The sequence below is a fragment of the Manis pentadactyla genome, chromosome 4, assembly GCF_030020395.1.
Source record: "Manis pentadactyla isolate mManPen7 chromosome 4, mManPen7.hap1, whole genome shotgun sequence".
NCBI lineage: Eukaryota > Metazoa > Chordata > Mammalia > Pholidota > Manidae > Manis > Manis pentadactyla.
In genome coordinates this window covers 4,440,160-4,568,266 of record NC_080022.1, presented here as the reverse complement: position 1 = coordinate 4,568,266, position 128,107 = coordinate 4,440,160, and the positions used below count along the sequence as shown (strand labels likewise).

The 128,107-nt window shown below is 46.1% G+C and overlaps 3 protein-coding genes and 1 pseudogene across 4 annotated transcripts; 1 reads left to right on the top strand and 3 right to left on the bottom strand.

Moving 5' to 3' along the window:
* Window positions 1–46,178: 46,178 nt before the first annotated feature.
* DNAJC11 (DnaJ heat shock protein family (Hsp40) member C11) lies at window positions 46,179–109,246 on the top strand. The gene is made up of 16 exons (XM_036925353.2): window positions 46,179–46,331; window positions 75,376–75,505; window positions 77,581–77,654; window positions 81,775–81,876; window positions 94,122–94,250; window positions 95,197–95,319; window positions 96,260–96,333; window positions 99,074–99,263; window positions 99,857–99,942; window positions 100,332–100,448; window positions 105,416–105,571; window positions 106,651–106,720; window positions 107,173–107,230; window positions 107,353–107,495; window positions 108,174–108,303; window positions 108,648–109,246. Exons 1-16 carry the CDS (start codon window positions 46,260–46,262, stop codon window positions 108,671–108,673), a joined length of 1,680 nt encoding a protein of 559 aa, XP_036781248.1. The 5' UTR covers window positions 46,179–46,259; the 3' UTR covers window positions 108,674–109,246.
* Window positions 103,608–104,169, bottom strand: LOC118932166 (40S ribosomal protein S27-like; annotated as a pseudogene).
* A 1,561-nt stretch (window positions 109,247–110,807) lies between the features above and the next one.
* Window positions 110,808–117,309, bottom strand: THAP3 (THAP domain containing 3). 2 transcript variants are annotated; one of them, XM_036925357.2, is made up of 5 exons: window positions 117,057–117,302; window positions 114,252–114,444; window positions 112,342–112,404; window positions 111,900–112,004; window positions 110,808–111,629 (listed from the first exon to the last, which is right to left on the bottom strand). In XM_036925357.2, the coding sequence occupies exons 1-5, from the start codon at window positions 117,128–117,130 to the stop codon at window positions 111,348–111,350; spliced, it is 717 nt and encodes a 238-aa protein (XP_036781252.1). In that variant the 5' UTR covers window positions 117,131–117,302; the 3' UTR covers window positions 110,808–111,347. The 2 variants fall into 2 exon arrangements, with proteins under 2 accessions (XP_036781252.1, XP_057355649.1); XM_057499666.1 differs by lacking the exon at window positions 112,342–112,404 and having other exon boundaries at window positions 117,057–117,309.
* A 791-nt stretch (window positions 117,310–118,100) lies between these two features.
* Window positions 118,101–125,443, bottom strand: PHF13 (PHD finger protein 13). The gene is made up of 4 exons (XM_036925356.2): window positions 125,088–125,443; window positions 122,764–122,865; window positions 121,102–121,636; window positions 118,101–120,621 (listed from the first exon to the last, which is right to left on the bottom strand). The coding sequence occupies exons 1-4, from the start codon at window positions 125,124–125,126 to the stop codon at window positions 120,395–120,397; spliced, it is 903 nt and encodes a 300-aa protein (XP_036781251.1). The 5' UTR covers window positions 125,127–125,443; the 3' UTR covers window positions 118,101–120,394.
* Window positions 125,444–128,107: the final 2,664 nt, after the last annotated feature.

The following is a 128,107-nucleotide window of genomic DNA, read 5'->3' as shown; positions in this document are numbered from 1 at the left end:
AGTAAATAGCAATTCAAAAATAGGTTTCTTGAAAGAGAATTTGTTGGTTAATGAAAGCACTGCTCCGGAGTAGACCTGGACTCCTGATCCGATTTCTGAAACACTGCTGTAGTAAATGTATGAAAACGAAGTTTCCTCTCTTGGCTCTTTATTTGAGAGAGAAAGGATTGGGGGGCTAGGATTATTTCCATTTTAATTCAAACTGTGTAAAGCAGAGCTTTAAGACTTGTGCAAAGATTTCTCAAAGCACAATTTTCTTCAGTGACAAAAGATTTTTCTTTTTCATCTTGTCAGACATAATCACTCACAGATAAAGTCAATTTGCTCTTTTTGCCTTCGTGTTGGGCTATTTCCTTTTGCCAGCTGACTAACATTTTCTAGGGCAGGTTGGAATGAATCATTCAGCACCCTGAGATTTTTCAGGCCAGGATGAGCTGAGGGTCAGAAACAATAAAATCCACAGTTTGCCCTCTAACAAAAGACCTCACACTTGGCAAGGAGTGGGCCACAGAGCACTTTACAAAGAGCAGTTGGGAGATGTTAGCAAATAGCTCACTCTTGATTCTCCAGACATGGAAAAACGTGTTGATCTGTCACCCTAACTTGAAGTTGTTTGTGCTAATTATTCTAGAACTGGTGGCCGTTTCCGCTTTCCAGAGAGGCCCCACCATCCAGGCAAGCACACCTCCATGTTTTATCCCTGAATCCCCCTGGAGCTTCCAAGGACTTCACCAAAACACTCCAAGCCCTTTGCATTTTTTTATCAAGGCAGCTCTAGTCCTGTGTTTATCCTCCATCCAGCATCTTCGAGTGACCTGAAGTGCCACGTTCTTTCCACCACAGCGGTGTCTTACCCCTTCTGCAGAACCAAGCTCGGTCTGCCTGGCTCAAAACAATGGGCCACCTGCCCTTCTCATGTCTGGGGCTTCCAGACCAAAAAGGCAGAATGTGGTCTCCGGCACACAGGAGCAGCAGGCTGGGGCCAGCCCGTGCTTTTAAGCTGGCCAGCCCGGGTGCTAGAACAAATGTCAAGGGATATTTGCTGCAAAGAGGCTTCAGAAATAATGTAAAATTGTTCTGTCCTTTTAAAAATGGAAAATGCCTTGGCAGGGTGATATATTATTTGCCTGGCTGCATTTTCTCTCTGTCTCCGTCAAGGCTCGAAAAGTACTGGCACTTCTGCGTTTTCAAGCGGAGCTCAGTGTAACTGGACCACATCTAATGCCTGTACGATGCAAATGAAGATTGAAAGTGTTGTTTCCTTTGATGTGTGTGACTAAATGCTCAAAGGGTATATTTTCTTTTCGATCCTCCGGTGAATGGAGCCTCTTTAAAAATACCTGTTGGCTGCCTCTTCCCACTGGCAACGGGAGTGCCTCCTGCACTGGAGACGGGACCGGGTGCAGTCATGATGAATGTGTATCTCTGCGAAGCACCCTCTACCTGTGTTTGCGGTGATTGTTCAGGTTCTGAGGGAATTAAGAAGCGTGAAAGGCACATTAATGATGGGTATCTGCAATGAGCCGCTCAGGCTCGCCCGAGAAAGTGCAGAGAGCACATTTGGCGAGCGAAGTTGGGGAGATGGATGAGTCATGGCTGGGATTCATGGCGAATCTAGCTCTTCCTGGCACCCAGGAGCAGCGGCAAGGGCCTAGGAAGCTGGTGGGGTCGCCGTACAAAAGAGAAGCTGACCTACACGTTGGCCATCCGGTTTGGCCCCTCGTCTTACCACCAGGAGGGGAAACGCCCCCAAACAGTGCTGGTGGTCTCTGGGAACACGCAGGTGCACACAAGGAAATTAATAGCCGTGAGTGCTGTCAGAGCTGCTGGCCTCCAAATTGGCTGCACTGGGCGCTTTGAACCACTTTCATAATGAGCAGCAGCATAATTATAATCTGCCTCAGTTACTTGTTCTTCACGGCCATGCTCAGCAAGGCCCTCCACAAGAGAAGCTTGTATTTAAGAGCAAAAATGAACACACAGGCAAACATTTGGAGTCATCTATAAATCATGACTTGGGTCACTTAATTTACTTGTAGTGTCTCTTCTTTCCCCTCTTTTCCTGATAAATGTTTGCAGTATCTCCTGCAGGGAGGGCAGAAGAGGGCCAGTCATTTTGAATGTAGCATACTAGGTGGCAGCGCCAGGATAACAGGGACTTTGTACAGCCACTGCCGTGTGCCTAGTGCCCAGACTGAAGCAGGCACAGGACAGTATGCAATAAAAAATGAATGAATGAATGTTCAGCCCAGCCCAGCCCATTCAAACGAACCAGATTGTTGTGGGGGCAGGAAATTCACAGAGAGGAGAATCAAAGATAGTCCCGTGGATGGATGCTGTGTTAATCAGCTCCCGCTGCCATAACAAGGTACCACAGACCGGGCATCTTAAACAACAGAAATTTCTTTCTGGAGGCTGGAAGTCCAAGAGCGAGGCGTGGAGGTGTCAGCAGGCCTGGCTGCTCCCAAGGCCCCTCCTCTTGGCTGTCTTCTCCGTGTCTTCCCGTGGTGCTCCTACTGCACACAGGCATTCTTGGTGTCTGTGTGTGTCCCAATTTCCTCTTCTTTAAACACAGTCTTCTTAAATTAGGACCCACCCTAATACCTTATTTTAACATAGTCATCTCTTCCAAGGCCCTGTCTCCAAAGACAGTCACAGTCTGAGGTACCCGGGGTTAGGTCTTCATCATGCAAATTTGAGGGAGATACACAATTCAGCCCATAACAGTTACAGGCTATTCTTGTACTAAAATTCAGTATTTTGGTGTTTATTAAAACAAAAAAGCACTGGTTGCATTTCCTGCCGTGTTAACTAAGGCTACATTTTCCAGGTCTTTCATCCCACTCTCAGCAGAACATGTCGTACAAGAATCCCTTCAATGTAAACCCTGCTGTCCTTAATCTTTGAAGATCCCAGTTTTCTGTCTTCCTCCATCTGTATCCTGAGAGGCAGTATGGAATGTTACTGGCGCTGGTGCCCTGCTGCTGTGCCCCACAGGCTCCACCACCTGCTGCAGGTCAGGCAACATCCCTGAGCACCGGTCCCCTCATCTTCACAGGGGGCTTAAGAATTCCCACCTCTAAGTAGCACTTTGATGACCCCACGACGTCGTGCTTCCGTGTTAAGCTGGGCACATGGGCCTGCAGAGGTGTAGAAATCTCAGAATAAACAAAGTCCATCTTTCTAGAGCATTTGTTTTAAAATATGATCTTTATATTAACATGAGCACAGATGCATTAAGAAGCAGAATGGAAAATTGGCATGGATGCAAATAAAACAGAAGATTTCAAATAAAGCATACTTCTTCTGCAACCTACATGTCTCTGTCTTCCCAGGCACTTTGTAGAAAAGTTTAAGTAGTGTTGGTTATGCCCATGAAGATATATAAGGCTGCTCTCCATGTACTGATAGGGAACAATTGCCAAGATATATTACAAAGTGAGAAAAATTCAGCTGCAAAACAAGGTGTTACCGTTTGCTTAAAGCAGGGAAGGGGATATTTGTGAACCATTACGAATGCTAGGAAACGCGTACAAGGGTTGCCTCTGAGTAACCCGAAGAGACAGGGGTAGGAAGACTTGTCACCATAAACCTTCCCATACTACCCAATTTTCTTTTTTTACATATATGTGCTCCTTATTTATAAGATGCATTGTTTTTAAAAGCAGTGGCCCTGATTTAAAAATGCACTCATTATCATTATTCAGAACTCATAATTCAAAAATATCCTCTGAAGAAAAACACAACATACTGGCCAATAATTAACTATATTGATTTACTTAATAGTGAAATTAAAATTAAAATCCCCTCTCTCCTCAGCATCTACAGATTATTTCTCTACTGGTTCTTCCCTGGTCCAGAAAAAAAAAAAATTGCATCCAATCTCACATCCCATGACATTTTCCCTACAAATAACATTTAAGCATGAAATTTTATCTCTAAGACAACAAAAATTGAATCATATTAATTTCTTTGCTGGAAGCCTACATCACATGTATGTGTAATAGAAGCATCAGTATTAGTTGATCATGAATAAATATGGTATGAGATGCATGCTGCCCACTCATTCATTCATTCATTAATCAAGCACTAATGGGGCATATACTCCAACACAAAGCACTATGTTTGGACCTATGAGAACAGACACAAATAAAATTTTAAATTAAATTCTTATTCCTGTCCTCACACATTCTAGTCTAGCAATAGAGACAGAAGAAAACACATAATTACAACTCAGGATCAGAAATGTTTACTTACCCTAAGGAGTTTGGAATGGCCAGTAAAATGTCATACAGGGCAGTGGCGAAATACACAGACTTTGGAGGAAAGTGACCTTGAGCAAGTTACTTCTCTAAGCCTCAGCTTCCACAATGGCAAAGATTAATAATAGGGTTAGGCCAGGTGACAGTGTCCAAGGATTAAAAACAAGATTTAAATGACAAAGTGCTTATAGACTACTCACCCCAGGGCCTGACACAAATATAACCTTTTCAAAATTTTTTAACTTCTGTTTTTAGTAGATGGTTGTGAGCCAGGGAATGGGCTTAGACAGAGTAGGGTGAGGGCCTCTGGGAAAAACAAAACAAGATAATCCATTGTGGGATTTGCTTTGACCTGCTGGGGGGCCCAGTTTGCTTTTCTGACTTTACCCAGGTGCTGCTTTTCTTCCTCCAGCCCTAAACAAATAATTTGCAACCTGGGCAATGTAGCAAGAAAGCCCAAAACAACATAGTAAAAACAGGAAGGATTCCATCTTGAAAATAAGATTGCATCTTAAAATCCAATTAGTTAAAAAGTAAGTTTCTTAACAAACAGACAATAACTCAGCCCACCTTGGGAGCAAAGCAGACAGTCTTGAGTGATATGCTCCCAGACCAGGATGGGAGGAAATCAGAGCAGTAAATTTCTTGTAAATAACCAGGAAGACTAATAAGAAACTTAGTGTTTCTTCAAAGGTAAACATTTTGGGACCACTTAGCAGGTGTGCATCCCTAGCCCTTTGTCTCTCAGCTGCCTATAAAGCCCCTAGACAACACCCCCCCACACCCCACCCCTGGGACTCTCTTGTCCCCTCCTGGCCTGAGCCAGGAGCTCTGTCCTTTCATTTTCTCCCTAAAGCCTCTGCCTTGCTCTCCTACCTTGAGTGTTTGCGAAGTTCATTCTTCAACTCCACAAACAAGAACCCCTGCATCAGTTGGACAGACAAGTTCAGAGCTTAGGAAAGGGTCTGGATGGGGATATAGATTTGAGAATCCACACTATCCAAGCAGGATGTGAAGTTGGGATACCAGTGAAGTTACAACAGAGTATATGTATATGGAGCATATGGGTTACTCAGAGTATATGGGGTACATGGGTTATACAGAATAATGGGGCACATGAGTATGTGGGGTATACCAGTGTGTATATGGCATATGAGACCTTGGGTACAGCCCTAGGCACTGCAACCATTGATGAAGTGGTTGGAGACTGAGAAAAAGAACAACCACAAAAGTAGAAAAGAAAACCCAAAAAGCATGGAGAAAAGGAGGCCAGAGGGCTTTGAGAAGGAAGTGTCCGTAGGTCAAATGCCACCAAAAAGTCAAGTTAGAACCACACCCACTGGGATGACTATTGTCAAAAGAAGGGGAAAAAAAGAAAAATGACAAGTGTTGGTGAGGATGTGAAGGAATTAGAACCCTTGTGCACCGCTACTGGGAATGCAAACTGGTGCGGCTGCTGTAGAAAACAGTGCAGAGATGCCTCAAAAAAACTAAACATAGAATGACCACATGACCCAGCCATTAGGCTTCCAGGTATAAGCCTGGAAGATCTGAAAGCAGGGACGTGAGCAGGTATTTGCACACCCCTGCTCACAGCAGCATTATTCACAACAGCCAAAAGGTAAAAGCACCCCAAGGGTCCATTGATGGATGATGGGTGAGGAAATGTGGGATGAACAGAATGGAATACTATGGAATTCTGACACAGGCTGCACCATGGATGAACCTTGAAGACATAAATCAGCCACAAAAGGACAAATACTGTAGGATCCCACTTACGTGAGGTCCCAAGGGGCGTCCAGTTCATAGAGACAGAAAGCAGAAGGGTGGGTGCCAGGGGCTGACGGTGGGACATGGAGAGTTAATGTTTCATGGGGACAGAGTTCCAGTCTGAGAAGATGGAAAGTTCTGGAAACGGAGGGTGGCGGTGGCCGCACAACCATGTGAAAGTACCTAAGGCCACTGAACTGCATACTTAAAAATGGTTAAAATGGAAAAGGTGTTACGTTATAGGTATTTTGCCACAAAAAAAAAAAAAAATCAAGTTAGAGGACAGATGTGAATCTAACCTGGAAGTTTTGGGGGATTTTGATGAGCAAGTTTCTGTGAAGGCAAAAGGGCAGAAGTCACCCTGGAGTCGGGCCGAGGAAAGGCCGAGGCAGGAGAGAAGTGAAGACGCTGACCAGGTGGCTGCAGAAGGTGGGAGGCGTGGAGCGGGGGCAGCCACCCGGCTTCTCTGCTCCCTGGGCCAAGCCTGCATCCCAGGACCATTGCCGGTGCCGAGGCACGACAGGGAGGCGCCCTGTGACCACCCCCAGGGGACCCTCGGCTCCTGCCTTCATCTCCACTGGGACCTTAAGTTTCCCTCTGTGCTTAGGTCCTCAGAAACAAGAGCCAGGGCCTTGCACCTAGCCCTATAATCTGCCAGCCCCAGAGCCCCTCAGAGGCAATGAAATGCCACACCAGCTACCCACTGGAAGAAGAGAAAGGAAAAGGAAAATACGGAGAGAAGGAGCCTGCCAGAGGACTTTGCTAGTGTGCCTGCTTCTAGGGCTCTTGGTTGGAGCCCGCATGACTCTTCACTGGCAGGCCTCGGCGAGACCAGCAAGTGGATGACGTTGTCTACCAGCTCCCCTTTCCCTGACCTCGCCTTCCGTCCTCCTCCCGCAGCGGGCTTCCCAATGCTCTCGTTCCTTGACATCAGAATTCACTCCACAAATATGTATTAGCACCTGCTAATAAGCAAAACAGATGGGCACTTCTGCCCTTGTGGATTGTAACATTCTCATAGTGGGAGATAGATAATCAGGTTTATAAGTTAAGCACATATGTGAAGTACTGGAAAGTGCTATGCAAAAAACAAGGTGGGAGGTGGGGGGTGGCATTGCAACTATCAATCAGAAAGCGGCCCTCAGGTGATATATGAGCAAAGATGGAAGCAGGTGATGGGGAGCCATGTGGGTCTCTGGGGGAAGAGCTTGCAGGAAGGGGCAAGAGTCAGTGCAAAGGCCCTGAGGCAAGCACTTACCTGGTGGATTGGAGGAAAAGCAAAGAGGCCTAACTAATGTAGCTGAGTGAGCACAGGAGGGCACAGTGGGAGATGTGCTCAGAGTTTAAAGGAGGAAACGAGCAGACTAATGAGGTGGGACTTGGCCGGCAGTGTAAGGACTTCTCTCCTTCTAAGTGCTGTGGAAGCCGTCAGAGGGGATAGGAGCGCCATGACCTGCCAAACGAACTGGAATCATCCATCTGGCCACAGTGTACAGAATAGATGTTGGGGATGAGCAGCAAAGGGCAAAGCAGGAAGATCAAGTTACAAAGCATTTTGCAGGTTCATGGCAAGAAGTGCTGGGGGGCTGCCCCTAGGGAGAGCAGTAGGCATGGAGAGGAGGAGGCAGGCTCCCCACGGATTTTGAAGGCAGAGCAGTCAGGATCTGCTGGCGGTTGAGCATCGGGTGCAAGAGGAAGGGAACCGTCAAGAGCGATTCCAAGAAGGGGAAGTACGTTTGTGGCAGAGGCTTAGGCTCACCCCCCGCCCTGTGGCGGCACTGTCCCCTGGGCCACTTCTCTTCCTGAGCGAGTTGACGCCTTCCGGCTCCACTCGGAAGGAGAGTGAACTTGGAATTTCTCTACCACGTCACAAAGCTCATAACCAAGAGTTCACTTTCCTTTTAATCTGCCACTGGTGGATGGATAATAATCCTGTTATAAATGTTAATAATATAAGAATAAAATGTTTGTAATTAAGTTAACATGATTATGTATAAAATGTTAGTAATTTTGCAGCCAGTGCCTTTTATTAGAGAGCTAGAATGCAGCCAAAACACAGCCCCATCACTGCTTGATTATCAGAGTTGATGGCAATATGGCCAAGGTGCCAGGAGAGGGTGAAGGGTTGATTTCAGTTTTTCTCTTAAATATGGAAAGTTCTGTAAATATTTATGCACTTTCAGAATACTGAGGAGTCAGATGTGTCAGAAGTGGGGGCGTCTCTGAGTAATGCGCACCTTCTTTGCCAGGATATGCCTCTGGATTAGTGGTTCCCCAGGTGCGGCCCTGGATTAGCTGCAGCGGCATATGCTGGGAAATTGTGAAAAGTGCAGCTGGTGGGTCCCCCTCCAGAGCTACAGAATCAGCAAGTCCTGGAGCAAAGCAGCCCGGCCCCCTGCCGTCACGAATCCTAGGGTGATCCTGCCGCTCAGAGGTCTGGTCAGAGCCTGCCCCCTCTAATCCTTCCCTGTGGGAGGAGCAATCATTAGGGAGCTGGAGGACGGGGAGGGGGGCACTCTTCTTTATGCCTTTATCTTCCAGGCCCCCCATCTGGACTGTCCCCAGTTTACAGGACGGCTGTGCTTACTTAAGATGCACCCATGTAAGCAGCAGGGACCACATCCAAGCATTTTGTCGCTGGCCCTCAGCCAATTCCACACATCAGTTGTTCTTACAAGCTTGACACAACCAGATGACTTACACAATTTCTAACAGTAAGCCTGGCGATATTGAGATGCTTTTCCCCTTGTGCCAGTTAGAGTTTCTCTGCAGAGGAAAACAGTGGTAAACATGCCAAGTGTGGTTGTTTTCTGAACACTGGTAAACAAGAGGCTCCGTTTTTCAATGTTTGTGTGATGGAGATAACAACCAACCATCCTGTTGGCGTGGCACCTCGTCATGTACCACTCTTCCTAGATAGGGTATAGGGGAAACCCTTCTAAGCTAGCCTACTTTACAGTTGAAATACATGAAAATTAAGTCCTTTTCCTTTAGATAGTAAAAGTTTGAATACTTTGCGCAACCCAGTAGTATTTTTAATGAGACATGCCAAGCTTCCCAAAAGTGGGATTTGAACATGGACTCATCTGTTCCCTCTTACAGTCCCACCACCTAGTGGCCCATCATCCAGGGAGACGGTTTTGCCATTCACCGATACGTTCTAGGGGTTTGAAGGAAAACAGCTACTCCAGGAATTTCCTATGAGCAGTGCATGCTGAGCGAGCACGGATTCGGCACCAACCCTTCTCTCATCAGCACGATGAGACAGGTCAGCAGACTGCTCCCCACCTTCCAGAGCCGGAAACCCTGGGTGGGAGAGACGTTGCTTCCCCCAGTGCCCACGGGGGTCTGACAAGGGCAGGGAGAGAATTCCGTTGTTTTCTAGGCCATTCCTCCAAGGCCACTTTCTCTGGGCGGAAACTGTCCCGAGTCATGACAGGCTCTGGGAAGGGCAAGGGATGCCCCCTGTCAGAGCTCTCCCTCGTTGGGGGTAACCCAGTCTGCTCCTGGATGCATCATGGGGAGGGCTGGCTTGAGCTTAAGCAGAAAAGAGACTCTACCCGCCCCAAGGGGCAATGCCATGAGCCACCCAGAGCCTAAAACAATGACACTCAACTGAAGACAACACTCCCCATCCCAGCACACCCTGGCGGCAGGCGTTGTGGACGCCCAGAGCCAGAGCCAGGCGGTGGGGGAGGAAGGAGAGGCTGCTGGTCTGCACATGCACGGCCCCGGGGGCAAGTACCTCTTACACTTTGCACCCAGGCCTCCCCAAAGACACAAGGAAACACTACAGAAGATTATTTAACAAGCCCCCAGCGTCCCCATATCATGAGGATGATGACAGGCTGAGGCCACCTTCAGCCCCGATCCTGCAGACCATCACAGGGTCAGCAGCAAACATGCAAGAGGGAAAGGAGACAGAGAGGGAACTGAAGGGAGTTTGCCGCCACCCTGCTAGCTGGCCCCTGGCGTGGCAGCATCAGCAGAAACTCCTCAGCTTCCCTCACTGTCCCCAGCATTACTCTGCAATTTGGGAGCATTGTACCAGGGTGCTGAGCCAATACCCAGGCCTGGATCCTAATTCTGCCTATGCCAAAGCTACGTGGCAGCACTGGGCAGGTCACAGGGCTTCTGTGAGCTTTGATTTCCCATCGAATGTGTGCACAATGCCTACTACGGTATTGCACAAGTTGTTACCAATGGCACGGAATACCTATAAAAGTACTTTTGAAAATGCAAGATATACTAGAAACAGGAGGCATAACAATTGCTGTTTACTCTCTATCATTTACAGATCTGGGCAGATCTCTGTTTGTCTAGCCACTCGTTTCCATATTAAATTGTAGTACAGGCATACCTCAGAGATAATGTGGGTTCAGTTCCAGACCACCATAATAAAGTGAATATTGCAATAAAACGAGTCAAATGAATGTTTTGGTTTCCCAGTGCATATAAAAGTTACATTTACACTAACCATAGTCTATTCTGTGTGCAATAGCATTATGTACAAAAAAAAATAGTATGCATACCTTAATTTGAAATGCTTACTGCCTTCTGAACTTTCAGGGAGTTGTAATCTCTTTGTGGGGGAGGGTCTTGCCTCCGTCTTAACAGCTGCTGACTGATGAGGGTGGTGGTTGCTGATGGGCGGAGTGGCTGTGGCAATTTCTTAAGATAATGATGAAGTTTGCCACATCAATGCACTCTTCCTTCACGAACAATTTCTCTGTAGCCTATGATGCTGTTTGACAGCATTTTACCAGCAACAGAACTTCTTTTCAAAGTTGGAGTCTGTCTTGCCAATGGGTTTCAGCCCTGGACAAGTTCACTATAGATTCAATGTGACCAAAGAAATGACAGTAGAATGTTGTTGGGGTGAAAGGGTTACACCCAGCTTTATTCCCACGGTGGCAGGTCAATCACTAGAATCCTGTCCACTCAGAGCGAGTCTGCACACGGCAAGCTGGTCTCTGCCTCTGGGCCTCTCCACCCCCACAGCCGTCTCAGTCCCTGTCCTTGGCGCTGCCACCACTCCAGCCTCTGCTCTGCTCTCCTGCAGCCTTGCAGCCGTGCCACTGTGTGACCCAGAGCACTGGGCAGAGCTCTTTACATAGAGTCAATAACAACGCATTGCCCACACATGTATAGTGAGCTAGCCAACCAGGGCCAGGTGAGAATCCTGGCCACAGGAACCTGCACTTTATCCACAGAGTCCATCCTTTCAAACCCTGCTGCTGCTTCATCAACCAAGTTTATGGAATATTCTAAATCCTTTGTTGTCATTTCAACAACCTTCATGGCATCTTCATCAGGAGTAAGTTTCATGTCAAGAAACCATTCTCTTTGCTCATCCACAGCAAGGAACTCCTCACTCATTCAAGTTCCATCCTGAGATGCAGCAATACAGTCCCGTCTTCAGGCCCCCTTCCAACTCCAGTTCTCATGCTGTTTCACCACAGCTGCAGTCACTCCCTCCACTGAGGTCTCGAGCCCCTCAGAGTCGGCCAGGAGAGTTGGAATCAACTTCTTCCAAACTCCTGTGAATGTTGACATTTTGACCTCTTCCCATGAATCATGAATGTTCTCAATAGCATTTAGAATGGTGAATTCTTTCCAAAAGGTTTTTAATTTACTCTGTCCGGATCCATCAGAGGAATCGCTGTCTATGGCAGCTACAGCCTTATAAAATGTATTTCTTACACAATAAGACTTGAAAGTAAAAACGAGTCCCTGATTCATGGGCTGCAGAATGGATGAAAACAGCATTAATATTATAATGTCCATCACAGCTCTTGGGTGACCAGGTCCATTGTCAATGAACAGTAATATTTTGAAAGGAATCTTTTTTTTCTGAGCAGTAGGTGTGGATAAAATGAAGGTTCCTGTGGCCAGGATTCTCGCCTGGCCCTGGTTGGCTGGTTCACTGCACACGTGTGGGCAATACATTGCTACTGACTCTATATAAAGAGCTCCGCTCAGGGCTCTGGGCAACAGGGTGGCATGGCTGCAAAAGAGCAGAGATGAGACTGGAGAGGTGGCAGCGCCGAGGACAGGGACTGAGACGGCGGCGGGGACGGAGAGGCCCGGAGGCAGAGACCAGCTTGCTGCGTGCAGACTCGCTCTGGGTGGATGGGATTTTAGTGATTGACCTGCTACCATGGAAATAAAGTTGGGTATAACCCTTTCACCCCAAGAACTTTCTACTGGCATTTCTTTGGTCACATTGAATCTATAGTGAACTTGTCCAGGGCTGAAACCCATTGGCAAGACAGTAGGTCTCAACAATGACTTTAAAATATTCAGTAAACCGTGTTGTAAACAGATGTGCTGTCATGCAGGCCTTGCTCCACTTCTAGAGCCCAGGCAGAGTATTGTTAGCATCAACCTAAAGGCCCTAGGATTTCCAGAATGTTCAATGAGCACTGGCTTCAACTTAAAGTCACCAGCTGCATGAGTCCTTGTTAGTTCGGCCTGTAGTTTGAAGCGCTGAAGCCAGGCATTGACTCCTCTCCAGCCGTGAAAGTCCTAGTTGGCATCTTCTTCCAGCGTAAGGCTGTTTGTTCTGCACTGGAAATCTGTTGCTGAGTGTGAATTATCTGCGCCACAGCCTCTGGGCGAGTTGCTGCAGCCTCTCCATCAGCACCTGCTGCTCGCCGTGCACTGTCAGGCCGTGGAGACGCTGCTCTCCCTGAGCCTCATGAGCCGGCCTCTGCCGGCTTCCAGCATTTCGGCAGCTTCCTCACGTCCGTCAGCCTGCCTAGGCTTGAGGAGAGGAGGGCCTTGCTCTGGATCAGGCTTTGGCCTGAGGGAATGCTGTGGCTGGTTTGACCTTCCTTCCAGACCACTGCAACTTGCTCCCCATCAGCAGTGAGGCTGTTTTGCTTTCTCATGGTTCGTGCGGTCACCAGAGAACTTTTCCTTCGCATTCACAGCTTGACTAACTGCTTGGTGCAAGTGGCCCAGCTTCTGGCCTGTCTCAGCTTTAGACACTCCTGCCTCACTAAGCGTAATCGTTTCTAGCTTCATATTTAACGTGAGACACACAGCTCTTCCTTTCGCTTGAACACTTAAGGCCACTGAAAGGTTATTCATTGCCCTATTTTCAACATTGCTGTGTCTCAGGGAACAGGGAGACCAGAGCAGAGGGAGAGAGATGGGGGAACAGCTGGTCAGTGGGGCTGTCAGAACACACACGTCTATTAAGTTTGGCATCTTACATGGGCTTGGTTTGTGGTGTCCCAAAACAATCAGAATACTAACATCAAAGATCACTGATCCTAGATCACCAAATATAATAATATAATAATAATGAAATCAAATATAATAATAAAGAAAAAGTTTGAAATACTGTGAGAATTACCAAAATGTAACCCAGAGAACTTGAAGTGAGCAGATGCTGTTGGAAAAACGGTGCCAGTAGAGCTGCCCCATGCAGGGCCGCCACGAAGTTTCCATTTGTAAAAAACACACTATCTCTGAAGCACAATGAAATGAGGTGAGCGGTAGCTTTTCTGAGGTTGTATGAATTATGAGACTTTCAAAACACATTTTGTTTGTTTGTTTTCTATGTTATTTCCTGTTTGTGTTTACAAAGCCTATTTAACCCATCATGCTAAACAACTGGAACTAGGCTGCCTTCATTCTGGGTTCAGAAAGCAGGTGGAAAGCAGGCTTCATACATACTAATTTTTGAGTAAACTGTAGATCAAACTAGAGCCATCGATGATCTGCTCATGGTTTGTGAGGAAAAATACTTACACAAATTCTATTCAGCTCCATTCATTCAACTGCCTTTACTCACTCACTGACCTCCCAAAACTAAGGATTTTGGCTGGTCTTTGTGCTTAGAAAAGAAACTCCAACTGCCCTCCAGAGAGGGGGACTGATCGTCCTTAGTCTTAGTCAAGGTTCTCCAAAAGAACAGAACCAGTAAAAAATATATAGAGAGATTTATTGTAAGAAATGGCTTATGAGATTACGGAAGCTGAGCAGTCCCACAGTCTGCCCTCTGCAAACTGGAAACATCCAGAAAACTGGTGGTGTGACTCAGTCTGAGTCCAAAGGCCTGAGAACCAGGAGAGCAATGGTTTAAATCCCAGCCCAAGGGCTGGAGAAGATGCAATGAAATGTCCCAACCGACTCAGGCAGGCAGCAGGCAAAAAGGGGACGAATACCTCCTCCTTCCACCCATTTTTCTATTCAGGCCCCACTGCACTGGATGAAGCCTTCCACAGTGGGGAGGGCACAGATCCAAATGCTAACCTGAGGCCCCTCACAGACACACCCGGAAATAATGTTTAATCTGGGCACCCCGTGGCTCAGTCAAGTTGACACATTGACCGTCACAGTAACCAGTTACCTTACGAGTTTTCCAAGAAATGTCCTGCCGTGTGCTGGAGAGAAGAAAGGAGAGACTGCCTCCATGAGCGGACACTCGGGCGGAATGACGGGAGCTTGGACAAGATGGGCCTGGCAGGCCCAATGGGCATGACCATCCTGTAGCTTTGTGATTGCTCTCAAAACAGTTGCCTCCCTTTTTATTCGTTCTAGGGTATTTATTATATAATTATATAATAATATAGGGTAATAAATGCAAATACATAGGGTAGTTATTTAAATCACTATAGGGCATTATAGGGTATCCATTACAGGGGTTTATCATTATACCCCTCAAATATTTGTGTTTCTGTGCCAGCTCAGGCACTGTCCTTGGCCCTTATCTTTGGTGGGAAAGGACAGAGAAAAGGTCCAGCCTTTATAGAGCAGAGGAGACAGACAACACAAGAGAGAACAAATAAATAGGACAAAGAATTATTTGAAAACAATGAAGTTGACAAAACAGGGAAATGGGACAGGAAACACCTTGCTAAGTGCGTGGGAGAGTGGGTGGGTGCTATTTTATCAGGACCCATGACTATCTGGGGGAAATGCATATCAGGCACAGGGAACAGCCTGCACAGTGGCCTTGAGGACAGAAGGAGCCTGATTTGAGGAACTGATATGACTACCCATGGGGGAGGAAAGGCGGTAGCACTCGAGGGGATTCATTTGCCCTGATGAGGAGTTTGGATTTATTATAAATGTAGCAGAAGTTCACTTGTAGAATTTTCAGCAGGGGAAATCACATGAGCTAAACTCTTTGAAAGCCAGGACTTTGTTTCTCAATGGTTTCCAACCATTTATTGAACTGAATTTCATCCCCTCTGCCAATATCAGTCGTATGACATTGGCCAGATCCCTTCACCAACTCTCCCACAGCGGCTCTCTGTACTTAGTAGGAGGGAACCCAGTAGTTGTTGGGTGGAGACTTTGAGTTGCCTCACTATAATGGGCCGGGGGGTGGATGATTGCGGGGTTTTTCCAGCTCCAGCCTCTTGTATGAGTCTGTGACCTCAAACTGCTGAAATTGTCATAGAGTTATCCAAGCTTCTCCTACGGCTCAGTTCCAATTGGATTGTTACAGCCCACTTCTCTCCAGAATGACCTGAACCCCTCCCTCGACTCTCAGCCACAAAGGGAAAATTAACAGTAATATAAAAAGTTAAGGAGATGAAAGAACATTATCACTCTTGTCAACAAAAAAATATGCTGCAGATCTTCATTTATGAAGACAGGCACATCTATTATTTATAGAATACAGATTGTTAAATATTAAATATTTGAACTCAGGACAGTGTAAGGGTAAAGCCAGGAGTGTGAACTTGTCAAAACCATAAAAATGGTAACCCATTGCCAGGGTGGAGTGCACCTATGTTTATTAATGCTTCTATTGAGTCATAAATTAAGGGGGGAAACTTGTGATGTGTCAATTTCAAGTTCTAAGTGATACACATTGTCTTCTGGTTGGCATCCTTTTAACTCTGCTTCACAAATAGCTACTAGACCACTCACCTAGAACTTTTAACTATTTTGGCTAGGAAGAGGGTAAAGATAAGGTTTTCTTCCTTATTTACCACAAAGACAATACTTTATGTGCTGACCATTTTTCCTGTAGCTACTTGCACATCTGACCTAACATTTGGCCAAAGTTTTATGTTGATGAAGCAAAAATGCTTCTTAAAAACCTTATAAGTCACATGTGATGCCAAACAGCTTAATTTTTATATGATTTTGACATCCTTCAATGTACCATAATTTTTGTCTGGATTGAACTTTTCATGCAAATTTAAAACCTTGAATCACTACTGTTCGCTTCATAATATGAAGTAAGATACTACAAGATCTCTCAGGATGTGAGCATTCACTAAGCCTGCCCCCAAAGCGCATAGGTATAAAAGCTTGATTTCTTGATTTACTGCTCATAATAAAATGATTTTCCCTCTCTTACAAAGAAGATTTGCACATGCAATTCATTTTTCCCTTTAAAAAAAATGTGTTGGATTTAGCCAGAACATTTCCAAAGAAGCACCTGATTCAAATACAAATTCTGCCCACTAAAGTAGGCAGTCTTTTGTTTAATAAGTGCTCAACAGGGATTATGCATTAAATTATCTTCCTCAGAAACTTGCTGAGAGACTTACCAATATTTGGATTAATTTTAATGTTAAAGAAGTAAATTCTTAACATTTCCATTTTAGGAGGAAAGGAAACTATGACTTAATTGTATAACAATTTTAACCTTGATTATCTCTTTTTCTGATTGAACACTATACAATGATATTAAATTCAAAAATTAATCTAGCCTGCAGGGTGGATAATTAGTCAAAACCAGGGAAAAGTCACAAGAAATTAACAATGAAATCAATTCCTTGATTTTGTGTCACACCTCTTTCTCCTGGGTATTTTGGCAGATTTTCAATTTGAGTTCATGGCCTTCATCAAAATTCTGCTTAAATTGTATTCTAGAAAGACCTAGAGTTTTCTTCTTAGGCACGGGAAAACTGAGGCAAAGCAATGTTCCTTGATGGCAGGAAGAACAATCAGAAGAAGAAATGGTTCAGACTCAGTTGGGAGGAGGGAAGAGCCCGAGATCAGCTGACCTGGCCAACAGAGTGAGGACCAAGTACTAGTGAGACAGCAGGGGATCGTTACTTCCAAAGGCTTCTGGGAATCTAGCAGAGAACCATCCAGCCTGGTGCAGGAATGCAGAGTCCAGGAGGAAGGTCTCTGGCAAAAATTGATGGCATAATTGACAGCATGAAAAAGAATTGAGAATAGGATTATGGCAAGTACCCCAAAAAAAGGAAGGAAAAGAAAAAGAGAGAAAGGAAGGCAATTTAACCCTCTAGGGAAAAACAACAAAAAGAATATAAGAAATAATGGTCCAAACATGAAGCAAACAAAATATTTTGTAATTCTAAGCAATCAATGAAATATAATAATAATTTTTCTTACATATTTGAACAAATGTCCCAGAGTTCACTCTTGGGCCAGGCATCAAATGCTCCTGAGGATTATAATGTAAAGCCATTCATTATATATGGTTTTTAACTCTTCAATCCAAACTGTGGACATAGCACCCAAGACTTGGTTGTACTGTCAGGACAGAATGCAAATGTTACCAACCTTGATGTGGTGAACATACAGTTAATAGATACATAACAAGGAAGCTGAGAGGAAAGGATGGGGCATAAACACCCTTGACTCATAAAAGGGAGGATCAAATGAAATGGGGGATGGTTAGCTCACAAGAAATCAGGAGATAAGCCCATTATTTAAAGTCAGGAAAGTGCCTGATGGAGGAATTTGAAATAATAAGTATCAAACCTTAAAAGAAGAGGGAAAACTCAAGAAGGGATCAAGAAAAAATAGAAAATATGAATAGACCTATAACAAGTAAAGAGATTGATTAGTAATTAAAGCTCCCCCATCACCACCACACACAACTCCAGGAGTAGATGGCTTCACTGGTGAATTCTACCAAATGTTTAAAGAAGAATTAATACCAATCCTTCCCAAACTCTTCCCAAAAAGAAAGCAGGAGGGGACACTTCCCAGTCCATTCTGGGAAGTGAGATCAATATTCCCTGATACCAAAACTGGATAAAGACACCACCACAAAAGAATCACGTATCAACATCCATTTTGAATATAGATGCAAAACTCAACAAAATCCTAGCAAATCAAATCCAGCAATGTAAAAAGGGTTATATGACCAAGTGAGATTTATCCCAGAAATGCAATCTTGGTTTAACATATGAAAATCAATCAATATAATATACCATATTAATAGAATGAAAGCCAAGAGCTACATAATCATCTCACTAGACACTGAAAAAGCTTTTAACAAAACCCAACATTCTTTCACATTAATAGCACTTAACCAACTAGGAATTGAAGAGAACTTCCTCAACCTGATAAAGGCCATCTATAGAAAGCCCACAGTTAACATTATACTTAATGGTGAAAGACTGAATATTTCGCCCAAGATTGAGAGAGTAAGACAAGACTATCAGACTTCTATTCAGCATTGCACTGGAAGTTCTAGCCAGGGCAATTAGGCAAGAAAAAAATAAAAAGACATGTAGATTGGAAAAGAGGAAGTAAACTGTTCAGAGATGACATGACCTTATATATATATATATATATATATATATATATATATATATATATATATATATATATATACAGGAAGTCCTAAGGAATATACACACAGACTATTAGAACTAGTAATCAAGTTCAACAAGGCTGCAGGATACAAGATCAATATACAAAAATCAGTTGCATTTCTATACATTAGCAATGAACAATCTGAAAATGAAATTAAAACAATGCCATCTACAACAGCATCAAAAACTGAAAACTACAAAATATTATTAAAAGAAATTAAAGAAGACTTAAATAAATGGAACCCATATTCATGAACTGAAAGGTTTAATATTGTTAAGATGGCAGCCAAAATTGGTGCACAGATTCAATATAATCCCTAACAGGGACCTAAATGTAAGAGTTAAGTCTACAAAAATCTTAGAAGAAAACATAGGAGTAGGTCTTTATGATCTTGGATTAGGCAATGATTTCTTTATATAATACCAAAGCATAATCAACAAAATAAAAAAAACAGATTACTTGGAATTTGTCAAAATTTGAAAGTTTTGGGATTCAAAGAATACTACCAAGAAAGTGAAAAGACAACCTATAGAATGGGATAAAATATTTGGAAACCATATATCTGATAAGGAACTAGTATCCAGAATACATAAAGAATTCTTACGCCTCAACAGTAAACAAGCAACCCAATTTGAAAAGACAAAGGACTTGTATAAACATGTCTCCAAAGAAGATCCATAAATGACTCATAAACTCATAAAAAGATGCTTAAAATCATTAGTAATTAGGGCAATGCAAGTCAAGACTACAATCAGAAACCACTTTGCATCCAGTAGGATGGCCAAGATAAAAAAGGCAGATTTCTAGTGTGGTGAGGATGTGGAGAAATCAGTCGCTGCCAGAGGGTTTCTCTGGGAAGAGATGGGCATGGGGTTTCTCTGGGAAGATGAAAACGTTCTGGATTTAGACATAGCTGCATGACTTTGTGACTATACTAAAGGAAAAGCACTGAATTGCACACGTGTAACAGTCGAATTTTACGATACAGGAATTCCAACTCAATAAAGCAGTTGTAAAAATAAAAGAAAGACAAGGGCAAAGAGAAAGGGGTAGGGCGGGTGAGCTAAACCTTAGGTTTCTACTTAGGGGTCAAAGGAAGTGACCCAAATTGACAAATCAGACAATAGAGCTATAATCATAGAGCAGCAGAGGAAGGTCCAGAAGAATCTAAGCAAGGGAAGTTGCTTTGGGGAGAGGACTAGGTGAGAAAGCTCCCGGTCCTGTTGTCCCTTTCGTACGTGCGTGCGTGCGTGTGTGCGTGCGTGCGTGCGTGCGTGTGTGTGTGTGTGTGTGTGGCTTGGATATAAAGTAAATAAAACACAAAACTTTCTTTAAAATGCAAGCATTTTTTCAAAGCTCCTGGAGATAGAGGCCAGGGAAAGGGAAGCTTTGAAATGTACTCATGGGACACGAGATGGAGATTCTGAACCACGCTTCTTCCAGGAAACCACCCCACGCTGAAAGCTGGTCTCGGCTCCATGCCTGCCGCTGCTCCTCGCGGCCTCCTGCTGTGGCCAGATGACCCCGTCTGGGCTGAGCAAGGGTAATGACCGACACAGATTTTTCCCAGCTGGCTGAGAGATCACAGTGACACTGTCAAAAAAAAAAAGGAATGGCGAAAAGACTTACCTGTAAAATTAATTAAATGTCATGCACTCAGAGTCCCAGCAAGATTGGAACAAGAACCCGGCCTACGGCTTAGTCAGCACTCAACTTGCACACGTCTCCTGCCATTGCCCCAAGTGTACCAAGAAATTGGGGGGCTCACACGGCCATCAGTGACCTCCACGGCTTTAATTCCAAATCACCCCTCTTCTGGGTTGAATCTATTGTTTAACCCACAGCTCACAGAGCTCTCTAGTTGATCCAATACTCAGAAAATTAAAAAAAAAACAAAAAAAGTGTGTAAGGTAATTTTGTCCCAGATCTTTCCCTTCAAGTCATGAACATAATAGATTTGACTTTTTACATTGTGTGCCCCCCTAAGAAGCATAAAAGAAAGGTTACACTGGCAGGCAGCTAGAAAAGAGTTTAATTAATCCCAAAGCGTGTGCTTCATTTGGAAAGTGCATCACAAAAAGAACCCTGTGTTTACTGAACTAGATCCTTAGGGCCATTATCCCTCCACCACTGGCGGGATTTTTCTGAGGGAGCCTCATCCCTTGCGGTCTGGTAGGTACTGCCATTAAAAATAAGACCCACACAGGGAACCAGAATTGAAGATGCTGAGTGCAGGCACTTTCCTCTTGGCAGAGGTGATTGCCATCCTGGCATTTGTGAAAAGATCTGAGCCCTGATCTTGCGGGCTTCACTTTCATGGGCTGCCGGTGCCAAGCCAGCTTTCCCCAGACTGTTCCCACGAAGGAGCCGGGGGTGGTCTGCGCTTGGCACCCACAGAGTTCGCTGTCCCTTTTTTGAAAGCAGATGCTGCCCTACCTTAGCAGACGCATGCCAGGACTAATCAGAAACTATTGGCTCAGAACAAAAAAGAATGTATTTGCACTTTAATTTATCATCACTTTTATCAAGTAGATCAGTGATTTAAAATTTAAAAAAAGCTTAGGATGCTACACATGGATAAACCTTGAAAACATGATGCTAGGTGAAATGTGCCCGTCACACAAGGACAAATACTGGGCGGGTCCACTCATATGAGGCCCCCAGAGGAGTCACGTTCATAGAGACAGAAAGTGGAATGGTGGGTGCCAGGAGCCGGGGGAGGGGGGCGGGGACTTATGGGGGTACAGAGTTCCAGTCTGGAAAGATGAGAAAGTTCTCAGATGGATGGTGGTGCTGTCTGCACAGCCATGTGAATGTACTTAATGCTACCAAACTGCACACTTAAACATGGTTAAAATGGTCAATTTTATGTTACATATATTTTACTGTAATTTTTAAAACTAAGTCATTTTTGCTTTGTTCTAAGTGTTAGCATGATAGCTAAGAAGCCCAGGGTAGAGGGTCCTCGATGGGCATCTGAGGGCAAACCTGGACGCTCCTGGAGGCTGGGAGGAACCTTGCCTGGCACATGAGAAATGACTGTGGTTTTCTGGCAAACATTAAGGAGGAAGGAACTAAAAATACTCGCGGGCCACTCTGCCAAAACTCCACAGTGCTCAGAACGTCCCAGGCCAACATGTTGATGCACTTTCTGAGTGAGCAGCAGACTAACCACCAAGGTCACCGTCACTTCACACCTTCCCCTCGCCTCGGGCGGCTGGTGCACAAGACCCCAGATGGCTGTCCAGTGCCGCCCAGGTGAAGGGCAGGAGCACGAGGAGCTAGCGGGGCCCCAGACAGGCCCAGTCACCCTCTCGCCCAGCTGCCAGGCTCACTGAGCACCGCCGGGCACTGCCTGGCCAGGCTTTTTCCATTGCCAACTCACAGGATAAACGAGAAAGAGCAACATAGGCATTTGCCTGATGCTTCCTGCAAGCTGCCGGAGTCAAAGGCCAGCACCTGCTGAGAGGGCAGGAGAGGAGAAACAGGTGTGTGAGAAGGCAGGCCAGAGGGAGCACGGGCCTGGAGACCCAGGCTTCTCCAACTTAACCTGCACGGGCATCTCGAGGGAGCTGTTTAAAATGCAGTTTCCAATTCAGCAGGTCTGGGTGGGGCTGGAGATTCTGCACGGCCGACAAGGGCCCAGGGCTGTTGATGCTGTGGGAATGAGGACTGGGAAGAAAACAAAAACCCACCAGGCACGGAGAACAAGTAGGGTTGAGGTGAGGCTGTTGGCAGAGGGCTGCTCAGGGCCGCAGAGCTCCTGGGTTGAAGGACGGAGAATATTTTCTGAATCTTGGTCTGAATTAGAGCTGATGGCCCATGATTTTGTGTCTGACACATAAGAGAATTTTACTCAGTGTGGGCTCTGCCCGGAACCCACTGTGGGTTTTGGGGTGGGGGGACAGGTACCCACTAACCACTAGAGTGGAGTGTGTCATCGTAGAAAGGGTACACACTGACCCAAATGGGTAAGCCAGGGAGTCTGATGTGGCGATTCAAGTCCCAGATGTGTCCATATCAGACTCGTGGCCTTGGGCAAGTCATTCTGAGCCTCAGTTTCCTTAGTTATCAAGTGGGACTGATAATGGTACCTTTCTATGGTAGATATAATAATGGCCCCTGAAGAGGAACATACCCAAATCCTCAGAACCTGAGACCATATGACCTTACATGGCAACAGGTGAGATTAAAGTAAACATCGTACATCAGGGAGGTCGTCCTGGATCGTCCAAGTGGGCCCAGTGTGATTACAAGAATCTTTATAAGAGGGAGACAGGATCAGAGTTAGACAGGGAGAGTGACGACAAAAGCAGAAGTCAGGGAGGGAGATGGAACACGCTGTGCTCCTGGCTTGGAGGACGGAGGAAGGACCCACAAACCAAGGAATGTGGGGGGCAGGGAAAGGGATTCTCCCCTAGACCTGCAGAAGGAACCAAGTCTGCCCAAGCCTGGACTTTAACCCGTATGACCCGTTTCTTCCAGAGCTGTAGGAGAGCACGTGTGTGTGTGTGTGTGTGTGTGTGTGAGGCCACTAACGTGTGGTCATTTGTTGCAGCAGCCATAGGAAACGAGCACACGTTCCCACAGGATGGGGGAAAGATGAATGAAACACTGTACACTGCGGCTCCCGGCACAGCACCTGCTGCAACTGTCGGCAGGTGCACACAGGGGCATGCGTGCTTTATTGCTGTCCTTGGCATCACTGCCGCCCTAACAGGTGATGCTCCCCACCCTCACTCTCCGTCAGGAGCCCCACAGGTTTCAGGGACCAAATGCTTGTCACTAAATGACGACCATGGAGACTTTCTGCTTCCAATCAGTGCCGGCAACTCTGAGGACAGACAGGCTTGGGGGGTGTGGGAGGAGTCCCCAAAGAGCAGATCTGATGAAGCACAAAGGGGACGTGAGTCCTGAGGAGTGCGGGCAGCAAACGTACTTCCCTTCATCTAAGATTTAAAGTCCACTCTTTAAAAATCTCTGTACCTCCACAGTAACTTCACAAAGAAATGCCATTTCAGGGGCAGAGAGGAAAGAGTGTGAAACGAATGATCTGAAGCCTGAGTATCAGGTTGATGCAAAGTGGAACAGACACAGAACCCAGTCTCCCAGGAAGGACTTGCTAACAGAGACAGCGGCTGCAGTCCCGACTCTGACGGAGATTACCAAACCTGGACCCGGGCCAGGGCATAATGTATTATAACTATAGAGTAAGTTATTCAAATTATGATCATTTCAGGAACCATTTTTTATGAGAAAATAAATTTGAAATAATAGCATTTTAAACTTTTTATGGTTACATTTGTCATGTGACCTGGGACAAGGTATATTTTTGCACTAAAATGGGACACATTAATTATCTCCAAAGTAACCTTCAGTAACAACATGAGCAGGATGAAAGGACAGGCTGAACCAGAAGCCATTCCTTCCACCTGAGACACATGAACACACACACACGCACACACGCACACAACGGATAAAGATAGGACATTTCAGCCTGGGGGATGGCAGACAGGTCCCTGAAGACATAGAAGGACTGTGAACAGGGCAGTACATTTAATTCAGAGGCAGCACACATAGTAATTCTTGGGTGTGCATATGTGTGTGAGTGTGTGTCTTTAACTTTGCCCATATGCTTCCCCAAACTCCAGGAAATGGAAAAGAAACTTCTATGAGCAATGATTTTCCACCTCTCTCCATATTCCAGTGGGAGGAGAGCTACTGTCTGTGCAGGTTATTGGGGGTCCAGCAACAGACAGTTGGGTTGTGCAAACGGCAGGCTTCCTTGGCAAGAAGACCTGGAACCCTATACATCAGTGGTCCACATAGTACTTTTGTTCCTGGCAGGAAGGACAGGAGTTTATAATAATGACAAACGGATGCTTTGTATAGTGGTTTATGGTTTACAACTCCTTTTCTGTACATGATATCACCTGTCCGGGACTGGCTACATAATTTGTGGGGCTGGTGCAGGTCCTCGTTCAAAAATAGGATTTAAAAAAGGGATTTCAAGATGGCTAGGGCAGAGTATTAAGCCAAGCCGGGGGCCCTGCATGGCTGCCTAGGTCATGTGCCTGGGAAACTGACCCTGCTCCTACTCAATATTCAGAATTAAAAATTTGAAGCCCCTGTACCACCCATTGTCCCCCATGCCCGAAGACTCCCCCCACCTGTGCTTTCAGCTGCAAATTACAAACACCCAATGAAAAGTGGCTTAAACAACAAGGAAAGGATTGCATCACATGACTGGAGGTCACAAGAAATGGCGGGCTTCGGGACCAACTAATCCACTGGCTCTGACTCAGTTTCCTTGCTTCTTGGGCAATGACATCATCCTTGGGGCAGAAGTAAGAATGGCTGCAGCAGCTCTGGGCCCCAGCTGAGCACAACAATATTCCAAAGAAGAAAGCCCACCTTCCTCACGGTCTCGCCTAAGGGCAAGGACATTTTCCATCCAGCAATGCTCCGTGTAGCTCCCCTTGTGAAACAACAAACTGACTTGTAAACCCACCCTGGACCAATCCCTGCACAGAGGAATGCCATGCACTGTCCCAACCTTGAATTTTTTGACTAGGAACTGGCAAAGATGGAGGAGGTGAAACACCTTGACAGGCGTCAGCAGCCCCTTTCCTGCCCAGCTGAGGTCCAGCCCCTGAACAACTTTGCTACTACACAGTGGAGGGTGTTGCAGAGACAACTCTAAATGATGGCACCGATGCCCTGCCCACATCCCTTGGTGCAAGCTGCCACGGACGGCTGTGCTTGCTAGCATATGACACTGACCCCTAGTCATGTTTGATTGGACCCCGACCTGGGGACCACCAACCCATTGGCAATACATTGCCCTGTATAGAAAGATGAGTCAGATTAGACTGCTGCTCTGGGCATTTGAAGGAAGAAACTATAGGACTGCAAGAAGTGGCCAGTTAATGTTCAAAATGGAGTTTAAGCATTACAACAGAGAACGTCATCAGAGAGGCCACAGTGGGTTTTTTGCAACTGAGATTATGAGAAGAAGGAACATGTATGGGCAGAAGCTGTGGAGAAAGGGTGTTGACTAAAAGGTGAGGAGCAGGACAGCAGGAGCAGAGGGACCCCGAGTAGCCAGGCGGACTCGCGTTCACAGCAGCACCCCAGAGTCAAGCCCTAGGGCAGCCTGCATCCCAAACGGCTCCAGGCCGCCAGGACTTGAGGGCTGCATGCCCCGCTTTCCTGGGCTCCGTGCAGGGCGTAGCGCCCTCCCGCCACCATCCCTCGGGGTTTCATTCTTAGAACCAGAGCAGGCCCGTCTCAAACTAGGGATCTTAGATTTAACCGCTTTTTCAGCCGAGTAAGAAGAGAGACACAGAAGAAAATAGCCATCCGTTCATCCAGCACATGCTCAGAGCTCTGTGCCCCGAGCCACCCCACCAGGCTTTGGGGATACAACCAGGAGCTGCGCCCTCTCTAAGGCCACCCAGTAGCCTTGGGGGATGAGAGAAGAAAGACAATAGACAAGTAATTATGCTGGGAGGGGATGACCAGGACAGGGAGAGGGAGGAAATGATGGAAAGGGTCCCCACACTCAGCCTCCCCAGAGGGAAGTGTCGCCAGAGCTTACACCACGGTCCGGATACATGGTCTGGGTGAGGATGGGATGCAAATGCTGGATAATAAACAAGCATATGGCAAATTTGTTTCCGTTCTCCTCCCACCGTTTCCCCTGGATCTGGAATCCTTCCACTCAAATGCAAGGAATTTAAAACAAACAAACAAGGTTTATCCTGAGCCCATCGCACAGATGAGTTTTGCAGCGGATGAAGGGCACAGAAGTGCAGCTTGTTGCTGGGAACCGTGATGACCAAAACCATATCCATGGGTACTGATCAGAAAGCTAGGAAGCCTGGGCCACTGGACTGTGATGAAACAGTAACTGAGAAGGTGACACTGATGTAGGAAACAGGCTATGGAATTTTATAAGAAAAAGAACTCCACCTTCAGAGAGGAGGAAGGGGGTTCACATCTCAACGTTAGCATCGCTCTGCCTCACGGTAAACAACCTCACCTTGATTCCAAGGGAATTGCCTTCCTCTTAGAAAATATCCAGGAATCTGAGACTCAGACGCTGTGTGTGTGTTGGCAGTTTACGGAGGTGCAGAGAACTAGGAAGAACTTGTATATTTCTATGGGCAAGATTGAGCCACACTTTCCTGACTCACAATTCCATGGGCATTTGGTAAATCCACTGTAGATTCACAAATTAATCTTTGCTATTGAAAGGCTGGTTTAAGAAAGCATTAAGTCCTATGGCTGGAAAAATCTTCTGGCCAGGCCTCTGAAGCAGAAAGGTCCAAGGAAATTTGCTCCAAACTTTAGAGAAGGAACTTAGCTTAATTCTCAGAGACTTTTACAGACATTCCCCTCTTTGCCTCACGGGGACCTCGCTAACGTACAAGATGCGTTGCTAACTTCTGAAAGAAATAGCTCTGCATAAGTCGTAAAGATTGAAATTTAATTTTTATATTACAATAGAGAAAAGCAGGCCTGGGAAGATGGCCCTAAGGTCAGCATAAGGGAACAGGAATTGATTCCTTCATGAGTCGTTGTTCTGCAAAGACCTGGCCAGATGTGACCTGGCACACATCCACATCTGTTTCAGAACCCAAACTGCAGCCTTTCATACTTAGAAGAGAGATGAATCATGCGGCAAGCCAAGTCTGCATTAGCAGTGCAACAGCTGCCTGTCTGGTGAATTGGAATGGGCAGCAGGCATATGGAAGTTACACTTTCGGAGTCAGTGAGTTTTGGTAATTGAGTCTATCCCTTGCAATGAGCACAGTTCTAGGAAATCTGGATAAAAGCGTCATGGGTTTTGTTTGTCCAAGTGTTTCCTGAGCAAGGGCCATTAGCTTCATATGACTTTTTTGGACATTCCGTTGCTGTTGCATCCCGGATAGGATTTTCAGTGGCACTCTCCGGCATCATTTCCACCCCGCAGAACCCTTTTTACAACAATATATGGAAAACCAAACAAATCACAGAGAAAATAGTCCGGCAGCTCTGCTTGGGGGATGGCTGGGTGGGGTTGGGGGAAGACGGGGAGGGGGGGACCTGCAAGCGCAGTTTGAAAACCACTGCACCATCTATGATACACCTCCCTCTCTTTCCCAGTTAATAGGCGGTCACTGAAGCTGGGGGAAGAGCCGCCCTTGGGTTGGCCTTGTGGTGGGTCTGGGCGGGCCAAGGAGAAGGCCAGAGCGTCCCAGAAGAGAAGGCTCTAAGGGCAAGAGGCAGGGATGGGAGGGATTCAGGACAGGGGGAGCCTGGGAGTCAAGCAGACAGGGTGGATGGAAGGACAAACAGGAAGGAAGGGGACAGATTGCGAAGGTGGGAGGGGTCAAGGACGTAAAGGGTCTTGAATATCAAGTTAAGAAATGTGGCCTCTGTCCCCTGCCACCAGACTGTCACTGGTTGGTTTACTAGTCAGCTCAGGCTGCACTAAAGCAGCACAGTCAGGGGGCTTCACCAACAGAGACTGGCTTTCTCACAGTTTGGGGGCCAGAGGTCCAAGATCAAGGGGTCAGCAGGGAGGCTCCGTCCGTGGCCTCTCTCCCTGGCATGTCTTCTCCCCGCATCCCCACATGGTCTTCCTCCCGTGTGTGTCTTTGTCTGCATCTCCTCCTCTTATAAGTTCACCAGTCAGACTGGATCAGGGCCCACCTAATGACCTCATTTTTAACTTAATCATCTCTTTAAAGACCCTACCTCCAATGTGCTCCAAGTACAGGCACATTGTGAAGGACTGGGGGTTAGGACTTCAGCATGTGAATCTGGGGGAACACATTTCAGCCCATAACATTGAAGCTTTTAATGCACACGCATGCACACACACATGTACACATATGTATTTTTAGGATTTAAAATGGCAATAGTGCAAAATACATTGGTTGGCTTGAGGAAGAGTGCAGAAGTGGGGAGAGTGAACACAGAAAAGCATGAAGCCACAGGCCCGCTGCAGTGCTGTAAAATAGCACATGTGCAATAAGCAGGGAGAATAAAAGGCGGTTCTAATGAAACACCAGCTGGGATAGTGCAATCCGTAGCGCACAGGAGTTCAGGGAAGGGAGAGAAAGCCAGGCTGAGGGCGGAAAGGGTGGCGGGGGCTGGAGGAGGGGCGCACCAGGAAGGGTGGGTAGGTTTGGGCGAGGAGAATTAAGAGAGGGTCTGCATTAATAAAAGGTGGAGGCAGAACCACAGGACAGGCTTTGCTTCTGTTTGCAGAGCCCCTTGTGTGTACGGTCTGCACAGGACTGCGTTGCTGGGGTTTCTCGGCTTAACTCATGATTAGGAAGCTGCTGCTCAGAGCACGATATTTAAATATGAAGGACTTGCCCTTGTATCTTAATTGGTCCTCAAGAGGTAATGCTGGGAACCCCCATCCTCAGCGAGAGCACTCCCTTCTCCAGTGATTTGATTTTCTGCATTTTTGTCCCGTTGGAATACGCTAGGCCACCTCTCACTGCCTCCAAAGTACCCCGGCACCCCCTAATGTCAGTCCCCATGTGAGCAAGTTGCAGGGATCCTGACATCCACCACTGTGTGTGCATTTCAACAGCCCTAAGTCAAAAAGAATTTTTAGAGGAGCTCAAATAGCAATTCAGAAAAGCCAGACCCCAGAGAACAATGAGGAAATGTAGAGAAGCCTACTATAAAAATACCGGCACATGCAAAAGAAAAGAAAAAAAAAATCAATTCACCTCCACAGATTACAACTGGAAATTCCCAGAGGGATGGGGAGATTTTGGAGGAGAAAAAGAGATTATATTTTATGGGAAGAGATACAATAACCATTCTCTTCCCATAAAGCAAGTGATGGAAGGTTGTCTCTGCTCCATAGATACACATGGCACATTTTCGGGGTAATACTAACAGGAAATCAATAGGATCTTTTATATGTGAAAAGACATTATGGCTCACGAAAACTTGCCACTCACCATTAATCTTGGTCCTGGGACAGTAAGTATCCTTTAAATCCAGATCTTTGTTTCTTTTTAAATTATCCTTATTATTATTATTATTATTTCCTTTTTTTGGAAATAATCACGTTCAAAGCTTCACCCTTCATTAGAGCCAAAGAGCCCTCAGAGAAGTGGCCAGATGCTCTCCCAGAAGCCCCCTCCCATCCACATGCACACCGGGAACCGCTGTATCATCAGCCACCAAAAGCTTTATGAGGGCATCATTCCAGAGACAACAACAGGCTCAGCAGGATTTATGGGATCTCCTGGTTTTTGCTTCCATTGATCTGAAATAGAACCAAAGTTAATATTAGCAAAAAGCACTTTGTGCTGGGGTAATTTTCCCATGAAGGGCTTTGGCAACTTGTGGCTTTTAACATCTGATATACAAGTGCTCTTGGCCAACTCCAGGTCACGAGTTTCGGAATGCCCAGAAGGCTGAATATCCTTGTCTCTCCTCCCAATATGAGGATCTGACCACCATCCTGGTGAAAATCTCTCATTTCTCCAAGAATCACATTTAGTTATCACAGGGTATAGACCCCATTAGGACCAGGTTTGGATTTGGCCCTGGCTCTGCCCTTGCGTTCATTTCCTGGGGCTGCCCTAACAAAGGGTACCAAAGGCAGGCTGGTACCGAAATCAGGGTGTCAGCAGGGCCGTGCTCTCCCTGAGGACTCAGGGAAAGATGCTTCCTGCCTCTTCCAGCTTCGGAGGCTGCAGCACCCCTTGGCTTGTAACCGCATCCTTACGGTCACATGTGCCCTACAGTCACATGGCCATCTTCTCCCTGTGCCTTCACACGGTGACCCCTTTGTGCACGTCTGTGTCTACATGTCCCCTTCTTAAGGACACCAGTCACATTGAGTTAGAGCCACGCTGATGACCTCATTTTCACTTGATTACCTCTGTAAGGACCTTGTTTCCCAATAGGGTCACATTGTTAGGAACAGCGGGTTAAGATTGCAACGTATCTCTTTTGGAGGAGACTGTTCAACCTAAAATAGCCCTCAAGGAATTTACCTCTCATTAAATGCAAACTAGATCACTCCTAACACGATCAGGTTAATCAGGGCTTCCCAACCTCAGTGCAACTGACATTTTATCCCGATAATTGTTGTGGTGGGCTTTCCTGAGTATTTCTGGATGTTCAGCAAGATCTCTGGCCTCTGCCAACTAGAGATGCCAGTACACACCTCTCCTCCCCCTTCTAACAACCGAAAATGTCTCCAGATACTGCCAAATGTCCCCTGAGGGGGCAATATCCCCCTGGCTGAGAACCACTGGCATAAATGAAATGTTAAGCCGAGTTTATGAAGGCACTTCAAGTCAACTGAGCAGTGGCGCACTTAGGGTGGTTAGACATCAATCAGCGAAGAGCTCCTCAAAGGAAAGCACGTCAAAACAATGCCCTGAACATCCGGATTCTTCACTGATTTAACCAGTATTTACTGAGAGCCAACTAGGTGCTGGGTGCAGATCTGGGCACTGCGGGAAAAGCGAAGAACAAAAGGGATTTTAAAACCCCTGCCTTACACATCACAGATTTCACTGGGGAAGCCAGAAAATAAACAAGATAAATAAAATATATAGCATATTTTAGATATTGATACACGTGAATTAAGGAAAACTACAGCAAGCCAGGAGGAGAGGAGGTGCGGGGATGCTAAATGAAGGAAAACTGGATTAAGCCAGGAGGAGAGGACGCTGAGTGCTCCACAGTGTGGCCCGGGAAGGACTCGCTGAGACATGGGTGCACGTCCCAGAAGCGGGGGCAAGTCGCGCAGACCTGGGGGAAGGGTACTGCAGGCAGTGTGCACGGCAAGGGCAAAGGCCCTGAGGCCGGGACACCCCTGGGACATCAGGACCAGGAGGAGCCCGTGCTGCAGGAGCAGAGCAGACAACAGGGAGAGGGATGGGGAAGAGGTAGTGGGGCAACGGCGGTAGGGGGGTGGGGACGGACAATGCAGCGCTTTCGGGTCTGAGTAAAGACCTGCTGTCGCTCCAAGTGATAAGAAGCCAATGGAAATGTGTACAGAGGGACGATCCGTGGACCAACAGGCTGGGCCACACGAGATGTGGTGAGATTTTTGACGCATGTATTTGAAGGAAGAGCCCAGATTGACGGATGTGCTGAATGCCAGCTGTGAGGTTTCAGAAATGGGACGATAGAGTTGGTATTCGCGGAGATGGGAAGTCTGCAAAGGAGCAGGTCTGGAGGGAATATCGGAAGGTCAGGGTTTTTTACAGTGGCAAAACATACATAACAAAATCCACCGTTGTAGCCATTGTTATGTGTACAGTTCTGCGGCCCTTAATACATTCATTGCTGTGCAACCATCACCACCATCCATCTCCAGAACTTCTACGTCTTCCGCACCTGATTCTCCGCACCCATTAGGCCCACTCCTTCCTCCCAGCCCCTAGCAATCCCCATCCTACTTTGTCTCCATGAACTTGACTATTCTGGGAACTTCATATAAGAGGAATCATAAAGTATCTGTCCTGCTGTGACTGGCTTATGTCACTTAGCACCATGTCTTCAAGGTTCATCCACATTGTAGCATGTCAAAATCCCTTCCTTTTTATGGCTGAATGACCCTCCATTGTCTGTATGGACCACATTTTGTTTATCCCTTCATCTGTCAGTGGGAACTTGGGTTGTCTCTACTTTTGGCTATTACAAGCAGTGCTGCTATGAACTTGGATGTACAAGTATCTACCTGAGTCCCTGTTTTCAGTTCTTTTGGGTGTATACCTAGGAGTGAAATTCCTCAACCACACAGTCATTCTGTCCAGGTTTTTGGAGAACTACCTTATCATTTCCACAGTGGCTGCACCATTTTACATTCTCATCAGCAATGTGCAGGGGTTCCAATTTCTCCACATCTCTAAAATGTATTTTATGCTCTAATAAAGGATGAATAACTGCATATTTACAGCAATCACTCTTGCTATTTTCTGTTTGTCTCTTAATAATAGCCATGCTGATGGGTTTGGAGCGGTATGGTATTGTGATCAGAGAGTTAGTTTCGAATATGTTCAGTTTGAAGTGCCTTTTAGACATACAAGTAAAGATATCAAATGGGTGATTAGATATATGGGTCTGGATTTTAGGAGAGAGGTTGGGACGGCTAGATAAGTTTGGGAGGCGTATAGATGGTATTTAAAGCCACAAGACTGGCTGAAATCACCCAGGCCTGCACTGTCTTAATACAGTAGCCACTAGCCATGTATGGCCATATATATGTATATTAATTAAAATTAGATAAATTTAAATCCTATTTCCTTAATTACACTCTTTACATTTCAAGTACTCAGTAGCCATATTTGACAAGTGGCTATGGTATTTTTTTAGACAGCACAGATTCAGAGCATTTCTGTCTTCAAAGAAAACTCCACTGGCCAGCACTGGTGTAGGGAACTGGTAAGATACAAAGTCCACACACGGAGTCCTAGGCACCTCGGTGCTGAGATCCACAGTGGAGCTGGGAACAGATAGGCCCAAAGCTAGGGTTACCAGATGGCCCTCTTTTCCAGGGCCAGTCCAGACTGTGCCTATGGTCTTGGTATAATTAACGGTGGCTGTCTTCTAAAAAGCACCCCCAGTTGGGGTGGTAATATGTCCACCTCGCCTACTCTCACGGGAGAACACCAGGTGGCATCTCCTGAAAAGCAAGGAGGCAGGGCTTCGGGCCTCCAGCAGCATCCCTCCCTGGGCTCCTCCACCAGGTGCCCCTCGCAGGCACTGAGAGCCGGCGGGAGGCCTGGTTACGGTCTGCTTCCGCTTCCCCCCAACGAGCAGAGCTTCCCGGAGAAGCCTGTGACGTCAGAGGCTGTGCCTTTGTACTGGCAGAAGCAGGAGTTAATTCACAGCCTCTGTCCTCAGGGTCATGAGGACAAGCGCACAGCATTGGGTCCCTTTCCCTCTTGTATCCGCTGATTTTGATACACTGATTATGGGTGAGTTTAGATGGGTAATGTCTTTGGCTGTGATATCTCCTGATAGAATTTCCACCTTATCCACAGCCTACCCTGTGGGACCAGCTGCTTATTTATAGCAAATCTCACCCTACCTGTTGACATTTGCATCCACATGCCTAAATTAACAGAAAGCCTGAAGAACCAGGGACGAGAGGATCTGGGATGTTCCCATGTCGCCCCATGCTTCATTAGCCAGGTGGGCTGGAATGCAGTAGAAAATCAGGAAATTATGGATAAACCTTCCCAAATCCTCTGTGACATCTTCAGAATGCACGACACTCCAGGATAGGCAAAAACAATAGCTCTTGTTTGGTTCTGAAGTTTAGATGCACACTGGCACCATTCTCACTCAACCTTTCATTTCCATGGAAACCATCTACGATGCCACAAAAAGAGGCTTCTGACCAGAGTGAGAAAGGAGTACTAGCAATGAAACTAGCCTTCAAATGAGCTTCTGGGAGAGGGAAGGACGGGAAATCAGGGAGCTGTATCTAGTTACAGCTATTGTTAGGAAGAGGGATGCTGTCAGGACGCCAGAATGAGCGCCTGTAGCCCAAGCAGAGCCTGCTGATCCGGGAGTTGATTCTGACGATCTGGCTGGTTGGGTGGCCCATCCCAAACGGACCTTTCGGTCTAGTTTTCTTTCAAGAAAAAAGGTGTGTGCTTCATTCAGTGGTAAAAAGCCCTCTGCTATAACTCAAGCATAAAAAGGCACAGGATACAGGCAGCAGAGTCACCGCTGGTATCAGTTTCCTGTGGCTGCTGTTACCAAGTACCACGAACTGGGTGGCTTAAAAGACAGAAATTTATTCTCTCCCAGTTCTGGAGGTAGCAGAGCCACACTCCCTCTGAAGATTCTAACAGAGGGTCCTTCCTGTCTCTTCCAACTTCTGGTGGCCCCTGGTGGCCCTTGGCTTGTAGCCCCATTGCTCCAATCTCTGCCTCCATCTGTACGGACTCCTTCCCAGCGTGTCTGGGTCTCAAATCTCCCTCTGCCTTTTTCTTCTAAGGTCACATGTCATTGGATTTGGGGCCCACCTTAAACACAGGATGATTTCATCACAAGAACCTTAATTACATCTGCAAAGGTACTTTTTTGAAATAAATTCACAGGTCCCAGGGACAAGGACTTGGACATATCTTTTTGGAGGGGGGCCACTGTTCTGCCCACCCCACCCGTGTATCAGGAGGCTTTGCCCTGAGAGCTGCGAGGATACACCTTCTAAGCCCCGAAGCGGCTCGCCCGTGGGCTTGAGGCTCTGGCCAGTTGCAGAGGATTGGCATGCCCAGTTCCTGTCCTTCTTAGAGTGAGCACAGCAGGGACCCTGGCGTTGCCATGGTGATTCCAAACCTTGAAACTTTTGTCCTTCTGTTTTGTTTGTGAGGAACTAATTACCCTAACATCACATAAAACACAAGAATCCAACAGATAAGCTGTTTCTGGTGGAAACTCATTGCTTTGAGTGAGAACTTTTCATCTTCCTTTATCAAACACGTGGAATCTGTGACATTCTTTGGATTTTTCCCAAACAACCATTGTACTAGGCTTTGCAGTGACCTAAAGCATAACCAGACACACTGGGAAGTGAGGAGTACAGAAGAGTAAGAAGGGAGAGGAATGCTTCAAAACCGTGTCCCCTCGCTCCAGTTCAGGACAGATTCTGAAAACACTCAACTCCACAGAAATGCTGGTGGGCACAGGGACAGAAAAGGAAAAGTCTCTGTATGAATAGCTGATCATGATTAATGTGGCTCTGCCAGGAGTTACACGGAGCTGGCAGAAGGGCCAGGCAGGCCGGTAAAAGCCTGTTTCTCCAGGAAACTTAACAAACTTGGAGAGAAGTTTTTGGTTCATCCTTCCTGGGATTTTTATGCTGGTAAGCATGCAAAAGTGAAGATTTTGGGAAGTTCATATCAGAATTTCAGCCTGGACAGAACTTTTACTAAAGGTTCTGTGAGTAATTTCCTTCTTCATAAAATACAAACTGGTGAAGCTGTCCTCTTTTAGTATACACGCCACCTTCGGGACTCAGCATCCTGCCTTGGGTAGCGTGCTGCGGCCTGAACACCTGGCCCGTGCTGCAGGCATGGCAAGGAGACCCCGAGGACCTACCAAACAGGATGAGGTAGAGGAAACCCTCTCCTCCTCGGCGGTATTTCACAGCAGAAATAGTTCTTGTTGCTATGACACTTGCTGACCAAGATCAGCTTAACAGTGAAAAGTCAGGAAGAGGAAAATGAAGCTAAGGTGATCTTTTAACTTCAGGCTACCGTTATAGAAGGAGGCTGTGCATGTTTAAAACAACAGGAGAAAATTAGAATCATTGTCCACAAAAATGTAAAAAGAGCCCCACCTCTGGACAAACAAATGATGCAGCTGCCCTTTGTCTGAAACCTTTCCCACTGTGTTCCAAGACCTTCAAGAACAATTTTCTTTGCCCACTTCGGTCTATTGGGACCACAGGCCTGCCCTCTACTGGCTAAGGGACATTGAAGCAGTCTCACAACTGGGAAGGGGACCAAGGTCGGTTCCCAGCGGCCTCGTCTTAGATGCAGAAATGCACTTATCTCCTGATCCAGAGGTACTCTGTCTCGGCGTCAGAGCTGCTGAGTGGGCAATCGAACGTTCCCCACTCTTGTGGGTCACTGATAACATCTTGACACACCAGATGTCCAGGGGGATTATAAAATAAAGCTTTATCACACGTATGGCTAAAGGTCTTCTGAAACAACATTATATAAATTAACTTAAAGAGAAAAAACAAGTCAATAAACGTAGAGGCAGTCGTAAAAGGAGACGGACCCGCACTGAATCCTGGCATCGCTGTTGACTAGCTCCCCGGGCTGGGGGGGCAAGCGTTTCTCTAAAGCCACTTGTCTCACCTGCAACAGGATATTAATAATTACATCACAGAATCGTTGGAAAGATTAAATAGGATAATGAAAGTTAGCACAGTGTCTGGCCCATAGTGACTATTCCATAAATAGTAAGTTACATATTTTTCAATTCATTTTATTCTAGAAGCTAGGAAATTCAGCTCAGAGTGTCTGCAGCAGGAGGAGCCAGTGTTGGAGGAATGGACGTTGGGATCTTTGTGGTTTGTGAATGGCATTGCCACCTCTTGCTCAGCAGTTCTCAACCACAGCCACTCCGGTCCCCAGGCGATGTCTGGAGACATCTTTGGTTGCTGCAGTCGGGGTCTGGTACTCCTGGCATCTGGTGGGTGGAGGCCCACACGCGGCTGAGCTTTCTACGGTGCACAGGACGGCCCCACAACAAAGAGTTATCCAGCGCCCCATGTCAATAGGGCTGAGGCTGGAAACTGCTCTGGCCTCTCCAGAGTGTCTTAGCTTTACTGCTGAAGATCTAAGGCCTCTGCCAGCCGCTGTCTCCAACTGATGCCATGCTTCCCTCAAATAGGAAAGCCCTTCGGAAACGCAAGCTGTGAGCCCCCCTATGTGTCAGGTGTGGCCGTGAGCAGCGGGGTCTCTGCTGGCTCTGGGACTTCCAATCCACCACTGGCGGGTGGCATTTCTGGTTATCCCTTGACTTTCCTGATGACAGCGGGATCGAGGAAAAGGTCTCTCAATTCAAAAGCCACCCAAAGTTAAGAGGTCAAGACTTCTAATATATTTTTAAACTTTTTTAATTGTGGTAAAATACACATAAGTTTTATCACCTAAGCCATTTTTAACTGCACAGCTCAGTAGCGTTAAGGACATTCACGGTGTGGGACAACCAGCCTTCAGAACCCTTCCATCTCACCAAACTGAAACTCCATTCCCATGAAACAACTCTTCCTTCCCCCTCCCTCCGAGGACTCCAGATATTTTTGTAACATAGAATATTCATATATATTTTAAAATGACATACAGAGTCATTCAGGCACCATAAGAGGGTCCCCTCTAAGCAGATACAATGCCCAAGAATGGCAGGGTGCCCCATGGAGGGGCCTTGCTCCTTGATGGAGTAGCTAAGCAGCTGACCTGGCCACTTCTAGAACCACCTGGCCTTGAGTCTCTTGTTCTGTTAGCTAGTAAACATCTCACTGTTCGGAAAAACAAACAAACTGTGGAAACAAATAAAATAAGACAAAATAGCCAACAGAAAAACCCAGAGATTTTTCTTTTTTAAGTTAACACTTAATTTAAAAGGAGCCATTTCTTCAAGCCTGGCCTGACTCTGTGGTTAAGGTAGGTGCCCACTCACCCACCCTCTGTGATAAGCCACCTTCACTTGTCTCTTCTCAAGATTTCCAAGAAGATGGGGAACAGAGAGGGGAAGCTTACCGAACTGCAGAGCCACACAGTTCCTGAGATCAGAGCTGTTGGGTCAAGTGCTGATCTACCCTAATTCAAAAAGACTTGGGGTTTTCCTTGCACTGTTTGGTACTGGAGGGTCCTTGGCTCCAACCTGAGCTCTGTTCCTCTGCCCGTCAGTAGATAAAAGCATCTCTGCTTCTCTACTTCCATCATCTTTTGTTTCAGGTTCTCTCTCTCCTCTAGCTATAGCACACACTAAATACATGCATGTGCCTCAAGCACTGATTATATGCCAGGCACACAGCACTGTTGGAAATGTAAACATAAAGTATTTCAAGCACTTGCTTCAGGAGCTTATCATCTAACAGAGAAAATAAATGTGTAAGTGATAGGAATTTATCAGTGGGATATAAGTGGCACAAATCAGGAAGTGCCTTGACATTACACTGTCCAAAGGGACTTAGATTAAACCTGACAAAATGCATGCAGGACTTTGTCTTTGCTCCCTCCAGAAATCCCAAGAAAATGATAATAGATGAATCAAACAGGTATAAATGTGCATGGATAAAATGAAGGGAAGAGGAGACAACATCAGACAAAAGATGTCAACAAAAATTTGGAGGATGTGAAATGCAGGGGCCCTTTGTAACAGACTTGGGGTACAGCTTTCTCCTCTGCTAAATGCCTGCGGGGTGTGGGAAGACAACTAGAATGTGGGCTGGTTTGTCGGCAGGATCTAGGAGTTGTTCAGGAATTGGAGGCTGGGCAGAATACATAAAGAATAACAAGAACCCCAGAAATCCTTCCCCAAATCTGCACAGCCAGGCAACTACACCACCCCCACCCCTGTAGGACATTTATCATCTGGTGAGGTGCAACAGGAAAGACTTTGCAGTCTAGATATCTGAGCATAGCTTGACACCAGATGTTGTACTGCAAATGAAAATTTTGTGACTGTCAAGGTACTGAGGTCCTATTCCCAGCCCCAACCCCTCCAGGCCTTTCATCTACCCGGGCAGGAGGAAGGGGGGGACTTCTCTCTGGTAAAACCAATCCACCCAAGAGAAAAGACCTACAGATCTGACATCTGGGAAATCTTACCTCACAGCGCTCCATGAGTCCACCAGAAGAATAGCTTTGAACATGTTTATGTAATTCCCAAGAATAGACAAGGATCCCCAGAGCTTTGGGAAAAGTCCCTGTGATATAATGAGTTATAAGAAATACATATTTGGTCATTCATATGACCAAATATATATTTCCCAGGTATATTTTGTCTTCATCCTCAGTTCCCGAAAAACTGTAGAGTCTTAAAGGTGAAACAGGTGTATTGTCATGTTAATGAGAGACTTTTGTATCTCCGTCCAAGGATAGAGGCTAGAGGCTGAATCAGACAATGGCAATAATTTAGTCAATCAAGACTATTCAGTGAAGCCCTCACAAAACCCGTGAGAAGAGTTCACTGTCTTTCTCTCTGCTCCGCTCTGCCTGCTCTGCTTGGTGGGATCCTACTTCTGTGCTTGGGGAACCAGAACGCCTCCACATGCCACCAAGCCAGACCCAAGCTCCATGAGGATAGAAGCTCCTTTAGTCGGGACCTCGCCCTATGTCTCTCTTCATCCAGCTGTTAATTTGTATCCTTTATTAAACTGGTAAACGTAAGTGTTTTCTTGAGTTCTGTGAGCTGCTTTAGCAAATCAATCAAACCTAAGGGGGAAGTCGTGGGACTCTCCAATCTGTAGCCAGTAGGTCAGAAGCACAGGTAACTGGGGCTTGTGACTGGCATCTGGAGTGGGGGGTGGAGGGCAGTCTTGAAGGATGGAGCCCTTAACCTGGGAATCTGGTGCTGTCTCCAGGTAGACAGCATCAGAACTGAGTTGAGCTCCCCAACACCCTGCTGGTGTTTGAAAACTGCTTGGTGTAAGTATGTGTGGGAAGACCCCATCCCACATATTTACATCCATTGGAATCAAGTGTGGACACTCAAATTAAGTTACACTACTATTATTGCTGTGTATAATATTGTTACTGTTATACACACATGTAGAGAAAAAAATACACCATTACATTTGGTGGCAGAGATGTTGCAGTCCCCCACAAAAATTCAGGCCAAATTAAACAGGAAAAAAGAAGTAGGAGGAACAGAAACAGTGAGGAATAAAACTTAAATACATCCTCATGGAAATAAGAGAACATATTGCATATATAAAGAATTTTAAAGAAAAAACATAATTACAGAACAAGAAAGAGCTCTGGAAAAATTCAAAATATTATTACAAACACTTTAAAAAATCAATGAAAGTTTCAGTAGATATAATTAAGATTCTAACAAAGACCGAAAGACAAAATATTGGAAAGAAAAAGGAAAAACCCACTAGGGAATCAGTCCAGGAGGTCTGACATTACAATAAACAGAGCTCCAGTAAGAACAAACCAAGAAAACCAATGGAATTATCAAACAATCAAATGAATTTCTCCAGAAGTGATGGACAGAAGTTTCCTGGTTAAATGAACCTACAGATTGCACAGTACAATGAATTTTAAAAGACCCATACAAGGTACATCATCTTAGAATTTCAGAACATTAGGAATAAAAACAGTATTTCCAAAGAAAGAAGAAAAACAGTTACAAAGCCTCAGAAATTAGAATAGAATCATCCTTTTTGCCAGCAATTCTGGGAACCTGAAGATGGTAAAACAATGCCTTCAAAATTCTGAAGAAAAGTTTTCACACACTAGAATTTTATACCCAGCCAAACTACCTACCTGTCAAATTAGCTATCAACAGAAAGGATGAGGGCATTCAAGTTCTTAAAAAACAGTAGGAAGAATTGCTCCATCAAAAACAAAGGAAAAAACAAACAAACAAAAAAGGAAACAGGAGGACCACACTGCAGGGAGAAAAAAGATTGATCTACATGATAGTACAGGGAAGATGCAGGATGACAGCTATGGAGCAGATGTAGGAGTCCATATACTCAATTCTAGAAAGCACAGCCTAATCTATAATGATAGTGAGTTGGTGGTTGCCTGGAATAGGAGTGAAGAAAGGGATAGATTATAAAAGGGCATGAGGACTCTGTTAGTGGTGATGGAAATGCTCATCATTTTAATTACAGTAATGGATTTATGTATACCTATGCCAAAACTCATAAAATTGTTCACTTTAAATATGAACATTTTATTGCACATAAATATATACCTCAGTAAAGTAGTAAAAAAAATTGGAAAACAAGAGAATTAGTGAAGTGGAAGATTGGACAGAGAAAATTGTCCACAAAGAAGCCACAGGTATAAAAAGAGGGAAGATAAGAAAGAGTATAAAAAGGATACACTAAGAAGGTCTAATGTGTTTAACTGGGATCCCCTAAAGAGAAAGAGAATCACTTCACAGCAGCAACATTGGAAGCCTAAAGGAATTGAAAGGATATTGCCAAATCGCTGGAAAACAAAATAACTGCCAAACTAAATTTCTCTACCCTGAGACAATATCTTTTAATATCAATGAAGTCTTTGATATTAAAACATAAAGACATTTTCAGATAAACAAAAGCTGAGAGAGTTCTCCAATTGCAGACCCACACTGAAAGAAATTCCATGGAGTGTTTTTTAGACTGTAGGTCAATGACCCTACGTAGAAGCTCAGCGATGCAGCAAAGGATGAAGATCAAAGAAATTCAAGGGAGGTTCAGAGTTGGGCTTTTGTGTTTTTTTGTTTTTGCTTTTGTTTTTGTTTTTTTTTACCGGGCTGGAACCAAAGATCCATAAAGGAAAGTCAGGAGGTATAAGGCTAAAAGATATGTGAATCCAGATCACAAAGATGCTGATGCTAGCAGGAGGAAGAAGGAAGGGGGGATGACACAGGGAAATGTTAAGAGAGAGAGAAAGTGAAGCAGTTGAGGAGGCAAAGGGTACAGTGAGGTGGGTAAACCATCGCACACCTAGAGTCCAGGAGGATGGGGATTAAACAGATGCTGTTGAATTTGGGATTCAAGACATTGGAAACTTTGAGAAGGGAATATTAATGAAATGCCGGGGACGAGTTTCTGATTACAAGGACAGGCAGAGTGGGAAAGGGAGCAGAAGCAGCAGGTGCCGTCTCCATGCTGAGGTCTAATAAAGATCTTGCTCTACTTCTCCAAAGTAGAACTCTTCGTCATCCCCTCCAAGTCGGCCTCATCCCTAGCCTTCCTCAGCAGTACAAACGGCCTGACTACCCAGTTGCTCAAGCAAAAATGCAGGAGTAAATTCTGATTCCTCTCTTTCTCCGGGCCCCCAGAGTCAGCCTGTTAGCATTCCTGCTGACTCCAGTCAACACGTGCTCCATGTCTGGCCGTCCCCACGCTCCAGTCTTAATCCAAGTCCACGAGCCTCTTCCGTGGAACACAGCAATAACCTCCACCAGGGTTATAGGGGGTGTGTTTGTGGGCAGGGGGACTTTCATTCTTGCTCCCTCTAACCCAGTGTCCCCAGAGTGATCCTTTGGGGGAAAAACAAGACCATGTTACTTCCCTGCTTAAAATCCTTAAGTGGTTCGCCAGTATGGCCAGAATACAATTTAAATTCCCGACCACTGCCCTCTATGAGGCCACCTGGCTGAGCTGCTCTGACTTCTTTTCCTACTGCTCTCCCCCATCCAGCATCGGCTCCGTGCTCACCGGCTCTCTCCCAGTTCTTGATGTACACCAAACCCATTCCTGCCCCCAAGCCTTTGCACCAGAAGGTTCTTCCTTGAGGTCTTGCAAAGCTCGATCCTTCCTATCGTTCAGTTCAAAATTATCTTCCCAAATAGATCTACTGTAACCAACCAACTTAACGTGACCTCCCTCACCTGACATGTTCCACCATCATGTCACCGTCTCACTTTACCTACAGCATTCTTAGCATCTGAATTTATCTTGTCTATTAACTAATGGTTTACTGTCTGCCTTCCCCCACCCCCTCAGTTAGAGTGTTCATTCCAAGAGAATGGAAACCATTTCCTTCCTGTGAATTGCTGAAACACCAGTGCCCATTCTTGGATATTGCCTTCCAATGTAAAGACAGCTGAAGAAACACTGTGGCAGAAGTTACAGTGTTAAGAAGTGAATATCATAGGCTTGCCAAGTAACAGCGGGGGCCTGCTGAGGTCAGAGAGCATCAACTTCGTATTTTTCAAGACTTTCTCCAGCCTCTCTTGACAGCCTGGGAGGAATGTAGACAGGTAGATAAGGGAGAGAAACCCAACAGAGAATAAACATGATGGGCAGAGCCAAAGATCAGAGGATTAAGATATCAGTGAATGGCTGAGAAGGCAGGTGGAATAGGACCCCCTGGGGAGCTGATGGATTAGGTTGGATTAACATTTTGGACTGACGACCTAATGTTGCAAACAGCAGGGAAAACTAGTACCAGGGCACAATGGATGGATGACGTTGCACATGGAGTGCCGAGTTCCAAAGGCAGCAGCTCCGGGGATGGTGGAGATGCTTTGCCGGAATGGGGAGGCCTGAAACTGGTGAGCCTGAGGCCCCTAGTCTATCCCTGCACTGCTGTGTCCTGCCTCCTCTACCCAGAGGCTCGGCGGCCATTCCAGCAAGCAGGTGTGGCCCTTCCTCTGGGTGACTGCTCTCTGCAGCAAGTACCATCTTGGTTAAAGATGTCAATGACAAGTCACCAAAATGTTAAGAGAGGAGATAGCATCAAGAAAATTTAATTCTTCAGGGCCTACACCTTCTCCCCTTTTTTTCCTTAGCTATGTTTCCCCCCCCCTCCCCAACTCCTCTTAACAGGGTTATCAGAGCTATGAGGGACGGGACAGGGAAAACAGGCTATGAAATCCCAATCTGGACTCAGTGGCAAGAGAATAATAAAAAGATTATAGGTAATTTTTCCTCCTGAATTGTAGAAAAGGGGTGTGGATTCAGCCTAACTGTAGAAGGGCCTGGGTCAGGCTGCTCACGCCGTCTCTCAGAGGTATTGCTCTGGAAAAAAGGGAAAAAGAGTGAAGATTTCCAACTGGGGTGGCCAGATAGAGCAAATAAAAATATTGGATGCCCAGTTAAATCTGAATTTCAGATAAACAGTGAATTCTTTTCAACATATGTATAAGCCCCATGAAATATTAGCATACTTATGCAAATAATCATTCATTGTTTATCTGAAATTTAAATTTACCTGGACATCCTGGCAACCCTAACCCTACATGCCAGAAGGGAGGCCCCAGAACTAGACAGAGCCATTAAAGAGAAGACACTTCCTGTGTCTTCCCTGGCTACACAGGGAAGCCAAATGTTCTGGGGTCATTCTGAATATGAATGACAGTGGAGGTAATATCCACTTTCATTTACTACTTAAAGATGAGAGAATTCAGTAACAGTTATATATGCATACATTTATATATGTAATATATACATTTATATAGAGATATTACAGAAGTTGATTAGGTTTTGCTCTACAGCTAAGTTACAAATTGCTTTGTGGCTTTACCCAATAAAAAGAAAAAAATAGTGTGAGGCAGTGAGCTCAGGTGCCTGAGTCCTGCCAGCTGCTCTGGGCTAAGCAGTCTGTTGGGTGTGTGTGCTCACTTGCCAGTCTGTGCTGCTCCTGCTTTCCTCTCTTGTGCATCACAGATTAGGGTTTTTGGAGAGGAGAAACAAAAAAGCCAACCTCCCAGGTAAATATATTCTCAGGCTGATGGTGTATCTAAGTTTATTTTCCATTTGTCACAACTTACTTTCCAAGAAACCATAATATAAAATATCGTGGTCCCAAGAGACGGCAAATGCAGAGCTTCCCTGAGTCACTGTTTATTTTGTTTGAGTGGTGATAAAAACCAGGTCAGTCTGTCATAGGAACACAGACCTGGGCATTCTGAAACATATGTTAGATTTGTTTATGTAATTCCTAGAGGCAGTGTTGTGGAAAGCAGAGGAAGGATGGCAAAGAACTTTTCTACCCAACTGAGCATTATGGACCAATTAATATTTACAAACCTAAGGGAAAAAGGAATGTCCCAACATCATAGTTTTTTCTCCGCCAGACTCTCTGTAAGAAATTCTTAAAGGCCAGCAAATGTCAGCATACAGGTTGGCCCTAATCACTGCTCTGCAAGGGAGAAGGGACGACCATACAACATTGCTGAAATAGCTGATAGAACATGTGTGTCTGGAAAAGCTAGTGGAGAAAGCCTCACACAGCGAAAATCACTCTTAATTTACAACGTGGGCTGACAGTCTGTTGCGGACTGATTCAACGCTCCTGAATAACCCATCTCAGCACTCCTAAGTGTCTCATGCCAAAAGATCCTAAGAGGGCTGAGCAACTTGGAAGGAAGGATACACAGGCCCAGATGGCGCACATCTGGCCAAAAATCAGGAAGAGAAAGAAATCAACTTCTCAAATCCACAGACAGGTGTTTGGGGCCTCCCAGGAGACCTGCTTAGGAAAGGTAACAGGGACGGTTCTAAACTGATGGTTAACTAAGGAACAACAAACGTCCCTGAGAAATAATGAAGAATTGGTACAGGTTACCATGAATCAAACAGGTGGCAAGAGCATGGGAGCCCTGCTGTCCACCTTCTCTTGACAATTGCGTCATTTCGAAGACATTTAAATTATTTAGGTGATTGTAACTGAGACATCTTTAATAATGCACCAAACAGCAGGCACCAGGTTGAAATCAATTAAGAATCCAACGCTAAATTATAAGGTAGAAATTTACAAGAGAACCTGCTTTGTAATAGGGGCTGTCAGGTACCCACGTCTGCCAAAGACAATTACATTAGGTACCAAATGGGTATTGCCTGGTCCTTTGAGCAGCGGAAACACGGCCGGGTTTCCCTAAATACAGGCACTAATAAAAAACGAAAATTAAGAGGTCCGATCTCTGAGCAGTGTTCTGGGTGGCCAGGAGAGAAAAAAGAACAATAGAGGCTGAAACAAATCCCACACTGGAGGTGTCCCGTGCAAAGAGAAGTCAGCAAGCGGGGTCTACAAGGCGTCTCTCTGGGTGGGCTCGTGGGGCTATTTGGGTACCGGATGAGCCCCGCACTGGAAGCTGGCGACTTAGGAAGGCATCTCAGGTGCCTGCCTTCTTGGCGCCCAGAGGGTGACGACCGCCTGGGTGTGACGGCAAAGTCTCCCTTTCTAGCGTGCGTGGCCTGGCGTGGCTTCAGGTTCGCGCACTGCACGTGCAGGGGCTCCCGGGCGCCGCGTCCCGCCCTCGACCACTCGGGTGCACAGGGCGCAAGCGCGGGGCGACCTGGCGCGGGCGGCTGCAGCGCGACTCCAGACCGCCAGGGGCTGCTCTGGCGCAGCCGGCTGCAGCGCGACTCCAGGCCGCCAGGGGCCGCTGTGGCGCAACCTGGCCGACCCGCGCTGTCGGAGCCGCAGCTCGCCACCCCCTCTTGAGCACGGCCCTGCCGGTTTGGCGGGGTTAAAGGTTGCGAAGATGGCGACGGCCTTGAGCGAGGAGGAACTGGACAATGAAGACTACTACTCGTTGCTGAACGTGCGCAGGGAGGTGAGACCTGCGGCGGAACGCTGTCGGGGCGGAGGCCGGGCCCGGTCGTTCGGGAGGGCTGGGCTGGCGGCGACAGCCCCGTCCCCAGCACAGGCGGCCGGGGCCCGGCGGGGAGGCCGCGTAACCCCGCCCGACGTGCGCGACCGCCCGCCGGCCGTGCGGTCCCCGCCACCGCACCCTTCGCGCGTGGGGAGTCCGACCGGCCTCCGTCCCTGCCCTCCGCCCCCCGTGTGTCCCCGCACCCAGAGGAGGGAGCAGGGTCCCCGAAGTGGAGGCTACTGGAGTGGGGCTCCCTGTTCTCGGGGACCCGGTGCCACGCGTGGCACCCACACCCGTCTAGGCTCCGGGCCTGTGTCATCTACCCGGCCGGCAGGACGGGAAACGTAGTCTCAGGCACCAAGGTCAAGACCACCGGGCAGCCTCCCCAGGGGTATGTCCGGTCTTCTTTGGGAACGTTCCGCTCTGAAGTAAGTCCAGGCGTAGAGGCACGTGTCTTGTGCCCTCCCTTCCCTTGAGCGGCGGGTCCAGAAATTGAAGGAAGAGCCTCCCGGACTTAAACGGCCCTATTATGGAGGCCGCAGACTAGGAAGAAGCTCTAACTCCAGGAATGAAGTGGTGTCCAAGCACGGCCTCTGCATGCGTGCTGGTTCCCGCACGTCAAGGGCTTAAGCCTGTTTCCTCATTGAATAAAAGACAAAAAGAGAGTCTCACAATGTGTTTGGCGCGTAGTCGGGGGCCCAGTAAGTTTCTTGTTGACCAGTGCAGTCGGGATCAGCATGAAGGGCAGGAAGACATCCAAGGTCAGGTCGGTCATGACGTGGATCGTGTATCTCTTAATTAGCTGGGTTCGGTCTTCCCAGCCCTTCAAGAATCCCTGATTCGATCTTTCGGGTTTTCTGCTGATCAGAACCAGCTAAGTTTGGCTGTCCTAGGCAAAGCTGGTCAAGAATGTGTTGTCAGTAAATGTTGGTATGCAAGGTGTTAATAATAAACTTTTTTTGGAGTGCTTACTTTATGCAGGTTCACCGTGCTGAATGAAACTGTTATCCCATTTAATTGTTGTGTCAGCTCTTAAGGTAGGTATTATGAAAATCCTTGATTTATAGCTGAGGAAACTGAGGCATAGAAAGATTAAGTTACCTGCCCAAAGTCACGCCAACTAGAAAGTGCAAGAGCCTGAATCAGCCCTGGGCAGCCTGACTCTGAAGCCCCAGCTCTTGACCTCGGGGCTGCCCTTCCGCCCTAGCTTATCACCTCTCAGACTAGAGAGCTGCTGGTTCTGGTACTGTGTCCTTGGGCATGAGAATTCTTCAAATGTGTTAGCCACTATTTACCATGCAAATGTCAAATGGAATATTTTTGAGAATTTCAAATCCCATTAGTCTGCCATAGGGAACCTGGAGGTTCTTGGAACTAATCAGTATTAAGGTTTTGGGTAAATCGGTTCTTTGGCCTTGAGTTTCTTTCCCTTTGAAGGAAGTTGTCTGGCTAGTTATTTTAAGTTTTCTCCAATTCTTAGAAGCAAAGCAGTAAATGAAACCAGCTTTTCTGACAACCTTTCTTACCACTCATTTAATCTGGGTTATCAGTATTTGATATTGAGCAGCTATTTATTCATTTACCAGGCTTCCTCATCTTAAGCAACTGTAAATGATCAAAAAGATCTAGGATAATAGTCGTGGCCAAAATCCTAGGTAAGCATTTGTTAAAAGTATACCTTGAAACTGCTGGAATCTTAGGACCTGTCATTGTTTTTGTTTTACTGTTCTTTATTGAAGTATAGTTGATAAACAATATTATATTGGTTTCAAGTATACAACATAGTGGTTTGACAGTTAACTACTTTATTAAATGCTCACCCCCAAAGGACCTGTCATTGCTATTGGACTGATGGATGGGAGCCAAAGAAATACTTCTTTTAAAAAAACTTTACTTTTTCTAGTGAGTGGAAGGCATTTCCCATATTTATGGCTGTAGGTGAAATCACTATGAAACGTGGTCTTGTTTAGATCACTTTGTGTTGCCTTTGTCAAATTCAGCATAAAACGTGTCGTGTGCAGAGTGCAGATTTTTTCTCAGGATTCTACTGGAGGAGCAGCTCTGAAAGTCATCTTTGGATTTGATATTTACTAGAATTTTTTAACCTGAAATTGAAATAACATGATTTAGTTGGAGAGTTAGAGAAAAGGTAGAAGTGATCTTAATTCTTAACTGTGTGGTTGGAAGAGGATAATACCACCTGTTTGTGTGTGTGCTGTCGGTGCTGCAGCTTGGCACCCTTTGAGGTGAGCTTCCCACCAGACTTTAGAGTACTTTCAAAAGAGTATCTTCAAACCCTCAGCATTCAAGAATTTCACACTTCTCCCTAAGAGTCTCAAATGGAAGCAGCCTGACATAAAATTGAAGTAACAGAAATGTCAAAAATCAGTTTATGAATCTCCCCAGTTATTAAACTTTAAAATACCCCCTTAAACTGTAGTCCAGGGGATGATGCAGGAAATTAGGACGACCAGACTCCGCTCTAGACAAGACTTACAGATCCTCAAGGATTCCCTTTCTCTAGTGTTCAGGATCTCCTGTTGACATAGTGGAGCCGTTTGTCTACCTCCCCCACCTGAGGGGACAGAGTAATTTATCATTAACTGGGAACACAGGAAACGAGATTGGCTTCTCTTCTGTAGTGTGGGCCCATGCATCCTCAGGTGCCTAAAATCTGACTGATCGGAGATTTGTGAGATGAATTTCCAAAACTTATTTGGAGAAAGCTTTCCTGAAAGTAAATCAGAGTGAAATCTCCCTTATGCAGTTTTTAGACACATTTTAATTGACACATTTTAAACCCACTTTATTCCTAAATACTCTAATTCCAATTTTGTCAATGTTGGTATTGCCCTTGAAAGAGTTTGTTTTTACACAGGTCATTTGACAGTGTATATAAACCATTTTAATATCTCTGGTCCCAATTGATTCACCCTTAAAGAAGCCAATCTCCTTTTCAAGTTTTAAACACTTTTGAAAAAAAAAACACAGTTGTTACTTAAAAATAAATTTAAGTAAAAAGGCTTTTTCTTGCCCTCCACTAATGAAGGTCAGTGTTCTGAGATCTCCATCTTTCTGGAACAGCCATGAAACTAGAAGTGCAAAATCATTACTTACCAGTAAGAAGTTTTATCAAAGTCCCTGCATCTTCATTCCTTCCCTGATACGGAAGGAATTTTCCTTTCCACATTGTTCTTTTCCACAATTATTGGTTGTCTGGGTTTCTCTGGCTGCAGGTTAAAGTCACAGAGTGGGCCTAACATTTGGATCTGGACTGCAGATAGGGGGAAAGGGCTAGAGCAGTAGAGGAAAGGTCCTTGGTCACTGAATTGACCTGGGGGGACAAAGTCATTCAGAATGGCTGGGTCATCAACAGACACTGAGTGTAAAAGAGTAGACTAAGCCAGGTACAGTCAGGTCCCTGAAGCGCTGAGGTGCGTGTTTATTCATTTGCTGCTTATCCTGGTCAGGCAGTTAGTTTAGTCTTAATAAGGAATATAAAGGAGGGTTTGAGAAGGTTATTCCTTCAGTGAGCTTCCCATTTACTACACTACACTATGTTCAAAGTTTGATATTTACAACAAAGCCCCTGCATAAAACATGCTGAGCCTTGGCTTATCCAAAAACCTAACTTACCCAGATGATCACCTTCCTAAGGTGTCCTATAAGTGAAGAGACTGAGTGTGGTCATTAGGAGCAGGAATTTCAACCCACACTGCCACTGGATGCCCTTGAATAAGTCATTTTAACCTCTGAGTCTCTGCTTACCTGCAGCATAATTACTTCATGGAGTTAGAGAGGAAGAAGAGCAGCCCTGTAAGCCTTCGTTGCCAGATAGTCCTGTATTCAAATCCGTTTTACTGTGCCTCTGGGCTAGTTGTTTAACTGGCACTTTGCTCCCCATTTTCTTTGACATGAAATAATGTAGTGAGGATGTGTGTGAGTGCCTGGCATAAGCAGTTATTCAGTTCACATTTATTGTTGTATTTCTTGGATAAACATGAGGTTTTTGCTTATTTTAAGAAGACATATATGTACATGAAAAGCTTTGGTATGTTTCATCCTGGCTAAATTTGCTGTCCATCTGTGGTGTCAATAAAAGTGCCAGAATTTAAGCCAAGTATTAGGTTATGAATTCCCAAAGCTTTCTTTACTCTTTCTGTTCAAAATACTTTATCTTCAAAAGACAGTTGTCTGATTCACTCCAGGACCCCCAGAAGCTACTCCAAGCCATGTCAGGCCCAGGAGTCCCACGGACTACTAAGATGGTGGAGCTGGTTTTCTAAATCCTTTTGAAGCCATAAAACTGCAAATGGTGATGGAAATGGAACCCAAGATAGAAGAGCCCATCTTCCAAGGCTCTCTCCACTGACCAGTGGATAGAGACCTTACTGCCCCCCTTCTCAGCATGAAGCAGCCAGAGCAGTCCTTGCCCCCTCTCCCTAGCAGCAGCTAGGGTCTCCGTCTGTAGAGGGGGGATGAGACAGGGACCATGGGTTTAGACAGAGTAGGGTGAGGGCCTTGGTGGGTGTTGGGGGAAGCAAGATAATCCATTGTGAGATTTGCTTTGACCTGCTGGGGGGCCCAGGTTGTTTTTCTGACTACCCAGGTGCTGTTTTTCTTCCTCCGCCCTAATCAAGTGATTTGCAGCCTGGGCAATTTAACAAGCAAGCCCAAAACAATGTAGTAAAAACAGGAAGGTTCCATCTTGAAAATAAGATTGATTTTAAAACCCAATTAGTTAAAAACTAAGTTCCTTAACATACTCTAATAAACACAGTAACTCAGCCCACCTTGGGAGCAAAGCAGGCAGTCTTGAATGATATGCTGCCAGACCAGGAAGCTGCTATCCTGGGAGGAAATCAGAGCAGTAAATTTCTTGTAAATAACCAAGAAGACTAGATAAAACATTTTGGGACCACTTAGCAGGTGTACATCCCTAGCCCTTTGTCTGTCTACCACCTGTTAAAACCTCTACACAACAAACCACCGGCCCTCCTGGTGTGAGCTAGGAGCCCTCTCCTCCTTCTCCCCTCTCCCCTCTCCCCTCTCCCAATAAAAGTGTCCTAGAAAATAAAGACAGCTGTCTTGAGGGTCATGAGTCTAAGTTGGAGAGAGGCTAAGCACGGGAGTAGGGTACAAGGAGTAATCCAAAAGGCTGGCTGGGCTGTCCGCTTGGAAGAGACCAGGCGGAGGGCAGGACCTGATCAGAGGCGAATGTGACAAGCAGGGCACAGAGTGTGGAGGTTTCCCGTGTTCTTGCCTTGGGGTGGGGAGGGTGCTCTTAGCATATCCAGCCAGTTCCGGTGTCTTCTCATTATGTGATTAGCAAACACAGTGAGGTTGAACTGTAAAATGTGTTTTCTTTAATGAACCATAGCTAGTTATTTCCTTTTTGCTTTGGGCATTTCAAACAATTGCTTCTTGAAATTTTAATGCCCTAGTTCTGTATTATCTACCAAAATACCTTTTTTTTTTTTTCCTTCCTTAAAGAGAATTCAATTGAAAGCTTATATATTTGCTGGGAGTTCAGTAATAAAATAATGAGAAGAAAATATGGGGCATACAAGCAGCATGTTTTGCTTGCTTGTGGAGTTTTAGTGTTTACTTTTATTAAATTTTCATTTTGATTTTATTACTTTATTTATGGATTTAAGACAACAGATGAAGAAACAAAATAAAATAGCATAAATGTTTAAAAGGTAGCACCAGGAAAAAAAAAAAGACCATTGGGAATATTGCTGCTTTATTTCCACCCTCGGGGCACAGGGCACACACATTATACAGCCCTCACTCCCGGGAGGAAGGTCCTCGGAGGCCTTAGCCTGACGGCTGGGTCCTGTTCCGCTCTTGGACCTTTGGAACCACTCCTCGTGCAGTGAGTGCACAGTGTTCCCTCCCTGGTCTGCAGGAGCCAGAACATTCTTCAGTAGTAAAATGCCAACAGACATCAACCACAAGAAGTCTGCATGAGTGGGCAGGATGTAACAGATGGACTTGGACGAGAAAAAAATACAAGGTCGTGCTTTTAGGGAAAAATAAGCCAAACCTTTGATGTGAAGGTAGACTCTGGACCATCCGCTTTGACCCAGAAAGTGACCCAAAAAAACTTGAGCTTATTTCCATAAGATGTTGGCCTTTGTATTTACTGTTGTATATCAAGGGCATCAAATGAAACATATGGCCAGACCCAGAGGAGAAATGGAAACAGACTTATACAGTGATGGGGAAATACTTCCTTAGCCAGTGGAATGACCTCTGGTTAGGGACCAGGATTTCTGCTCCTGTGGCCCATTTGTTCTCCATGCTGTCCTCAGCGGAGGCGTGCATGGGGGGCTTCTCCAGGATTGTTTCTCCGCCCCATAAACCTTGAAGGTGCCTGGGGCCCTGCTTTCTTTTTCAGAGTTCTGCTGTTCAGAGTTCCGATTGCCTAATCCTTTTTTTTTTTTTAACTTATATTACCATCTTGGGGGTGATGGGTTCTGTACATTTTGTAAGTTTTCCCCTCTATGTTAAGTAAAACTTAGGTTTTTTAAAGGTTATTCCTAGTTGTAGAAAGTTGTAACTGCTTGATCAACCTCCTTCTTAGCTTTTCTGACTTATGCCTGATTTGATTGTTTCTCTCTCAAACTCACCAAAGTGATGAGTCTTAAAATGTCCATAGAAGGCTGACTTCCAAAATCATGTGAAATAATAGTGTGTCCACCTGACCCCTGTACGTAATGAAGGTGATATGGAGCTCGGGCTTTAGGGAAGGACAGCTGAAACCACTCAGCCCAGTACCTGGTGGGTTAGCACCTGTGAGCGTTTTTTGGTTATTATTTGAAAAGGCCAAAGATGATGGGGAGCTTTGGAAGGAGTTAGTGGCTGAAAGAGCAAAGCACTTGAAGTCAGGTCCAAGTTGACTTTCTAGCAGCTTGATCTGGGGCAAGTTACTTAACTTCTCTGAGCCTGTTTCTTCATCCGTAAAATCCTGACAATAATTTTACTGTCACAGGGCTGTTGGGAGAATTAAGCAGGAATGCACATAAGCACTTAGCATAGTAATGGACATATTACTATGTAAAGTGAATGGCTGTGTATTTTTATTAGTACCATGAGCATAAAAGTTAATAAGGAATGCTTTTATTGATTTGCCAGAGTTCTTTATATAATTTGGATGAGTCCTTTGTCTGATGGATGTATTATAAATGTGTTTCCTCTCTAGGCTGCCTTTCACTTTTGGGAAGGTATCTTCATGAACCAAAGTTTAGTGTGAGCCAGGCTACACAAGTGATTAACTTCCAGCCATCTTTTAGGTCAGGGGTCCTTAAGTCAATTCCTTCTCCATCTTAGACAAGTAATTTAATATTTTTGATCCTCACAGTTTTTATCTGTAGATTGGAGATTCTAATACCAACCATCTTGCCAATGGGTTTCAGCCCCAGGCAAGTTCACTCTTGATTCAGTGAGACTGTTAAATGACATGAACATTCTTGGGGTGAAAGGGTTTATACCCAACTTTATTCCCACAGTGGCAGGTCAAGCGCAGAACAGGTCTGCATGCAGCAAACCGGTCTCTGCCTCTGGGCCTCCAGGCCCCCGCAGCCATCTCAGTCTCTGTCCCGGGCACTGCCACCACTCCCGCCTCTGCTCTCCTGCAGCCGTGCAGCCCAGAGCGCTGGGCAGAGCCCTTCATGTAGAATCAGTATTGCCCGCACATGTGCAGTGAGCAAGCAGACCAGGGTCAGGTGAGAATCCCGGCCATACGAACCTTCACTTCCTCTACACCAGCCTCAAGACATTTTGTGAGTATTAAAGTATCAAGTGAGGAAATACCAGTGGAAGTATTTTGTTAGCAAAGTGCATTTGTGACAGTGGCTACCTAGAAGGACCCCTCGGCCTCTGTGATGCTCTCCAGGTCCTTTCTCACCCTGCCAAGCCCTCATTCCCCATTCCCCTTCAGACTTCCCCAGCTTCAGTCCCCACGAGCTGGGATCTCTGTAAACTCTCTTGCTTCTCCTGCATCTCTCCCTGCCTTCTGGGCCCTATGCTTAGGTGTTCAAGCTCACCTTCCCCCATGCCTGATGGCCTCCCAATTCCTCCCTGGCCCATGCATTCGAGCTACAAATCCTGAGTGCTTTTTGGTTTTTCTTTTCTCTGTAATATTGAGCCCCTTTTGACTGTCCCATAGATCAGCTCAGTCTCTGAATCCTCTCAACTCCAGCCAACTCTGATCCCTTTGTTTCTGTTTCAGTTTCTAGGCTGCCAACCAGTCCTCATAAGGTCAGCCCTACACTTTTGCTGTAGTTTTCCTCAGGCCTCTCCGGTTGTGATTTTTGTCGGTTTTAGTTAAGCTGTACCAAATATTAACAAACAGTACTGATCACGTTATTTCTCTACCCATAAATCTTTCATAGCTTCCTGTTGTTTACTGGGTAAGGGTCGAACTCGTGGCTCCACTTTTAAAATAAAGCCCCTTATGAATTAGATGTTTTGCGTATTTTCTGCCTACCTATGGTAATGTTCTGCCTTCCACTGCAGAGTAAGCTCCATGTGGTCAGAGACTGCGGCGCTCTGGGTCACTGTTGTATCCTAGCACAGTGGGGGCACATGATAGGTGCTTTCCAAATGTCTGCTGAATTCAGGAACAGTGGATGGATGTCCAAGGCTGTTCCTCGCCTGCTTCCTGCTTACTTGTGCTCCTTTACTCTTGCCAGTTTGCCTGTCTCTCTGTCCCCAACACTGGCCTGTTCTTTTCCCCTGAAACCCTGGGCCCATCTTGGATACCAGAGCAAACCAAAATCTACTTTTTGCATTCCCACTTACACCCCTCCACCTCCATGAAGTTCTGTATTCTGACTGCCCTGAACTTATTTCCAGACCATTAATATGAGCACTTCTGTTTTATATTATTTGGCTAAATCCATATGTGTGGGGTTTTGGGGGGAAACCTTTCCCACACACATCCTTAGCTTGTCATCTCCTTGAGGGTAAGGGCTGTATTCCTTTCGTATCTCCTGCAGTACTTAGGCCAGGGCTGGCATTCAGTAAGTGTGCAGACTTGAACTGGTTGCCACTTAAAGTACACACTCCCCTTAGTAGACCTTGTGGGATACCTGTATTCTTGAGAACTGTGTTGCAATTTTGGCAGCAGTCATTCTAGGGGTATTTATTGGAAAGAATTTATCAATTATGTTTGATAAATCTAAATATTCACCTAAGAAAATTGTTTAAAGTAAGGTACAAGAGGAAGAGAGCAGTTTCAAGCACATGCGTTCATGCTTGGGCCCAGAGTAAGCCCCGGCCTGTGGAGACTCGGTCAGACTGAACGTCAGGCTAGAAGAGCAGGGCTGCTTGCTGGCCTGGTCCTTTTCCCTGACACGTTATCTTCCTCTTATGTTCCTTCTTTGCAGTGTAGAAGGTGGCTTGTTCATCATATTTTCTATTGGCACTAGTAATGATATTTTTAAAAGTAAATAAGTTGCAGGTAGATTAGGTTTATTTCTGAGTTTTTTTTCCTTTTGTCAGTTAAATAGAACTGAATTTTTACTTAGACATAGGTTAGTCTCATGAAATCAGTTGTACTTGAGCTGCTCCTGAGAAAGATGGCTCAGGCAGAATGCGTACCGGCTGCACTGCTCTCGGCACGGAGGGCGAGTCCACATGCATCGCTGGCAGCCTGTTACTGTTTGCGTATGAGCCCCATGGATGGAGCTCATTTCCAGACCCTCTAGAGATGTTCCCCATGTAAACAAAAACGGTGGAAGGCTGTGCTGAGCAGGGAAAGTGGCATCCGAAGATGACAGGGCCAGTATGAGAGCAGTTTTATTGTACAAAGCTTCAAAATATGTAGTGAGAACCTTTACAAAATGAGGGCAAGTGCAGCTCATTGGTTGTGTTTAGTGCCTGACGATTGAGTGGCTTATTCTCTTGGTATGATCCGTATCTACTGTGACAGCAAATAATCCGTAACACCCTCTGTCTACACGAAGCAGCCCTGCCTCAGCACAAAACACCATACTGTCTTGGTGTTAATTAGGTCTGAAATCTGGTTTTCCCTTTAAATTGTATGAGCACCAAGTATCATAAAAAAATGACAGGTTTTTATTAGCTGATGCAGTTTGTTTCAGTCAGATTGTCGTGGCACATGTGGGCAGTAATGAATCTTCCATTGTGGTGATTAGGCAGACTTCCCAAAATCCAGTAGAATAAAGTTTGTGGATGCTTAGCTGCTGAAATACAGCAATGTAGGTATAGCCTGGCAATTTGCACTTGAAATTATAGCTTCAGCAACAAAATACTAGTGACTCTACTCTTCTAAAATGAATGTAAGTGTGAGTGTTGTTAAGTTGTTGATTGCGTGCTCTGTTAGATCTTCAAGATATTTAGTATCATCACTGGGGTAGGTATTTAGTGCTCTACACCAAACATACTGGTTCTTTGCTTGCCCAGCACATGGTAACACTGCACGTACTGGTTCCCTGGCAGTTGAGGGAGGCCCTGTGACTTGTTCTAGCCAGTGATGAGTGGAGTTTAAGTGCCCATCTGAGCCCGAGGGCCAAGCCAAAGGTCTTGTGCCCTTCCCTTTGCCTCAGTGACTGGCAGTGGTCCCAAAGGGTGGCTGCTCGGTCAGCCTGGGCTCTGACAACATTGCCAGGCAGAGCTAGCTGGCCCGAGGTGGACATGTAAAGTGAGGGAGAAATGAACCTTGGGGATTTTTGGATTGCTTGCTACTGCAGTATCGTCTAACAGCATTTTCCAACTCGTTTATGTCAAGACCCCTTTACATTCTGAAATTGTTGAGGACCCCCAAAGAGCTTTTGTTTACGTGGGTTGTAGCTATTGATTTTAATTAGAAATTAAATCTGAAGAATTGATAAAATGTTGTAAAACAAGACAAGTGTACTTGTAGTTCAGTAAGGCTCAAGGAAGACTTAAGGATTTCAGAATAGCTATGTATTAGAAAATAATGAAGTTACAGATATACAGATATCATAGTAGATACAACAAAAGATAGCTAGTAAGAACACAGGAAAAGAACTGAGAACCAGTGAGGCAGTCTCTGAAAACTCATATTTAGACCCTAAAACTAGCACTTTAGAAGTTTCTAGCAAACATAAAAATACACATGTACACATCCCATTTTCCATCAGAACAATGATGTCATCACACATCATGTAGTCTCAAGAAAAGCGCACTGTGCATTAGTGAGGGAATGAGAAAAAGGCAGTTAATAACAGCTTAATTTTATTATGAAAATAGTTCTGACCTGTGAATCCCCAAAAGAGTCTCAGGCATTCCCAGGGGGCCCCATACCACACCTGGAGAACCCTGAGCCAGCCTTCCTGACCAGTACTGTCATGGCTCACTTGTGTGATGTTCCTGGCACATTTCAGCTTGCATTGTTAAATGAAGGGAGAAAATAAAGCGGAGGTGCAGTATGGTTTTTGAATATGTGCTATCACACTGATTCCAGGGGTGGTCGCTATCACTAGAATTTAAATAAGTGGAAATATAGAGATGTCTTCAATTGTTTGATTATTTAAGGGGAGAAAATACAAAAAAAATTAGAGTTAGACATTTCTAAGCATGACATCACAGCAGAAATCAGAAAAGACAATTGATAGGTTTGGTTTTGCAAAAATTAGAAACTTATGTGTTTGTTAAAAGGAAAAAAATGTAAATCCTAAAAAAAGAAAAAATCAAAAGCACAATTAAAAGGCTCAGAAGGAAACTGCAATATTTGTTTGATAGAAGATTCATATTCCTAATATATATTAAGAACTTTCAGAAATCAAAAAGAAAAATTCCGAATAGGCAAACACTATAAAGGAAACAAATAGGTCATTCCAAAGAAGAAAAACATCTAAAATGCAAATAAATATATGGGAAAATGTTCACACTCACTAGGAACTAAATGCAGTTTAAAATGGGGAATGCTTCTTACTATACTGATGGACAGTGACGGCAGTCGGGTATGGGGGGTGCTCAGTATATGGGAGAATGTAGTAATAACCATGTGAAACCTTCCTAAGAGTACATATCAATAATACCTTAATAAAAAATAAATAAAATAAAATGGGGAATGCTTTTTGTGTCTACCAGATCGTCAAAGATTTTTTTTTCTTTTTGGAAATAGTACTCATGGTTTAGCCCACCCAACCAGGAGACGGGAGGCTTATTCACTGGAGAAACTGAACCAGAGAGTCTGTAGAGCCTGGACGTAGACACGGAAGCGGGTGAGAGTGGTACCTTAACAGAAGCAGAGAATGCAGGAGAGTTTACCCTGCTGGTGAGACTTCCAGCTCCTTCCCTTTGTCCTCCAGGCTCTTCCCTGAAGAAACCAGCCTGTCAAAGAGGAAAGACCACTGAACAAAACCTCCCAGCCCCTCCGGGATGCTCGTCACATGACAAGGCTCATTCGCACCCACAGAGCTTCCCAGCAGCTTCCTGTCCCCTTACCTTAAGTGTAAATGGATCGCCAAAGAGCATGAGGTGTTGGAGGGAGGGCCGCAGCGGGAAGCCCTTAAGACTGTGCGGATAGCAGCGCGAAACCAGAAGGACGCGAACAGCGCAGGGGATTCCACAACGAGATTGCCTTCAGAGAAAGAAGTGATCACATGTAGATAAGAACAAAACGGTACTTTAAAAAGAAATCTGTAAAAAAATATGTAACTTCTCTTAGAGATTAAAGTTTGTTAGAAATTAAAATTGAAGTTTAGCGGGCCTAACGTCTGATATAGAAATTAAAAAGAAGGTAACAGGACTGGAAGAGCATGATGAGGAAATTCCACAGCAGTAAAATTTTAAAATTCAAAGATAAGTTCTTAGACATTAAATAAGGTAAAATTAAGGGGAAGACATTGTTAAGCTGTATGAGAAAATTTCTCAGAATTAAAAGGTACGAGATTAGATTAAAAAGGGTCAATCAAGTAACTAGCATGGTGGTTGGGGGTTGAGGGTGGGGGGAAGACCCATACTTGGGGAAATTATAGGTTAAAAAGAGGCCCAAGAGTGTCCAAACAGGTCACGAAGGACTGGTAATTGGAGTGACATCAAATATCTCACCAGGAGCACCACAAACTAGAACACAGTGGAGCAGTACAGTAAAAGTCCTGAGGAAAAGTTATTTCCAAGCTAGAATTCTACACTGTCAGCTATTACTTATCAAGTGTAAAGGCAGAGTATAAAAACATTTTGAGACATGCAAAATCTAAAAAATTTTTCTTTCCCACCACCCTTTGTAAGGAAACCAGTGGAGATTGAGCTCCACCAAAATTAAGGAGAAAAGAAAAGATACACCCTGGAAGATGATGACAGGAAATCCTAGGGTGAAGCTTGTTTAGCAGGCCTGACATTTGTTATAATGCAGAGATCTCAGAAATACCTCTTAGGAAAAACAAAACATGGAATTGGTGAATTATTTAATTTTTACATTGAGAGGAATATTAGATGTCTTTACCACAAGTTTACTATGAGGAGCTGGAGAAGAACCCATCATAGATGCATAGAAAGCTAAAGCAAATGAAAAAATGAAGCCATTGTGAACTCCAGGAAAAATTAAAAAGTAGTTAAGGAAAAGAAATGTGATCATAGATACTGCTCATTCATCTTTGAACTATAGTCTGTTTTTTAATTTCTAATAAATAAGTTAACTTTTAAAGTTATATATTGATTTGAGCCAAAGCTGTGATAACTACATAGGAAACGGGGGAAAGAGAAGCCAAAGTGGAAGAGAACTAAATTCTCCTAATGATTAGATTATGTCTAAAACTTAAAATTAAGGATATGAGTATAAGCATATTATTTATAAATTGTAAATGAAGAAATGCTTAAAGATTTGAAAGTACTTGCATCTGGGGGGATGAATGCTGTTTTGGGTTATAAATCTAATAGTACTATTTTAAGCCTTATTCATGTATTCCTTGGATAATTTAAATACACAATATTATATTTTAAACACTTCTGGAGAGCAGTTCTGTGGACTAAAATGGAAGCTTCATACCCTTTAACCCAACAATTCTAGAAACTTATTTTCAAAAAGATATCATGGATACACAGAAAGTTTTGGCTATAGGGATGTCCACTGCAGCCTTTTTAAAACAAATGAAATTGTTAATAGAGAATTATGTAAACTGTGATAATGCTGTATTTTTTTTTGGTATCATCAATCTACAAGTACATGAGGAACATTATGTTTACTAGACTCCCCCCATCACCAAGTTCCACACACACACCCCATTACAGTCTGTCCATCAGCGTACTAAGATGCTATAGAGTCACTACTTGTCTTCTCTGTGTTGTACAGCCCTCCCCATGCCCCCCCTCATTATACATGCTAATCATAATGCCCCATTTCTTTCCCCCCCTTATCCCTCCCTTCCCACCCATCCTCCCCAGTCCCTTTCTCTTTGGTAACTGGTAGTCCATTCTTGGGTTATGTGAGTCTGCTGCTGTTTTGTTACTTCAGTTTTTTCTTTGTTGTTATACTCCACAGATGAGTGAAATCATTTGATAGTCTTTCTCCACCTGACTTATTTCACTGAGCATAATACCCTCTAGCTCCATCCATGTTGTTGCAAATGGTAGGATTTGTTTTCTTCTTATGGCTGAGTAATATTCCATTGTATATATGTACCACTTCTTCTTTATCCATTCATCTACTGATGGACACTTAGGTTGCTTCCATTTCTTGGCTATTGTAAATAGTGCTGCGATAAACATAGGGGTGCATTTGTCTTTTTGAAACTGGGATCCCACATTCTTAGGGTAAATTCCTAGAAGTGGAATCCCTGGGTCAAATGGTATGTCTATTTTGAGCATTCTGAGGAACCTCCATACTGCTTTCCACAATGGTTGAACTAATTTACATTCCCACCAGCAGTGTAGGAGGGTTCCCCTTTCTCCACAACCTCGCCAACATTTGTTGTTCTTCGTCTTTTGGATGGTGGCCATCTTTACTGGTGTGAGGTGATACCTCATTGTGGTTTTAATTTGCATCTCTCTGATGACTAGTGATGTGGAGCATCTTTTCATGTGTCTGTTGGCCATCTGAATTTCTTCTTTGGAGAACTGTTCAGCTCATCTGACCATTTTTTTTATTGGATTATTTGCTTTTTGTTTGTTGAGGTGCATGAGCTCTTTATATATTTTGGATGTCAGCCCTTTATTGGATCTGTCATTTATGAATATATTCTCCCATACCATAGGATGCCTTTTTGTTCTATTGGTGGTGTCCTGTGCTGTACAGAAGATTTTCAGCTTGATGTAGTCCCACTAGTTCATTTTTGCTTTTGTTTCCTTTGCCTGGGGAGATATGTTGATGAAGAAGTTGTTCATGTTTATGTCCAAGAGATTTTTGCCTATGTGTTTTTCTAAGAGTTTTATGGTTTCATGACTTACATTCAGGTCTTTGATCCATTTTGAGTTTACTTTTGTAAAGTGTATGGGGTTAGACAGTGATCCAGTTTCATTCTCTTACATGTAGCTGTCCAATTTTGCCAACACCAGCTGTTGAAGAGGCTGTCATTTCCCCATTGTATGTCCATGGCTCCTTTATCATATATTAATTGACCATATATGTTTGGGTTAATATCTGGACTCTATCCTGATCCACTGGTCTATGGGTCTATTCTTGTGCCAGTACCAAATTGTCTTGATTACTGTGGCTTTGTAGTAGAGTTTGAAGTTGGGAAGCGAGATCCCCCCTTCTTTATTCTTCCTTCTCAGGATTGCTTTGGCTATTCAGGATCTTTTGTGGTTCCATATGAATTTTAAAACTATTTGTACCAGTTCGTTGAAGAATTCTGTTGGTATTTTGATAGGGATTGCATTGAATCTGTAGATTGCTTTAGGCAGGATGGCCATTTTGACAATATTAATTCTTCCTAGCCAAGAGCATGGGATGAGTCTCCATTTGTTAGTGTTCTCTTTAATTTCTCTTAAGAGTGTCTTGTAGTTTTCAGGGTATAGGTCTTTCACTTCCTTGGTTAGGTTTATTCCTAGGTATTTTACTCTTTTTGATGCAATTGTGAATGGAATTTTTTTTCCTGATTTCTCTTTCTGCTAGTTCATCATTAGTGTATAGGAATGCAACAGATTTCTGTGTATTAATTTTGTGTCCTGAAACTTTGATGAATTCAGATATTCTAGTAGTTTTGGAGTGGAGTCTTTAGGGTTTTCTATGTACAATATCATGTCATCTGCAAATAGTGACAGTTAATGCCATATTTTGAAATACTATTCAGCCATTTAAATGATGTGAAAAGTACTTTATGATCAGTAAAACCCACAAAAACAAAACCCAGCAAAGACCTTTTCATTTAACTGGGGGAAAAAAAGGGTTATAAAATTTTATTACAGAAGAAGTAAGTTTTTTAGATGTATACTTATCTACATTTTCCCCTTTTATCCATGATGAAGATAAAAACTTATCTAGTAAGAAAAATAAATATTTTTAAGGTAATCCACCTAGGAAAAACCTAGCAGTTGACTTATTTCTGTAACCTGTTTTGACCAGAATTGATGCCATTTTTATCTCTGTACTGACAAAGCTTCCATTCGTATTTTTGGAAATGTCTACTTTACTCCATATCCTCACCCACACTTAATATTCTCAATCTTTTTCACTTCAGATATTCTGGTGGTTGTTGAGTAGTATCTATTGTGTTTTCAATTTGCACTTCCCTAATGACTAATAATGTTGAGTTTCTTTTCATGTATTTATTAGCCATCCCGTATCATCTTTGGTTGAAGTTTGTTTAAATCTTTTACTCATTTTATTGAGTTGTTTTGTTTTCTTCAGTTGTAAGAGCTCTTTGTATATTCTGAATACAAACCTATCAGATACATGTTTTACAAGTATTTTTCTTTATCCTATATAGGAAATCTGTAACTCAAGGTTGCAAAGATTATCTCATATGTTTTCTTTAAGAAGCTTTATGGTTTTAGCTTTCACATTTGGGTCTCTTTTCCATTTTGAGGGTTCTTTTTTCTAATTTTTTAAATTAAATACACAAAACAGAATTTACCATTTTAACCATTTTTTTTTTTTTTTTTTTTTTAGGAGAGCAAAGTACAGGCCTTTATTTAGAGATACAGTGAAAGGACAGAGCTCCCGGCTCACGCCAGGAGGGGACAAGAGAGTCCCCATTTTAACCATTTTTAAGTGTACAGTTTGGTGGTATTAGTAAATTTATATTCTTGTGCAACCATCACATGGCATCATCTATCTCCTGAACTCTCTTCATTTTGCAAAATTGAAACTCTATACCTGTTAAGCAACAACTCTCCACTCGCCGCTCCCCCAGCCCTGGCAGGCGCCATTCTACTTTCTGTCTGATTTTTTACTACTCCACGTACCCCATGTAAGTTGGAATCTTACAGCTTTTCTCTTTTTGTGACTGGCTTATTTCACTAGCTTAATGCTCTCAAAGTTCATCCACGTTGTGTGGGTCAGAATTTCCTACCTTTTTAAGACCAAATAATATTCCATTGTATATATGTACCACATTTTGCTGATAAGCATTCATCTGTTGATGAACAAACACTTGAGATACTTCCGTGTTTTAGCTATTGTGAATAATACTGCTGTGAACATGGATATACAAATCTGTTCAATACCCTGCTTCAGTTTTGGGGAGCATATACCCAGAAGTGGGATTGAGGGATCATATGGCAAATCTATTTTTAATTTTTTGAGGAACTGAAATATAAAAGCTATACCATTTTACATTCCCACTAACAGAGCACATGGGTTCCAATTTCTCACAGTCTTGCCAATGCTTGCTAATAACTATTTATTGGTTTTAGAATAGCCATCCTAATGGGGGTGAAGTGGTATCTCATTGTGTTTTGATTTGCATTTTCCTAATTATACTGAACATCCTTTCATGTGCTTATTGGCTATTCATTGTATTTTTTTTTGGATAAATGTTTATTCAAGGCCTTTGACAGTTTTGAATCAGGTTGTTTTCTTTTTGTTGTGTTTTAGGAGTTCTTCATATATTCTGGATATTAATCCCTTATCAGAAATACGATTCGCTGCTATTTCCTCCTGCTCTATGGGTTGTTTTTCACTTTCTTGATGGTATCCTTTGATTTCAAAAGCAACAAAAGTTCTTACTTTTGATAAAGTACAGTTTGTCTGTTTTTTCTTTTATTGCCTATGCCTTTGGTATTATGTCCAAGAAATCATTGCCAAATCCATGTTATGAAACTTTTGCCCTTTGTTTTCTTCCAAGAGTCTTACAGTTTTTGCTCTTGTTTAGGTCTTTGATCCCTTTTGAGTGGATAGACTAATAAATGAATTCAGCAAAGTTGAGGGATACAAAGTCAATACACAGAGAAACCAGAAATCAGTTGCATCAATTTTTATGTATGGTGTTGGGTGCGGGTCCTACTTCATTCTTTTACTTGTGGATATCCGGGTTGCCCAGCACTGCTTGTTGAAAAGGCTGTCCTTTCCCTACGAGTAGAGTAGTCTTGGCACTCTAGTCAAAAATCATTTAACCAGGTATGTGAGGGTTTATATCAGACCTCTCCATTCTATTCTGTTAGTGTATGTGTCTGTCTTTATCTTCCACACTCTTTAGATCACTGTAACTCTGTAGTATGTTTTGAAATAAGGAAATGTGAGTCTCCAACTTTGTTCTTTTTCAAGATTGTTTTGGCTACTCAGGATCTGTTGAAATTCCATGTGAATTTTAGGATGGATTTTTCTGTTTCCTCAAAAACTCTTATTTGCCTTTTGATAGGGATTGCATTGAATATTTTAGCTCCTATGAGTAGCATTGACATTTTAATAATAAATCTTCCAGTCCATTGATATGAAATGTCTTTCCATTTATTTATGTCTTCTTTAATTTCAGCAGTGTTTTGTTTTCATTATAAAAATCTTTTACCTCCATAAACTAATTCCTAAGTATTTTTTATGCTATTGTAAATGGAGCTGCTTTCTTAATTGCATTTTCTGTTTATTCATTGTTAATGTATAGAAATACAACTAGTTTTTGTGTGTTGACTATATCCTGCAACTTCGCTGAATTCATTTATTGGTTTTAACAGTTTTTGTTTGTATTATGAGATCTTTTGTCCCAGGGGAGCCGGCTGTGGGGACCCGCTCGCAGATTTTACTTTTCCGTTTCTCTAATGTCCAGTACACCATGCAGTGTGTGCCTGTGCTCCCAGTGCAGGTCACGAGGGCGGGTTATTGAGCAGTCCTGGGCTCCCTCTCCCTCCCCACTCTGACTCCTTTCCTCACCTCCGGTGAGCTGGGGTCAGGGGAGTGCTCGGGTCCCCCCGGGCCACGGCTTTGTATCTTACCCCCTTCGTGAGGTGCTGAGTTCTTGCAGATGTAGATGTAGCCTGGCTGTTGTACTGTATCTTCTGGTCTCTCTTTTAGGAATAGTTGTATTTGTTGTATTTTCAAAAATATATATGGTTGTGGGAGGAGATTTCTGCCGCCCTACTCACACCACCATCTTGAGCCTCTCGTATTATGGGATCTTTGGAGTTTTCTTCATGTAAGATCATATATCAACAGAAATCATTTTACTTCTATCTTTACTTTATTTTTCTTACCCAGTTGCTGTGGCTGGGACTTCCAGTACTATGTTGAACCGAAGTGGTGAAAGCAGACATCCTTGTCTTGTTCCTGATTGTAGAGGAAAAGGTTTCAATCTTTCATCGAGTATGGTGTTTGCTGTAGGTTGTCTTCATTTGTAAGAACTCTTCTTGGCGTTTATTATGCTGAGATAGTTTCCTTTTGTTCCTAGTTTATGGAATATTTTTATCATGAAAAGGTTTTGAATTTTGTCAGATGCTTTTTCATCAATTGAGATTATAAGAGTGAGGGTTTTCCCTTCATTCTCAATGTTGATTGATTCTCATATGTTGAACTGCCCTTGCATCCCAGGAATAAATCCCATTTGTTCATAATGTATAATTTTAATATACTGCTGCATTTTGTTTGCTAGTGTTTTGTTGAGGATATTTTCATCACTCTTAAGAAGGGGTATTAGCCTTTAGTTCTCTTTTTCTTGTGTCTTTATTGAGCTTTGTTTTGAGTTTAGAAGTGTGCCCTCCACTTCAGCATTTGGAAAAAGTTTGAGAACGATTGATACTAGTTCTTTCTAAATGTCTGGTAGACTTCACCAGTGAAACCATTATTAGATCAGGGCTTCTCCCCCTCCCCGACTGCTGTCAAGAGGCTTCTGATTACTAATTCAATCTCCTTACTGGTTACAAGTCAGTCTATTTAGATTTTCTATTTCTTCAGGATTCAGTGTTGATAGGTTTTGTATTTCTAAGAATTTGTCCATTTCATCTAGGCTACCCAATTTGTTGGTGCACAATTAATTGTTCATAGTACTCTTATAAATCCTTTCTGTTTCTATAGCATCAGTATTAATATCCCCACTTTAATGTCTTGAGTTTAGTGATTTGAGTCATGTCTCTCTCTCTCTTTGTTTTTCTTAGTCTACCTAAAGGTTTGTCAGTTTTGTTGATCTTCTTAAAGAACCAACTTTTGACTTCATTAATTTTCTCTTTTTTTCCTGTTCTTTATTTCATTTATCTCTGCTGCAGTCTTTATTATTTCCTCTTTTTAGCTTTGGCTTTAGTTTGTTCTTAAGTTGTAGGGTTAGGTAGATGGTTTGCAATCTTTCTTATTTTTTAATGTAAACATTCATAGCTATAATTTTCCCCTTAGCACTGCATTCACTGCATCTCATAAGTGTTGGTGTGTTTTATTTTCATCTCTAACCATTTTCTGATTTCCCTTGTGATTTCTTCTTTGATCCATTTGTTGTTTAAAAATGTGGTATTTAATTTCCACAAATTTATGAATTTTCCAGTTTTCCTTATGTTAACTGATTTCTAACTTCATCCCATTATAGTTGGAGAAGATACTTCATATATCTATCTTTTTAAATCTATGGAGACTAAATTTGTGGCTTATCGTATAGTCCATCCTAGAGAATGTCCCATGTGCACTTGAGAAGAATGTGTGTTCTGTTGTCTTTGGGTAGAGTATTCTGTTTTTGTCTGTAGATGTAGTTGGTTTGTTGTTCAAATGCTGTTTCCTTACCTCTCCTGTCTGGTTATCCTCTGCATTATTGAGAGTGGGATATTGAAGTTTCCAACTGTTACTGTGAAAGTATCTATTTCTATCGTCAGTTCCATCAGTACCTGCTTCATCTATTTTGATAGTCTGTCATTAGATACATAAATGCTTATAATTGTTCTAGCTTCTTGCTATATTGAACCTTTAGTATAAAATATCTTACAACCTTGTTTGATTTAAAGTCTGTTTTGTCTGATATTACTAACAGCCACCCCTGCTCTTTTTTTGGGTAGTATTTGCATAGTATGTCTTTTTCTTTCCTTTCACTTACCTATTTGTGTCTTTAAATCTAAAGCAAGTCTCCTGTAGACAGCATGTAGTTGGGTAATTTTTTTAAAAATCTATTCTGCCAATCTTTGTTGTTTGATTGGATAATTTAATCCATTGACATTTAAAGTAATTACTGATAAGGAGGGCCTATTTCTGCCATTTTGGTATTTGCTTTCTATGCCCTATATCTTTTCTTCCCTCGTTTCTTCCCAAGTTACTGTCTTTTGTGTTTAGCTAATTTTTTTGTAGTGAAACATTTTAATTCCCTCTCATTTCCTTTCATGTATGTTCATTCTTTAACTATATTCTTTGTAGTTCCATTTATCATCTTATATTTAACATTCTAAAGTTACAACACTCTAATTTGAATTTATACCAGCGTAACTTCAATAACATACAAAAACTTTTGCTTGCTCTGTCCCACTTCTTTCAGTTGTTGATGTCATGATGTCACGACATACTGGTGTTCACTTATATATTCTGTACTCAGAAATGAAGCTTACAGTTGTTTTTATAATGCATTAGTCTCCTCAATTATGTAGAAACAAATTATGTACAAGCCAAAGTTACCATACAACACTCTTTTAGACATGATTTTTTAAATGTATTAGTCTTTTAAATCTTTGAGAAAACAAAACATGGAGTTAAAAACCATTTTCACAATAATAGGAGCTTCTATAATTACCTGTGTAGTTACCTTTACTGAGATCTTTATTTCTCCAAGTTTTGAGTTACTGTCCAGTGTCCTTTGATTTCACCTGCAGGCATTTCCCTTGAGCATTTTTTGCAGGGCAGATCTAGTGGTAATGAACTCCCTCAGCTTTTGTTTCTCAGGGAAAGAATTTTGTAAATGATGGAAGCTCATACATAGTCAAGGTTCTTTTTTTTTTTTTTTTTGGCATATGGATCATCCCTTCTTCTAGCATTATTTATTGAAAAAAATTAATGATTGAGTTACCTTGACTTTAACTTTGTAGAAACCAACTGACCGTAGATAGGGGGTCTATTCACAAACTCAAATATGCCCCATTGATTAGTGTATCTGTTCTTTCACTAGTACCACATTGATTTGATTACTGTAGCCATATAACAAATCTTAAAATCTAGTAATATGAGTCCTCCAGTTCTTTTTCAGAGTAATTTTGCTTAGTAAGATAACTAGGAAAGTAAAATTTCTTTTAAAAAAGCCTGCTCCAATTTTGGTTGTATTGCACTGAATCTATAGATTACTTGGGGAAAATTTGACATCTTCATAACATTGAATCCTCTGGTACATGAATATGGTTTGTTTTTTGATTATTTTCGGTCGTCTTTAATTTCTGTCAGCAGTGTATTGTAGTTTTCAGTATATAGGTCTTACATGTACTTGTTAAATTTATTCCTAACTAGTTCATATTTCTTGATACTTTAAATGGTATTATCTTTTCAAATTTCAGTTTTTAGTATATAGAAATAAACTGATGTTTGCATATTGACCCTGTATCCTATGACCTTAGTAAAATCACATAGTAGCTTTTTTGTAGATTATGATTTTCTACATAGATGACATCTGCAAATAGTTTTACTTCTTCCTTTCCAATCTGTATGCTTTTATTTTTTGTGCCTTATTGCAGAAATCTCATTTTTGTATAGTATCTAATCTGATTATTTTAACAGACCAGTCAGGTCACAGAGAACCTTTCTACTGTGAATTTTATGATGTATAAAGCTTGAATTTATAATAGATTTACTTAATGTTGAAAATATGACCAGATGATTAAGATAATGAAACTTTTCACACTTAAAGCACAGTACATCTCTTAATTTTACACAGAATTTTAGAAATAAGTATGCAACTGTAGGAATCATTTTTATTGATACCACGTATTTTTTTTTATGATAGTGAGAGAGCTTATCATTTGTGAAATATCGAACCAGTGACTTCAGCTATTCAGGTGTGATAAAAGGCCCGCTGTAACCTCTTATTGAATGTGATATTTATTAAAAATGAAACTTCTCATTTATCAATAGCACATGACTCCTTTACTAATATGATTACAGAATTTCTTGCAGACTAGATAGTCTACTCCTTTGTCATATAGTTTAATTTTAACAACCAGGAAATAGACTAACCTAGAGTCAGTCAGATCCATCTAACCTGCACTTGTAACTGTTATGAGGTGCTGGAAAGAACAATTAAAAGTTACAGAAAGTAGTTTGTAATGGCTGTTCGAGAAGGAGCAAGCCCCCATTCAACAGAATTCAACATCCATTCATGATAAAAATTCTCAACAAAATGGGTATAAACGACAAGTACCTCAACATAATAAAGGCCATATATAACAAACCCACAGCCAATATCATACTTAACAGTGAAAAGCTGAAAGCTTCTCCTGTAACATAGGGAACAAGACAAGGATGTCTACTCTCCTCACTTTTATTCAGCATAGTACTGGAGGTCCTAGCCATGGCAATCAGACAACACAAAGAAATAAAAGGCATCTAGATTGGTAAGAAAGAAGTTAAACTGTCACTGTTTGCAGATGACATGATATTGTACATAGAAAACCCTTAAAAATCCACCCCAAAACTACTAGAACTAATAACTGAATTCAGCAAAATTGCAGGGTACAAAATTAATACACAGAAATGTGTCCCATTCCTACATACTAGCAATGAACTAGCAGAAAGAGAAATCAAGAAAGCAATACCATTTACTTGCGTCAAAAAGAATAAAATACCTAGGAATAAACCTAACCAAGGATGTGAAAGACCTATACCCTGAAAACTAAGACACTCATGTGAGAAATTAAAGAAGACACCAAAAAATAGAAATCTATCCCATGCTCATGGATGGGAAAAATTAATATTGTCGAAATGACCATCCTGCCTAAAGCAATCTACAGATTCAGTGCAATCTCTATCAAAATACCAAGAGCATTCTTCAAAGAACTAGAACAAATAGTTCTGAAATTCATATGGAACCACAAAAGACCCCAAATAGTCAAAGCAATCCTGAGAAGAAAGGAATAAAGCTGGGGGGATTACACTCCCTGAATTCAAGCTCTCCTACAAATCCACAGTCATTAAGACAATTTGATACTGGCACAAGAACAGACCCATAGATCAGCAGAACAGAATAGAGAGCCCACATATAAACCCAACCATATATGGTCCATTAATATATGATAAAGGAGCCATGGATATACAACAGGGAAACAACAGCCTCTTCAACAGCTGGTGTTAACAAAACTGGACAGCTACATGTAAGAGAATGAAACCAGATTATTGTCTAACTCCATACACAAAAGTAAACTCAGAATGGATCAAAGACCTGAATGTAAGTCATAAAACCATAAAATTCTTAGAAAACATAGGCAAATACCTCGAATATAAACATGAGCAACTTTTTCCTGAACACATCTCGGGCAAGGGAAACAAAAGCAAAAATGAACAAATGGGACTACATCAAACTAAAAAGCTGTGCAGCAAAAGACACCATCAGTAAAACAAAAAGGCATCCTACAGTATGGGAGAATATATTCATAAAGTACATATCCAACAAGGGATTAACATCCAAAATATATAAAGAACTGATGCACCTCAACACCCAAAAAAGCAAATAACCTGATCAAAAAAATGGGCAGAAGGTCTGAACAGACACTTCTCCAAAGAAACTGAGATGGCCAACAGGCACATAAAAAGATTCTCCACACTGCTAATTATCAGGGAAATGCAAATTAAAACTACAGTGAGATACCACCTCACACCAGTTAGGATGGCCAACATCCAAAAGATAACAACAAATGCTGGCGAGGGTGCAGAGGAAGGGGAACCCTCCTGCACTGCTGGTGGGAATGTAAATAGTTCAACCATTGTGGAAAGCAGTATGGAGGTTCCTCAAAAACTTAAAAATAGAAAGACCATTTGACCCAGGAATTCCACTCCTAGGAATTTACCCAAAAGAAACAAGAACCCAGATACAAAAAGACATATGTACCCCTATGTTTATTGCAGCACTATTTACAATAGCCAAGATAAGGAAGCACCCTAAGTGTCCATCAGTAGATGAATGGATAAAGAAGAGGTGGTGTATATACCCAATGGAATATTATTCAGCCATAAGAAGAAAACAAATCCTACCATTTGCAACAATATGGATGGAGCTAGAGGGTATTATGCTCAGTGAAATAAGCCAGGCGGAGAAAGACAAGTACCAAATGATTTCACTCACTTGTGGAGTATAACAACAAAGCAAAACTGAAGGAACAAAACAGCAGCAGGCTCAGACTCCAAGAAGGGACTAGCGGTTACCAAAGGGGAGGGGTGGGGAGGAAGGGAGAAGGGGATTAAGGGGCATTACGATTAGCACACATAATGTAGTGGGAGCACGAGGAAGGCAGTATAACACAGAGAAGACAAGTAATGACTCTAGCATCTTACTACACTGATGGACAATGACTGCAATGAGGTGCGAGGGGAGGGATTCGATAATATGGGTGAATGTAGTAACCACAATGATGCTCATGTGAAACCTTCATAAGAAGGTATATCAATGATACTTTAATTAAAAAAAAAAAAAAGGAGCAAGCCCCTTCTGCATCGTCATATAAGTAAACCTGCCTGGATATACTTTATTTGCCACTAGTTAACTCGGACTCATTTGCGTGAAACAGCAGGGTTTGTTACAGGTGACGTAATTGGTGAATGTGACAAGAAGTGCATGGCATAGTTGACGTTGGCAGGGAAAGCAGCCTGTGGTAGGAGAAAAAAAAGGAGACTACAGAGATGGGACTGTTGAAGCCCTTCTCTGCTGTGGAGTGGGCTTTTCTCTGAAATAGAGTATACGTACAGAACAGTGCACATGTCATAAGCCTATGGCTTGGTGAACCTCACGAACGCACTACTTCCTGAGTGAGTGTTCCTGTTGGCCTTTCACCTTAGCGGTGCCTTCTTTTCTGCACTGTTCTAGTTCCAGTACATGCGTTGTCAGAGGAATGTTGAAATTGAACTGTAACAGTAGTGATAACTGAAGGGATTAGATTCCTACTGTGTGCAAGACATTGTGAGTCACTTACATAGGCATCTCATTTAGTCCTCACAGGAACTCTGTGAGAGAGGTAGTGTTTAATTCACCGTTTCAGTTTGAGAAAACAAAAAATAAGGCTTTAAAAGAGCCACAGTGCACGTGTTTTTGCTGTGTGTCAGGCACTGTATGAGGCACTTCATGGTCACTCTGATCTCAATCTCACACCGTCTCTGAGAGTTATGTCATTGCCTTTGGCAGATGACAAAGCTAAGGTTCAAGAAAGCTCATTTGCCCAAAGCCTGTGTCCTTAGCCACTAAATCTGAAGGTTGGTGTATTACCGCAGAGTGAAGCACACCATCGAGTAGATGGAGAGAAAGGAGGGAGGCAGGCAGTCAACTAAAAATTGCTCAGTAGTCTCCTCAAAGGCGGTGCCAAAGGAAAAGTGGGAGGAAGAGATGAATGCAGAAACAGGGCAGACATCTACCTAGTTTGTGGAGGCAAAGGAGTGCCCAGGCAATAAGATCCTTGGCCCTTTTCCAAGAAACTGATATAAAACACACATGAAGATTAGCCTCTGTGTAAACGAGCAATGTCAGTCTCTGTGGAAAGCAGATTGCATAAAGTCAGAGCTAGAATGGCTCTTTGAGGTCAGCCACCGGCCACCCACTCCTCAGAAGACAAAGCTGCCGGGCGTGGTGGATGAAGACATGGCCGAGAGTGCAGGCTCGGCACCTGGGCTTCCCGACAGCCTCCCCCCTCTGGCACGTGTGCCCCACAGGTCTCCCCAGTCACATGCATTGTCTTCTTGGAGCTCTTCAGAATTATCTGAAGCCTCTCGTAAACTTTCATGAATTTGTTGTTTTTCTAGCATCTGAATAACTTAGTCCTATATAAAATATTGAGATTTTATGTCAGAAATTATTACTGAAGATGTGCCATTTTTCATTGACGAGAAGTCGTTAGCGTTGGGATTGGAAGACACTGAGCAACTGTGGAAATTACAGACAAATAGAGTTGTGGATAAAATGAAGGTTCCTGTGGCCAGGATTCCCACCTGGCCCTGGTCAGCTGGCTCACTACACACATGTGGGCAATACATTGTTACTGACTCTGAAAGAGCCCTGCGCAGGGCTCTCGGCGACACAGTGGCATGGCTGCAAGGCTGGAGAAGACCAGAGGCAAGACGGGTGGTGGCAGCGCTGAGGACAGAGACTGAGAGGCTGCGGGGGCAGAGAGGCCCAGAGGCAGAGACCAACTTGCTGCATGCAGACTCACTCTGAGGGGATGGGATTCTACTGATTGACCTGCCACCGTGGGAATAAAGTTGGGTATAAACCCTTTCACCCCAAAGACGTTCTACTGTCCTTTCTTTGGTTACACCGAATCCATAGTGAACTTGCCCAGGTCTGAAACCCATTGGCAAGACAGTAGTTTAATGTTTTCTCTTGTAACCTTGCTCCTTTGACTGTGTCCCTATGGCCGACCTCCTTGTGGACCCAGTTCCTGGGACCTGAACCTCGAGCACCGTCCATCCCCAGCATCTTCACCGGGACCCTGTCCCATTCCTCTGCTCAGATGGTTGGTTTCTTGGGGCCCTCAGGCGTGTTGTCAGTGGCCCAGAAATGTGCTTGTCTTGTCCAGATGGTGGTGGTAGGGATCACCTCCCAAAATAAAATGTTCTTAACAAGTCAGAGGGATCGAGCTGCCCATTCAGCATCACCTCTGATCAACCAAATGGTCCCTGACATAATACTTCCCAAAAACAGGCCCAGGGGACTGGCCAGACCCCTGGGGCGGTGTTTCTGGGCCCCAGGGAAGCCGGTCCCGAGAACTGCTGGTGGCTGTGCTCAGGCTTAGCAGTGTGTGGACGTTCATCCCCGCCCTTTCTCCTCCTCTGAGTGGTGCAGACACACACAGTCCGTTTTACTGGGTGTCTTCTGCTCTTCATATGGCATGTTTTCCCCTTTGAACGACAGCATGAGGGCCAGAGAGTTGTATGTGTTGGGTAGGGGCCTTTGGTTTTGCGGGGAGAGCTTTGGATTCCACTGTAGGACAGTCAAGCGTTGCTCCTGCGTTGTGTGTGCACTACCTTTTAGGATCAGAGGTGGAATTAGAGGTGTGTGTTGGTCTTACAATTTTGTCTTTGATTTTTATGGATGAATATTCATTGAGTTTCCTTTTGCTGTGTGTTATTCCAGAAAACTGATTAAGTACATGGCTTTTCTAAGAGAATATAGGCTTTTCTTTTTCCTGAACAAATTATCTGTTGAAAGTACTTTGGCATAATTTACTTTGAATAACAAGTTACAGGGTAAGCAGGTCTCTGCTGTTTCTGGTTTCAGCTGAGTACACTGAACCAATATAGAAAATCTCTCTCATTCCATCTGATAGCAGCAGTCCCAACAAAACACAGTTGCTATTGATGTACATAATTGATCACTTTATTAACTGTGGAAAAAAGAAGGCTTATTGGAGTAATAAAGCATAACTTCATTATGTCCCGTGTGTAGAGAGCAAACGTTGGAAAGTGGCTGACAGGTTCCCGTTTCAAGGCTGATTCTGATAATGATAATATTTAAGTAGCATTGATTGTTCTCTAATTGGATTTTTCTTTCTGTAGGCCTCTTCTGAAGAGCTGAAAGCTGCCTACCGGAGGCTGTGTATGCTTTACCACCCCGACAAGCACAGAGACCCAGAGCTCAAATCACAAGCCGAAAGACTGTTTAACCTTGTTCACCAGGCTTATGAAGGTCAGTGCAGGGCTTGGCTTTGTAGAAACACCCCAATACAGATACTCGATTTTTAAGAGACTTGATTTGTAGAAGACAGAAAAGGAAGGTCCTCAGAGGTATATAAAGGAAGTGGTTAGTTTAGTACTTTTCACTGACGGGTCCTTTGAAAGAGTAGTATTTTGCTTTGGAAATCAATATGTGTCCAGTAAGTAGAAAATGAGAGTCCAAGTACAGTAATAGACCAGGATCTAAATTGCAGGGGAATACTCAAGTTCTAAATCGCTTACTAGTCTTCTTCTAAAGGGATCTCTTGGAGATAAAAGGCTGATCGTTACAGACAGTCTTGCTTTGTTCTCTTTTTTATGAGAAAGTACAAGAACATTTTTTTTCATCTGCAGGCGATTTTATTGGTTCTCTAGTGGTTAAGGAAAGGTTCCACCAAAAGAAAAAACGATGTTAAGAAGGCTAATAGGAAATAGAATTGAGTAATTGAAATTTTTATAATTACACCTTAACATATTTCAGAAAGAAAATTGTGTGATATGTATTTCTAAAATACTGAGATCACTAGTAGGTGCAGAGTTTCTGTTTGAAATGATGAACAAGTTCTAGAAATAGCGGTCATGGTTACACAACATTGTGAATGTGCTTAATGCCACTGAATTGTACACTTAAAAATGATCAGTTTTATGTTTTGTACATTTTACCACAATTTTAAAAATTAAAATTGAAAAAATATTAAACCACTCTTAGGATACATACCAAGTGAAAAAGTTTTTCATTCCAGAACCACATGTTGATTTGCTCCTTAATTAGACCAAAAATTAGATAATGTATTTATTTACAAAATAAAGAATTCTCATTGCAGACACAAAAGGAGATGGTATATTTCACTTTATAGTTTTACCAGAAAGTTAGATTTTAGTGTCCAGTAAAACTCAGGTCATCGTGCATGATAGAGGTCTAAGTCATCACTGTCTTGGTACCAAATTTAACTCCATTCAGACCACTTACGTGGTGAACTTGGCCGAAAACTTGTTCCTGTATTGTGTCCTGTTGTCTGAGTGACCAGATTGATATCACACTTTTCTAAATCACGCACAAAGCTGGTTTGTGGTATTTTGGAGGTTTAGGGAAGAGTTAGCAGAAGATCCTTCCCAGTGCCCATGGAAACGCTGCAGCAGCAAGCCTGGCCGGGTTGTGCCTGAAGGGAGACTAAAGTAAAATGCGAATAAATAGTTCCTTGTTAAATCCTGGAGATTAACGCAGGAAGTTCAGCTCCCACGTTCTCCAGTGGTCAGCACTTCTTCTTCCCCATTAGATTTGAATATGGATGGAATCATTTACATCGTCTTTTAATTAGGCCTAAAAATACATGGGAAGTCTTAGGGGAGAAAAGATTCAAATGTCTTGAACACAAATTGACAGAGTCTAGGAGGAATGTCACAGCTGCTGGCTTTTACTGACCTTTAATCAGCTTGGCACCTTCGAATACTCCCACCTTCCTGGAGAACCTTTTCCTGATGGGCTTCAGGTGATGTGGCCACCACCAGAATGGCAGGTACCTGTTTGTGTCTTTTAAAATGATTTACAAATAGAGGCACCAAAAAAAAAAAAAAAAAAAAGACTGTCTTAGGAGTTAGTGAAAGTGTAGAGTAAATAATAAATCACATTCTTCTAGTGTCAGAGCCTGTCCCTGATTTTATATGAAGTTTCTTTAGAAATTGGAGTTAACTCTTTCAAACCAAGGTACTTTATAGACTGTGGCAGAAACTTCCTGAATTCTTTTACAAACAGCTCTTCTTCAGTGACACCAGGGCCAGAGCAGCTTCCCACAAGGTGCACCTCCCAACTGAGAGTAGCTTAGACATGCAGAATCTGGCATTTCTCATTTGTAGCCGCCTTTAAACACTTCCTGGATTGGATCTAAAAAGCAATTGGGAGGAAAAACTCATAGTGGATGAAGAGGGTCTTAGGAAGACTGTGGTTGGACAGGAATGACCAGAAGGAGGTGGGCTTACCGAACGATGCTGTGGTCAGGCCAGAAGGGTGAGTCCTGTACTCTGTAGACATGTCTGATTTTTTATTTGCAGTTCTTAGCGACCCCCAGACCAGGGCCATCTACGACGTCTATGGGAAGAGAGGACTTGAAATGGAAGGCTGGGAGGTAAGGGAACCCGGGCACCCGGGGCCGGGGGAGCCACCGAGCAGCCGCAGGCCTGGGACGGCGCCCTTGAGTCGTCCCGAGGCCCTTCCCTGCCTGGTGTTTTGGTTTAAGAGGCTGAGCTCTGGGCTGCGCTTTGCCGCTCTGCACCTCAGTGACGTTGGGAAGCCAGTCTTCCGACTTGTCCTCGGCTCACTGCTTCGTCAAGTGAAAAGTAAGGCGGGACCGGCAATGTTTAAACCCCGAAGCAGGCCAGTCGGGAGTTGGCAGAAAACAGTTTCTGCTGCTCTGTCTGCACTAAACTTCCGTCCACCTTCCACAGTTCTTGGACAGCTTTGAATCTGATAACAGCTGCAAGTGGAATGGAAACCGTGTAATTCAGATGGCATTTCCGAGGTGTTAAATCACACTCGGGGGCATCCTTTGGCCCAGATCACCCGCAGCTTAGTTCTCGCCCACAGTCCTTACATCACCCATATCTCACTTTCCCTGGCCCTTTGATACTGTCTTGTAGTGCCGGCAGTAAGAGCTGTAGTACGACAAGATCGCGGAAACAGAGACCTAGAAACTCTCATGGAGTGGAGGGAACTAAGGAGAAATGATACCTAAATGCAATCCTGGGTCCTACATTGGATCCTGGAACATGAATAGGATATTAGCAGAAAAACAGTAAAATCCAGAAAGATTGGGTTTCATTAATAGTAATGTCCTAATGCTGGTTTTTCATATTTGACAAGTGTCCCCTGGTTAAGTAAGACGTTAACGTCAGGGGAAGCTGGGTGAGGGTATGCAAGAACTTTCTGTACTATCTTTGCAACTTTTCTAACATTTTAAATAATTTTCTAAAATTATTCCAAAATAAAAGTTAACTAGCTAGAATCAGAATTTTCAAACCAGAAGACACCTCAAGAATCATGCCATTTAACCCCCTCATTTACAGCAAGGAACCAAGGCTTAGATGGGGAGTCACCTGAGGTCTCCAGGAGATGAGCCTAGCTTTCCGTCCTCTCTCCACCCTGCCACCCAGCTTTTAGAGATCTCGGTTCACCTTTTGCATAAGTAATGTGGTCTTCCTGGCTAATACAGGGATAGACCTAGTTGGTGAACAGTCAAGGTGAACAATACAGGTATATAGACTACTAGGCAGCATATGATGCAGTGTTAATGAAAAACATTGAAAATGTCTAGTATTTACTGACTACAATGCAGCTCAGGATGCCGTGTTCCTAGATGCTTTTATCTAAGGGTTGTTGAGATGGAAGAAAGTGACTTGCCCCTGGCTTAGTGTTCTACTCTCCATCATAATGTACTCTGTGTAGAGAAAGAGGTCAATAATAAAGGACATCAGGGGCCTGGGGGAGCTAGAGTGAGGTGCCCTGCCCCGTGCCTCACTGCTCCAGATGGGCCAGCCTTTGTGACTCTGCAGTCAGCTCTGATTATGCACCAACTGTTTACCAAACTTACTTAAATCTAACTAGAAATGGAACAACTTAATGCCTTTGGGATATTTGGCTCTTCAGCTTATCAAAGTAGCAGAGAGAGAGGAATTTGCAGCTATTAATTCAGTCAGGAAAGGCCAGGCAACTAGAATACCTGAAAAATCTCGTTCTGCTCTGGCCTGTGGATACTGATGCTTTCCAGTCTTTTAATTCCTGGAACCTTACAGATTTGTGTATTTAAAAAACATCAGTATAGGGGCATATTCATAGAGTATGTGTCACTGGTGAAAGTCATGATTAATCAAAACTTCTGTTTAATCTACATTCTTTACACCGATGTCCTCTTAAATAGAATATTCAGTATGAAATGTCTGCAGGTAGAACAGCCCAATTACTCTAGGCCCTGTGGAGGTCACACTGCCCTTCCAGACCCGCCTCGTCCTTAGTAATGAGTTTCTTAGGTCACCATTGGCAGGAATCCAGTTTAAGTTGGGGTTCCACACTTACGGGTCCAAGGTTTGAAGTCTTTGAATTGGGGTTGAAATTTCACAAACAATTTTTAAAGTATTTCACATCATTTTTTTCTTGATCTTTTAAATGGAATAGTTGATTACCTACATTTCCCTGAAGCTCTTTTATTTTTGTTTTCTTCTGATGAGAAGGGCTGGCAGGAGATGGAGAAGATAATGGAAACTTTGAAAACCTGTCACTTTCATTCAGTCCAAGGCAGGGTAATTTGGGGAAGTGGAAGTGCATAAATGGTTGCACATGCCCTCTGTTTTTTAAAAACTAGCAGAGTGAGGTTACCTTGTCAATGCAGTATAACCAGATGTTGTGAGGTCTCAAAGCAGTAGCCCGAATGCCATTTAGGACTTGCAGTTTGTTCTTAGATGATTTGAACAGTGTTTTTATTTTAAAACTTCCTTTGAAAGAACCACCTCCCTCTTTTTATTGTATTATGTGATTAGAAGAGAAAATGTTGTTTTGTTATTTTTTTTCTCTTCCTGAAAGTAGTAGCAAATTTCCCTAACTTTTTTTGGATACGCCAGTTTTTGTATTCATTTTTCTCATTGCTGAAATAAAATCAAGTTGCACAAAGCTTACAGCATGCCCCCATTTTTGTTAAGATATATATACACTTACATATGCACACACACATAGACGATTTTTATAGGAAGATATATAAAAATACGTTTGCCTGTGAGGGTGGGTATGGGGGCTCCACCTACCCTAGTACACTGCTTTGATTTTTTGCTGTAAGCTTATTTTTTTCAATAGTTTTTAAAACTTGTGATTGCTAACATAGCTTTTTCCTATACCACCTACCTTTTTAGATGTTCTTCGAGAAGTGTCTCCAAACTGCCTATATTTCTCCCCCTGCTACAGGGAATACGCTCTTTGGGCTTTTTTCCCCCATCCGCCTTAGGGCCTCACTCATGTTTATCATACTCCGTTTCTCACAGGCCGTAGAATCGGGGGCCCTTAGCAATCACTCACGCAGCACAGGTTCCTGCAGCACAGGTTCCTCTTCCACGGATACGGTGCCTGAGGCCCATGCAGGCCTTTCCCTGCCTCTTTGAAACCTCAGCTGGATTGTCTTCCTTTCACAATGAGCCATTGTGGAACGCCTTGTCTTCTCAAAGATTTGACATCATTGTGCATCCCTGAGTGTTAACATGCTCTGCTGTTGGTTCCTGTGAGAAACACGCTCACTGGTCCGAACATAGTCAAAGAGAACAGCGGAGCCAGGCTTTAATGGCAGTCTTGTAAGCCCGGGTGTCTGGTGAGCAGGCCCACTAAGGCAGCTACAACAAGCGATTTATTCCTTAGCTTATGCGTTCCTCCCCCGGTTCCTCATCGGCTGAGTACTGCAGGGTTCACGTTCTTTCCATATTAGGCTTTCTTTACATTTGTCGTAACTTTATTGGCAGGTTTAAAACTTCTGCATTTTTTTTTGAAGTGATATACAGCCTGCTTTTTCTCAGTCTTCCTCCCACTCCCAGCCAGAATACATGTAGGCTTCTTGTTAATACCCTTTTATTTAAACATTAATTCCTCTGGGAATAAATCACATTTAGTTTTACACCATTTTTAAGAGTACCTGAGTGGTGTTTATGCTAAAGTGTAACTGACATCCTACGTTCTAAGGGTCGTATCATATTGTAGGGAAGAGCCCCATGATTCTAGAAACACCTAGGCCTGATGGCTTAGGACCCCTTTTGAGAAGCTCAAAAGGCATTTCTAGTGACAGCTCTGCACACTAGGGAAAGATGGCCATGCCACTGTGGACAGCTTTGCCTTCATCTGATATTTAATATTGTTATCTGGGACGCATTAGAAACAAACTGAGATTTAAGGTGACGATTTCTCTGTAAGATTCCTACAGACTCAGAGGTAAGTTGCTAAAATGAAGGGAAGGATACTTAAGCCTCTCTGAGGACAAGCAAGGCCTTGGGAATGATCAGGATTGCAGAGCTGAGTGGGTGTGACATGAGCCACGCCTCGCCAGGAACTGGGGCCCTCTGGTGGAAAAACTCCCCGCTGGTTTCATGGCTATCTCTTGGAGTCCTGGGGAAGAGGAGTGGCTGACCCTGGGCAATACAGTTGATGACTTGGTTCTTTATGCTGCATTTCCCTCCCTTCCTGGGACCTGACCTGTCTCCTTGCCTGCTGGTCCTGTGCAGGTTGTGGAAAGGAGGAGAACACCAGCTGAGATCAGAGAAGAGTTCGAGCGGCTGCAGAGAGAGAGGGAGGAGAGGAGACTGCAACAGCGGACGAACCCCAAGGTGAGCCAGTGGTACTGTAGCAAGGTTTAATCACCTGAAGGTGGGCCTGAAGCAATTAGGTGCTGGTGGGTTGTTTTTAAAGTAATAACATAAAAAATTGGATGGAACAAACTGTTGCTTATTTTGTCTCGGAGTGGTATCTTCCTGGAAAGCATCCCTGATGACTGTCAGCAGTGTGCTGCTGCTGACAGAAAGAAGTGCTCTGAGCCATACGGAGGAAGGCCACACCAGCTCAGTGGTTTTCCTGGAAGCCAGGGAGGTTCTCAAGCAGAAGTACAGGCCAGGTCCCTGAGAACTTTTCCTCTAGTCCGACTGCCCATCCCTGACGTCCAAAAATCAGTTAGACGACAGTGTCCGGAAAAGGCCAGCCGCCTAGCCGCACATTGAGGCAAGAGGATTATGTGCACCAGGCAGGATGTGGAGAGCTAGATAATGCAGAGGGTTTGGGACATTTCCAAACCACCTTAACGAGGCACCCGTGCTTCATCGTCCCAGGACAATAGGGCCATGAACACAGGGCACCAGGCTCCTCTGGCAGCAGTGGGGTGAGCCTCTTTAACTCAGTCATGTTCCCGACGGAGTTGGAGTCCTGTGGCCCAATGATGCACCTGAGCCTGAGTTACTTCTCAGTCCTGCATGTATATTTTCCCTTTGATTTGTTGGGGAAGCAGACTGTTCTGAATGCATGCCCCAGCCCTGAGCAAACAGGCTATAGCGCAGCGAGTTTGAGATGCCAGTTGTACTGAATGGCTGATTAAACGTGGACCAGTGGTCCTTTTCAGCTGTGTTTAGTAAGGGGACTCAGCAGCCAGGCTCCATCGGTGGAACCAGGATGGCCTTGCAGGCAACATGAAAATCTTCTAAAGAAAAAAGAACAATTGCTGGCTAGAAACTAGGAGGCATTAAAGCATTATCCTGTGAACTTATGATCAAATCCATTCTAGAAAATGGATTTTTTAAAGACCTCTACAGACAGCATTAAAGGACCCTATATTCAGATTACTCTCATCCATTTGAATCCTAAATTCAAAGTGTATTTGCAAATGCCAGCATCTCCCCATTCCACCCACCGTGCCCTTAAACAGGTGATGGCTTCAGTAGTGCAGAGCTGTCTTCAGGTCAGATGGACCATCGAAATGCCGGCTGACCCAACTTGGGGAGTGTGAGGTGTTTGGAAGGGAGGGTGTCTGAGGCGCCCTGAACTGGGCCAGCAGGTCCCTTCCTGGCCCTCCCCGCCGGTGCTCAGGGCCAGTGCCCTGGGGGAGGTCTGGTTTGGAAGGTCAGTGTTGGCGGGTGGAGGAGAGGGTGGGCTGGTCAGTGCCTTGCTGTCTGCTCTCCTGGCTGTAGTTGCACTGCATTCAGAGCAGTGAAGGGAAAGGGAACGCCCTAGTAGCCTGAGCCTCCGTGTCCTGTGATAAAACGGGCCATCTGGGTGTGCACAGTGATTGCTTATTGGGATTCTATCGGAGTGTGTCTCCAGGCCATTTTTTCTGTGGAATGAGGGAGCACAGCTGTGACCATTTTCACACAGGCGTGCAAGTTATTGTAAAATTCCCAGTACTTCACTACTTCCATAAACTGCTCCAAATAAATAAGACATTTTCCCACCAGAAAAACTGAGTGATAACCAGATGTTGGCTGTGCAGCACTTTGAGAAGTTTTAAGCTTGATCTTTTATTCTGTTTCCAAGTGTTTTGCTTTTCAAGATGAACAGAAAGGTCTGGAACATTTGCATGCTAATAAAGGGGCAATCGCCTCTTGTAAGAAGACCACAGGGAAAGGACACTTGACACATGTGGTTTGTGTGAGATGAGCTTTGGGAAGTGCAGTGGGACCCAGAAGGAAAGAGTGGGTCCCTGGGCGCCAGTGTGTGTCCTGCTGACGGAATGCACGCACTACCACGCTGGCACGCGCATTCCTGGAGGCAGCGAGGTAGAGCTTTCTACCCGGAGTCACGAGCCCGGGATTAGGGTTGGGATTGGGTTCCACCCTGCAGTTCTGTGCCCTGAGTCAGCCTCTCATCCAGCGTTAGCTGGGCTGCTCCCTGGGTGGGGTGGGGGCTGTGCCCTGGGACCCACTGCTTGGACTCAGAAGACCCCAAGTTCCCAAAGTCCTTAGCTCAGTTTCCTGTTTTCCAACTTTGCTGGGTGAGAATAAGTTCCTTTGTACTTCCTGCTGGGAAGCACCAAGCTCAGGCTGCGGGGATCTAGGCTTCCCATCCCTCCACACTGAGCTGGTGTGGGGAAGGCATGGCTGGACCAGACGGTGGGGTTGTGTGTGATGGAAATCTAACTGGCCACCCCGGCCATCCTCCTGCTGTCATCAGGACTCTATTTCATTTGTGTAATCCATCTACACTGCTTGCTTTTTAGAGACTGAGACCACGCAGTTCGATGGTTCTGTGCAGTGTTCACTTCATATGGATTATTTTAATTCCTTTCTTCTGTTAATCACTGTAAATCTTACCTCTCTGGATGGCAGCCCCTTTGAGAGTCTGTGAAGACAACGAGATCTCAGGGAGCATGGTGGGACTTCTTCACTGCCTTGTTGAGCTCATTCATGCCCCACGTGAGGGGCTTGGTCGCCTGCCTCTGAGGGTATAGACTGCTTTCTTCTTGACCCTGTTACCTAACAGTTCACAGAGATCATTACACTATTTCCTAGACCATTTCATTCTTTTTGCTATTAGAGAGAGTAACATAAACTCCCTGACAAAGTCTCCCTTCTGATTTTAGAAAGGCCAACTTATCAGTGTGAATCCTCTAATAACTTAAAAAAACAATTCAGCCTTATCAGAATTTTAAATAATATATCAAGGAAGATAACCACAAAAATATTTTTATCCCAAAATGTTTTCCTAAAGATGTGTGTATTACTCAATTATTTTAAAAGATTTTTTAAAAGATTTGTTTTGGTTGCCATGGCTAATGATTATAGCCATCAGAATGAGCCCAGGGCTATGACTTCAGTCTGTTCGATGGAAATGACTCTGATGTCATAAACTGACTCAATTTGGCTGACAGGATAATTGTGCAGAAAAAAAGCTGTTGGAACCCATATGTTTGTTGTGCTCAGTGGCAGGAAGGGGAGATTTACCGTATGCAAGAATGGGCTGCAATTAAAATGGAAGAAATGGGAAAGTTATCATAAAGGAGCAGGGATGAAGTCTGGGCCAGTGCTGTTCCATAAAGCAGAGTCTTTGGAGAAGAGACAAGGTGGCTGACGGGGCAGAAGGCAGCAGAGCTGTTTAAGTGGGTACTGGTTGGAGGGCTGTTCACCCCCGTGCATTTACACAGTAGGTGGGTGGGTGAGCGGTCATGCACACGGGCTGGTCTTACAGACCTGGGGAGTTGGGGTCATTCTCCAGAACATGGGAGAATGCAGATTCTGACTTTGATCTCAGATAGAATGAGTCTGCACAAGTTAGTGATTCTATAGCATCTTACTACACTGATGGGCAGGGACTGTAATGGGGTGTGTGGTGGGGACTTGATAATGGGGGGAGTCTAGTAACCATAATGTTGCTCATGTAATTGTACATCAGTGATACCAAAAAAATAGAATGAGTCTGCAGAGACTGGCTCACAAGAGCCACCATGGGCTCATCAACTATAAATTGGGCAGATTTCACATTGCCTCTTAATGTAATTGCCTCTTTTGGTGGAATTTTCAATTAGTAATTGAGACTGCATTTGACAGAAATTCCTCACATTATCCTTATGGCCAGATAAAAAAATACAAACATGAAAATAATTCAGAACAGAGCTTTCTGTCTGAAGGAACAACTGATTCTACTCGGAGAGGGTTGATTAATCATCATTTCCAACCTGGTGAGAAGCTTCCCGTCATGGGAGAGGCGCACTCACTGCACGCTCAGGGTTTCCATAAGTCATGTCATGAGGATGTTCTGTCACATTCACAGGTGACCCACAGTGCAAGGACAAAACCAAGATTCTAAAAGCTCCCGTGAACTAGAATCGAAGGGTTAAGTGTGCTGGCCAAGGGGAGGGGAGATGGGAAGTGTGGTCTTTAATGACACACCAGCTTAATATTAGCAACAGTTTAGCATATTTTGCAGGTTAGGGGTGTGTAAGGTAAAGATGACCCATTTATTTGCAAAGTAATTTAAATTGGGTGCCTATAAAGAGCCAGGCACTGTTCCAAACTTGGGCATGCAGCAGAGAATAACATAGACAAGACCCTGCCCTCTCATCAGCTTAGTATTCTGGCTGAGAAAGATAGATAATAGGCAGTAAACACAGTGCATAAATTACATAGCAGAAGGTGATACTGCTGTGGTGGGAAACTAGATCGAGGTAAGGGGGGAGGGCTGTGATTTTAAGTGAGGTGGTCAGACATCACTAAGAAGGTGACATTGAAACAAAGATGAGGAGAGTTACCCATGTAGATTTGTAGAGATAGATAGTAGACTTCTTGTACCCACAACATAACCAGATGACACCGTTACTCAGGGCAGGGCCTGGAGTAGGAGAGACGGGGCTCAGCCATTTCCCGGCAGCCAGTGATGGGAGGTGGTCTGGTGTGTTTGAGGAAGAGCAGAGGGGCAGTGTGCTTGAGCAGTGATGGAGGAAATCAGTAGGAGTTGAGGTAAGCTGCTGAGGATTAATGGAAAAGGCCCTGTTGCCCGTTGTCTTATCTTGATCACAATGTGGGAAGGACCTATGTTTTCCAAGAGGCCCAGGGGCCAGATGGGGTAGGTATATAATTAAGTTTTCCAGGCTTTTCACAGAGCCAGCAGGAGTGAATTCCCAGCCGGCAGGCAGTATTCCCCTTGGGGCTGGCGTTTCTTTGGACCTGGAATGGTTGGGCCTTTGATGATATCTGGTGGCCACCCGGAAGGGGCTGGGCCCAGTCTCTCCTACTCCAGGCCCTTTTTTGAGTAATGGTGTCGTTTGGTTATGCTGGGGCCTCCCAGTCAAGAAACAGCTGAGGCTTATGGGTACAAGAAGTCTAATGTTTAAATATGCATATAAGACCTTTTTGAGATATAGTTTTAAGTAGCCTCTAGTTTGGAAGTCTGTGTGGCAAAGTTCAATTTTTTTCTGTCAAAATAATATGTGTAAGTACTTTAGAAAGTCAAATACTTTCAAGACTTATTTAAAAAACAGTCGCCCCTCCCCTCCCCTCCTTCCAGCTCCGGACTCCTGTCCCCCACAGGTGGCCACCCCACCTCTGAGCTTTCCTCTGACAGCTCTTCTGTATCTCTAAGTTGTATATTTACACTGCTTTCCATTTTTTTCATTTTCAGTAGTTATCTGTTGACCTCCTGCTAGAAGAGGTAAGGTTATAGGTCCCCAACACAGCACATTTTTCAGCCCACCCCACGTAGTTACAAAACCCTTTGGGGATGAATTATTCTGTATCAGTCATGCTGTGTAATTACTCGGCTGAGCCAGGCCGTGAACCATGACTACCTGGCCTTCTTAATACGCTCTTTGCTCCATGGCATTTGTAAGCATCTCATTTGGCTCTCGGATTTGTTTTCTGTAAATCTACCACTGGTTCATTTCCACACTCTCCGAACTGAACCTTTCCTCTCCGTTCATCAGACAACCGCCGTTGCGTCACTCTCCGTTTGATGTTGGTGGCATCCCTCCAGAGCCCTCCTCTATAATCCCCAGCCCGGACTCTGCCTTCTCAGCCTGCCAGGCAGCTGCGGCCTTGGCTTTCCTCACCAGCTTCCTGGAAAGGCCTTTTCATTCATTCATTCCACGAACTGTTAGGCTTGCCGTCCACACACGGCCCAGCGAGACACAGCAGCCCGGCCTCGCAGAGCTTCCACGGCCCTTCTTTGGTCGGCTTCCGCCCCTTCCTCTTTTTTTGGTCTATCTCTTTTTGTGGAGAAAACACATCTTCCAGTAGCTTCTTTATACAAGATACCCAAAAGGCAAATTTCTTTTTCCCTTTAATCCCCTTTACTGTCTTTTTTTTTTTAGGAATAAGTGATGCACAATATTTTAGTTTCAGATGTACAACATAGTGATTCAGTATTTATATACATTGCAAAATGGTCACCACAAATCTAGTTACCATCTGTCACCATACCAAGCTGTTACAATAATCTTGACTATATTCCCTATGCTGTATATATCTCGTCTCTGCTTTATTGTCCTTTAAGAGAAAATACAATAATATACAGTTCACCCTTGAACAACACGGGTTTGAACTGTATGAGTCCACTTACACATGGGTTTTTTTCAGTAAATATATTGAAAAAAAATTTTGGAGATTTATGGCAACTTAAAATTTTTTTCATTAGCTTATTGTAAGAATACAGTATGTAATACATATAACATACAAAGTATGTGATATTCAGCTGTTCATGTTATCAGTAAGGCCTCCAGTCAACAGTAAACTATTAAGTTTTGGGAGAGTCAAAAATTATACAGGGATTTTTGACTGCACCAGGGGTTCTGTACCCCTAACTTGCACATTAAAGGTCAACCATACACATACATTTATAGGAAGGATTATGTGTAATGTGAAAACCATAACAATAGTAATGAACTCCTAGGCACCCACTGCCTGACTCAGGAACAAGAATATTGCCCATAACTTGCATCCACTTCCCTGTCCCCTCCTGCTCTGTCTCCCTGCAGAAGGAAGCACAACCTGAAGGTGGTCATCGTTCTGTTGCTTTTTAAATTTTGTCACAATTATGCATGTACTTAAGCAATGTACTGTTTGGTTTTAATTGTTTTTGAGCTTTATAAAAATGGCAGCTTGCCCTACATCTTCTTCTGGACTTGCTTCTCCCCACCCTTCATTCGCTTCCAAAATTCATGTGCTCCGTGAAGCTGTGCTCATTCCTTTTCACTGCTGTGGACCACAGTTTATTCATATCCTGCCAACGCATATTGAGGTTTCCGCTATTAGGAGCATTGCTGTTATGGACAGCTTTCTTGTGCATGTTTCCTGGTGCACATGTGTAAGAATGTCTCCTGAGTGTGTATTTATGTATGTATGCACATATACATGCATAAAACACACACAGCTAGATAGAAAACCGATGGGTCATATGAGAGGCAAATGTTTAGCTGTGAGAGATGATGCCAAATTGTATTCCAGAGGTAAAATGTTGACTTTGCATAATTTAGAAGGTTTTGGTTGTATCTTGATACTTAATGCTAAGTATGAAACATATATATGTATGTATTTTCAAAAGTCCAATTCCTCGAAATGTAAGAGGAGTAAGAACACAGGCATCCAAACCAGTTTCTAAAATATTAAAATACATGTTCTTGTAGATAGTGACTTGATCACTCATCGTCCGGGACAGTCAGTTTCATCAGTTGTAGCTGGCACTGGAGCCCAATGTTCTTGGGTCTCTCGACTTTTCTGGGTTAGTCCTTTTCCATGGACTTGAATCAACACCGAAGCCTGTCGAGTCTCAAGTCACCAGATCATGGGAGTGTTAGGTTATTTTGGCCTTGTTAAAAGAAACAACAGAACAGTTGGAAAAGTGACTTAAGCAATATTTTTAAACTTCTAAAGGCTACTCAACCCTCTGGTGAATCAGCTGATTGTCAGTGTGAAGTTTACATAAATATTTATAATTTAAAAGGTTTTTTTTTGGGAAAGGAAGTGAACCATATTTAACATCATTCTGGAAGATTTAGCCAATTCAGTTAGACAAATAATAAAAGACGTAAATATTGAAAGAGCTGTCATGATCTGCATATCATATGATTGGCTCACTTTAGAGAACCAGCTGAGAACTATCAGGAGCAGTGAGTTGAAGGAGGAGGCCGGTTACGAAACCCACATAGTAGATCAGGAGTTTCTGCCACTGCTCCTACCCTCTCACCGTGGCTTATGCAATAGTCTCACCTGGCTACTCACCCCACTTTGCTCCTTGCCCCAACACAGCAGCCAGAGTGAGCCCTGAAACATGGGTCAGACCAGGTCGCTCTGCTCCAGGTGCTCCAACGGCTTCGTCATTCATCGCAAGCCAGTGTCCTTACAGTGGCCTGTAGACAGGGTGGCCGTGCCATTTTTTTTTTAATCATGTTTCACGTTGCACTGACGCACGTCGTGTTTGGTGTTCCTCACATGGACTGAGTTTGGATCTCAGACCAGGACATTTTCGAGAGCAAAAGGGGTGCTTAAAATAACTAAAATTATACCTTTTTTTTTTGTTAATATTTATTGACCAACAGTGTTTTTACTATTTTAGAGAACCTATAAAATGGTTTATTCAAAAATTTTCCAAAATTAAATGTTTCCTTAAATATACCTATGTACATTAAAACAAATTTTTTTAATTATATTATGTCAACCTTAAAAGTAGCAGAAGCAGAATTATATTTCTGGCATACGTTTATATACTTTAGTCTGGTTATGTATCGCTGCATAAGAAACCCCTCCAAAACTTAGTGGCTGGCAAGAACAGTCTGATTGTCTCTCGTGGCCCTGTGGGTGAACCGGACTCGGCTGGCTGTTCTTGACTGGGCTCACACTGAAGATGGCGCCTGTTCTCCTGTGCCTCTGCTGGGTGGCCGCTGCCGCAGGGGGTGGCCTGGCATCCCTCCCATGCAGCGTCTGCCCCCTGGCTAGCTTGGGCTTCCTCACAGAACAGCAGTCTCGGGGAAGTTGGATGGTTACGTGTTCTCCAGCTTCTCCGGGAAGCACGTCCAGAGGCTTAGACGGAGCAGGCAGGCTTTTTGTGGCCCAGCCTTGAAGTCCGCACAGTCATCTGCACTGCACTCTGCTGGGAGAAGCAGGTCCCCCGGCCAGTGAGAGCCCAGGAGGGTGGGACCAGCAGGCATGATGACCTGGAGGTCACCTGTGGGTTCTCACCTCCACACTGTTCCGGGGCTGTTTGCCTGAAGAATGTACTTTCATGGGGTTTTTTTTTTCTTTCATAACATTCCCTACCATCTTCATACAAGTGGCATTTATACTGAGTAAATTTGACAGTTTTGACATTAACTCTTCTTCGTATGTCTTAGTATTCTTAACTGAGAAAATACTCTCTGAGTTCTCAATTTCCTCTTCATTTTGTAGAATATAAATATTTTGACCCAAGTATTTCCACAAATGCTGTCCTTTGACAACAGAATCATTTGACAGAATCATTTTCTTTGACAAATTTTTTATAATTTGTTTTTATTTATGATCTTTTGAATGCTTCATCAAACATAGGTGCCAAAAAAATTGTAGCCAGACCTTTTCAGTGGCATTCCATTCCAAGACGAAGTGTAAATTTAACTAATTAAAAATGACAGCACCATCAAAGGATTCTTACCCAAAGTAGAGATATTCCAAAACACCATTATGGAATTTCAGGATGAAATAAACTGTTTCAGCTCTTACTTTATTTGTTCAGTTTTTCTTTCCTCAAGAGATGAATTTCAGAGTATTCTTGGTTACATGCTTTATTTTAGGTGATTGCAGTTTCTTAAATATTTTAAAAGCTGCAGAGTTTGTTGTGCTCTTTTAAAAAGGAATTCTGCAAAGGTTCAGTCCTAGTACACAGTTCTTAATGCCATGCTGCAGGTTTTTTTGTATTCAGAATCAGCCTCACAAAAAGTTCTTCTGTTACTCTGGCTATACAAAAATATTTGTACGTTTGGATAACTTTAGCTTTATTTTCCATAGGTACAATATCACAGCTTGTTTTGACCCAGTCATGTACTCATGTGCACTATAATTCTAAGGCTCTCTGCTCCCTGGGTTTCTTCATTAATAAGAATACTTTTACCATGACGCTGTACTTTACCAAAATTGGTATTTGAGCATCACCACAAAACAATTTGTAGAACTTCCTGACTGAGGTTACAGGAACATTTATAATAATGGCAGATGATTCGCCTTCAAAAAACCAAACCATCATTAACATTAACTGATTTTCTGTTTGAAGCATCTGGTTGAGACTGACATAAGCTGGCATCATTAGCAGTTGTGAGGATCTGCTAATGGGACCAACATGTAGATAGCTATTGCTGTGTCTTCTCATACACATTACAAACCTGAGAATGGAAAGCCAGTGAAATTAACATAGAGGAATTATTGTGTGCTCTCCATGAAGTCATCTTTCACAGGTATGTGTAAATACACCTGCCACAGCCTCACCTTCAGGCACAGTCTTCTCTAAAGACTGACTTGTTATTAAAGATGCCGCCAGTGGTTAGCAGATTGGAGACTTTCAACTTCATAGTGTTGAAGTTAGCCTATTAGAAGTCAATGTCAAAGAGCATTTGATACAGGTTTTACAAACTGATCAACTTCCTGAGAAAACAGAAACTTTGTACTTAATTTTTTTTCCTTAAACATATACATTATTTAATCTCATGGTTGCCTGAAAAGTTTATCAAAACAGAAGCATTATCCACCCCACCCCCCAAAAAAAACCCTGCAGATTTATGTCAGGAATTGCCAGATTCAGCCCCCTGCCTGTTTTTGTGTGACCTGTTTTTAAATGGTCAAAAAGAAATAAATGTTTTGAGATGTGGAAAATTATATGAAATTCATATTTCAGGTTCAGTGAACAAAGTTTTCTTGGAACACAGGCCCAGCCCTTTGCTGGGCAGTCTGGCCACTTTCCACTACAACAGCAGAGTTGAATTGCAACAACAAAGACTGACCCACAATGCCTCAAAGATTTACCATGGCCCTTCACAGAAAAGGTGTGCCAACTCCCGACGTACGCCTGTCGGTACATGAGGAAAAAAACTACTGTGGCAAGAGTGGCCAGACTGCTCTCTGATACCCTCTGTGGACCTGGCCCACGTGTTTCCCACGTGTGTTCACAGACACCTAGAGTTGCCTACAGACAGGGCTGTCCACTGGCGTGACAGCTTCATGTATGTCACAGGCTGTGGCACCGGCCACCTGCCCAATGCGCCAGATGGGCCGTAGCATCTAACGCTTCCACCGCCAGCTGAGATCGGAAGGATTTAGCTGCGCCGAGCCACCACATCAGCGATCTCCTGCATGCAGGTGCTACAATGGGGCACTGCTCACGTTCCACCTGGAAAGAGGTGGACAAGAGTGCTGCTTATCCTTTTCATTGAGAGTCAGCGTGCAGCCCACACACTGCTGGGTGAGATGGTGCCAGATGCCGGAAGTACAGAGGGAAGGCCTATCCACCAAACATGCTCTGCCTTCTTAGTTCAAGGCAAACTATTGATGGTGATAATATTTTTAATTATTTTAATATTTTAAAATTCAAAATATTTAATCAAAGTAGAGGATACTTTGATTTGAAGTGAAAATCTGGGATGATTGCTAAACTGACCAAAACTACAGGGTCAGACTGGTATCAGCCTGGACAAACCCCACTGTGATGCTGCACGTGACCACCCAGACACGACACCCTCCCCGCAAGGTCCCTCATCTGCCTCCCCTTCTCTGGCCCAGCAGCCCCCTCACTCCTCCACGGGGGACTTACAGGCTTATTCCTCATTTCCCTCACATGTCCCCTTCTTAGGGAGAAAAACATCCCCCCAAGCTACTTCTGGGGCGATAGAAATGTTCTGTACATAGGGAGGTGGTCCCACAAGTGTACACATCTGCCAGAACTCACTGAATTGTAAAATTAAGTGGGTGCCGTTTATATTATTACATGTAAATTAAGCCTCAATAATGTTTTTAAAAATGGGCTACAGGCAATTTAATAAAAATATGTATGTGGTCAGGTTTTTATATGTTGGGTTAAAATTTGCGTTTGAAAAGTCTTAAGACAAAAAATAAACATTGATTTTCTGAGTAAGAAGCATTTTTATCAGCAAAATTTTAGCTTAGTATTTTAAGAATATGTTTCTCATAACTTGATTCTCAATTTTAGAAGACAAAAAATTGTTATGTCTCCCATTCCTTCCTGTTTATTTGTTTGCACGTCTTTGTATTTGAAGGTATTTTTATGTTTTAAAGAGTTTAAGGTAGTTTTGTGATGGCAGAGGGTTTAGAATTAAACATTAAAAGTGTTTACTCCATGTAGCTACTTTCTAGGTTGTTTTCTGCATTCGTGGTTAAGTCCAGAAGTGATCTAGTTAGAGCCATGAAATAGGTCCTGTTTGAGCTCTAAAAATCAAATACTATATATATTAAGTAAGTCTCTTTTTCCCTGGCACTCATCTTTGTCATGCCGTCCACCCTCAGACATGGCTGCTTCTCTGACTCCGGACGACTGCAGCCCGTCAGTTCACGCTGTGACGTGCATGCCCCGTGGGCTCCTGGTGGAGCCCTACCCAGGTGCTGACTGCTCCGTTTTTCTGCCCCAGGGGACCATCAGCGTGGGCATCGATGCCACCGACCTTTTTGATCGCTATGAGGAAGAGTACGAAGATGTGTCCGGAAGTGGTTTTCCGCAGATTGAAATTAACAAAATGCACATATCCCAGTCCATTGAGGTAAAGCCAGGCTCCCCCTGGTGCGGGCTGGGCTCGGCCTAGTGAGGCACGCAGCTGGGTTGAGTCCGCTTGGGGTTTTTCTCATCTTTATTTATGAAAGGATACAATTAGCCACTTAAGAAATAAGAGCTCCAGGCACAACCTTGCTTGTTACTGCTTTGCTGACATGTGAAGCAGCATGAGGGCTGGGGGGCCCTCAGCTTCTCGGGGGCCCCCAGTCAGGCAGTGGTAATGGTCCCGGAGAAGGGGAAGCCAAGGTCATGTGATGTCAGGAGAGAAAGCAGACCCCCATAGGTAATCCCACAACTGGTCTTTGTTTCAAGGCACACACTATTGTGTGCTGAGAACACAATATTCATCTGAGCCCTCTAGTCACTAAAATGTGGTCTTTAAGCCCTGTTTGGATGTGGCAATGTCAGACCATTCTGCTGAGGGCTGTAGTAGGTCTATGTCTCTTCAACCCATTTATTTATTCTCAAGTACATCATCGTGGAACATGAAGTTCTAACTCAGTGAAATGCACCCCCCTGGCCACTTGGAGCTTCCAGAGTCAGTATGGCCCCAGAAAGGCCTTCAGTCCCTTCCCTATCACTGGTGACGAGCAAAGACTCGCACAGTGGGACCGCACACAGTGAAGTCACCGTGCAGTCCAGGGCTGTTGGTGCACTGAGGATCAGCATCAACCCTGTGTGTCCTGTTTTGGTTTTGGTTTTGGTTTTAATTGACCCATTAACATTTGGCAAAACATTAGCTTGGTGGCCATGTACAGATCACATGACAAAGCGAGGGAGAGGTGAAGCAGGTGGGGTTATCTGCACCACACACACTTGAACTGTGGGATCTCCTGTGCCCGCGGTCATGCCCCAACAGTTTGCTCATGAGGCTGCCATCTGTGGTGCTTCCTTTTGCTTTGATTCATTTATTACCAGCAGATATAATTTCCCAGGCACCCTTGACAGCTACAGACACAGCCATCCTGTCTGGAAGCCTCTCAACCCAGAACGGGAATGGAGGGGGTTCCATCAACTTCGCCCTCAGACGAGTCACTTCTGCAAAGGGATGGGGAGAGGTAAGAACGTTGGCTGGCGGGATGCTGTCCACTGCAAAGCCTTATTTCTGAATATTTACACTCTAAAAGCTAACCCTCAAAATAACCTCGATTGGCCAGATCATTGTGTAATGGCACCAGGTGCCACCGCCATAAGTTGACTGTTCTCGAGAAAAATACGTCTCATATCTGAGAAGGAATCCTCTCAGTATGCCCGACAGCTCAAAGTTGGGATGGAACAGCAGGCTTTCCCTGGGATGCCAGCTTCCAGAATTCCAAAGTCTAGAGACTCAGAATCTCTGTTCCTTTTAAGCAAAAGCCTGTAGGCTCTTCCCTTTTCCTGCACAATTCAGAAGTGGGTGCCTTTCTCAGCGCTCAGGTCCACTGATTAATGGTCATTTAACAGCTAGTTCTGCTGTGCAAATTGAGCTGCATCAAATTAACATTGAAGAGTTGCCTTCAAAGTCACCCAGCCTAGTAAATGAGGTGGACTCCCAGGGCTGCGAGCATGGGCCTGCTGCTGGCTTTGACTGCAGACCCCTGAGAACCATCTCCAGTCACCTGTGAGCCCTGCAGACGGTGAAGCAGAGCAGAATGAAAACGCAGAGGAATTGGCGCTGCAGGGGCGGGGGGCGCTCTGCAGATGGCTCTGCGCAGGGAGGGGTGCAGGAGCCACTTTCTCCTCCGACTTGAGCTGAGGAGCGGCGGGGCGAGCAGTGTGGTCTTTGGAGGGGCTCATTCCTGGAGCATGCCCCTGACTGCTGCCCCTTTGATCTCGGGAAGCAGTCTCCCCCTCGGCAGAGGCTAAGGTGAGAGGCTGAGAAATGTCCAGCCCAACTTCCAGAGGCCCAGCAGAGCCACCGGCACCGAGCTGAACAGAGGCGTTAGAACTGAGCTGCTTACCTGAGACCTGGGTCACTGCTGTGTAGTTAATACTATTTCTCCTTCTTTTTTTGAACAGTTAGAATTTGGAGCTGGGGATCTGCAGGGACCTTTATTTGGTCTAAAGCTGTTCCGTAATCTCACACCAAGATGGTAAATATAAGGAGATAAATCCTCTTTGATGGTCTTTGTAGATTTAGGAGACCAGACCCTTCTTTTTATCAAGGTCACCTTGAGTTACCTTGTGGGTCCTGCAAGGTCACTGAGGGCAGACCCTGCAGTGGTGACGTGGAGCCTAGGCTGTGTGCATGTTACAGAACAGAGGGTACTGGATTGGGCAAGTGTGGAGTGGGAGGATCTGCTTGTTATCCCAGCCCCAGCCCTGTGTTCCATTTCCTCCTTTGTGGGGCCGAGGCTCCTGCCCCACCTGGTCGCTGTGGGTAGTAAGAACCATGAGAGGCAGAGACCCAAGTGGCTCAAAAGCACCCTCACAGGGAAATTAGTTGGTAGTCTGAAATGTTTATGAACTTGTAGATCATTCTTTGTCCCAGAGAATATGTCTTAAATTCTATAAAAGGCTTTATTAAGCAGCAAGTCCCTTCTGAGACTGCCTGGTTAGCAGCTGAGTTTATATCTGCTAGTAGAGCTTCACCACCCACCAGCATCTGCCCACCTTCCTCTTTGCTGGTGCAATGATGTCACAGCCCTAGAACTGTCTATCACCATCCCTTCTAGAGCAACAGAGGTTCCTTCCTGTTTGGAGGGGGGTACCTTTGTGAGCTCAGATAAAACAGTTGGGTAGGAGGAGAAACAGCTCTCCTCAGGGGTAAAATATAACTAAAGGAGTCCTGGGATAGAGCATAATTTTGAAAAGAAAGGTATTTCACTTCCAGTTAAAGGTGTATCTATATGCCTGCCAGGTTCCGTGGGGCCGGACCAGGCCCTGCCCTCTGGCCCGATTGTACAGGCAGTTCTCAGGGCAGTCAGTACATGAGAGACGGGCAGGTGCGAGACTGGGGCAGGCAGATACTGGAGCTTGGGAAGATGAGCACAGCCTCGACAGAGGCTTGAAAGTGTGCTTCCAGGAGGAGAGCTCAGGATAGAAGGGTGCTCCAGACCCGGTGAGGTTGAGGACCATCCACGTGCTGCTGAGAAGGCAGCTTTTCAGAGCTCTTCTCTCGGTCTTGAATCCAGTGTGTCTGGGAAGGGGACAAGGATTTGTGCTTTTAACCAGAACATGTCAGCATCGCCCTAATCTTGTCTGCTTAGGATTGTCACCTCTTTGCCAACTAGAAGCAGGGGCTCCTGCCTGTACCCCTAGACCAACTGTTTCGGGGCCTCTAGGGGAGGGGCCTGGGAGTCCATAGTTTTATCAAGCACCCCAGATCATGCATTTAGGAGACACATTGAGGAAAATCTGTTTCCTCTGCCTGAGCCTTAAAGTGTCTGTCCGCTGAGCAGGCACCTGGACGTAGGGCTGGCTGGTCATCAGCTATTACAGACTGGGAATTGAATTCCTTCATAGTACATAGAGTTTATCAGACTGAGGACACAGGTTCATAGGCAAGGGCACCAGTGTATTGATGTACAGTGTCTGCTCCTCACAGTGCCCTGATCCTAGGCTCCTTATCTGTGAGTCCAGACGAGTGATGAGAAGGTTTGCTGGTGAGCATGGACTCAGTCTGGAGGAAGGCCAGCCACCCTGCAGTGTCCTGGGTCTCTGGGGCAGTGCCTGTCCCACTGGCCTCTCCCCGCAGTCTCTCTATGTCCAGCACATGCCAGATAAAAATGCTAAATCTCACTACTTGGAGTACATAGGGATCTCGTTCTTTGTATTTTGATTGTTTTAAATATCACTGTGCAACTATCTTGAAATTCTTGGGGTTCTCATCTCCCAGCTTGTCTCTCCTGACCCCAGTGTGGCTAGAGCAGAAAAGTGAAGCTGTCATCTGGTGTGGCTCAAGTATGAGATAAATGAGAGAAAACGTTGGGTGGGGAGCCCTGTGGAAAGTAAGGAGTTAAGTCTTAACTGGCTGTGGGAAGCCAGTGGAAGTTTGTGAGTACAGGAGCAAAATGACACTCCCAGGGTTCAGGAAAAAAGAAAGAAACCAAGGCCATCTGGTGAATGTTGGGCTGGTGACTAAAGGCCAGCTGTTGCTCACCTTTCAACACCTTGAGTGAATGGTGACCTTTGTCACCGGAGTGAAATACCCTTTCCTAACCAGGAGGTGGCGCTGGCTCCTTTGGAAACAAAGAGAGGCCTTTCTGGTTACTGTGCTACTTTTCAAGTACTTCAGTCCATAGCATGTAATAGTGCATGTGCATCAGAATCCCATGGCCATCTCTGAAAAATATGCTGATGCCCGGGCCCCCACCCAAAATTCTGACATAATTTGTCTAGAGCGGGCTCTGGTTAAGGGGATCTCAAACTTTGCTGCACATCAGCATCACATCGGCATCACCAGCAAGCCTTCAACACAGTGAGCCTCTGCAGCTGAATGCCTGGTGTGGAAGTCACCCGTGTTTTTGGACTAGCCAGGGATTCCAGGGTGCAGCCACGTTTGGGACCCTCACCAGGCGACCTGCAAGAGCACTGGGTCTACTGGCTTAGGAGCACACACATTCAGGGGCCTCTTCGGTTGTAGCCAAAATGGGAGTGGGTTGGGGGAGGGTAGTGCCGCTGAGCAGGAAAGATTACCGGGAAGGTTCCCCAGGTCACCCTCAAGCGGCCTCTCCCGGAGAGGGGCAGGGTCTCGTGCCCCCCTTGCTGGGAGCTAGCCCAGGGGTCGTGGGAGGGAGTGAGCAGGGCTTCAGCCTTGCCGAGAGGAAGCCACCAAGAACAGCTGAGAGCCAGGTGCCGTCCAGGACCCTTTCTTTGTGTGTGTCCCCCCAGCTTTGTGACGACAAACTGTGCTCTGCAGTTTTCGTCCCGAGGAGTCCGGCCTGGCCTTACCACCGTTCTAGCTCGGAACCTGGACAAGAACACCGTGGGCTACCTGCAGTGGCGGTGGGGCATCCAGTCGGCCATGAACACTAGCATTGTCCGGGATACCAAAAGCAGCCACTTCACTGTGGCCCTGCAGGTGAGGACAGAGCTCCGGGAGGACCCCTCTTCCCTCCGCCTCAGGTGCCTCTTACAGTCCTCCCTCTGGCCGCCTGCCTGGACCGAGTACCTGTGGGGCAGGTCCCGTTCACTCACTCAGGAGGGTGGAAATGCAGTTGCTCCCAGGCTCCCAAGGTTGCTGCATTCCAGGTGTCCTAAAGCAAAATGCCTTTTTCACATCAGGCAGGAGAAACCCACAGAAACAGGGTGGGAAAGAGCCGTGGTCGGTAAGTGACCCCAAAGCAAAGTCGTGCACACAGATGCCATTGTGCTCGGGCATGGCACAGAGTGAGGGAGGCCATCCCGAAAGGGCAGCTGTTCCTCGGCACCTACAACTGCTGCCATATAAGAACACAGGCCCCATGTTCCAGAATTTTTTAGTTTTCGTGAGAAGTTGGAAAACTGGATTTTTATGAGGAATCTCCCCATGTTTAAACATTGGTAAATTTTCACATGCTTCTGCAGCTGCCTGAGAGGCCCGCCCATGATGGGTGCTCAGCGGCTAGTACAGGGGCGATACCCGCCGCACCAGCCTTGGCTCTTAGCCGTGCCTCCTTTCTCCTGTCTTCTCAGCTTGGAATCCCTCACTCCTTTGCACTGATCAGCTATCAGCACAAATTCCAGGATGATGATCAGACTCGCGTGAAAGGATCCCTCAAGTGAGTCCTGGCCCGGCCGACTTGGAGGCTTGCCTGCTCTGTGTCAGCATTTGTAATCATGGAGACGTTTCGTGCAAGATGCTGCTTGTGTTAATGTCTTTGTTGGTGACATTTCTGAGTGCCTCCTGCTGAGAGGCAGTGGGACTTAATACCCTGCAGCCCCGGTCTTTGAGAAACTCAGAGTCTAATAGAAAACCTGCGCCACGGGTGTCCCAACTTTGTTCTGCCCACTGTCCGAGAGTACCAGCGCTGTGGGTGGTGGGGAGGGTGCGAGGGGAGGAAGTGACGGGGCACCCAGCTCCTGTTCTGAGTGACAGTTGCCCATGGTAACCGGGAGGGATCCAGGAGCTGAGGAGCCCCTGCTGCTCACTGCAATCTGCTCCCTGCAGGGCAGGCTTCTTTGGGACAGTGGTGGAGTACGGAGCAGAGCGGAAAATCTCCAGGCACAGCATCTTAGGGGCAGCGGTCAGCATTGGAGTCCCTCAGGGCGTTTCTCTCAAAGTCAAGTAAGTTGAACTGGATCTTTCTGGCCAAAGGATTAGTTGGCAGCTTGCAGCTCATCTGGGTTTCACCTACGTTAAGGATGAAATAGACTTTGCTTTGTAATTTTATTAACTATGGTTGCTTCTGTCTTGTGTGTGTAAGCAAGTGTTAAGGAGCCCAAAAGCCCCACATTCAGTTTAGTGAGGCCCAAGTCTCACTCAGAGAATTTCCATATGCTTAACTGGCCTGTCTTCCAGCCCGTGGCTCTGCCTTCCCTGCTGGCCGGGCACCCCATTCCCTGCTTCACCGTCTGCGCCTGCGGCGTCAGTATATCCCTCTGTGCCAGGCCATTCCCATTGGCACCCATAGCCTTCCTGCCCCTGCGTAGGTGGCATTCCTTCCTGCCTTCCAGCCTCACAGTGCTGCCTCTGGTTCAGTGTAGGGCCCAGTCCTCGTCTGTCTAGACTCACTCACGTGCTCTTACGCAGCCTGGTTGGAGGCTTTCAGTACCTCACCTCCCACACCTAGAGCTCCAGCGTCTCCACATCTCAGCTTGGATATCTAACAATATCTCAACCGTCATATCCCAACTCCTGATCCTTCGATCCTTTATTTCCTCCTCTACTTATTTTGGCTCTACGTTGTGCTTTTTTTTTTTTTTAGCTTTTCATGGTCCAACCTTACATTATTAATTTGATACCTTCCTTTTCTAATATAAACATCTAAGGCTATAAATTTCCCTTTAGAAACTTTTATTCCCTTTATTCCATCCCACAAATCAGTTCAAACTGTCACCTAATTTCACTTTTAAAAATGTATTGCTTAGTTTCCAAATAGTTGGGTTTTTTTCCTCAATATCTGATTATTGACTTGTAATTTCATTTTGGTCAGAGAACATATTCTGTATGATGCTGAACTTTTTAAATATATGGAGACTTGCTTATGGCCCAGCATATAATCGATCTTGGCGAATGTATCCTGTGTACTTGAAAAGAGTGTGCATTCTGCAGTTTTTGAGTGTAGTGTGCTACAAAATCTGTTAGGTCAAGGTGACTGGAAGTATTTGTCAGAAATCCGAAGTTCTGTGGCTACTGGTATGAGGGGGTTTCTATCAGTTGCTGAGAAAGGAGTGTTAAAATCTCCAGCTGTCACTGTGGAATTCTCTATTTCTTCCCTTGTCAGTGTTTGCTTCATGTGTTTTATCTCTAACAATACTCTCTGTCATGAAGTCTACTTTATCTGATATTAATGTAGCTCCTCCAGCCTTCTTACGCTGCTTATATAGTTTATCTTTTTCTGTCCATTGACATTTAAGCAATCTCTGTGCTCATAAAGTGTCTCATAGACAGCATGTAGTTCAGATCTTGCTCTTCCATTCTTAAAATACATTCATACAGTTTCTTGCTTTTTGATTGGAGTGTTTAGTCCATTCACATTTAATGTAGCTATTGGTACAGTTGGATTTTTGTCCTGTTATTTGTTACGTGTTTTCTATTCATTCCTTCCGACTTTTTGTTCCTCTAACCATTCTCTTCTTTTATATTGAGTATTTTTAGCATTCCATTTTAATTTGCCTGTTGACCTTTTAGCTATCTGCATTGTTTTTTTCTTAGTAGTTGCTCTAGAGACTACATTGTACATTCTTAGCCTTTCATTGCCTACTTGGACTTAATACTGAATTACTTCATGTAAAATGAAGGAACCTCACCAAATTCTCTTGCCATTCCCCCCTACCCCACGTCCTTTACGCTGTAATTGTCGTATATATTACATCTGCACATGTCATAATCCCCACAGCAGTGTTGTAATTTTGGCTTTAAGTAGTCATATATATGTTAAAGAAATTAAGAGGGGAAGTTTAATGTTTACCCACTTTTTTTTTTAAACCATTTCTAATGTTCCTTGTCCTTCCTAAAAATCTGAGTGTCCTTCTGGTACTGGTTCCTTTGGCATAAAGAACTTTCTTTAGCTTTTCTTACAGTGTGGGTCTGCCAGTCATGACCTTTTAGTATTCTTTATCAAGAAAATGTCTTTATTTTTTCTTAACTTTACTTTTGTATTTTATTTATATTTTATCTATATGCATCATTTTATTTTTCTATTAAGCTAAAATAGTGCGGTTATGGGCATTTCTGCCCCAGAACTAAGCTGTCATTCCTTTAATTTTTAAAGTGAAGTTTACATAAATTAAAATTCATCCTTTTTACTGTGCAGTTCATTGAGTTTGACAGTCACAGAAGTCAGGTAACTCCCAGAGAACATTGCCATCATCCCCCAAATTTCCCAAGTCCTGGCAAGCACTGGTCTGTTTTCCCTCCCGACATTTTTGCCTTATTCAAAATGTCATGTAATTGAAGTCATATAGTGTGTATGAGCGTAACACATTGAGGTGCATCCTGATGGTGCCGCACACTTCCTGCTGCTATTGGGCATGGCGCTCTGTAGATATACCACAGTGTCCCCACTTATCAGGTTAAAGATATTTCAGTTGTTTCTAGTTTGGGGCGATTATGAATAAAGCCAGTGTAGACATCCACAAACAGGTTTTGTGTGAACATGTTTTCCTTTCTCTGGGGGGTAAATACCTAGGAGTAGGCATGCTGAGGCACATTGTGGTGTGTGTTTAACTTCGTAAGAAAGTACCCCACTGTGCCGCACAGCAGGGGTTTCCTCTCTCCCGCCAGCAGTGCATGAGAGTCCAGTTGCTCTTCAGCCCCACCAGCCCTTGACGTGGTCATTTGTAAGCAGCAGGTGTAGGTGCCCTGTTGTGGTTGGGTTTGCGTGCCCCTGATGTCTAAGCTGCAGAGCATCCTTTCATGTGCTTACTGCTAACATCCATATCTTTTTTTTTTTTTTTTTTTTTTTAGTGAAGTCTGTATTCAAATCTTTGTTTTATTGTTTGGGTTCTGAGTGTTTCGGATTATGGAGTTGCTGTTACTGACGGATATTTATTGTCACTGGATACAGAATTCAGAGTTAGCTGATTCAGATCTCTCAGTCAGCACTCTAGAGATGTTACCCTATGGTCTTCTGACTTCTGTTGTTTTTTGTTTGGGCTTTTGTTTGTTTTTTCCCATAAGCAAAACTTTACTGAAAAACTGACACCAACATAGGAGATCATTATTGTATACCTTAAAAATTAAGCATAATTACATTACCTTGGTAGGTTAACAAAAAATTACTGAACTGATAGGCTTTCTGTGATGTAACACAAATTCAGGAAGTTGTGTAGATCTCTAGCGTTGTTTTCTTCTAAATAAGCACCCTTCTGTGAGTCTGGCCTTTCCTGCTGTTGGCTGGCATAACACTGCTGAACAACCTAGACAGGAACACTGTCTGGGCATGGCTATAAACCATGTTGATCTTACAGCTGCCTGGACACTTTACATCCACAAAATAAGGATTTGGACCTTGAACTAGCCATTTCCTTTTAGGTTTCTTCTTGTCCTCATCCAAGGGCGTGTGTAGTACATCTCTAGCCAAAGGCATACTGACCCTTCTGCAAGCTCAGCCAGTCCTCCTCATCTCCATTGTTTCTGATGATAAGTCATCCGTTATCCCTCTGCCTGTAATACCTTTATTTTCGCCTGACTACTCAACTCTTTTCTTTTCTGCCTTTGTCTTCAGCAGTTTGTACCTATAGCGTACCTACATGTGGTTTTTTTGTATATATGCTGCTTGGGATTTGCTGAAGTTCTTGAATCTGTAAATTTATGTACTACATCAAATTTGGAACTCTGAGGCCATAAATCCTTCAAATATTTATTCCTGCCCCATTCTGTCCCCTCTGAGGCCCTGCCCGATTGTCCCCCATCCTCTCTCTCTATCCTTCATGGCGAGTGACCTCAGCCGGCCTGTCCGCGGCACACTGACCCTTCTCGCCTCCCAGGGACTATTATATCAGTGACCATAGTTAAAATTGTTGCTTATCTGCCAAGCTCCAACATCGGGGTCATCTGGGGTCGGTTCCTGTTCATCTTTCTCTCTTCTAGCCAGACACATAGAGTAGTTGGTATGGTATCCTCGGCATTGTGAACAATACATTGTAGACACTGTATTCTGTTACGTTTCCCAAAAAAATATGATTTTTCCTTTTAGAAGGAATTAACTTGGCTGAAGTCAGACTGCAGACTCAACCTCGTACTATGTGGCAGGAGCCAGAACACAGCACCTGTTTTACCCTCAGCCAGGCCACTGATGGGTGAAGGGTCAGCTGGAGATCTGTGCATGTATACACAGAACTTGGGGCTCCCCATCTATGACTTTCCTCTTGGGAGACCCCCTCATTTCCCAGCTGCAGTGGTTGCTCCATACTCTTGAGCTCTGACTCTTCAGTTGATAGGACTGTAAATTTGTTTCCATTTTTAAGCATCCATATGGTACAGACTGAGGCTTGCCCTCAGCCTGAAAGCTGTCAACAAACCTGTCAACAAACAGGAAGCTGCCTAGGCTTCTTTCCAGCCGCCTAAGTTTCAGCCCTCCGTTGCATCCACCTGCCTGTTGTGGCTCCCCAGTACCTGACAGCCTTGTTTGCGGTATGTGGTCCAGAACTGATGGTTGTTACCTGTGGACGATTTGCCCAATTGGAGCTGCTCAGCCGTTCCCGGGAGTTGAGCCCCATTAATCTGCTAACTTTGGAAATCGTCACACACTTCTTTCAAACAGATGAACTGAGGACAGAGGTATGACTCTGTCTCCAGGACACCTGGCAGAGTGTCCACTCCTGATTTGCAGGCCACACGTACTCAGGTCGGGCATCAGTCGTTGCTTTGCTCTGGAGGGCAGGTGGTAGTCGAGCCTCTGTCACAGAGAGCAAATCCCATGGCTGAATTTTGGACCAGGCACTAGCAAAGGGAAGTGAATTATGAAACAAGTTCTGGGTTCCTTCTAACTGGTTCTTTGCACCTGAGAGAGTCCCTTTCTGAGGCTGAGGCCCCACACGCTTCCCTGGGAACCTGACTCATCTTGGCCACTTTGTTTTTGTTTTCAGGTTAAACAGGGCTAGTCAGACTTACTTCTTCCCCATTCATCTGACGGACCAGCTCCTGCCCAGCGCTGTGTTCTATGCCACCGTGGGGCCTCTCGTGGTCTACTTTGCTATGCACCGTCTGATCATCAAACCGTACCTCAGGGCTCAGAAAGAGAAGTGAGTTGAAAACATGCCACAGGGACATCCCTGAGCAACTCTGTGCCTGTTTCCTCATCTTTAAAATGGAGACAATAACAGAACCTACCCATAGGGTTACTAGGAAAACTACCCTAGTTAGTACATGTAAAGTGTTCATGTGGTGTCAAGCCCACACTGACACTTGCTAAATGTTAGCTGTTTATTGCCACTAGCAGTAGTACTCCTATTATCCCTTCATTATTATTCCTGCCTGCAGAAAAGATTAGAGTTAGTTTACAGAATTGTTGGGACTGTAAACCATGACCACAAGAAATAAAAAAAAAAGGTTTTCCTTTTTCCTCATTGTAACCATTTCTTTTCCTGGCACTGAACTAAATAGGAATGGGTTCTGAGTTCTTATATACAGAGTATGCATTAACTGTGGCCTTGGAAGTCATAGCAATGGCATTTGTTTTGTAGTTTCTTTTAATCTGAGCGGTGGTTTAGATTCATGAGTGGATGATGATCTTATTTATCACTGAGCTTAAGAGAACTGGGGGAAAGATACAAATCTGTTCTTTGGGGCCCCTGCAGCCTTTGAATCACTAGAGTTCAGCGTCCCAAGCCCCCAGGAGGCTTGAGGCTAGGAATAAGGAATGTGCTGGGCCAAGTCTCCTCATGGGACAGGCGTGTGCTGCTCTGACATCCCTGTGGTCTGCGAAAGGGGGAGCAGCTCTCTCAAGCACTGTGCACTGTCCCGACCAAAAGGGTTCTGTAATAGCCCCAGAAGGTTGGTGGTATCTCTTAGGATTCTCACCTGCTTATGTGACCTCTCACTTTCCTGAGATTATCAGGTGGGGTCTTCTTCCCACAGCAGTGGGTCTCCTGTACACTCTGGTGAGGAGGTGGGGAGAGCCATCTAGGAGCAAAAAGATCTCTGCACAGGCCTATGAACAGATTTGCTGGAGATTGTCTTGGAAGTATTTTTTAAAGTTCTAGAACTAGGAATGCAATATGATCACAGACTGTTTGCTGGGCGCCGGTCCAGCGCAGGGCTCTGTTGCCTCCCTGCTGGGTAACACCATGCTAATGTGTGGCTTGTGTTTTTCTCGCGTAAGGGAATTGGAAAAGCAGAGGGAAAGCACAGCCACTGACATTCTGCAGAAGAAACAAGAGGCAGAAGCTGCTGTAAGTGCTGCACGGACGTCAGCCGGGACACCCTTTTGCTCTGTGTGAATCTCTGTGAATGTTCTCACGCTCTTGCGCAGAACACCGACCACACGCAAGCATCTCCTTTCTAGTCCATGTTCTTAGACAAGGGCTCTAGGGGGCATCCTTCACACACTGCAAATTGGTCTCGGGCTGTTCTTCCCCAACGACATCAGTGGTCATTTAGTCCTTATTGCCTTTGCGCTGCAACACTAGGAAGTTCAGTCCCTGACCTAAAGATTAGTAACCCTCAGAAGGCCTATGGAGGTTTTGTAAAAGTGGTGGATGTTGTCCTCTTTTCTTCCCTTTAAAGTGAACAGTTTTTTTGTGGACAGAGGGGCTAAAATGCACCCAGGCACAGGGCTGTGGCCCTGCCCAGAGAGGTGGAGCCCAGCAAAGGCCCTGACGGCAGCCATTCTTGGTCTTTGCAGGTTCGGTTGATGCAGGAATCTGTCCGAAGAATAATTGAGGCAGAAGAGTCCAGAATGGGTGAGAAGGCATGGCCTCTCGGGATGGGGTGGGCACTGGGGTCTCAAAAGAGCACTTGGCTGCCCAGCTGTGCTTGGGTGCCCGGCCGAGGCCTGCCCCACTCTGACTGAGCCACTCCTCAGGACTCATCATTGTCAATGCCTGGTACGGGAAATTTGTCAACGACAAGAGCAGGAAGAGCGAGAAAGTGAAGGTGATCGATGTGACTGTGCCCCTGCAGTGCCTGGTGAAGGACTCGAAGCTTATCCTCACGGAGGCCTCCAAGGTACGGCGCCCGCAGGGTCAGACGGGAGTGGTGTCGGGGCAGGGACGCCCTGGCCCTCTCATCGCAGCGGCACCCTCCACAGTGCCAGCATTCGCTGTGCACATGCTGCTGGCACCCAAGTTAGAGGCGCATGGGGCCCTTACTCCCTCCCTCCCTCCCTTCCTCCGTCCATCCACCAGCAAGCACTTATTGAGTGCCTCCTGTGTGCCAGGTACAGCAGCAAGCAGAACATACAACCTCCCATTGCAGAGCTTACATTCTGTTCATTCCTTGCCTTGTTCCAGAAAGACTGTGAGGTTACGTGGCACCTTTGAGGCTCACGCTGGAGCCTGGGTGTGAATGATAAAGGCAGGTCAAAATGCACGTTAGTCCAGACCAAAGCACTCCAGGCTCCCAGAAGAAGTCTCCTGGCGTCTCTGTCCCAGTGGGGCTGCTTTGAAGAGAGTGGATTTGTGTCAGGGAGGGGTCTGTATTGAGAGGAAAGGCCAGGACTAATAGACAGCTCTCCTCTGAAATGCTCGTTCTTTTTCCTCAAGCTCCAAAGTGTGTATCTTCTGTGGGCACTCCCAAGGGGAAGTCAGGGCTTCCACGCTGTGCCTTCAGGGGGCAGCAGACAGTGGCCCTGGGGCTACGCAGCTGTGTCAGGTCGCCTCTCAGACGAGAACCTGTTTGTTGCAGGCCGGGCTGCCTGGGTTCTATGACCCGTGTGTGGGCGAGGACAAGAGCCTCAAGGTGCTGTACCAGTTCCGAGGTGCCCTGCACCAGGTGATGGCGCTGGATGGCGCGGCGCTGCGGATACCAAAGCAGTGTGAGTAGGTGCCCTGGGCGTTACCTGCCCTGTGCATGAGCCAGAGAGAAGCCTTAGCCACTGATAGGGACCAGGATGTCCGTGTGGGGCAGTAGCCACCTCCCCGGTCACCCACCCAAATGGCGGGCTTGGGCACAGGGGTGTGCCAGCTGTTTCCGGGGAGAATTGGCTCATTGCTTGGAAAGTGCAGCTGCCCTTCCTGCTCCAGAACGTGATTCTCCGTCTGCGCTTTGCTCACCGCAGGCCAGGCAGCCTCTGGGCTGTTGCGCACGGAGGCCCTGACATAGAAAAGGGGCATGAAAACAGTTGCCTCTGGATACACTGCGCTGTCTTTTCTTTTACAGCTCACAGGATTGATGCAGATGGATAAACTGGTTGAGAAACCAGATTAAAAAGAGGCTACAGAAAATCTTTTCCTGGGAGTCCACAAATTTGGAAACAGGGAGAAAACCCAGACATCAGATGTGTTTATTTTATATTATTCCTGTCAGGTGGCACCCTGTAATCATGTGAGGGGTGCAGACACCTGTTCTCTTGGGTGCTGGGGGTATGACCGAGGCAGCCCACCAGCACCAGAGCCACGGCGCAGGCGGGCCTGCTTTCCCGAGGACCATGTCCCTGGACGCAAGGGCCTTGGGCCCCCGGACGTTCTCCGGCACATGTGCAGATGCCACCCAGCGGCTCTCGGTCTGTCTTGAGGTATTTATGGAATGTCCTGCCCTCATACATAGGACTGTGAACTGTTTTTCCTAAAATCCACACCAAACCTGGAGAGCAAAATGGAAGACGGGAAGGCAGGAAGGCATTCTCACGAGCGGAGGTCTCCAGGTCAAGTGAGCAACTGTTCAGTCAGCTTCCCGAAAACCACCTTTTCCTGCTGAATTATTACTAAGTGAATCTGGAGAGGATTGTGTGGGTCTATAAAAATCTGCTTTTTATCTGACAGCGAATGGTTTTGGAAATTAGCCTTTTTTCCTCTCCCAGAACTTCTCCCGTCACTTCTCTGGCACCCGGCTTGGCACAGGGTGGTGTGACTCGGGTCCGAGGCCCATCCCTGCCTCGGGCCCTTCCACCGGGGCCGCCGTCCTGTGGGGAAGGGCGGAGGCCGCGCCCGGGGTGCAGAGGCTCCGGAGGGACCTCCGCGCCCTCGCTCGCGGCCAGCAGGCGGCGCCGCCGCACCCCACGCCCTGCCGGCTCCAGCCCCCTCGCCGCGGAGCCCTTCCTGGTGCTGGCGCCCCAGGCCTCCGCCTTCGCTCGCCTCCTCTGTGGAAGCAGAGTATCTTAGGAGCCGCGATGCCCCCGAGCAGGCCGGTCCGTCAGCTGCGGTAAACAGTCACCAGTGAGCAGAGAGGCCCTGGTCGGCAGTGGCTCGGACAGCCGTCCTGCAGCTCCCCAGGCCGACGTCCCTGACGTCCGTACTGGATGGTCACTAATAGCTCCCCTTCCTCCAGTTTCTAAACACAGTTCAGGTTGTCCAATTCTGTAATATTTTTTTAAGTTTTTCTCTGGGCTGCTGCTCTGAATGTAAATTGTGCAATAAGCATTGCGTTACTTGAGTCTGACTTTGGACGTGGCCACGGGCTCCCTCCGAGGCAGGTGGCCCTTGGGCGCCAGTTCTCTTAATTGTGTGTGGAATGGACTGTACAGAAGGCACCTGCTTCCCACAATAAACCTGTCCTGAAGGCGGGGGTAGCGCTTCCATGCATCTGTCTGTCCACGTTTAGGAGTGAGCAGAACAAGGGAGGCGGCCCCTCCTCCAAGCCCTCCTTCCGTGCTTTATTCCTCACTGTTTAAACCCATTTTTAAGCCATGAGGCTTAACCTGAAGCTATGGCTCAGTTTTCTACACTAGACATTTGCCTGAGAGTCCATTATTAGTCACTTAACCTAGGATTCTTCTGTTTTTTTAACTGAAGTCACCCTTTTGTTCTTTTAAGCAAAGGTGGGTCACTCCTTCAGACAGGAAATAGGAGCTCAGTAGTCTTAGCAGCGGCAAAGCCCTGCAGGACAGCAGACCTGGAATTACAGCTTACAGGCTTGCCCCGCTTTCTCAAAGAAAAGGGTTCCTTTTAAACTTTTCATAAGCCAAGATGGTGTGAAACAGATTTATGTGGAAAGCTTTTTGAGGGTTCCCAGACCCAACAAATAACCTTTCTTGACACTTTTCTGATACCAGAAGACACATCCTGCCAACGGGCACAAAATACACGGAGACGAAGCACAGATGCTCACAGAGTTCAGGGCCCTGGCAGAGCGACGCCGAGGCGCTGGGTGTGGGGCCCCTCTCGCTGCCGGGGGTGCACACTGCCTCTGTAATGGCTCGCTCCAACAGCAGCGGTGCTCTTTGTGCCTTTTTTTTATAAAAGTGAAAATACCCTTTAGATTTCTTTGAATTAGCAAAAGTAGGTACTAAGACAGGGCTTTCATAAAAGGGAGTGAGCATTAACATGAATTTTCAAAAACCTGGGAATACCCCTACTTGTTTTTAAGTAAAGAAAACCTACAGTGTAGGAAGACACTTTATTATATTGTTCAAACCAGCCCAGGAAAGGAGGCACTCTAGGACAGGAGGGGCCACTCTCAGCCGCTCAGACTGCTGTCCAGGCAGTGCAGGGGGCCGTGCAGCCCGCTTGAGGCCAACCACCCCCGTCCAGTCAGTGTCCAGGGTGGGAGTGACCCCACACACCAAGCCCTTCCCTGGACCTGGCCGCCCCTCAAAGCAGTGCGCTTCCTCCCCGTCGGGGACTGTCGGCCACGCTGGCCCAGGGCGGCAGCTTGTGCTGTGGATGTGAGGAAATCGCCCAGCTTGTGCTGCAAACAGCCGCGGCTGTCACCCCCAGGAGGACCGGGTCTGTCCTCCCAGCCCTGCCCCTTCCCAGCCCAAGGTGCTAAACTTCACCTGAGGCGCGTTCGGCTCCTGCCAGGACGTCCTGGCGTGGCCCACTTGCCGCTTGAGTGGCAGTGGCAGGACTGTGAGAGGTCCCGAGCCCAAACCCCAAAGCTGCCACCCCCTTCCACAGGCTCTGAGAAGCCCAGGTGTCCGGCTCAGCTCCGGGGCTCCGGCTGCGGCCTGGCCTGGAGTCCCGGCTGCCCGGCTTGGTGAGCACGGAGGCGGTGGGACATCCTCCGTATCACCAGCCGCTGGGCCTTCAGGCGCCTTCGGAGCTTTTCGTTTTCCTTCAGAGTCAGGAAGAGTTTTTTTTTTAGGGCATCTAAGTCCAGAAGGGCATAGCTGTGATCGGATGGCTGTGTGGAGAGGGGCCTGGGCCCAGCGAGGCTGGCTGGCTGACCAGGGGACGCTGTTCTCTCCAGTCTGTGTGGCAGGACCTGAGGACAGAGTGAGTGAAAGTGAGCAGTGCCCAGAGGCCAACAGCCAGGACGGGGCAGAGCTGTGCCCAGGAGGAAGGGGGCAGATCACAGACTCAGCCCTGGCCCTCCTGAGACACGAGTCTGCCCCAATCACAGCTGATAGTTTCATCAAAAAGGTATGAAATCCAGGCTCCGTGTCACAGTGCTCGCGCTTGGACACCGGTTTTCTTCATTTTGGGTGAAGCAGATCCCCTCATGCTGCCTTCACTCCCGGGCCCAGTGCCTTACCTGTTCTACAGGGTCTCCAGCGTTTGGGGGCAGCTTCAGCAGTTCAAGGGCAGTGTCCATAGTGCTTGCTGGGCCGTGCTCCCCAGACCCCACCTCACGGAGGACCTGGGGAGGGCGCGGCAGAAGCAGGCAGCTGAGCGGTGCAGACACGGGTCACCCCTCAGCCATCCACACTGTCCCGGCGGCTGTAGCCAGGAGACCGGTAGAAACAGCCCGGCTCCACTTCCACAGGCCCAGGACCAGACCCTTGAAACTCAGGCACAAACCAAACTTGTAACGAACCTCAACTGACTGGTGTGTCAAACAGAAAGGGGGCCTGAAAGACTTCTGATTTCCCTTTTCTAGAAAACTAGGAGATCCAAATCCTAGCTGATGAGAAAAGCACAGCAAAGTCTCCGCCTCCCACCAAGTCCAGCGCCAGGCGACCACCAGGCAGACTCACCGCTTGCTTCCCAGAGTCGGCACTGTTCCCATCGCCAGCAGGGCCTGTGTGCTCCCTCACCAGCTGCCAAAGACATGGAGCTGCTGCAGGGTGGCCCCAAGGTCCGCCTCACCCGTACCAGTGCATCTGCACCAAGAGCCCCGCTGGGCACCTGCCTCCTGCATCTTGGCCCCCACCGCTGGGCCCCATGTTGTTCGGCTAAACTGCACCCTGACCCCGGCCCAGCTCTCCACAGAGCCCACTGTCTCCTTTCTCTAACTCCCAAACCTTGAGTTGGAGGCCCATGAACAGGTCCTGTGAAGCCAGGGACCTAATTCATACATGTCACCCCAGGGCCTGGCATGCTTCTAGGTCCATGTAGGTGACTCAAGTTTTACTCAATGAGTGGCAGCCACTAATACAAAATATCCAACTCAGAGCCTGCAGTCAGTCCCCAGGTGTTCCCCAAGCTGAGCACAGGCCAACTACACACAGAAGTACCCCAGCCGTCAGACTGTCACCTCTCCCTCAGGGGCAAACATCAAACCACGACTGAGAAAGAGAAGAAACATTAACGCATGCCTTTGGGGAGCAGGTGGGGTGCTGCCCGGTGGGGTCTCCAAGCCCCGCAGCCTATGGTTGCCGCTGCGTCCACACCTCATGTTCAGTGCTCCCCCACAATAATACTTAAAATATATGGAGAAGTAACATGAAAGGCCTTCCTTGTTAAAACAACAAAAGCAACAAAACACAGATGTGCATCATGCCTGCCCTGTGCCAGGCAGCATGCCGGGGGCTCACCGAAGCCAAAGGACCAAGAGCAGGACAGCAAGGGAGGGCCAGTGGGCAGTGGGAACTAGTCAGGGAGGCCCTCCTCTAGGCCTTGTGAACACAGACTTGGAGAAGGTGGGGCCACAGGTGGGTGAAAGACATTGGGCAAAGGAACAGGCAGAGGCCCCAGCGCAGGGCTGCTGGGCCTGTCTGCACACCAGCACCCCTGTTCTCACGCCACTGCACGGTGTCCTCCAGCCGCCATCCCTCCCAACCCAGATAAACAAGCACAGGTATCTGTCAGCTCCGCCACTACTTAGCCGCGGGCTCACTCTGGCTTTGGCGTCCATCCGTGCACTCCTCGGCCAAGCCTGCATTGCCTGCCCCGCCAACCACCCACCTCAGTGTTCCCCTGGGAAGTCAGACTCCACATGCACAGAACTGAACTCAGAGAATCAGGGAACCCTACTTCCCAGGGGCCCAGCGAGCTCTGCCCTCCCTGACCCCCTCCCTCTCAGCCCCCCAGGTCTGCAAAGTCCATTGCTTGGTCCCTCCCATCACTGCACCCACCTTGGGCTCAGGCCACCATGGCTACACTCACCTATGACACCAAGGTGTCCCATAGCCACATCCCTCCCCACAGAGCTCCCAAAAACCCATTCTGCCCAAGCCTGTCACCATCCAGCCCCCAAGCTGCTGCTGTTCCTGGTAAGCCCAAACCCTCCCACCCCAAGCAGCAGCCCACACTGCCCCCAGCTGCTGGCAGAGCCCTCGGCTGACCACGCGCGGCACCTGGAGGACCCTAACAGCAACCTGCCGAGTGGCAGTGGCCCAGTCTCCAGACTCTTGATGACAATTTCTGAAGCCCAGGCTGGTTACGAGGAAGAGGTGTGAAGGGCCTCACTGCATGCCCCGGACCGTGTGTGGCCCAGCCACAGTGAAACTCAGGGACCAAGCTCTCGGGGAAGCTGCTTCAATAGCATCCATGTCCTGGGGGTGATTTAATTTTAAAGCGGCTTTAAATTGTGAATTCCCAAGGTCACGACCAGCAGGGCTCCAAACCCCGAGGCTCACAGGCCACCCACACAGCAGGCCTCCCCGCACCTTTGGTGTCCCAGCAAACAGCAGGGGCTGCATCTGGAGACATCAGGTGCGCTCACCTGCGTGGGGCCGCGGAAGGCAAATACGGTGGGCACCGCGTTGTGCTTCAGGTTCTTGCGATTTCCGAAGGCGCTGAAGCACTCGGGGCGGAAGTGCTCAGAGCAGATAACCGTGTGCTGCTTGGGCTTGAAGTTGCCCCGGCCAATGTTCAGCACCCACTCCTTCAGCAGCTCAGGGCGGCTGAAAGGGAACCTGAGGGGCGAAGGATGGACGTGAGGGTGGCGGCAAAGCAGAACTCGGCCCTCAGGGTTGAGGGCTGGCTCCATCACCCCAGTATTTTACTGGGCAGCTTGTAAAATTCAGTAACCTCTCTGCTAAACCACATCCAATCTGGAAGCTTCTGTCATGGCTGTTTACGGCATCCCTGGCAGGCCACCTGAGCCTGTGAATGTGGCCAAAGAGCCCAAGCAAGCTGCTGCCACTGCATTTGCCCGGGGAGTCTGAGCTTGGTCCCTTGGAGGCCGCCGCACCAGGCCTGGCTCTCAGGGCTGGGCTGTGGGCAGGACTGAGACCGGCCCGCCCCCCTGGAACCTTCCCTTCTAGCACAGAAAACCAAACAAATGTACCATGTAGGATTAAAACAGTAGGCAAAGGTCAGCGAAGGCCTCCTGAGGTGACCTTTCAGTAGAGGCCACAGGAAGTGGGAGAGTGAGCCGGGTGGGCATCAGAAGGGAGAGCAAGACAAAGGCACGGGGGCAGGAGCATGGCCTGCATGTTGGAGAGAGAGTGTAAGGGGGGGACCTCAGAACCAGGTCTCCGGTGGACCGGGACTTCCCGGAGGCTGGAGGCAGAGGATGACGGACCGCATCCTCCCTGGCTGCTGTAGGAGGGCAGCTGGGGGCCGGACCAGGGTGTCAACAGGACGGGACAATGAGCTGCCCATCTGGGGTGTACTTTGAAAGCCACGCAGTAAGGTCTGCCTAGGCGCCATAAAATAGAGAAGGAAAGATTTCATGTATTAAGACCGTGGAGGGGACTGTCACAGGGGCAGGTTTGGAGGATCAGAAGTTTGGCTTTGTATGTTGAATGTTAAATTTGAGGTGCCTTTTAGATGTCCTAGTGCTGAAGTAGAATGGCAGGTGGACATGTGTCTGGAGAGGTCAGTGTGGGGCTGTCCCTACATAAAGGGTGGCAGCCAGGAACTGGGGTGAGATCACTACCCCGGGAAGGAAGGGTAGAAAAGAGATGATACAGGGCCATCGCCCTCAGCCCGAGCGCTCCAACAGCTAGAGTTGGAAATAAGGAGGGCCCAGCAAGGGAAACCAAGAAGGGACATTGACAAAGAGGCTGGGAGAGTGTCTCAAGGGGTCAGCGGTCAGCTGTGTCACATGCAGCAAAGAGGTTGACTCGGACGTGGAAGGACCACTGCATTTGGCATCACAGGGGTCACTGGGGACTTGACACAGCAACGTGGTGGGAGCAGCAGCGTGGACAAGAGTCTGACTGACTGGAATGGGTTCCAGAGAGAACTGGACGACTCCACCCCCCGGAATCTGCCAGACTGACACGGATACAGGCAGCAGAAGACTCCTGCCAGCGAAAATGTCCAGAGCCATGTGCTTGTAAACTGCACTTCAACTGTAGAACCAGTCAACCTCGAATATCCGTTCAAAGGAATACTACCAGGCAGCAAAAAGGCAGCAGGCCTGCTGCGGGCATCAGCCGCCAACAGCGCCGAGGAGAGTACAGTGCGGGATTCCCTTCCTGCAGAGCTCAAAACAGCCGAAGCAACCCACCCTGACAAAAGGTAGGACACAGGTCACCCTCGGGGACCAGGGAGTGCCCGAGGACCTGGAAGGGGGTGCAGTTGGGAGTCTCCTGGGGTCTGGCGATGTTCTGATTCATGGCAGTTACACAGGTGTTCACTTTGTGAAACTGGTTGGCTGTGTACTTGATTTGTGTGTACTTTTCTATGTGTTATACGTCAATAAATACATTAACTTTAAAAACGAAAATGTAACAGGAAGAGGACATGGTGGCAGTGAGAGTGCAGCAGCCCTTTGGAGTTGGGCTCTAAAGGGGTCAGGGAAATGGGCAGTGGCTGGCACCTTGAAGAAAGCTTGCAGCATTCAATGGGCACCTGAGCTCGAGCTCTCCTGGGCAAGAACCCGGTAACTCAGCCCGGCCGGGCACACTGGGCGCACTGGGAGTGTACCCACAGATTCCAAAATCTCCGCCCTCCTCCTGGGACTCCCGCAAAGCGGCACGTGCGGCCCCACTCCGACACCCTGGGATGCCCATGGTCCTGCACTCCGACCTTTCCTCCTGGCATAAGGCCTGGACAGGGCTTAGCAGAGTGTGCACGGAGCTGCAACGTCCCCACCACTCATTCATTCAGCCAATATATTCGGCAAATATATGCTGAGCACCTGCTGCATTGCAGACTGCCCCGGTGAACGAGGAAGCCCCTGGGACAAGGAGGGGATGCACAACCGAAAAACTTCAGAGACAGCTAGAGCTGCGTGTCCCCGGCCCAGTCGAGCTCGCCACGCCCACCTGCCCCTCCAGCCCTGGGGGGCGGCTGCGCGCCTGGGGGCCGCTTGCTCAGCCTCTCCGACGGTCCCCCCGCGCGCCCAGGCCGGCCGGGGCGGGGCCGGGCTTCCTGCGTTCGGGACCCCGCCTGTCCCCAGGCCGCGGCGTCTCCGCCGAGCACCCGGCCGCACGCCTCCCCAGCAGCAGGACAGAGGCTCGACAGGCCCCGCACGCCAGGCCTCGGGCTCCGCCAGGGCCGCGCGCGGCCTGTAGGCCGGGCGAGGCGGGTAGCGCGGCCGGGACCCCGCGCCCCCCGGCGCCTCGCCCCTCACCGGTGGAAGGTGAGCTGCTTCCTGCGGCTGCTGTAGCGGTTGCAACACTGCCGGGCCGCGCACGACTTCGGCATCTCCGGGCGCCAGGTCCGGCTGCCCCTATCAAAGATGGCGCTAGCGAGGGAGCCTTAGGCGCGACGAGGCCCGAGGGTGGGGCCTTCGGGCGGAGCTGGCCCTACCGGCGCGAGGCCTGAGGGCGGGATCGGGGCGGGGGCGCATAGGCGGGGCCCGTGGCGGGGCGGGACCAGCGGGTCGCGAAGCGCCTCGGACCGGCGAGGGCAACATGGAAGGCGGGGCCTGGAGGGCGGGGCCTGAGGGCGGGGCGGAGCCTGCGGGGCTCTGGGAGGTGGAGGCAGTCTAGCTCGGCTGGTCGGCTATCCCTTCAAGCTGTGACTCTCGTCGCCTGTCAGGCGGGCTCCTGGGTGCCACGTCAAGGATATAGCTGGGCCCACTCAGGCCAGCGACCCCAACTGGGATGTCGGTGCAAATCTCACCAACCCTCCCAGCTTCGGAGACAGACCCCCAAGACCACACCCACCAACAGCCTTAGACAACGGGGCACCAGAGAAAGGCTCAGCGCCCAGCTTGCCAGCATTTTCAATATTCGAAGAGGTGTCATGTAGATTTTGGCTGCCCAAACGTGACTGGAGGAGGTACTGGCTGACCACCCACTGGTCCCAGATTTGAACTGGGCAGACACAGCTGAGAGAATAGGCCCAGGCCCTGGAGACCCCAAGTATTAAACGGGCAGAAAGAACACTCGGGAGATTCCAATCTTGCTTGCAGAACCTCAGAGGCCACAGCTTTTAAAATGCACGTTACCAACACCCTGGGCCTTAAACTAATCCAGTTTTATCAAGAAATTGTGTAAAGCTATTAATGTCTATTAACATTGTGGTTTGAAAAGGGCCCTGGGTGTTTTCCACCCTGCTAAACCAAACTCGGACCTTATCTGCCCAAGTCTTCATGTCATCATGGTCTGGGGTAGATGATGGAGAGGAGACAGTCACCCTTCACCACAGAACACACACCTGAAGCTAGACATGAACCTCAAAGTAGCAATATATTTACAAAATATACAGTTTCACAGAAACAGCTTCGCTTTATACACATAAACCTTATAGTTACACAGAACCATGTAAACGATGTTAAGTGGCCTGGCCAAAGCCAATGAGAGGGGCCTACTTTGGGGTGACATCTTCCCTCCCCTCACTCCATTAGCCACCAACCAGGAGCCCCTAGAGATGGGCCATGCCTAATTTGCATAAAGCTGATTGCAGCTGCCCAGCTCAATCTACCGCAAAAAACAAGGTGTCCTGACTTCTCGACACCAGCCACAGGGACAGAGCTGTTAGAACAAAAAGGAAATGAAGGAAACAAACTGAGATGAGCATCAGATGCCTTCCAGACGCGTTGCCAGGCATCAGACCTCCTAAGAGCAATGTAGCAATCGCCAGGATGGGCAGTTCCACTCTAAAATCACACATATTCTTAAATGCACTTTTAAAACTTGTGGAGTTTCTTAAGAAAAATGCTTTGGAACTTTGGCTATTCTCACCGTGAAGACACTGGACAGGCAATGTCCTGGGGCAGATCTTTGGCAAATTCTTCTCCAACTTCCTGGACACTTACCCTTGTCAGAGCGAGACAGCTGTCTGGGGAGAAGGTTGTTCCTAAGCCAGCTTCTTACTATTTTTCTCTACAGCAGAACTTCTACCTTGGGGATCTTCACAATGAACTGGGTTTCAGAAACAATTTGTTTTTGTTAATACAAGCAACAGAATTAAAAACAAAAGAAGGCAGTTGGCTGGTCAAGCATGAAAGATAACTAGGACAAAAAATGGGCTCTGATTAGCCAATTAAGGTTCAACCCCTTGGTGCTTCAGGGATAGAGTGGACAGAGTGAGTCCACCTGGTGGTCCCACACAAGGGTGCCACGTGGCTCCCAGCAAGGAGACGAGGGAATCCATCCTGCTATAATAAATATGACTAACTTGGGCATTCTTTCCATTTTCGTGCTTTACAAGAAACAATGTTTATGAAAACACACCTACTGATTTACAAAAACAACATCTTTGAGAACAGCATTTAAACTGCTAAAGAACAATGTCAAGTTTGGAGAAAGCTGAAGCCATCCTCTCCCTCCAGGTCCCAGAACCACCAGTGTCCGAGGGTACACTGCCCTTGAGAAAATCCCTGGCTTCTCCAGAGCTGGCCTTCACAGGGGTCTCCCTAGTCCAGGGTCCTAGTTCTAATATAGTTCAACGGCGTATCTTCTTGTACATTCTTTGAGGCCAGTGTTACCGTACCACTCACCAAAGCAAAGCAAAAAACAGCTTCAAGTCCTAACCTTGCCCTGTGGAACCAGCAGGCCAACCTGTATGAAGGTTTACTAAGAATCAAGCATGGGAGAGGGCTTCCTCCCAGTTTCTCTTTCCCCCACTACATAGAGGAATGCATTCCCCAGTAACTGCCTAACCATACTGATGCTACTGCAATAGGGGCGAGGAAGAGAGGAGAGAACCCAAGTGCCCTCTCGTCCGAAAACAGCTAGACTGGGTAGCCCCAGGACCTCACACACCAATTAATGAGAAAGGGCACCCAGGCAGAATCTGCCAATACTTTTGGCTGTATCGTGCAAAAAGACGGGTTTTCTACATCGTGCAAAACAGGAAACTGAGTTATGAACATAGGCCACCTCAACCCCTAACTAACACCCTTACCACAGAGAAGCAGACACATACTGTCCCTTTTAATAAACAGGAGCCCACAGCCCCAGGGCTCCTCTCTGAGTGGACCCAGAGACTCTGGTAGGCAGTCCCCAAGGCAGGGAGGTCAGACCACTAAAGAAGGGCAGCTTTGATGGGTGCTATACAGACATTTACAGGAAAAGACTTACAATCAAGAAAACGCTTACACGTATGGCTGCTCATTGACAGGCTGGGGAAACGGAAAGTCTCTTCTCCCCAGCACAGCAGGAGCGGGAGTGACAGCTAGCATTTGTTCCAATCGGCGGGAGTTTGTTAACAACGATAGCAAGAATTCACAAGTACCACGTACCCTCATTTTCAGCTGAACCAAGCCCACGGTACTTGGGTGATCAGCCCACCTCCGCTGCAGAGAACTCAGCTCTAGCAGCAGCTTTGGCCAACGAGGATTTTATTCAGTCACTGGCTATGTACACTTTAACCTTGGACAGCCTGTCCTTTGGCTTAGGCACCTAATGGCAGGGGTCTGCCTGCACCAGAGCTGAGAGTTCTGTGCTCAACTGAGAGAGGGGCCAAAAAGCCCAACGTCCCTTCCGATTCCTCGCCCACGGTCTCCTTGCGCACCAGCAATCAGTCCAGAAATAGCTTTCGGGAGCCCATTCGGGAACGGTTGGAACGGCGGATGTCAAACTTGGAGTCCCGGCACTTTTGACAGACGAACACTTCTGGAACGTTGGATTTCCGGATTTTCGCACAGGACAGGTGAATCCAGGTATGGCACTCATTACACTCTATCATGGGGCGGCCGGCGAATGGCTTCATGCAGAAGCAAGTGACAAGGTCCCAGGAGTCGTCATCTGAAAAAGGAGAAAAACACCTAAGAGGAAGGAAAAAACTTTTCGGGATCCCCTCCCCATCAAGAAGGCCGCCCTGGCCAGTCCAATGGGACAGAGCGGAGGTGTAAACTGACCCTCATCACATGAAACCGATTTTAACTCTTACTTACAGTAAATATTTTCCTCTAGAAGTGCAATGAAGGCATAACAAGGGTGCAGAAACGTGTAGCACTGGGAATTATCCATGAGATATTTACTGATGGGCTATGTTATTTTTACATTTTGAGGTGGGACTTGGAATCTCAGCCGTTTCTAGCTGTGATCACCTCCTTTCCTGAACACACCTCAGTATCCACCTAAACACCTTCCTCCCTGGAGGCAATGGGTGCACTCTGCTGTCCCATTCCACAGAAGGGACCGCTCTAAAACACCAGCTTACTATCAGATCACCTCTCTGTGACCGCCAGCTGCGAGCACAGCCTCCCTTCAGGGACCGCTCACCTGAATCCACCATGATGTCCTCATCGTTGCCCGTGCTGTCTTCGTCCCGGAACACCACCTGCTTTCCCTGCCGGACGATAGTCCGTTTGCCTTCAGTTTTTATTTCTTTGACCTGATCAGGTGACACCATGGTACAAGAACCACTGGAAGGAGTATCGGAGTCCCAGCCCGAGCAGGCATCACCAGGAGCCTGGGGGACATCCTGCAGGGTGGGACTCGTGGGGGTCTCCACGTACGGATCAGTGGCTTCCAACTTCAGCAAGCTTCCCACGTACCCCTCCTTCCCAGGGACATCACTGTCCCTTCGCTTCCTCTTTTTCTTCTTCTTCAGCTTGTCGGTCTTCTTTCGGTCCAGCAGGAAGTTGCTGGGCTTGGCTCGCTGCAGGAGGGTAGGCTGCAGGGGGCCAAAGCATCGGTCAGAGACTGGCAAGGGCACTGCAGGCGACATGTCGGAGAAACCAGCATCCCAGCCATCGCTGTCAGTGGTACCAGCGGTGCTGTTGGCAGGGCTGGGGCTGCTCCTCAAAGGGAGTTCCTGAAAAGACAGAGGCAATGCTAGCGGGGTTGGGCTGTTTCCACCAGTCCTGGCACTGAGCTTCCCTTCCCCAGCCCAGCCAGGCCAGGCCTGGAGACAGTAACACTGACTGTCCCCCCACACCCTCAAGTGTTACTCCTGAGGAACAGCGTCCTTGGCACCTCAGCAAGACCCTCCATACAGAACGTGAGCCCACATAGGGAACCGGCCTTCCCCAGCTCAACCCTCAGCCTGGTCCCAGAGCCAGGAACACAGATGCTACTCAATAAACGTGTGAAAGGAGTGAAGACACCCTCTCAAACCCTCCTAACTTCTGACTGTAAAATTTCCTTTCCATGTATCTTCCCAAGGGAAGTGTTTTTTAATTAAGTGAAATTAGATAGGTTTTGAGTTTTTCCACTCTTTAAAAAAAAGTGGAGACATCCCAAAATATTACAAAATCAAAGCAGGTAATTATGGTCCCTTCAGACCATTCAAGCATTTTATTTGCAAATGCAGATAACACTCTATTTGTAATGGAGAACAAAGAATTACCCACCTATACAACAAGTGGATGATAAGCCAATGCTGGGATTTTGCCTCCTAAAATACCAGATTCCCCTTTTTTTAGCCTTGCCCAGTATGAAGGAGGCCCCTGAGGTCTGAGCCCCATGACAGCCATTACAGCACTGGTCCCGTCCTGCCCACTTCTGGTGTGCACAGCAACTGGGAGGCTGCGGCGAGCGGAGCAGTGGAGACCAGGCTCCACCTTCTGCTCGAATCCCAGGCTCCTCCACTGATTAGCATTTGGGACCCAGGGCAAGGAGTCTCCTCTGTGCCCCAGGGTCATCATCTTTAAAATGGAGCACATAACAGCACCTACCTCGTATGTTACACAGGCCTAGTCATAGTAAGCACTGAATGAGAACTGGCCATTGAGAGCAAGCAGATATCAATACTTTATTTCTAAACAGGCCTGCATTTTCTATCAGAGTTTTAAGAACCACTTCCTAAGCTGTTCTAAGTTTCCAAGAAAGATTCCTGCCCAACTATTGTCTGAAATCCTCCCACACGACCCCTTTCACACCCAGACTCATTCAACACTGGTTTCACTGCCAGCAAGAAAGGTCTCAGAAGTGTAAGATTACCTCCTTCGGATAAGGGATGTAGCCAGCATAGGCCAAGACAAAGGTGCAGAATTTGTTGAAATCCTCCACGGTCCTGCGCCTCTTGTAACTGGGGGAGTACTCCTGTTAAAAGGCAAAACAGGGTGTTTGAAAGTGAACACTTGCAGGTGGGAATGCAGAAACAAAACTAAGCCAGCTCAGCATTCCTTGTCAAGCTCTCGAAAATACACTGCTGGATTTACAAATAATCTAGAAACAAGATAATGTAAATTCAGGTAAAAAAATAACACTTTTCAGAAGGCTGAAAAGGGGTATTATGAAGTTCTGTCAAGAATACTGGGAAACAGGTTAAAAGATAAAAGCTTGTACAAAAGTCTTTTTCTTGGGGCTCATGTGGCATTTTCTGACATTCTCTATTAGTTTTGCAGGCCTATCAAGGGCCCTAATAACTACTTTTTTGCTACAGATTTTCTATTTTGGAAAACTCCTGCTCCAGCTGTAACTAAAGCAATTTTCAGTGTTCTCCAAAGTCAACTACCTCTTAAGGTTCAGAGTTCTCTCAGGCCTGACCCCTCCCCAAACAGGTCTGCATAAAGACCCCTCCTTCCCCGGGGCTCTGTCCTCCACGGGAGGCACTTCTAGCTGCTGGAGCCACTGCTCCCACATGCAGGGGGGCAGGCACCCAATGTTCCCCAACTCAGAGAATAAACCAGAAACGTCCCTGCTAATCTTATCTGCGCGTTGACCATGAAATACTAAGAGTTTTGGCATTTGAGAACCCTCTCCATTCAATCTAGAAACACCCTTAAAAGCGGATTTTCTCCGGAAGAGAACAGTCCAGGGAGAAAGAACATTTGCTACTGAGCACAATTCTGCTTTATTTCGATTTATTCAACTAGCAGATTTACCGAGGTTTTCTTCTAAGCATTTCATTTACCACCCACCCCAAACCCATGCTTCCTTGGTCGACTAACATTTCCAGATCCTAGGGGGCCACTGTCCTGCTAGGGCTAGAGCGGGGAACAAAACTGGGTGGGATCCTGGCCGAGAAAGCGGCGCGGCACGGGCGAGAGGCCCGCAGGGCTCCTACCCAGGGCTCCACTTCTTAGTTTCTCAACTTGGTTCGAGAAAACCACCTTCTCCCCCACTAGCGGCCTCCCGGACCCCGCGAGGCGCGCAGGTTAGCGGAGCCCAGGTCCCGGCGCAGTGCCCAGCCTTTCGGCGGCCCCAGGCCCGGACCCGGAAAGGGCTGACCGGCCGCCCAGCGGCCCTCGAACTCTCGAGAAGAACTTTATTTCGGCGGGGAACGCGCAGAAGTGGGTCAGGAGCCGGGACGCAGCGCGAAGGGCGGCGGCGCCCTGGGGCCCGGGCCGAGGGGACCCGCAGCGCCCCCACCGCGGCCGCCGCGCCGCCTTTAGGGAAAGCAGATGGCGGTGTGGGCCCCCTCCCCAGCCGCCCAAGGACGCCGCCCCCCGCCGACACGGCCCCGGAAGGTGCGGGGCCCATCCCACCGGGGAGGGGGCGCGGGAAGACAAGCTTCGGCGTCTGGGGCCGGCAGGCCCCGCGAACCCCGGAGGCGGCACCGGGGCGGGCGAACGCGCCCATGGCCGCTGCCCTTGCCCGCGGCCGGAACCTCATCCCGGCCCGGGGAGCCTCAGGAGGGGAGCGGGGACCGCGCCGGGGGCCGGCCGGGAGAGCCGAGAGCCGATCCCCGGAAGGAGGGGGAGTCGGGGCGGGGCGAGCCGAGCCGGCGGGCGGGGGCCGCCGAGGGGGACCAAGAGCGTCGCTAGTGGGGGGTCAAGCTCGGGTGGGGACTCCCCGCACCCCGAAGGATGAGGCCCCCGGAGCGGGAGGCGGCGGGGGCCGCGCGGGAGGCAGGGGGCGGGGCGCCGGCCACCGGGCCCGGGGGTTTAGGGGAGCTGGCGGGGGCGTGCGGAGCGAAGTCCCCGCTCCGGGAGGGGGAGCCGCAAGCCCCTTCGGGAAGGGGGAGCGCGGGGGGCGGCGGCCCGGACCGAGCTCCCGGAGGCGGGGAAGGGATAAGCCAGGCGAGCGGGGAGGGGCGGGGGCGCAGACAGGTCCCAGAACTACGCGAGGCCCGGGAGGGGCGGGCGCGGCGGCCCAGGGGAAGGGGCGCCGGGAGGACGCGGACGCCTGAGGGAGGGACGCCGAGAGGACCGGCAGGGAGGACAAGGCGCGAGCCCGGGTGGGGGGCGGGGCTGGGCGTCCGGGGGGCGAAGGGGCAAAGCTGGGGGAGGGGAGGGCGGCGCTCGGCCGGCGGGTCCGGCTCCGGGAGGGCAGGGCCCGGGGGGGAGGTCTGGGGCGATCGAGGCGCAACGCTCACTCACCTCCGGGTGGAAGGCAGCGGCGCAAGAGTCGGAATCCATGTTCAGGGTGGGGGGCGGCGGCTGCGGGAGTGCAGGGGCCGGGAAACTGGCGCCTGGCGGCGGCCCCGCTCAAAATTGGGGGCTCCGGCGGCGGCGCAGGGCGAGGGCGAACCCGGGAGGGGTCGCCCCGGCTGGAGGTAATGGGGGGCTCGGCGTTTCGCGTCTCGGGCTCTGTGCACCCTGGCCGGCGGCTCCGCTACCGAGTAGAGTTAACGATGCAGCTCTCCCGCGGCCCGCGCGGCGGGAGAGGCGGGAGAGTCACGGCGGGGGACGGGGCGGCGGCGGCGGCGGCGGCAGCGGCGAGCGGGAACCCGACCCGCTCCCCGACCTGACGCCCAGTTCGGCTCGTGTCTCGGGAGGGAGGGCGGGAGAGACTCGGCGGCTGTCGGGAAATGTAGTCTGGGGGCGTTGCGAAGCCGGCGCGAGGGGGCGTTGCGATGGCATGGACGTGGAGCATTGTGGGAAGCGTAGTCCCCGCTCGGCCGCTGAGGCGCACGAAGGCCCCTCGAGGACTCCAACCCCCATAGAGCTCCGCAGCGGCCGCCCGGTCTGTGGGGGCGGTGTCTCCGGGACTTGAGGCCGCCGGAGCGGGGGAGGGGCGGGCGCTCGCGCTGGTTCGGCGGTGGGGGAGGGGCGGCGCGAGCGGTAGCGCCTCCGTCTCTGCGGGGGCGGGGGCTACGGCGAGTGGGGGCGGGGCTGGAGGCCTTGTTCGCGGGGGCCGGTGCCTGGCGCCCCTTCTGTCTCCTTTGGGTCTTGGGGTTCGTGCACCTTTGTGGGTCGGGGGTCTTCGCAGCCCCGGAGGGGTGTGGGCGGCGGGGCTGATGTGGCTGCCCTCCGACTGGGCTCCCGGAGTCGGGCCGGCCGGGGCGAACTTGTTTTCGCCGCTGTGTTTTCCGGCCGGCTCCTTGCCCCGGGGTCCGGGGACGGCGGGACCGAGGCGGAGCAGGGTTAGGACTTAACGAGGCTCTCGTGGTCTCCGTAGACTCCACATGTGGGTGTCGGGTTGCGGCATTTTAAAAACTCTATTAACAGTGTTATCAATGTTTCGGAAAATGTTAGCTTAAAATTCGCTTTTTTTTTCACTCCGCCGAACCTTGGGCCGTCCAGGTCTTCTCGCTTTAGTTCAATTATTTCCTGAATGTTTGCCTCACAGGATTACAAGAGTGGAGTGAGGCGAAAACAGGATAGAAATATTTGGTGTTGACAATGACTTCATTGATATTTAATTGAGGAGCTTGCAGTGTTTAAATGCTGGACCGAGTACTTTACAACTTTTTATGTTGAAGGTTGGTTGACTCTGAACATTTAGTTGAAAATTAACTGCTCTGATAGAATTACCAGGAGGAGGCCTGACGTACTTTCACATTTTTAATAACAATTGGAAAACAAAAGAAAAAAATATACACAATGCAGATGATTCAATAACATACTGGTAGCTTCGAAGACAAACTGTTGAAGTGACATAAAATTTTAAATTCAAATGAGAAAACCCATGCTAAATCAAAACGATAATTAGAAGAACTCAACTCCTAACTAAAAGAGACTTCCAAGAGAGTGACTACTACACGGGTTATTGCTGTTTAGGTAAGATAATTCTGATGGAAACATTTAGTGGTTAAGGGAGTGAGTTTATCTTAGAAATACTTTCTGAGCCTTAATTTCCTAAACTATAGAATTTTTATCGTAGTACTTGCCTAAGTGGTTTATTAGTATTTTTTCAGTGTTGTTTCATCAATACCTTCCCCAACTGGCTGGCTCCCAGGGATGGTAAAGTGGGGTGCTTTCCAAAACTAGTGAGATTAAAAAGGCATTGAACTTGGCCCCGGGAAACAACTTCTTACAGAATTGTCACATTCAGATGATTTAACCAGATCTAGTATGTTCTCTGATCACTGTGACCAGAGCAGGCGTCCTGAGGTTAGCTAGCACTGCCCAGGGTCAGATTCACCAGCAGCACCTTGTTTTTCATGACTAATAAAGGACCAAAAAGATATTACCCTATTGTTAGTTTAAAGATGTAAATACCAAAAAGAATAATTATTAGAGGTGAAGTCTAAATGACATTATTCCCTATGGTACACTTATTCACATAATGAATAATCCACCCCCATTAAGAAACTGAAATAAAAACTTGTTCATAATAATGGACTTGATGACAAAACAGCCTAGGATTCAGGGATCGATACTGGACCACTCCATCACACTAAGGAAAGAAAATCCCAAATATAGATTGTGCCATGTGACAGTGATAACTTGCTGTGAACACATATGCAGTAGGTATTTCTTGAGTAAGGTCTTACTTAGTACACAGGTATGACCAGTACTACCCTGGTGGACTCTGCTGTCGCCCTGCCTGCCACTCTAGCGAAATTAAAAATTAAAAATTAATGGAGAAGGATCTTTGTCTCTTCCTTTGATTTTCCTTGGAAATTTAGCCCTTTAGAAGAGGTTTAGACATTCACACCTATCATCCTTTCCCAAGACTCAAAAAACAACTATAATACCAGTAACGGACTCATTCAATCATGTAATATGTAGTAGCTGTGGGGTAATATAGTTGGTTTCCTATGTATGACAGGCTTACATTTTTTTAGTGTGTTCAGCTCACTTCTCAGATAAATTGTACTAATTCCAGGCTCCAAGGGCCAAATTTGGAATCCCATGATTAATGCAAGGGCATTAGCTAATGCCACAGTAGTCAGATCCTTGGAGTCTATGATTCCTTGTTTTCTGTTTAAAAAAAAAATTATACCTGCTGCTGAATGCTAATTCCCCAAATTATAGTTATTTAGGAAGGAGGGGGGAAAAAGCCAACATTAGGACAGGTTGTGACAAGCTTAAAAATACAAAGAATACCATGGTTTCCCAGTAAGTAACTTGAGAGTGTCAGTTACTTTTATCAGGTTACCAGATATAGCTTCACCTTCCTAAATCTCACTGGCTACACTACCTTCATTTGGGGAGCATTCAGCAAAGCTTTC

Excerpts from the sequence above, each read along its gene's own strand:
- DNAJC11 (XM_036925353.2), top strand. The coding sequence starts at position 46,260 with ATGGCGACGGCCTTGAGCGAGGAGGAACTGGACAATGAAGACTACTAC. Across the intron at positions 96,334-99,073 it reads CGTAATCTCACACCAAGATG|CTTTGTGACGACAAACTGTG; the intron begins GTAAATATAAGG and ends GTGTCCCCCCAG. Across the intron at positions 108,304-108,647 it reads GCTGCGGATACCAAAGCAGT|CTCACAGGATTGATGCAGAT; the intron begins GTGAGTAGGTGC and ends TTTCTTTTACAG.
- THAP3 (XM_036925357.2), bottom strand. The coding sequence starts at position 117,130 with ATGCCGAAGTCGTGCGCGGCCCGGCAGTGTTGCAACCGCTACAGCAGC. Across the intron at positions 112,405-114,251 it reads CCTTCCGCGGCCCCACGCAG|CTGGTGAGGGAGCACACAGG; the intron begins GTGAGCGCACCT and ends TGTCTTTGGCAG. Across the intron at positions 112,005-112,341 it reads CCGACTCTGGGAAGCAAGCG|GTCCTCCGTGAGGTGGGGTC; the intron begins GTGAGTCTGCCT and ends CGCCCTCCCCAG.
- PHF13 (XM_036925356.2), bottom strand. The coding sequence starts at position 125,126 with ATGGATTCCGACTCTTGCGCCGCTGCCTTCCACCCGGAG. Across the intron at positions 122,866-125,087 it reads CCGCTGCCTTCCACCCGGAG|GAGTACTCCCCCAGTTACAA; the intron begins GTGAGTGAGCGT and ends GCCTTTTAACAG. Across the intron at positions 121,637-122,763 it reads ACATCCCTTATCCGAAGGAG|GAACTCCCTTTGAGGAGCAG; the intron begins GTAATCTTACAC and ends CTGTCTTTTCAG.